This window comes from Stomoxys calcitrans, chromosome 4 (genome assembly GCF_963082655.1).
Source record: "Stomoxys calcitrans chromosome 4, idStoCalc2.1, whole genome shotgun sequence".
Taxonomy (NCBI): domain Eukaryota; kingdom Metazoa; phylum Arthropoda; class Insecta; order Diptera; family Muscidae; genus Stomoxys; species Stomoxys calcitrans.
This window is the reverse complement of record NC_081555.1, coordinates 12,704,965-12,817,564: the sequence shown is the minus strand read 5'-3', so window position 1 is coordinate 12,817,564 and position 112,600 is coordinate 12,704,965. Positions and strand designations below refer to the sequence as shown.

General features: G+C 37.0%; 5 protein-coding genes and 1 long non-coding RNA gene across 8 annotated transcripts; 2 read left to right on the top strand and 4 right to left on the bottom strand.

Moving 5' to 3' along the window:
• The first annotated feature begins 3,385 nt into the window (after positions 1–3,385).
• On the top strand, positions 3,386–4,337 carry LOC106087401 (cysteine-rich DPF motif domain-containing protein 1). The gene has a single exon (XM_013252425.2). It carries the CDS (start codon positions 3,485–3,487, stop codon positions 3,908–3,910), a length of 426 nt encoding a protein of 141 aa, XP_013107879.1. The 5' UTR covers positions 3,386–3,484; the 3' UTR covers positions 3,911–4,337.
• Positions 4,234–6,174, bottom strand: LOC106087400 (RNA-binding protein 34). The gene is made up of 3 exons (XM_013252424.2): positions 5,389–6,174; positions 4,969–5,325; positions 4,234–4,901 (listed from the first exon to the last, which is right to left on the bottom strand). The coding sequence occupies exons 1-3, from the start codon at positions 6,017–6,019 to the stop codon at positions 4,405–4,407; spliced, it is 1,485 nt and encodes a 494-aa protein (XP_013107878.2). The 5' UTR covers positions 6,020–6,174; the 3' UTR covers positions 4,234–4,404.
• A 1,341-nt stretch (positions 6,175–7,515) lies between these two features.
• Positions 7,516–28,962, top strand: LOC106087420 (endoplasmic reticulum resident protein 44). 3 transcript variants are annotated; one of them, XM_013252457.2, is made up of 8 exons: positions 7,516–7,687; positions 7,945–8,023; positions 17,909–18,000; positions 18,071–18,464; positions 18,592–18,612; positions 27,510–27,776; positions 27,848–28,046; positions 28,113–28,962. In XM_013252457.2, the coding sequence occupies exons 1-8, from the start codon at positions 7,640–7,642 to the stop codon at positions 28,252–28,254; spliced, it is 1,242 nt and encodes a 413-aa protein (XP_013107911.1). In that variant the 5' UTR covers positions 7,516–7,639; the 3' UTR covers positions 28,255–28,962. The 3 variants fall into 3 exon arrangements, with proteins under 3 accessions (XP_013107911.1, XP_013107910.1, XP_013107914.1); XM_013252456.2 differs by having other exon boundaries at positions 18,592–18,639; XM_013252460.2 differs by lacking the exon at positions 18,592–18,612.
• Positions 28,963–32,837: 3,875 nt separating this feature from the next.
• Positions 32,838–33,398, bottom strand: LOC131997333 (uncharacterized). Its single transcript, XR_009398200.1, has 2 exons — positions 33,093–33,398; positions 32,838–33,031 (listed from the first exon to the last, which is right to left on the bottom strand). It is a non-coding gene; the product is annotated as an uncharacterized LOC131997333 (long non-coding RNA).
• Positions 33,399–33,544: 146 nt separating this feature from the next.
• Positions 33,545–48,672, bottom strand: LOC106087417 (uncharacterized). The gene is made up of 3 exons (XM_013252454.2): positions 48,497–48,672; positions 48,107–48,414; positions 33,545–33,885 (listed from the first exon to the last, which is right to left on the bottom strand). Exons 1-3 carry the CDS (start codon positions 48,552–48,554, stop codon positions 33,790–33,792), a joined length of 462 nt encoding a protein of 153 aa, XP_013107908.1. The 5' UTR covers positions 48,555–48,672; the 3' UTR covers positions 33,545–33,789.
• Positions 48,673–49,902: 1,230 nt separating this feature from the next.
• Positions 49,903–81,639, bottom strand: LOC106087416 (plasma membrane calcium-transporting ATPase 3). The gene is made up of 14 exons (XM_059366890.1): positions 81,559–81,639; positions 59,653–60,013; positions 59,303–59,589; positions 59,028–59,242; positions 57,928–57,938; positions 55,438–55,781; positions 55,127–55,369; positions 54,824–55,065; positions 54,319–54,763; positions 54,169–54,256; positions 50,837–51,150; positions 50,578–50,776; positions 50,303–50,514; positions 49,903–50,240 (listed from the first exon to the last, which is right to left on the bottom strand). Exons 2-14 carry the CDS (start codon positions 60,002–60,004, stop codon positions 50,103–50,105), a joined length of 3,090 nt encoding a protein of 1,029 aa, XP_059222873.1. The 5' UTR covers positions 60,005–60,013; positions 81,559–81,639; the 3' UTR covers positions 49,903–50,102.
• Positions 81,640–112,600: the final 30,961 nt, after the last annotated feature.

Genomic DNA, 112,600 nt, shown 5'->3' with positions numbered 1-112,600 from the left:
TGTATGTTCTTGCAATTCAAAGATTTCTTTAATCAATTCGTTATCATGAGTGGCCAACTTTTGCACAAATGTTTTCTGGAGCTTGAACGCGTAAGAACACAGGGGTTCAATTCCAGAATTGTCGTAGATGAAGTTATTAGAATATTTTTTTGTGCGATTTTGATAATTTTTGTTTATGCATCTGCGAAGAATTTTGCGCTCAAAAATTTCCAGTTCTTTGGCTACTGTCGGGGAGACAGTAAACCAGATGGGAAAGCCGTAGATAAGCACTGGTCTGATGGCCACCTTGTATAGCAACAACTTTGTGGATTGGGGTAAGTGTTTGTTGTTTAAAATGTAAGAAAATGCTCCTAGAATTCTTTTTGACTTCTTCAGAGTTGTCCGTGCGTGGGAGTTGAATTTCATCAGCTTGTCAAACGTGATGCCAAGATATTTGATGCTGGATTCAATTGGGATGTTAACGCCGTTGAGTATAAGTTCCAGAGATTTGCTTTGAGGAACCACGTATTTTGGGCATTTCCCAGATGCGTTTCTTATGCAGATTGCCTTTGATTTCCCTGCATTAATTTGTATGCCCCAAGTGTTATAGTAATTATTTATGATATTAAGGTGCTGCGCTGCTTTCCTGAGAGCAATTTCTGGTGAGGTGTCATGTGCATATATTAAACAATCATCGGCATATAAAATTGCTTGGGAATTTTGTGCAACATGGGGAAAGTCATGCAGGAAGTAATTAAAAAGATGCGGTGCCAACACACTTCCTTGTGGCACCCCACTACAAACGGAACCAGAATCGGATAAGGTACCCTGAATGTCAACACAAAATTTCCGATCTGTTAAAAAGCTTTTTATAGTTTTTACAAGATAAGGATCCACCTCCAAATCAATCAACTTATATAATATTCCTTTATGGCAAACTGAATCAAATGCCTTTGCAATGTCAAGGGAAATCGCTACAGTACATACTTGATTCCGTAAATTAGTGGTAATGTCGTTATGGAATTTTAACAATGCATGCTGCGTGGAGTGCGCTTTTCTGAATCCAAACTGGTAACTTGTTATTGGTTCAATAAGGAATCCATTTTCTATCTTCTGTTTCAGGACTTGCTCAAATATCTTCCCGATGTTAGACAATAAGGATATTGGACGAAAATCGGATGGGCTAATGGATTCGGTGTTTTTTTTTATTGGAAGTATTTTTGCTACCTTCCACTCAGCCGGAAAGTACCCATTATTTATGCAGTGATTAAATATGCAAGTAAGTAAATTCACGGTGGAATCAGGGAACTTTTTTACAACAAAGTTGGAGATTCCATCTAAGCCACTGGATTTTTTATTATTCATTAGCTTTATAATGGATTTAACTTTTGCAGGGTCGACGAAATGGAGGCTATCTGCATTCTGAAAGGCATTAAATTCAGCATCAAGTGTGAAAATAGAACGAGGGATGACATTTATGGTGTTTGATATTCTTGAGTGGAAATCTTCAATCGGACGTGGAGGCAAGCTTTCGCGGAAAGTATTTGAGTAAAACTCGTGGAACTGGTGAGCTATATCAGAGCTATTGGTAATTATATCGTTATTTCGGACAATTTGCTGGCAAAATGGAGACTTAGTTTTCCCTGTGATTTGATAAATTTTTTTAAAAGCGGATGGACTAGGTTTAATATCTTGCAGCCTTTTATTGAAGTAATCTGCTTGCTCAATGTTGATGCTTTCTTTTATAATTGTTTTAAGCAATTGTAACTGGTTAGATAAAAGCTTGTACTCACTAGATGTTCTATTGCCTTTCCGGTGGAATATCTTTTTAAGTTCCTTTTGCCAGAGGTGCTTGATTTTATACAGTTTTTTTGTTCTTTCTGAGAGAAGAAACTTATTGTCCTGGATTTGTATCCGTTTTGTGTGATTATCGTGAATAGTATTAAATGATGAGTTAAAATCCTTTATTAACGCGTCTATTTGTGTGTTTTCCAGGTTCATAATAGACGAGGGCATGATGCGGCAAGACGCTGAATCCATGTCTTGCTTAAAATTGCTCCAATTTGTATCCTTATATGATGTAAAGATGCGAGGGGTTCTCATAAGAAGCTCTGTTTGATCCATACGCAGGGACAATTTAATTGGAAAATGGTCTGAGAAGGATGACAAGGATGCAACTTCAAAATTTGGAAGAGTATCATTTAACAGGTGCGGACTGATGAGGAAATGGTCCAAGAATGAAGAACCGTTTGGAAATGATGGAGAAGAATCACAAATTCGGGTGACATCAAGCATGTTGTCTTCAAGCCATTTTCTCATTGTTTTACCATTCATATTTTCCAGTGTATCACCCCAGACAGGACTTTTTGAGTTTAGATCACCTCCAAGGATAAATCCATCAAAATTCCTACAAAGTTGAATGAGTTTTAATAAATCAGACTCAAACTTATGAGTCTGATAGTTATAACGCAATGTATTGGACATGCAGTAGCTCAACTTTAAAAACCGTAATGCATCAGATGTTGAGGACCTAAACAGAATGAGCGCGATTAGGAGCGTCGCGTTGGAAAACTGCAAATCTGGAAGCAAATGTTTAACAGCAACTCGCAGCAGTTAAACAATTCTTAACTTGGAAGACCAAAAATACTGCTCTAAGCAGAGTATTCTGTTCAGCTTTTTGAGCAGAATGCTGTCAAACTCCATATAAAAAAACGTCTGCTTATAGTGAGGAAAATGGCCAAAAAAGTTATAGTGGCAACACATGAAATCATTACCGACATCATTTTTGTATGTTTTATTGGTTTCAATAGTTAGTGCAGATAAAAAAAAAAGTGTTTTGGTGTGGAAACAAAAACATTTGATTGTTTTCAAATTCCGCTTGCGGAACAATTACAAATTTCCAAAGTAGAATAGAATACCAACAGCTATACCATGTTTAGATCAAAGTAGTTTTGAGGAAACGACTGAAAAATTTTTAACTTTTGTGCGTTGATTTTATGGGTTTTGTTTGCAGAGTTGCATTTTTTAATGCACCTTTTTAATGAGGAAAGTGGCAAAAGTGGCAAGGTGGATTAAAAAATGATTTGTGGTTGTTGTACAAATATGACCACCTTTAATTTATTTCGCCATGTTTTTGTTGATTTCAATGGTTCATTTTTCTTTATATATTTATGAAAAAATATATAAAATAGAGAAAAAATAAATACAGAAAAATAAACATGTTTTGGTATAGAAACAAAAACATTTGATTCTTTTCAAATTTCGATTGCGAAACAATATCGACTCTAATTGAACCATGTGTACGGCAAAACAACAACCGACCTAGTGTTGCCATATTGCCTTGATTGTGGCAAACCGCATTTTTAATAGGTCTGAACAGCTGATTTTTTGTTTACTTTTTTTTAATTTTTCATGTTCTTCTGAAGCGACAAATTAAAAATACCATTTCCTAGAAAAAATTATTGTGTGCTTTGTTTAATATACTCAACAGTTATTGAAAAAAACCATGTCTTCAGATTCTAACAAAGCTGACGAAGCTCCGGTGAAGGGGCACACAATTTCTGAAAAAACTGCTGATAGCAAAATTGACGATGAAAGCATACCATTCCATTGCAAATCTTGTGGTTTACATGAAACCGTTCATTACTTTGGTCAACAACCCGCCTTTGTGTATGGAGTGGTGTACACGGAACCTACCTATATAATGAAAGATCCCTTCCAGCCTCCCGTAGGAAAATGGAAATCGAAACCGGAGTACTTTATTGCTTTGGGGGCTCATTGCATACGATGTAATGATGTGGTATGCAAGGATAATGGTTGCCATTTTTTCTTCAAGCATACATATTGTATACCTTGTGTTAAAATTGTGATTTCTACATTTCCAACTGATATACAATTAAAAATTAAAAAACAGTTATCAACCGGGCAATAAAAAATGTAGTATCAATCATATCGGAGAAGTCATGCGATTAGAGGAGAAAGTCAACCCGAACTATATGTCAGGAATTTGGGAAACAACTCAAAATATTTAGGTGCTTGGAAAAATGTTCTGCAGCTGTATACACTTTGAAAACCAGCCACCAACGTGAACATTTTGCAATGAGATTCTCACTGTATGCCGGATTTCGTACCGGCACCCATCTAGGATCATTTCCGGCAAAGGACTGCTCCTACCTCTGCGGCTAGAGAATTTTGCAGTTAGAGGATTTGCTAAAGGTGTTTAATGGTCAACTGATTACTACAACAACGGCCACATTATTTCAGTTCGTTTATTAACAAATGGAAGAAAAACGTTAAAAACAATTTATTTTTGTTAAGTTATTCTTAAAAGGTAAACAAAATTTTGTTATATGCTAAAATTCCTATAAATTTTATAGAAACGCGTGCATGTCCTGGTGGTATATCATTAATTAAACCACATCTTTTTTATTCCTTTTTGGGTCTGGGTGCTATTTTCTTGGCAATATCCAATGATTGAGTTGCTTTTTTCTTCTTCATTTTTAATTTCTTCTTCAATGCTTCCACTTTGACTCCTCTAAACTCGCTTTTCTTGATTTTCTTAGCGTCTTCGCCATCTTTTTGATTTGCCGTCGCCGGCTTCATTTTGGGATTGATCTTGGTTTTGGATTTTTTCGAATTATCTCCCTTTGTTGTTTTATTGGACTTATTTTTCTTATCTTTGGCCGCCAAAGCGTCCCGCTGTTCTTTGGCTCCCAATTTTTTAGCACTATAACGTTCCACATTGATTGGCCTATCATCTAAAATGGTTTGATTTAGTTCCAAAGCCAAACCCACAGCGTCTGTTGATTTGAAACGCACATAGGCTACTCCTTTACAGCCTTTTTCACCATCTCGTATGCACCGAACATATTCAACTTCACCGCAACTGCTAAAAGTATCTCTCAACTGTTCTTCGGTAGCAGCTTCATAGAAAAGTATAAAATGTCAGCCAAACGAAAAACTGATTCTCATGAGGTTAGTTATACTTACAGTACTTTAGATTTCCCACGAATATAGTGCGTTTGTTTTCATCATTCATATCTGTTGGGTTCCTCAAAGAAGACTTTGTTACTCTAAGATGTACACCCTTGAATTCTGTACCATTCAGTTCTAATGCTTTCTCAGCCGCTGTTTTGTTTGGCAAAACCACATAGGCATTAAGGGAGCCTGCAGCTTTACGCATTTTATGTTTGTGCAAAATTTTTCCGGCAGCAGATCTTAGGCGTATAGAATTCACTGGTCCATATTTCTGAAACAACCTTATGAGTTGAACACGTTTAGTGTTAACGGGAACATTGCCTACAAATACAGTGGCTTCATCTAAAGCAGGATCCCTTGTGGATTTTTCTATAAAAGAAGTTTTTCATTATATAAAATTTAAGACAATTGGTTTCGCATATTTTTTCGTACCAGCAAGTTTTTGTTCCTTTAACTGTTGACGTTTCTTGAGTTTCTTTTCCTTTTTGAGCAGCACATGTTCTTCAATGGGTTTCTTTACATCACTGGGCTTAGCTGAACTTTTTGTATTGCTATCTTCAGTTTTGTTGTTCTGTTCCTCATCTTGGGGCTGCCGTTTATTTTTTTTATTTTTCTTCTGCTTTTTAGCAGGCATTTGTTCCTCTTCGGTTTTATTTGCCGCCGATTGTAATTGTTCACCATCATCTAACTTGCGCTTCTTGGCCGGTTTGTCCTTCTTTGGTGCAGTTGTTACTTTCACTTGTTGTCCCTTTTCGGGATTACCTAAACGTTCTGCTTTCCTTTGGGCTTTTTTAAGTTTTTGGGCCAACTTTTTAGCTTTTTTCTTTTCAATCTTTTTCAAATCAGCCTCGCTGAGCTGCTCTTTTGCAGCCACGTTTGTTTTAGAATTTGGCTCCGTTGGAACTATCGACTTTTCCCTTTTTGCTTTCTTTTTCTTCTCATCACTCTTCTTGGCCTCTTTTTTAGGTTTTACATTAACCGCTGTTAATGTTTCAGCGTTCTGGGTAGCTGCTTCCTCCGAATTTTCAACTTTTAATACAGTTTTTTTCTTATTTTTATTCATAATTTTTACTTGTGCCTGGTACTCTCAATTGGTATAAATAAAAACATGAGGGGAACATGAACATGTGGATCCAGTCAAATTTAGTTACTAGCCCAGCTGATGGTAAGAACAGAGTTGTATCCAAATCCCACTAGAACGTCATATGTTTTATTTGAATTTTAAGGGCTCTTCACATTGGGTTTTATTTTTTTCAAGTCTTTAATGTTTTAATTTAAAAGTTCATATTATAAATTTCTTAATCTTATGGCTGATACACATGATAATATATGTACAAACTAGAATGCCAATTTGACAGTGTAAGAAATTTGACAGCCTAGTGTGAAATTGCGCCACCACACACAGGGTTGTATAGAGTTAAGCAGGTTAAGTCACCAACCCATGGTACAATTAACAACAAAAAGCTACCCCCAAAGAAACTACCTTGATTGACAAATGCCGTAAATGCAAATTTCAAAGTGGTTTTAGAAATAAACGTTGTTTTACAAGTTATCTTCTTTAAATGTGTCTTAAAGTTGTAATTTCATCATTATAACACTGTTTTATGGATTATATGCGGAATAAAACAACGTTTTAGGATTCAAGAAACAAATTATAGGCGTGTAAACAATCATTTGACATTAAGATATATTACAAAATCAAAACAAAAATAAAAAAATCTTACTCAGCTTTTGACATGACCTCACTTTATAAGTGCATCCTGTCACTAGCCCAACAACAACGAAATCAACTATACAACCCTGTGGTTTGTGTACACTCTCCAATTGGCTTTCTAATTTTTATTTGCATTAGGTGTGTTTGTGTATCCAAAAATTGTGGAAATTTGACCAAATTATTGCTGGAAGTCGTCCGCGTACTTTATTTGTCAGCAGAAGAGAGGGTTTGGGGTTTGGTAATTGAGAGCTTGCAAATTTCTACTGGTGGTTTTCTTCCCAGCAGTATTGAACTGCTGTTTTCATGGCGAAACAATTAAAGGTGGTCTCATTTGCACAACAAACACAAACCATATGGCGCAATCTGCCATCTTGTCATCAAGCTGATCGTACCACCTTTAATTGTTTCGCCATGCATTGGCGCCAAAAACACTTTCACGTATGGCAACACTCCCGATTTCAATCGTTAAATTGAAAATTCTTCAATTTTTGGGCGTTGCTTTTGTGGGATTTGTTTGCAGAGTTGCATTTTTCAACGCAACGCTCAACGCGCCTATTCTGCTTTGGCCTTTACACTCCTGCAAATTTTTACAGGAAAAATACGCTAACATACCTGTTATCATCATGAGCATCCACAAGATTGAAAACTTTATCATAATAAACGTTTAAATTATAAACTTAAAAAAAAGTTAGAAAAAGGAAACAAAATGTGAAAAACCTTTAAAGTCCAAAGCATTTGACGTTTTAGGGGGATTTTGATACATCTCTGTAATTGCCATCAGCTGGGCCAGTGACTTTACCTTGTATAAATGTGCCTAGTGAGAAATTAAATCAAAACTCTTTAAACGTCAAGTCAAAGTCAACGTCGTCGAAAACAGACGCAAAAAAAGGAAAAGATATTTATCATAATTTTCTAGAAATTAAGTTAATAATAGGCTCTCCATACCCCGCAACAACAAAATTCGGAGAAATGCGAGCGTGGAATCTAAAACAATGTTATTACATAGTGATAGTTATGGTAAGCATGGTGAATAAGTAATGGCAAAATGTAAGCAACAATAGCAGACGAAAAAAGTTCAAGTTGCGGTGAAAAATAGCTCTACCTTATACCCTTTAAAAAAGAAACACGTCAGCCACGGCGGCATAGATTTACCAGTAGCCGGTGCGATACATGAAAAAATGGCAAACAATCTGCCTATTGACTATAATGTTTTGATGAAAAACATTGCATATATTTTTCCTTTTGGTAATGTAACCCTTTCTATTTATTTGCAGGTATTTTATGTGTTCTACCAACCTGCAGATAGTAGCGGGGCGGTACCTTTGACCAGTGAAAATATTGATATGACATTAGGTGAGTAGTGCACAGCGCATTTAATAATACTTCTTACACTTGACAAGTGTGTTTGCACATCAATTTCCAGAAGCCCTTTCTTATCTTCCTGAGCCTTCCCCTTAATTAGTATTAATAGTAATGCCTTTGTTTATGTTTCTATCATAAATCACCCCCTTTGTTGAAGGAGAAATTTTGACTAGAAATGTTTCCTAAACATATCGAATAGAAATCTTAAGATTTGCATTTTAGCTTTTATTTCTTTTATGTTAAATGAATCAATGTCTGGGGCGGGTGGTGGTTATCAGTGTAGTGGTGCTTCAAAACTGTCTCTCTATCGTTTGACGATTATGATTGCCTCCTCTTGACGTGTCAACTAAGAGCACATTGCCTGCTTGTATTTATGTACATATGGTTATGTGTGTTATGCGTGTGTACGATTCGTAGTACAACCTCAACCTAGTAATAAATAAATAAACAAACAATGTTTATAGGCGATACAGATTTGTGTTGTATTAGACATTTTTCATTTTTCGTTTTTTAATCAATGAATAGCTTTGTTGTTGTTTTTGTTTGTTGACCTTTCGTTTAGATCTTGGTAGAGGTAACAGAAGTCATCAAACCCATTTCATTGTTTATCTGTTAAAATATTGGGGTTTTCATTATTAGGCAAATAAATATTTGAAGCCCTAAATAAGTAGTTTACCAATGATTTAATGAAGAAACCGACAACTTTATTTGACAAAGAAGGCTAGCTATGTAGCTTACTTAGACATCAAAAAAGCTTTAGGTTAAATGGGTAGACCGCCTTTAAGATGAGTTTACTAGGAGGTCAGTACGGCCCTTTTTGTTGCGAAGAAGTAAAAAGATGCGACTCCTTAGAACATACCTAAAGATGAGAGAAAGCTGGAAAAGAAAATGGCAGCAAGCAAACGCATATCGAGGGCAAGATCTCGAAAGCCTACGGGCATTCACGCCACGCTTTTTGAGGACATCGCAAACAAGTTCCTCCGGTCGGGCTTGAAACGTTCGATGACGAACTATCTGTGTGGTCGCCAGTCGTTTGAGGAATTTAGAGATAAGAAATCGAAGCCCCGTAGAGCGAAAAAGGGACCGCCTTCAAGATGAGTTTACCAGGAGGTCGGTACGGCCCTTTTTGTTTCCCTATTGAAAAGAAGAGTGGGCGAAGAAGTAAAAAATTTGATTTATTAGATCATACCTAAAGATGAGAGAAAGCGGAAGAAGAAAGGGTTGCTAGCAAACGCATATCGAGGGCAAGATCCCGAAAGCCTTTCACACGGTCAGTCATGCCACGCTTTTTGAGGACATCGCTAACACGTTCCGCCATTCGGGTTGAATGACAAAATATCTGTGTGGTCGCCAGTCATTTGTGGAATTTAGAGATAAGATGTCGAAGCCCCGTAGAGCGAAAAAGGGACCGCCTTCAAGATGAGTATACTTAAAATGGCTGTATCTCCTAAACTATGCGTCGTAGAGGGAAATGGGCCTTAATTCATGACTCCATCAAAGATCCATTAAAAATCGAAATTTCACTTGGAAAACTTAAAATGGCTGTATCTCGTAAACTATGCGTCGTAGAGGGAAATGGGCCTTTATTCATGACTCCATCAAAAAACCATTAAAAATCGAAATTCCACTTCGAAAATTTAAAATGGCTGTATCTCCTAAACTATGCGTCGTAGAGGGAAATGGGCCCTAATTCGTGACTCCATCAAAAATCCATTCAAAATCGAAATTTCACTTGGAAAACTTAAAATGGCTGTATCTCCTAAACTATGCGTCGTATAGGGAAATGGGCCTTAATTCATGACTCCATCAAAAATCCATTAAAAATCGAAATTTCACTTGGAAAACCTAAAATGGCTGTATCTCCTAAATTATGCGTCGTAGAGGGAAATGGGCCTTAATTCATGACTCTATCAAAAATCCTTGAAAAATCGAAATTTCACTTGGAAAACTTAAAATGGCTGTATCTCCTAAACTATGCGTCGTAGAGGGAAATGGGCCTTAATTTATGACTCCATCAAAAATCCATTAAAAATAAAAATCCTTTTTGTTTCCCTATTGAAAAGAAGAGTGGGCGAAGAAGTAAAAAAATGTGATTTATTAGATCATACCTAAAGATCAGAGAAAGCGGGATAAGAAAATGGCAGCGAGTAAAGGCATATCGAGGGTAAGATCTCGTAAGCCTTCCACACGGTCAGTCATGTCACGCTTTTTGGGGACATCGCTGACATCCTTCCTCCGGTCGGGCCTAAAACGTTGGATGACGAACTACCTGTGTGTTCGCCAGTCGTTTTAGAGATAAGAAGTCAAAGCCCCGTAGAGTGCAAAGGGGTGTTTCCCAAGAAGCCGTGATATCTCCTATACTATTGTACCTCTACCTCTCCTCTATTTCACATTCTCATATGAGGGCAGTTGTACGATATTGGCTTCTTGACCCATGTTAATGACATCTGCGTGAGGTTGAACTACTAACTCGCCATATATTTCGCTGCTAGGAATGAAGATATCCGGCACCAAATCTTCAGCGGAGATGCATAAGGAGTTGGATATGATAGTCGATTGTGTTAGAATTCTGGCCGCCAACTATCCCAAATTATTTGGTGTCATATATGACAGTCTTTATAGAATTTCCGCAAATGCCAATGCAATTTGTGATAAATTCAGAAATAGAAACAAAGTTGCTGGCAAAGCAACCTTGTTGATCACATCCAGCGAAAGTGTCCGGCCAGTGATATACTATGCAGAACCAGTGTGGACTCTCCAACTGAGTAAAAACGCAGTGGAACAACATTCAGATCTGTCAGAATGCTGACCCACCTACTGCGAAGTTCTGTCTCTGTTCGCATGTAGACCAGCTCCATCAGGAGACCAAGATCCATCATGTGCAAACGGACAACTAAATGATGTCTAATCCATTTTGTGGATAAACCTTCACCGCCCAGAGATATCAGGGTGGATCTACATGATCTAGAGCGTGACGTTTAGCGGAACAAGAAAAAACCTTTAAATCAGGGTGCGTTTCAAGCGGGTCTATATAGCATTCACGCAGACACGGTAGCAAAAGCGGTGAACAGCTATCGAGTGAACGCAATCCTTGGAAATCGACCGCACGGCAAACCCGATTAGTTTTGGCGCAATTGCGTTTGGGTTGATGTAGCCGCCTCAGCTGATACAGAGCTAGGATTGATGCCAGCGTCTTAAATGTCTTAAATGCAACCAGCGATCCCACGACAAACGCCAAATGACACAATGTCTTAGGTTCAGTGTATAACACACTGCTACAACAACAACAACAATAATGTCTTAGCAACCCAATGACAGCCGGTTGTACGCACCAGATTGACCCGAATTCCTTCGTCGGAAGTACTGCCGTCTCAGTGTACAACACACCGCTGCAACAACAATATTTTAGGACCACATCCCTGTGGACGCTTCTCAACTTGGTCGCATAAGTCATTGGTCTGGATACTTAACAGAATCCAGCAGACGAATGGATGAGACAATACACACTTCTACAATATCAACAACAACGGCTTAGCGCAGAGCGGTACCACTTGGTGCCTATCAGGAGACTAAGATCCTACCAGTGCCTTCTGGGCTATTATCGCAGGGATCTTTCAATTCATCAGAAAGGGCATCTACTGCCCAGTAGATTTAAGATACATCTACACGATATGTGGCGTAAGGTTTAGCGCTGTAACTGCTACGGAGTTGTTGTTGTAACCACAATTTCATGTGGAGGTGGCGATCCTCGTCAAGCTCCTTTACGTAAGCAAGCTCCAAAGGATCGATCGCCACAGGAACAGGTTGGCCATTGGTTATTTAAAGGCGCCAATAACTCACCTTTTCATAACGAGCATCATAGGCACTCAGTATTTGTGCAAGAGCCGATACCAACCGACCTCTAACTGAGACACTCCGTTCGATGCCTGCTACTGAGCTAGGATTAATGCCAATGTGCGGAATGTGCGTGCCAATTGTGGCCTGGGACCACACTACAGAAGTCGCCAATTTGAACTTCCCAGCCAAAACTACTCGTCTCAGACCCAGATACCTCTGGACGCGCCTTGCCTTAGTCAAAGAGCTGGATCTCGATATTCAGCAAAAGCAGACGAAAGATAGAACACAACACAACAACCACTTAGTAGAGAAGTTTACACGGCTGATTACCTAAGGTAAATACCTCACAAGTGTCGTCAGCACTAGGAGGGGACAACCAACTCTGAAATCGTGTCTGATGTTCCCGCCGGAATTTGGACCTAAGCGTTCGGCGTCAAAGGGGGAACATGCTAACCTCTGAGCTAGGAAGGCCCCATTCCTGCTATGTCGCCAATCGTCACTGAAGTGACATTCTCAGAAGCTACTGCAAAGGGGAAACTGTCCATGGAAAAAAAATGGTCCTGGGTCTTTATTTTTCTAAATGTTTTTCTTTATTGAAATTATTTAAAAAGTTTTTATTTCATTCAACCAAATTCATTGTTCCTCTTTTTATGACTCTGCTATAAAATTAATCAATTATTATTCAATTGTTTATTTATAAAAACGTTTAGTAAATAATTACGCTTATCGTTCAACCTATATTGAGTAAATTGCCATAAAATGTGACATTGGGTATAGAGGCTTTACACTACACCATAAACCAATTGGAAGAAGCTACGTGTCGTGAAATGATGATATCTTAAGTTCAACAGCTCATGCGATAGAATATCTGTTCTCATTAATTTTAATGACTTACTTCTTAAATGGCTATAAAATTTAAAATTAGATTTTTATTCATTTAAACAGTAACGCCAACATTTACATATGGACATAAAGTGTACTGAAGGATATTTTGACAACATTTTAATTCTTTAGAAATTATTGCCAAAACTTTATTTCTACAGAACATTTTGTCAAAATTTTATTTCTATGGAAAATTTTGTTAAAATTTTATTTCTATAAAAAATTTCGTCAAAATTTTATTTCTATAGAAATGTCTTAGTGAAACAACGACCGCCATGGTCGACCCCAGAACTGGTTGGTCTAAGGAAGGACTGCAGAAAACTCTTCAAGAGGTTGAAAGCCACAAGAGCACCACACGATTGGGATATCTATAAGGCTGAGCTAAGAAAATATAAGGGTGAGCTGAGGAAAACTCATAACAAATCCTAGGTAGATATCTGAAGTTCCGTGGAGGATACATCTGAGGCCTCTAGGCTAGGCTGAGACCTCTGCCCTCGAGACCTATTACGGTGGGATATATTCAGAAGTCAGAGAATGTATGGACAATGTCTAGTGAGGAAACACTAGAACTACTCGTTGATACACCTTTCCCGGGAAATTCTCCTACGGCAACGTGGCGCCAGAAGAGGTTGTCACTGGTATGCATTCGTCGGAGGTTATTGGGGAAATTGTGTCTGAGCCGAAAATCCTTTGGGCGATAAGAACTTTCGACTGCTTTAAGTCGCCAGCAGTGTTGCCACTCAAGAAATTTATTTCCTACCGAACTTCAAGAAAAATCCTATCAAATCCAACCTCAACCTACCAATTGTTCTGGAAGGCAGAAATGCGGTGTATGTTATTATACCGAAGGACGGCCATTCTATTTTTCAACGCTACAAAGTACTATATCATCGTTATCCATATAGGATCGAGAAATTTCTGTCCGGAAGATGGCCTATATGTCGATGTTTGAACCCTAAAAATTGAGGTCAACCTACCAATATAATAAAAACCTAAAAGTTTTGGTCCCAATCCCAAGGCAGCCGGTTGTACGTACCGGATTGACCCGATGAAGTCCTTCATCGGCAAGGGCTGCCGCCTCAGTGTACAACAATGTCCAATGTTCCAGGCAGTGTAGAATAACCCTGCCTGAGCCGCTTTTTGATAAAAAGTACTGTAGCACTATTCCTGATAGAACCTATTGGAACAACGTTATCCCTGGTAATAGAAGTTACATAGACTTCTGTATGAATGGTTCCAAACTAGACGACCAGGTGGGTATTGGGCTTCACTCTAAAGATCTATAACTGGTCATACCGAAAAGGCTACCCGACTGCAGTTTGTATCAAGTGGAGATCCTTGCAATTAAAGAAGTGGTGGAATGGCTAAGATATAATGTCATAATGACGATTGGCATAAATATCTTCTCAGACAGCCAGGTAGCCATTAAATCCCTGGAAAACGTATTTCCGAACACAAAAACCGCCCTCGACTGTTGCAGATCTCTCAACGAGATGGCTGAACAGTTCTAAGTTGATCTGCTCTGGGTGCCGGGCCACAGAGATATCCTCGGGAATTGTAAGGCAAACGAGCTTGCGAGGCTAGGAACTACCTTTCACATCCCAGGTAAACTGGAATCTGTGGGTATGCCTCTAGCGACATGTAAGCTACGATTGGTACAAATATCTTTCAGACAGCCAGGCAGCAATTAAATCCCTGGAAAACGTATTTCTGAAAACAAAAACCTCACTCGACTGTCGCAGACTTTTCAACGAGATGGCCGAATAGCTCAAAATGTACCAGTTCTGGGTGCCGGGCCACAGATATATCCCCGGGCATTGTAAGGCAAACGAGCTTGCGAGACTAGGAACTACCTTTCACATTCCGGGGAAACTGGAATCTGTGGGTATGCCTCTAGCGACATGTAAGCTAAGTTTTCAGCATCAGGCCATGATAGATGGTCACAAAGAGGGGGCTGTGACTATTCCGAAGCTATGTAGCATAATCTAGACTTGAAGATGTCTGCCGTTTTGCTGTCATTGGCTAGAACATACGCATCAATCATTGTATCCGTCATGACAGGTTACCGTCTAATCGGAAAACATGCTGACAGACTGAAGGTTGCTAGTAACGAGTTTTGCAGAAGCTGTGAGTATATCGAAGAGGAAGAGACTATAGAACACCTTCTGTATGTGTGTCCCGCACTGGCAGTCAGAAGAAGTTCCACGTTAGGCTCTCATTTCTTTGAGAACCTGCCTGATTTAGCGGACTTGTTAGGCTTTTTAAAGCGATCTGGATGGTTCGACGATAGGAACTAGAAGCCATCTTCCTTTTTCTGTTCCTGTGGTATCACAATGGGCGAAAAAGTCTAAGTGAGTGGCAGACAGCCACTTAAACCTAACCTAATCTAGACTTGAAGATGTCTGCCGTTTTGCTGTCATTGGCTAGAACAGACGCATCAATCATTGTGTCCGTTATGGCAGGTCACTGCCTAATCGGAAAACATGCTGACAGACTGAAGATTGCCAGTAACGACTTTTGCAGAAGCTGTGAGAATATCGAAGAGGAAGAGCCTATAGAACATCTTCTGTGTGTGTGTCCCGCACTGGCAGTCAGAAGAAGGATCACTTTAGGCTATCATTTCTTTGAGAACCTGCCTGATTTAGCGGACTTGTTGGGTTTTTAAAAGCGATCTGGATAGTTCGACTGTAGGAACTAGAAGCCATCTTCCTTTTTCTGTTGAGACTGATTACTGCCACTTAAACCTAACCTAATCTAGACTTGAAGATGTCTGCCGCTTTGCTGTCATTGGCTTGAACAGACGCATCAATCATTGTGTCCATTATGACAGGTTACTGTCTAATCGGAAAACATGCTGACAGACTGAAGGTTGCTAGTAACGACTTTTGCAGAAGCTGTAAGTACATCGAAGAGGAAGAGACTATAGAACACCTTCTGTGTGTGTGTCCCGCACAGGCAGTCAGAAGGAGTTCCACTTTAGGCTCTCATTTCTTTGAGAACCTGCCTGATTTAGCGGACTTGTTAGGCTTTTTAAAGCGATCTGGATGGTTCGACGGTAGGAACTAGAAGCCATCTTCCTTTTTCTGTTCCTGTGGTATCACAATGGGCGAAAACGTCTAAATGAGACTGATGACTGCCACTTAAACCTAACCTAATCAAGACTTGAAGATGTCTGCCGCTTTGCTATCATTGGCTAGAACAGACACATCAATCATTGTGTCCGTCATGACAGGTTACTGTCCAATCGGAAAACATGCTAAAAGACTGAAGGTTGCTAGTAACGACTTGCAGAAGCTGTGAGTACATCAAAGAGGAAGAGACTATAGAACACCTTCTGTGTGTGTGTCCCGCGCTGGCAGTCAGAAGAAGTTCCACGTTAGCCTCTCATTTCTTTGAGAACCTGTCTCATTTAGCGGATGTGAACATTCTCAAGTTGGTGGGCTTTTTAAAGCGATCTGGATGGTTCAACGGTAGGAACTAGAAGGCATCTTCCTTCTTCTGGTTCTGTGGTATAACAATGGACGAAAATGTCTAAGTGAGTATGATGGCAGACAGCCAATTAAACCTAAACTAACCTAATCTAGACTTGAAGATGTCTGCCGCTTTGCTGTCATTGGCTAGAACAGACGCATCAATCATTGTGTCCGTCATGACAGCTTACTGTCTAATCGGAAAACATGCTGACAAACTGAAGATTGCCAGTAACGACTTTTGCATAAGCTGTGAGTACATCGAAGAGGAAGAGACTATAGAACACCTTCTGTGTGTGTGTCCCGCACTGGCAGTCAGAAGAAGGATCACTTTAGGCTATCTAATCGGAAAACATGGTAAAAGATTGAAGGTTGCTATTAACGAGTTTTGCAGAAGCTGTGAGTACATCGAAGAGAAAGAGACTATAGAACACCTGTGTGTGTGTCCCGCACTGGCATCACAATGGGCGAAAACGTTTAAGTGAGACTGATGGCAGACTGCCACTTAAATCTAACCTAACATTTTTCTATAGAAAATTTTTTCAAAATTTTGTTTTTAGAGAACATTTTGTTAAAATTTTATTTCCATAGAAATTTTTGTCAAAGTTTTATTTCATTTACCCAACGCATGTAATGCAAGCCATTAACCAGGCCATCATTTCCATAGAATTATTTTTTTTAATTTTATTTCATTGAATAAATTGAGTTCTGTCTTATTTTGTTGATTATATTCCGGCTTTTTTGCTTATAGAACAGTTATTTTATTCATATTTCAAGAAACACTTGTTGTATAAAATACCCTGCATATGGGAATTTAAAACCATTGTTTTTAAATAATATTATATTGGGTTGCCCAAAAAGTAATTGCGGATTTTTCATATAGTCGGCGTTGACAAATTTTTTCACAGCTTGTGACTCTGTAATTGCATTCTTTCTTCTGTCAGTTATCAGCTGTTACTTTTAGCTTGCTTTAGAAAAAAAGTGTAAAAAAAGTATATTTGATTAAAGTTCATTCTAAGTTTTATTAAAAATGCATTTACTTTTTTTTAAAAAATCCGCAATTACTTTTTGGGCAACCCAATATAATATTTTTTTTATAAAAAATACTTTTAGCTAGAGTCGTAAGCAACCATGTCCCATGAATTGTTCAGATAAAACACTTGTTAAGCTTTGTGCCACTGAATTATCAACGAATATTCTTTCGTAAACTCGCACAATTGTTTTACTTGATAAAACAGAAGAACACAATGCTAGGAATCATTAACTGACTTTCTGATTTCCCTATTAAAAAACCTATATAAACCTATTTTTCATACAGATATTTATTCAATAAAAGCTGTCGAAAATCTCAGATTTTATGAGGCTTGAATAACATCAGCCGTTATATTTTATGGACTTTCACTGATTTTGTAAAGAGGTTTTTGTGAATACATTTGGCTTGGTTCATTTTATGGTGATTCAGCCATTAACCCAATGACTTTAAGAAACAGGTTTTCTATTCATTGAAATTGAAAGCATTACACACTTGGTTAAACATTTTATGAATGGGGTCAAAGCGTGAGGTCTATTAGATAAGTTTTTGTGTTTTTTTTAATGCAAATTTTTGTCTTTCTGTTACGGAATATTCATAATTCATTTTTTTTTAATATTCTTTTCAAAATTTTTTTCTATATTTCTTTCTTTGCAGCCTCCAATGAATTGGTGTTCTTAAACTTTTATGCCGAATGGTGTAGATTTAGTAATTTATTAGCGCCAATTTTTAATGAAGCTGCTGATAAGGTTTGTTGTTGTTGTTTTTTTTTTTTAATTTTTCCAATTTATATATTCTCCACTTTTCCTTTTCTTAAAGGTAAGAGAAGCCTTTCCTGATGCTGGCCGTGTGGTGCTGGGCAAAGTTGATTGTGATAAGGAGACCTCCATTGCTTCAAGATTCCACATAACCAAATATCCAACTCTGAAAATAGTGCGCAATGGTCAATTGAGCAAACGCGAATATCGAGGGCAACGCTCGGCCGAAGCTTTCTTAGAATTCGTTAAAAAGCAGCTAGAAGATCCCATCAAGGAATTTAGCTCTTTGAAAGATTTAGAAACTTTGGATTCTAAGAAACGCATAATCATAGGCTACTTTGATCGTCGGGATCAACCGGAATATGATACCTTCCGCAAAGTGGCTTCGAATCTCAAAGATGAATGTCAATTTCATGTGGGCTTTGGTGATGCCGCCCAAGCCATGCATCCTCCAGGTAAGTACAGCTGCCTGCCATAAATGGCATTGCATGCAATGTTTGTCCTATCGAAACTAACAAAATCTTAATCTCTTCGTGTTTATCTTTGTCTGCCTTACATTGAACATTTTTGCAAAAAAAAAAGGTGATGAAAATAAACATTTAGGTAATGCCTTATATAACTTAACTTTAGGTAATTATTGTTTTGTTTTTTGTGTTTTTCTGTTATTTTGATTTTCCTCCTTTTTTCCTTTTGACTATGCTTTTCTTCTTTAACAATTTCTTTGCCTAAGTTTTCTGTGCTGTTTTTCATTTACACAAAAATAGTTTATAAACACATAACTAATTTCTTGCATATGACTTTGGTTTGAAGATAAAGCAAGCATATAAAAATCCAACAACAACAAAAAATTTGGTATATATGGAAAATTATTACAAAACTTTGCATTTATGGAAAATTTTGCCATAATTTAATTTTGAAAGAAATTTTGTACAAAAAAAAATTTTGTAAACATTTTATGTCTACAGCAAATTTTATAAAAAGTCTTGTCAAAAGTTGTGATTTCTTTAGAAAATTTTGTAAAAACAATTTTTATTGAAAACTAGCTGTCATTTAAGTTTGGATGTTTGATGTACTCCCTTCTTAAAATGGCTTTATTTCAGCCCGATATTCTCATGATGTCCGATTTAGGGGTGTTTTCGAGGGTGAGGTGGTGCCCCAGACACTTGGCCCTAAAAAAATATCAGCATCGTGGTCTTCTCTCAAATACCATTTATTTAAACCCCATATTGCCATTGGTTTAAGGGGGGTTTATAGTATAAGGCATTCACCAAACACTTGGCCCTTAAAATTGGCAACCAAATTCGTTTTTATACCCTCCACCATAGGATAGGGTACTTTATTTCAACCCCATATTCTCATGATGTCCGATTTAGGGTATTTTCGGGGGTGAGGTGGTCCCCCAGACACTTGGCCCTAAAAAAATATCAGCATCGTGGTCTTCTCTCAAATACCATTTATTTAAACCCCATATTGCCATTGGTTTAAGGGGGGTTTATAGTATAAGGCGTTCCCCAAACACTTGGCCCCAAAATTGGCAACTAAATTCGTTTTTATACCCTCCACCATAGGATAAGGGTATACAAATTTCGTCATTCTGTTTGTAAGACCTCGAAATATGCGTCTAAAACACCATAAAGTATATATATTCTTGATCGTCAAGACATTTTAAGTCGATCTAGCCATGTCCGTCTGTCTGTCGAAAGCACGCTAACTTTCGAAGGCATAAAGCTAGCCGAAATTTTGCACAAATACTTTTTATTAGTATAGGTCGGTTGGAAGTGTAAATGGGCCAAATCGGTGCATGTTTTGATAAAGCTGCCATATAAGCCGATTTTGGGTCTTGACTTCTTGAGCCTCTAGAGGGCGCAATTCTCGTTCGATTTAACTGAAATTTTGCACATGGTGTTTTGGTATCATGTCCAACAACTGTACTAAGAAAAGTTCAAATCGGTCTATAACCTGGTATAGCTGCCATATAAACCGATTTTGGGTCTTGACTTCTAGAACCGCTAGAGGGCGCAATTCTCATCCGATTTGGCTAAAATCTTGCACGTACTGTTTTGTTATGACATCCAACAACTGTGCTAAGTAAGGTTCAAATCGGCCTATAAACTGCTATATAAACCGATCTTGAGCCATCCGTTTTGGCTGAAATTTTGCACTAGGTGTTTTGTTATGACTTCCACCAACTGTGCTAAGTAAGGTTCAAATCGGCCTATAAACTGGTATTGCTGCCATATAGACCGATCTTAAATCATGACTTCTTGAGCCACTAGAGGGCGCAATTCTCATCCGATTTGGCTAAAATTTTGCACGTACTGTTTTGTTATGACTTCCAACAACTGTGCTGAGTATGGTTCAAATCGGTCCATAACCTGATATAGCTGCCATATAAACCGATCTGGGGTCTTGACTTCTTGAGCCATTAGAGGTCGCAATTCTCATCCGATTTAGCTAAAATTTTGCACGTACTGTTATGACTTCCAACAACTGTACTAAGAAAGGTTCAAATCGGCCTATAACGTGGTATAGCTGCCATATAAACCGATCTGGGGTCTTGACTTCTTGAGCCACTAGAGGGCGCAATTCTTATTCGATTTTGCTGAAATTTTGCATGACGTGTTTTGTTATGATTTTCAAAAACTGTCCTAAGTATGGCTAAAATCGGTCCATATGAACCGATCTGGGGTCTTGACTTCTTGAGCCTCTAGAGGGCGCAATTACTATCCGATTTGGCGAAATTCGGCATGACGTGTTTTGTTATGACTTTCAACAACTGTCCTAAGTATGGTTAAAATCGGTCCATAACCCCATATAGCTGCTATATGAACCGATCTGGGGTCTTGACTTCTTGAGCCTCTAAAGGGCGCTATTACTATCCGATTTGGCTGAAATTTTGCATGACGTGTACAGCTATGACTTTTAACAACTCTCCTAAGTATGGTTCAAATCGGTTCATAACCCTTTATAGCAGCCATATGATCCGATGAGGGTTCTTGACTTCTTGAGCCTCTAGAGGGCGCAATTACTATCCGATTTGGCGGAAATTCGGCATGACGTGTTTTGTTATGACTTTCAACAACTGTCCTAAGTATGGTTAAAATCGGTCCACAACCCCATACATTGGGTTGCCCAAAAAGTAATTGCGGATTTTTTAAAAGAAAGTAAATGCATTTTTAATAAAACTTCGAATGAACTTTAATCAAATATACTTTTTTTACACTTTTTTTCTAAAGCAAGCTAAAAGTAACAGAAGAAAGAATGCAATTACAGAGTCACAAGCTGTGAAAAAATTTGTCAACGCCGACTATATGAAAAATCCGCAATTTCTTTTTGAGCAACCCAATAGTTGCCATATGAACCAATCTTGAGTCTTGACTTCTTGAGCCACTAAAGGGCGCAATTACTATCCGATTTGGCTGAAATTCGGCTTGACGTGTTTTGTTATGACTTTCAACAACTGTCCTAAGCATGGTTAAAATCGGTCCATAACCCCATATAGCTGCTATATGAACCGATCTGGGGTCTTGACTTCTTGAGCCACTAGAGGGCGCAATTACTATCCGATTTGGCTGAAATTCGGCATGACGTGTTTTGTTATGACTTTCAACAACTGTCCTAAGTATGGTTAAAATCGGTCCATAACCCCATATAGCTGCCATATGAACTGATCTGGGGTCTTGACTTCTTGAGCCTCTAGAGGGCGCAATTACTATCCGATTTGTTTTTCGTTATGAGTTCCAACAACAGTGCTAAGTATGGTTCAAATCGGTCCATAACCCGATATAGCTGCCATACAAACCCACCTTTAAGCTTGACTTCCTGAGCAATTATTATCCGATTTGGCAGAAATTTTGTACAACGGCTTCTCCCATGACCTTCAACATACGTGTCAAATGTGGTTTGAATCAGTCTATACCCTTTAACAGCTCCCATATAAACCGATATCCCTATTTTACTTCTTGAGACCCTAAAGGGCGCCATTCTTACCCGAATTGGCCGAAATTTTACACAATGACTTTTACTATGGTCTTCAACACTCAATTCAATTATATTAATATTAGCAATTATTTTCTTCTATCTTTTGTTTGCCCAAAAAGAGATACCGGGAAAAGAACTCGCCCAATGCGATCGATGGTATATAAGATTCGGCCCGGCCGAACTTAGTACGCTTTCACTTGTTTTCGCTTATTTTTCTCCAAAGTTTCGCCGACGTTTTTTTTTATATGGAGTTTGACAGCATTCCGCGTGAAAAGATGAAATGAATACCCTGCTTTAGTTCGACACCAATGGACTCACCCGGTAGCTCTTAGTTGAGCTTGTTATGATAACGATGAACACCACATAGATCGGAACTCAAAGCTCCAGCATTTATGGTTCTCACAGTGTCTCTTACCGGTCTCTCTATAGCAGACTTGTGCACATTATTTAAAGTAGAGATGTGTCCGTGAGTGATTTTTCACTAACGCTCCCGTACGCTCACGAGAAAAAAATGTTATTCACGCAACCTCACGCACGACTTTTTTATGTCGACTCACGCTCACGCACGCTCACAAGACACAAATTTTACTCAATCCCATGGCAGCCGGCTGTACGTACTGGAGTGATCCGATGGAGTCGGCAAGGGCGCCGCCTCAGTGTATAACACACTGCTACAACAACAACAACAAATTTTACTCACGCACGATTCACGAGAAAATCACGATTTACGAGACAACCACGACTTTGGGACACTCACGAGAAAATCACGACTTACGAGACAACCATGACTTTGGGGCACTCACGAGAAAATCCCAACTCATGAGCCATAGTTAAACAAATATTTTTCCATGAAGCGAAAAATATTTTTTTTCCATGCGTCTCAAATCATAGAACTTTTGAACGTGCGAATTTCAATGTCTAAAATGTATACATTACCTGCCTATCCACTTTTCCTTTTCATGCATCTGTAGACAGATACGTACCTTAATAAACCGTATGATTTGAGAATATACGACAAATTTAGTTTTTCGCTATTTTTTGTCTCAGGAGTCGTGAGTTGTGAGTGTCTCGTGATTTCACTCATTCAATTTCTTTAGGTGCAATAGCGGTCGTTCTCCAAGAACCCCATTCACCCGGTAACTATTCACCGCTCTACATCTACTACGGTATCTGCATGAATGTTGTCTAGATCCGCTTGTTATGCCCTTTGATCTAGAGGTTCTCTCTTGTAGCGCTGAACATCACTCTCTAAATCGTGTAGATCCACCTTAAGGTATCTGGCACATCCACAAGATGATATTTTGGATGGTCCCTGCGATAACAGCCCAGAATGTATTGGTTAGATAGCATGTAGGTTTGTCTTCGAACGGGTAGGATCTTTGTAATGCCTGTATATTCAAGAGTTTTGCACAAGCTGAAGTTGTGTATTTCCCGTCAGACACTCCCATGAGTGACTAGATATGTTGGTCATGCCGAGCATTTTAGTCTTCTTTGTGGCCATGATATCTCTAGTCTCCGTTGTTGTTGTAGCAGTTTATTGTGTACTATCTTTCGTCTGCTTGATTCTGTTGAGTGTCAAGACCCAGGAACTCCGCGACTAAGATGGGGTGCGTCCACAGGGATCTGGGTCTGAGTCGAGTGGGTCTGGCCGGGCAGTTAAACAGGTGACGTGTATCGTGCGGTCCCTGGTTACAGTCGGGACATACATCTTGCACGTCGGCATCAATCCTAGCTCTGTGGGAATTGAGGCGGCTGCATCTGCCGGAACGTAATTGAGCCAGAATCACTCTGGTTTGCCGGGGGAGGTCGATTTCTTCGGGTGCAATGGGTGGCGGTCGTACTCCAAGGACTACATTCACCCGGTAGCCAGTTAACGCGTCTGCTACCGTGTCTGCATGAATGTTGTTCAGACCCGCTTGATATGCCGCTTGATCTAGAGGTTCTCTCTTATAGCGCTGGACCTCACGCTCTAGATCATGTAGATCTACCTTAAGGCTTCTGGGCGGTGGGTATCTATCCACAAGATGATGATTTGGATGATTTCTGCGATAACAGCCCAAAAGGTATTGCTTAGACAGCATGTAGTTATGTCTTCGCACTGGTAGGATCTTTGTCTCCTGGTGGAGGTGGTCCACATGAGAACTAAGGAGGCAGCCCGTCGCAGTTCGGAGGGCGGCATTCTGACAGATCTGAATATTATTCCACTGCGTGTCACAAAGCTGACGTGACCACACTGGCGCTGCATAACTTACCACAGACCGGCCAATTGCTTTGTACGTGGTCAACAAGGTTTCTTTGTCTGCACCCCAAGTGCTGCCAGCGAGTGACTTGAGGACCTTGTTTCTACTTTTGACTTTATTGCAGATTGCTGTGGCATGTGGGGAGAAAGTGTAGGAGCTGTCAAATGTGACGCCAAGTATTTTGGGACACTTGATGGTCGGAATCAATTCTCCATCGACCATCACAGTCAGCTCAGAATTCACCTCACGCGTATTTGTAGTGAACAGTGTGGCTGAAGATTTGGTGGCGGATATCTTCAGATTTCTTGCAGCGAAATATGAGGCAAGCTCGTTGAGGTAGACGTTCAACCTATCGCAGATGTCATCAATGGGTGGGGGGCCTGATGCCAGGATCGTACAGTCGTCCGCATATGATACGATCTCTATGCCGTCTGGAGGAGGTGGGATGGAGGAAAGGTAGAGGTTAAACAGAGCCGGAGATATCACCCCGCCTTGGGGAACTCCCTGTTTCACTCTACGGTGTTTTGACTTCTTATCCCTAAATTCCACAAATGACTGGCGGCCACACAGATAATTCGCGACCCAACGTTGAAGGCCTGGCTGGAGGGACGTGTTGGCGATGTCCTCAAATAATTTGGCATGGCTGACCGTGTCGAATGCCTTCGATAGGTCCAATGCCACGAGGACCGTCCTATCACATGGCCTGGGTTGATTGAAGCCACGGCAAATGTGTGTGGTGATGGCATGCAAAGCTGTTGTTGTGCTGTGCAGTCTCCGAAATCCGTGTTGATGCTCGGCGAATGGAAATTCTCCTACGAGGCTCGGGAGGAGTAATGCCTCAAGCGTCTTAGCCACTGGTGAGAGAAGGGAGATCGGTCTGTACGACTCCCCCAAACTCGGGTCTTTACCAGGCTTCAGTAGCGGGATCACTCTGCCCATTTTCCAGACATCGGGAACTATAAGAGTGTTCAATGACAGGTTAAGGACAGTGGTAAGGTACTCAACTCCAGGTAAATCCAGATTCTTCAGCATCAATGTAGAGATTCCGTCGGGGCCCAACGCCTTGGAAGATTTGGCGCCACGGATGACATTCGTAACTTCGCCCACGGTAAATTGTGATGGCTGTTCATCGGCTCGGAGACCACGAATACGGCGAATGGCTCTCCTCCTTGCCCTGTCTCTCTCGGGATGCACGATAAATTGACGGTTGAACAACCTGGCGCATCTCTTCGGATCAGTCACGGTTAACTCGCCAAAAGTGACTGAGGTCCTGTCGTCCCGTCTACCGGGGTTCGAGAGAGACTTAACAGTGGCCCACAATTTGCCTGCACCGGTGCCTAAGTTACATTGCTCCAAGTGTTCCAGCCACAAATTCCGCTTATGTTCGTTGACTACCCTGTTTATTTCCAGATTCAGCTCGCTGATTCTGGGGTTAGCGGGGTCCATAGCACGAATCCCATCACGCTCGTCTGCGAGTACCACTGCTTGCGCCGGGAAATTGGGTCGCACTTGCGGTATTCGACCGGCTGGTATAAAGCGAGCGGCTGCTGCGTTGATGATGTCTCGGAATTTCCTCTCGGCCACAAGCACATCAGAGGGGGGTGGCAGTTCATTGAAGCGGCGATTGGTATACCCTCTGAAGCCAGTCCAATTGGCCTTCTTATAGTTGATGAACGTTCGGCGCTCAGAGGTTATGAAGTCGGGTGGTCGGTCGATGGTGAGGATTATGGGGAGGTGGTCTGACCCCAAAGAGATGACGGCTTGCCAGGATACGTCACTCAGGAGATCAGGGGATGCGATTGAGATGTCTGGCGAGCTGCTGCACCTCCTCGTAATCCTAGTGGGGGCATCCTCATTCACCGTGCAAAACGTGGAGCTATCTATCTGCTCTGCCAAAGCTATGCCACGCTGGTCGTTGCCTAGGGGAGAATGCCATGACGAGTGATGTGCATTGAAATCCCCCAGAACCAGACGACTATGGCCAGATAGCAACCCACTTATGTCGGGGCTGTAGGCCTGGCCATTAATCGGGACACAGCTGCCAACCGGCGGTATATACACGTTGTATATCGCTATCTCGGCAGTACCAGACTTGACTGCTACCCCCATACATTCCATGTATGGGTCACTAGCGTCAAGCGCAGGCGAGATAGGTCTATACTGCACGGAATGGTGTATAACGAAGGCCAATCCCCCACCTCCATTCCTTGAGCGATCCTTACGTAGCACATTGTAGCCGTGACAACTGTGCAAGCTGCAGGTGTTAGTCAGCTTTGTCTCCTGGATCGCTGCGACCGATATGCTCTTCCGACTCATAAAATCCACAATCTCATCAATCTTGCCTCGCAGTCCATTGCAGTTTAACTGCAGGAACGATACATTTCCCGACACTGGCCTGGCAATAGTAGGGCTAGGGTGCTGTCTTTGCATAAATTGCCGTACGGGAGAGGTCGGGGGGGTCACATAGTCCGACGACGAGGACGCCGAAGGCGACGACGGCGACGCTTGTGACCCACTGCTGGCTGTGTTCGCACAGCACCTAGCGACATAGCCAGTATGACTATACTCCCGTAGCGAAGTTAGGCCAGAGCAAGAACGGAAATGTACCCACTCCAAGCACCTGTTACACCTCACCGACACTGACCGATGATGAAGGCGGTTCTGGCAAACGGAACAGAACCAGGGTCCGGGGTTCTTTTCAATCCCGGCACGGACCAAAAGCATACGGAGAAGGCACTCCGGGATGTGCCTCTCCCATGACGAAAAAAGACGAACACGTACACTGAGGCGGCAGCCCTTGCCGATGAAGATTCCATCGGGTCAATCCGGTACGTACAACCGGCTGCCATGGGATTGAATCTAGTCTCCGTATTATCGATTTGCCCAGGTAGCTGACGTGGTAGCGTGCTCGGATTGGCATTTCAGGGTTTGTGGGTTCGATTACCACCAGGACCTTTATTTGTCGCTACTGTGGTAGCACAATAGATAAAAATTTGTCCAAGTGAGTCTGATTTCAGACCTAATCTATCATCGATGCATCGAATGCAAACTTTTACCAAAACTTTATTTCTATTGAAAAATTTTTCGTTGAAATTTTTTTCAAATTTTAAAAAAAATAATTGCTTGTTTTGTGTGCTTTTATTTTAAAAAACTTTAAAACTGAAGTCATTTTATAAAAATTACACATATTATATAATCTATAAACTCATTGTGTGCATTTATCTATCTAGAATTTGTTAAATAATATTATCAATTTGTTTATCATTGCTACATTTAAAGGCCATCCGATTATTGTATTCCGACCTGATGTGGCGCTGAGTCATGAAAATGACGAAACCTTTACGGGAAGTCTTAAGAATTTCGATGAATTGAAAATCTGGATTCAAGAGAAATGTGTGCCCTTGGTGCGTGAGATAACATTTGAAAATGCCGAGGAATTGACCGAAGAAGGTTTACCCTTCTTGATACTTTTCCATCATCCGGATGATACTAATTCCATAAAGGATTATAAGGCCATCATAGAGCAGCAATTGATGGATGAAAAACGTGGGTTTTAATTTTTTCATATTTTTTATCATTATTTTTTTTTTTACATTTGACTTTTTTTATGATTACAGAGAATGTTAATTTCTTAACGGCTGATGGCAAACGATTTGCTCATCCTTTACATCATTTGGGCAAATCAGAAGATGATTTACCCATTATAGCCATAGATTCATTTAGGCATATGTATTTGTTCCCCAAATTTAAGGATATGTATACGCCAGGCAAATTGAAGCAATTTTTGCAGGATTTATACAATGGCAAATTGCATCGGTAAGAAGATGTCATTATCGAACGATTTTTTAGATTAATTTAAAATTTGTTGTTGTTTGTTTTCAGTGAATATCACTATGGCCCAGATCCTGTTACAAACGAAATACAAATCGATGTGGCCTCAAATACCGCTCCCCCAGAATCAACGTTTAAGAAATTAGGACCTTCCAAAAATCGCTACACTTTGTTAACAAAAGATGAACTGTAAAGGAAATTTCTGTTAACTTTCAAAAACTCTTCCTTTCCTTCTGAGTCGACCACCACAAAATTATTCAATTTTAGATTTAAAGTTTAATTTATATGTGGTTGGGTGGCTAACGAAGTTATTCCAGTTTTCTTTCTTTAAATTCCTTTAGCTATATGGTAAAAAAAACCAACAATGTCCTACTTATGTATATTTATTTTCCCATGCTAGAAAAGTTTTCATTTCCTCCTCTTCTACTAAACCAAAATAATTTTCATTTTCTTTGTTTTGTCCTTTAGAAAGTTTAACCTGTTTGTTTTTTTCCCTTCTCTTTTATTGATTTAAGCAATAATTGTGATTTTTTGCCTTCTTAAGTGTGTGTGTGTGTTTATTTGTTTATATTGATACACTGAAAAAAGAAGCTACTTCTTGCTGAATCTTGGTAATACATTTTTTGACCTATGCTTAGTGGTAGAAAAAATTCGCCTAACAACTTCTAGGTTTTATTTAAACAAAATCTATGAAATCTAATTTAGGCTACGTATAACTAAACAAGCAGTCCTCTCAACTTTTTTATACATATAAATCTAAAGTTCTTCTTTTAGTAGGCTACTTATCTCTCCTACCTATTTCCCTCTCCTTTGTTACATTTTGTTTGTTCACAATTGTAATTACAAAAGAAAGCAACATTAAAGAATCGGTATTCAGTTTGCTTCCCTGGCATTTAATTAATTTGAAGTATATTTTTGAGTTTACGTTTTAGCAAGCAGTGAATATATATGAGTTGAAAGAAACGAAAATTTTTCAAAAATGAATGAAAAACTGTAAACACTTTATATAGTTTGTATTTAATGAAGATGTATTATAAATTATGTATAATAAAATAATAAACTAAATTTAGTAACATAAATGAAAAATTTTCCAAAAATCTTCAATCATTATGCTCGTCTCGAACGAGAAATTAATGAAACATATGAAATAAATGATCTTTGTCCTTACAGGCGAAAAAAAAACATGAAAAAAAACCTTATATAAAAAAAAAAAAATTGTTAAAAATTAATTTCTATAGAAAATTGTGTACAAATTTTGATTTGAAGAAAAAATTTTATTGTAATTTTGTTGTATTGTATCGGCTATAGGTCCATTAAAACACAAATATTTAAGGTTTTTTTTCTTTTATTTTTCTCCAATATTTCGGTAGACTCCGTCTACCATTTTCAAGGATTTAATGAGTTGTTACACGAACTATTGTCTGTTGGCAACAGACAACAAGAATTTTAAACCAGGTCAACAATACCCTAACAGAGAAAAAATTTTATTTCTAACAAAAAATTTTATTTTTATAGAAAATTTTGTCAAAATTTCGATTTCTATAGAAAATTTTGTCAAAATGTTATTTCTATAGAAAATTTTGTCAACATTTTATTTCTATAGAAAATTTTGTCAAAATTTTATTTTTATAGAAAATTTTGTCAAAATTTTATTTTTATAGAAAATTTTGTCAAAATTTTATTTTTATAGAAAATTTTGTCAAAATTTTATTTCTATGGAAAATTTTGTGAAAATTTTATTTTTATAGAAAATGTTGTCAAAATTTTATTTTTATAGAAAATTTTGTCAATATTTTATTTTTATAGAAAATTTTGTCAAAATTTTATTTTTATAGAAAATTTTGTCAAAATTTTGATTTCTATAGAAAATTTTGTCAAAATTTTATTTCTATAGAAAATTTTGTCAACATTTTATTTCTATAGACAATTTTGTCAAAATTTCGATTTCTAAGAAAATTTTAACAAAATTTTATTTGTACAGAAAATTTTGTTTCTTTAGAAAATTTTGTCAAAATTTTATTTCTATAGAAAATTTTGTCAAAATTTCGATTTCTATAGAAAATTTTGTCAAAATTTCGATTTCTATAGAAAATTTTGTCAAAATTTCGATTTCTATAGAAAATTTTGTCAAAATTTCGATTTCTATAGAAAATTTTGTCAAAATTTCGATTTCTATAGAAAATTTTGTCAAAATTTCGATTTCTATAGAAAATTTTGTCAAAATTTTATTTCTATAGAAAATTTTGTCAAAATTTTATTTCTATAGAAAATTTTGTCAAAATTTTATTTCTATAGAAAATTTTGTCAAAATTTTATTTCTATAGAAAATTTTGTCAAAATTTTATTTCTATAGAAAATTTTGTCAAAATTTTATTTCTATAGAAAATTTTGTCAAAATTTTATTTCTATAGAAAATTTTGTCAAAATTTTATTTCTATAGAAAATTTTGTCAAAATTTTATTTCTATAGAAAATTTTGTCAAAATTTTATTTCTATAGAAAATTTTGTCAAAATTTTATTTCTATAGAAAATTTTGTCAAAATTTTATTTCTATAGAAAATTTTGTCAAAATTTTATTTCTATAGAAAATTTTGTCAAAATTTTATTTCTATAGAAAATTTTGTCAAAATTTTATTTCTATAGAAAATTTTGTCAAAATTTTATTTCTATAGAAAATTTTGTCAAAATTTTATTTCTATAGAAAATTTTGTCAAAATTTTATTTCTATAGAAAATTTTGTCAAAATTTTATTTCTATAGAAAATTTTGTCAAAATTTTATTTCTATAGAAAATTTTGTCAAAATTTTATTTCTATAGAAAATTTTGTCAAAATTTTATTTCTATAGAAAATTTTGTCAAAATTTTATTTCTTTAGAAAATTTTGTCAAAATTTTATTTCTATAGAAAATTTTGTCAAAATTTTATTTCTATAGAAAATTGTGAAAATTTTTTTTAAAAATTTTTTTCCACAGAAAATGTTGTGAAAATTTTTTTCTAGACAAAATTTTGTAAAACTTATATATCCATAAAAAATTGAAGAAAAAAATTGTACATCTAAATAACTAGTAAGTGATAAGTTCGCCAGTGGTCGTCGGCTTCGCATAAATGACTGTAATTACGGATGCTGATGTGGCCAAATAGACCCACGTCTCTGTATTTATTTAGTTGGCCGTTGCTGACCGTTCCTCTTCTCAAACTTAGAAAAGATTTCCAAGAGTTTTAATACTGGGAGAGGCCCTTGCTTAAGAAGATAACTGGTGAAGGGCTCGATTATTCGTGTGTCTGCCCTCCAACCGAATCGAACCTAGGTTAGGTTGAACAGAGGGTGCAGATATTAAACTGCCCCATGCCACTATAGACATACACCTAAGCCAGTATTCGGCTTGTTGTGCGCTCTAAAAACTAAAAAGTAACCTCGAAAAAGAAAATCTATGTTAGGAAGAATTCCGTGCTACTTACAAAATCTTTAATTTTTTCCATGTCACGCCCCTAAGTTGGTTCATGTCTGGTATTGTGTCCGCACCTAAGTGCCAGTATCTTTTAGACACGAAAGCCGGGGAATGACAAAGGAAATGCTCCAACGTCTCATCATCTTCCCCGCATGTCATCCACATGCCATCACTTGCCGCACCGATTTTACAGAAGTGAGCTCTAGTCCTGTGTCCCGTTATGATACCAATAGCTATACTGATCTCCTTTTTACTACCTTTCAGTCAAATCCTCGTCTTCTCACGATCTAAATCCCCCAATAGGATTTTCGCCGTCCTATCGACCGTTTCGCTGTTCCACAGGGTTGCATGCCCATTCATCACCCACGCCCTTAACTCGCACTGCGTCAACTCGAAAGGCTTCGGGTTAACCAAGTTTTTTGACGGCCCTCCTCTGGCCTTTACCACCAAATCGTCTGCCCTTTCATTTCCCCTTACTCTCTTATGGCCCGGCACGCAAACGATGCGAATTTTGCCATTCGCAGAGAAGGCGTTAATCTCCTTCTTACACTGCAAGACTGTTTGTGACCTTACCGTCCTCGTTGTTATTGTCCTTATGGCAATTTTTCTGTCAGTAATGATGTTCACATTCGATGCCCTCCCGTTCCACTTCACGCATTCCGTGATTGCCCGAATCTCCGCCTGCAGTTCCGTATTATGGTCAGGCTGTCTAAAACAGATCTCAGTCCCTGGGTTCTCAATGTAAACCTCCAGGCCAACTCTGTCCTCCAGCTTTGATCCATCCGTGTAACATGATCTTCCAGATGGCTATACTAGGGTTACGTCAATCCATGACTGTGCCGATGGCAGCAGTGCACTCGACTTGTTACCTTGTTCATCCCAGGTATCCGATCGGAAACCTCTTCCCTTTCTTCCAGGTTTCTTATCGTCGCCTCGATTATACCGCGATGGTATGAGCTGCTCCCATCCTCAATCCATTCTCCCATCGCCTTAAGTCTCATAGCCGCAGTGGCTGCCTCACACTTAATCTGTATGTCATTGGGTCGGATATCTAGAATAGTCTCCAGTGCGCCAGTGGGCGTGGTCCTTATCGCTCCGCCTATGCTAAAACAACATGTTCTCTGAACCTGTTGCATGGTCCTAATGTTGCACTTTTTCTCCATAGCAGTCCACAAAACTGGAGGCCACCGTAGCGCAGAGGTTAGCATGTCCGCCTTTGACGCTGAAAGCCTGGGTTCGAGTTTTTTTTCTTCCGCATTAGAGATAACGACCATTTAGACCTTTCTCTGTCGTAGAAGGACTTTCCGAACTTTAAGAAAAACATATATACAGTAATTTTCTCGCTGTAGAGTGAGTATAGCCCTTTCTTTATTTCACTCCATTTACAATAACAATCTTGAATTTAGAACATTATGCAGTCCCATAAAAGCTGCTATAACTGTTAGCTTAATGCATTTATGGCGACATTTAGTACCTCGTTTTTGGTAACTCTTTAGATTTTTTTGGACAGCGATCAATTCACTGAAAGAAAACTCATAATCAGTAAAGTTTGCTTTAACCAAAGTCAGAGGTTGGCTCTTACCTTTCATGCAATTGATTATGGTTGACTGAGTTCACAGCACTTGTCTCCATGGCGTTTGAACAGCTGTATAGAATATCGAACAAAAGTTGTGGCTGGCCCCGACAGAATCTCAAACAAACTACTGACTGTTTTGTTTTAATTTTTGGAAATAAGTCAGACTTAGCTATCAATTAACAGGTGAATGTAAAACTGATAAAAATCATAAGTAAATGAGCATTTGAGCAATGAGCTGGGCTACTTAAAATTCATGGAGAGTAGAGAACAAAGACAATCAACATCTTCACTGAAACAATTAACAGCTGTAGAGTGAGCTATAAAACATTTTTATTTTTATTTTGTGTAATAAAAGTTAGAAAAAAATTATTTTAACTACAATAAACAGAATGTTGGACGGAATGTTAAAATTTCCAAAAAAAAAGACAGGAAGTAAAGTCAAATACATAATGTTCGTGTTTTCTTAACTTAATTCTAAACCAATAGCTGGTGACATTATTAAAAATATTCGAGTTGTTTTGTTTTTAAAGATTCTTCTGTTTCTCTTTCTAGGCATTTAAATATAAGAGCACTTTCTGGACGGATGTTTTAAAACTTTTGTAAAAACTTATGTACATTAACATACATGTGGTAGGTGTATATACTATTTAGCTGCTATGATATGCTGGCTTCTATTGTGGTGAATACTTGAAACGTCTTGTGGTTAAACAAATTGTTTTCTTAACCATACCATTATAAATGCGCTCATTGCTGCAGTTAGAATTGAGCTATAGCAGTTGAAGTTCTTGGAAGAGCCACTCTGGAAAGAAAAAAAATATTTAGTAAAGATTTTTTAAAAGGAATTTTTAATGAAACTATCTAGACAAGGCCATTAAAAACCATGATTTGCGAATGTGTTCCTCAAATGTTCGAACTCTATGCAGAGAAGATGCAGTATACTGGCGGATGTATAGGTAAAGCTCTAAGACGGCATTACCGCCTCACAGGAAGTCCGAAGGATTGCGAAAGAATAGAGTGGATTTGTGGTTAGATGTAGACTAACTACACTGGAGTGCATTAGAGGCTTACCACAATCCGCATAAAAGCCAAATTCTTTAATACCAGTCTTAGCTTTGCCCATGCCCCTAAAGAAGACAAGGACGTATAGACCAAGGATATACTTTATGAGCGGATATACTATGATGGTGCATTGCACATGATATTAAAAGTCAAAACTACATACTACGGTTTTGTGGTTGTGTGTGAAAGTTAATAACACAAACAACGAAAAATGGAGAGTTGTACTAATCACTGACTTTGACAAATAGTGCACTCAATATTTTGTTGTTGGACAACTGCCACTACCTGCAAATGAATATATCTTGGATAAACCCTTGAAATTTTGCACAGCGACTTCTAATTCATGTAGGTCTTTGAGATTGCAAATGGTTCATATTGGTTCAGATATGAATATATGTAGCTACCATATAAAGTGGTCCTTCTATTTGACTTCTTGGGCACCTGAAAGCCAGAATTGTTGTCCCATTTGGTTGAAATATTGCACAAAGTGTTCTGTTAAGCCTAAAAACAACCGTGCTAAGGTCAGTAAAAATAGGTTTCTTAACCTGCTAAAGCTCCAATAGAAACCAACCTCCTGATTTGACATCTTGAGCTCCTGGGGCATGCTAACTTTCGATGGAAGACAGCCAGGCACTTGAAGATTTGCACAAATAGTGTAGGGCGGTTGAAATTTTAAATGGACAAAATCGGTTTAGGTTTTGATACAGCGGCTTTATAAACCGATTTTGGATCTTGCCTTCTTGAGCCTCTAGAGGGCGCAATTCTTATGCGAGTTGACTGAAATAATGTATGAAGTGTTTTGTTATGACTTCCAACAATTGTGGTAAGATTGGTTTAAATTAGTTCATAACCTGATCTAGTTGCCATATAAAGCGATCTCGGATCTGGACTTCTTGAACCTCTAGAGTGCGCAATTATTATCCGATTTGCCTGAAATTTTGTATGAAGCTTTTTGACTTCCAACAACTGTGGTAAGTATGACACCTTGACAGTTTGACTTCCAACAACTGTGGTAAGTATGGTCTAAATATATCAATAACCCGATATAGCTCCCTTATAAACCGTTTCGTAGCTCGTTTTGGGGAATTTGTTGTAGGTCGTGCTATTGCCCAGGCTCTCTACTTCCAGTAATCTCTTATTTAAGGCCCATATTATCTTGATTGGCCAATAAGTTGTTTTGGGGGTATCTTGCCCGAATATGGAAGCATGAGATTTGCCATCAAAATATGATATGAGATTCGTAAAGACATTTCAGTTGAGCCCCTGAGACATTGGTCGGGCTATTCCCCAATTCAATAAGTCCTTTTGAACTTATTAAACGAACGAGGGGTGGGGAGACCACCCGCACTTGGTCCCGTTTGGGGCAGTCCTGAGACTTGGTTGGTATTATTCCACTGACTCTCTCCAGTGACCCTTTAATAAAGTCCCACATTAACTCGATTGGCCAATAAGTCCTTTTGGGGGTAACTTGGTATGGGGAGAACAACCACACTTGGCCCCAAATTTGGAAGCCTGAGATATGACAGCATATTTTGAAACGAGTTTCGTGTTCTATTTTCAAAGACATTTCATTTAAGCCCCATCTTGGACCGATCGTTCTACATTGTCCATTTGAAGCACTATGAGACTTTTCCTTTTTCGGGCTGTGCCTCAAAATTTCTAGTCTACTTCAAGTTATCTTTTATTAAAGCCATAAATCTGCATCGTATAACATTTACCTTTAGTGGTGATCTCCTCTAAATGGTCCCAAGTTTCGAAGCACAAGATTTGAAGGCAAATTTTGATATGAGATTCACATTCTACTACAAAAGACCTTTCATTTCAGCCTCATTTTGTCCCGATCGGTCTACATTCCCGTTTGGGAATTTTTTTTTTGGTGGGGCGGCCACCTGATTCGTGATGCTAAATTTTGATATAGGTTACGTTAGGTTGAAAGAGAGTGCGGATATTAATCTAAGTTAGAAAGTGGAGGCCACCGTAGCGCAGAGGTTAGCATGTACGCTCAGGACAGGTTAGAGGTTAGCATGTACGCTCAGGACAACATCAGAAAAATGTTCAGCGGTGGTTTTCCATTTCTAATGCTCGAGACATTTGTGAGGTACTTTGCCGTATAAAAACTCCTCCCCAAAGAGGTGTCGCTCTGAGGGACGCCGTTCGGGCTCGGCTATAAAAAGGAGGTCCCTTATCATTGAGTTTAAAATTTAGTCGGACAGCGCTCATTGATTTGTGAGAAGTTTGCCCCAGTTCCTTAATGAAATGTTCATAGCCAATTTTGCATTTGCAAGCTAGGAATTCCATGCTACTTACAAAATCCCTAATTGTTTTTCATACCACGCCCCTAAGTTGGTTCATGTCTGCTATTGCGAAATAAGTTTCGCATTTTACTTCCAAATTTTTAGTCCCATACTATCCTATTCGGCCAACTTTGAAGTTTGGGTGGTAAGGGGAAGACCCGCCCCATCTTGTATCAAAAAATTATAAAGCGTATTATTCCTTCCAGACAATTCTGCACAATCTGTGAAAATTTCAAGAAAATTGGTTCAGCCGTTTTCGAGTCTGTACGGAAAAAAACTAACACACTTGGACGTTTTTGTGTACAATACAACCATTTAGAGATATTTTGGGTTTGGGGCAGCCCAAGTCTCTTGGACACCCGTTTTATTGTAATATTTGTACTCTACTTTTTATAACCTTTCATTTAAGCCCCATATTGCCATGATCGTTCTTTATAATCTATATAATCGTTAAAAGACCCCAATATTCAACGCCGGTGGTTATAAATTTAAAACAAAACTTTTCCGTTTCCTATCCCACAAAAAGCAACCGAACTTTTGTCAATCCTTTGCCAAACCACTTACACAAATGTATAAAAAAAAACCTTTTACCCTTCTTGGATACCATCATTGTATGTAAATTGCTAAAGAAAAAAAGAGAAAAACATTCTCTCTGAACTTCTTTCACTCATATTTGTAAAAAAAAGCTTTTCTGGTACAGCCACTGCATTGAATAGCTTAAAAGAATTTGCAATAGTTAGTTTGTCTCGGATGATCGGTGCGTTAACATCTTACGTTCGTAAATACGCGTGTTATATAAGCGGACGGGAAAACGGGACTTTGTTATACATACATATGTACATACGTTAGCAATTATTGTGCAATGAAAACCATTTAAACTGTGTAGTGGTCATTAAAAAATGTTAATCTGTTTATTATATCGTATCCTACCAACAATTTATTTCATTTATTTGCCTTATTTCAAACATAAAACGCTCACTGAGCAATACATAAACAAAAAGTGTTACCAGCAGAGCTGTGCGCTTCTTGGAAAAGAAGCTTCTAATATTAAGATTTTTCAACTGAAGTCATCGGTGAATAACATGCATAAGTTCGCGTTAAAATACCAATCAATAATTCCGCAATCGTAACTACAATTCAAAATTACTAAAAGTGGCCATTGGAAAATGTCTGTTTGCTATGTCTACCCAACCGGCAACTTTGTGCATTTATTGTCTTGTTTTCAAAAACTCTTAAGTATTTCGCTATTAACAAAATATTACACCTGTAGCAAAGCTTATGAATTTTGTGCAAAAACCTAGACGTGAATAACTACATTGCAATGTTGAACAGTGTTGTTCTGCGCAATGTTAAGTGTATAAGTGGAAATGAATAAACACTAATAAGAAAATAAGAAACGGAAAAAATACCGTTAGCTGTTGTTTAGCAAACACATGACAACAAAGAGGCAAAACCGACTTTCTTGTTGATACCATTACACACATAAAGACAACTCTCTCACTACTCTCTCAGCAGCTTTGTTGTTGCTTTATTGTTTAAATGGAGGATTACGAGCAAATTTTTGTGTTATGCTTGGGAGAAAGGGAGTTTAAGCAAAAAGCTTTCCTTTACAAGACGCTGCATTTTTTCCGCAATGATTAGTTTAAATCGGGTGATCGGCGCGTTGACATCTTAAGTTCGTAATTTCGCGTGAAAATTATCAATCGGGACAACCGGGACTTGTTATACATATATACATACAAAAGCAATAATTTTACAAAGACAACCTAAAACAAAGCATGAAAAATCCGAAATTACAAAAAAACAATTTTTTTCACATTGGAAAATGCTAATTTGTTTAATATGTCTAATCCCACCAACAACTTGCTGCATTTATTACAACTAAGTGTTTCGATATTAAGAAAGCCAAAAAATTAAGAATATTTTAAAGACTGTGCAGCATTGCCTATGAATTTTGTGAAAAAAAGAACATGCACCTACAAAATGAAAAACAAACCCAAGTCTCGAACAGCCACCAATTATTGAATGAAATCCAATAAGAAAGAGGATGCGGAAAAAATACAGTTAGCAGTTGTTAAGCAAACACATGAACGCAAGAAGACAAAACCGATTTTCTTACTGATACCACCACATCTATAAAGACGTCTCTCTCCTCTCTTGGGAACATGTTCGGAAAGAGATATGTGCAAAAAGAAGAGATCAAAAATCATTTACCCTGTGTTGCATATTCATATGTGTAAAGAGAACATAGCCCTTTCGCAGCAGCAGCCTAAAGAATATATGTTGCTGGTTTGTTATAGTATTTGTGGATTGGCAGCAAATTTTTCTGGAATGCTTGGCAATAAGGGAGAAAGGGAGAAGAACAAAAAGCTTTTCTTGCACAAGTCGCAGCATTCAATAATTGCAAGGGATTTTGTTTCGTGTCATCATGGTTAGTTTTACTCGGGTGATCGGCGCGTTAACATCTTAAATTCGTAGATTTGCGTAAAAATTACAATCGGGACGCCGGGACTTGTTATACATACAAAAGCAATGATTTTGCAATGAAAACCTAAAACCAAACTTGATAAATCGCAAATTATTAAAATTGTTTTGTGTTTAAACTGTGTAGTGGCCTTTGGAAAAAATTAATCTGTATGCTATGTGTAACCCTACCAACAAAATGTTGCATTTATTGTCTTATTTTAAAATCCACTTAAGTGTTTCGCTGTTAAAAGAAAGGAAGCATACAATTAAGAAAAATACTATACGCGCGAAACATCGTTTATGAATTTTTTGGAAAAAATTCAACATGTAAAACCAAGCCAAGGCGTGAACAGCTATCAATGTTAAACCGTGTTATTCTATGCAATGTTGAGTGTGTGTATGAAATAAGAGGAAACGGAAAAATACAGTTAGCTGATGTTAAGCAAACACATGACCGCAAGAAAACAAGGCAGCCTTTTTTGTTGATACAACCACATCTATAAAGACCTCTCACTCTCTCTTTTGGGTACCTGCGCGGAAAGAGATACTCGTATGTGCAAAAACAAAAGATCAAAAATGTTTATCTCTGAATTTTCATATTTGTGAAGAGAGCATAGCCGTTACGCAGCAGCCTAAAAACTAAATGTTGTTGCTTTATTATTGTAATGGTGTGTATTGGCAGCAAATTTTTATTGGTATGCTTGATAGTTGGGGAGAGAGGGAGTAGAGCAAAAAGCTTTTCTTGTATTAGTCGCAGCATGCATTAATTGCAAGGAATTTGTTTCGAGCCACAATGGTTAGTTTTACTCGGGTGATCGGCGCGTTAACAACTAAAATTCGTATATTCGCGTGAAATTATTACTAAAGGAAACAAACGGGACTTTTTACAAAGGCAATAATTTTGCATTGAAAACCTAAAATCAAACTTAAAAAAATGGAAAATTATTAAAATTTTTTGCGTTTAAATTGTGTAGTGGCTATGTGTAATCCCACCAACAACTTGTTGCATTAATTGCCTTGTTACAACAGCAACAACAATACGCCCGTAGCATTGATTATGGATTTTTGTGAAAAAATGCAATATGTAAAACCAAGCCAAGATGTGAATTTTATGAAAAAAATGCAATATATAAAACCAAGCCAAGATGTGTATAGCTATCAATGTTAAACAGTGCTTTTTTTGTTCAATGTTCAGTGTTTTAATGAAATTGGAAGAATTTCAATAAGAGAAGGAAACGGGAAAATACAGTTATTTGCGGCTCGGCAAACACATAAACGCAAAAATGGAAAGGTAGACTTTTTTCTGATACCACCACATTTATAAAGACTTATTGCTCTGTCTCTCTCATTACCACTTGACAACCCGCGCGAAAGAGATACGTGCAAATATCTAACATGAGAGAAAATCTGAGCAAACATAAAATCGCTCACTGGAATATATGTATGTACATATGTTGTATGTGTACAAAAAGTTTGGCTGGCAGAGATGTGTGTTGCCGTTATTTTTCGTTGGTAGACCGAGTAGAAAAGTATTTAATAGGAAGAAAAAGGTTTCTATACCTAATACAAATTTTTCAACGTGAGTGATTGGTGCGTGAACATCGTATATTTGCAAATTCGGGTAAAAATTACAATCGGAACTTTAGAATCGAAATAATTTAACAAAATCAATCCAAAGTTATGAAAAAATATACAAATGTTGTTGTCTTGAGTGATCGGTGCGTGAACATTCACATTGCACATAATCAATAATTTAGCAATGAAAACTAAAATTCAAAAAAAAAATCTAAAGTTATTAAAAATTATAATAATTTTGTTGACTTGAGTGATCGGAGCGTGAACATTCGAAATTTCGCCGAAAAATTACAAACGGGACTTTGTGTACATATCAATTTCGCTATGAAATCTAAAATTGAAGCTTGGGAATTCCAAGGTTATTAAAAAAATATAAATTTTGTTTTGACTTGAGTGATCGGTGCGTGAACGTTTGTAAATTCGCAGGAAAATTACAATCGGAAATTCGTTATACATAATCAAAAATGTCGCAATGGTAACTAAAATTAAAAAAATCGCGTTAAAACTTTGTAGTGTCGTCCGCTGGAAAATCTTAATCTGTTTTGTTTGTTATGACTACCCTGCCAACAACTTGTTGCATTTAATGCTTGGCCACAAAAAAAGTTCAGTGTTTCGCTTTTAAAACAAAACAAAAATAACATGGCTTCTGAATTTGTGAAAATAAATACATAGTGAAAAACCAAACGAAACGTTAAAAGCTGCCTATGTTAGTGTGATTTCGAGCAAACTTAAGTGAAAAAGGAAAACGGATAAAGTTGGCTGTTGACAAACAAACACATCAAAAATCTGCGGCTCCAACAACAAATCTGGCTTTATAGAATCTAAAATCAGAAAGATTATCATCTGTGGACAAAGGTAAGAAAGTAATTGATTTCTTGCTTGTAATTATTGAAATTTTAAGCCTAGCACAAGGCGTATGTATGCCCCGAAAGAAAAAGTTTATGCAATTCACCAACATGAAGTAACTTGGTGTGTTCAGGGGATCTCTCCTAGATAGGGTGGAGGTACCGCTCTCATTGCAATGTTAGGACTTTGGTGTCACGCAGGACACATGACGGATTTAATTTGATTTGTGGGGATGAGGATGAGTTATAGATGGTTGAGCACCTTTTGCGGCACTGCCCCAAAATTGCGGGTGGAGGTGCAGGATTATGGCTAAAGAAACGCCTTTTTTATGTCTAAATTATCTTTAGACACATTGTCCTTTCACCTTTTTTCCAGTCCACCTGGCCACCGTATTTCCATGCATGTTGGCTCCTTCTTCATTCTATGGTCTGACATTGTATTGGCGCAAATTTTATCTGTGTTTTTTGCGCTTTTTGAGGACGACTAAGTTCCCTGAAGGATTGAGGTTGTTAGACGCGTACCATTATATAACCGAAGTTGAAGAACCATAACAGCAGCAAAAATTAGAATCAATTTTTAAAATATTTATTTTGAAATTTATATTTTTATAAGGCGAATTCAAAAATTAAATGATATATCAAGTTCCATCAGCTGTGCTGATGCAGCCACCTTATTAAATACGCCTTGGCCTTGCATTTTTTTTCTAGTCATTCGTAAATTTTCGTTTATCTACATAGCTGATATATTAGCCATTTTGGTAGACAACTTTCAATCAATCAAATCAATTTTTTTTTTTAGAATTTAAAGTATTTGGCCGATATTAAATTTAAATGAACCATTTGAAGTTTCATAGATATTTTGTAATGTGCTGCCACATACAAAAGATTCTTATCGATTCACACCCTTATTCACAAAACTTAAATCAGCTCTATAATAGGTTTATTTGACAGTTCTATAAAGGAAATCTGTCAAATAAGCCTACATTAACGCTACATAAAGTTTTGTGAATATGGGCATAACTTTCCTCTCCTAAAAAAATTATTTCTAAGAGCAACGTTTAGAAATCTGACGTTTTGTTTTTTTTTCTTTCGAAATAAACACCTTAAGAGAGGAGAAAAATGGAAATGAGGGAACATAAACACGATTGAATTAACAAAAAATAAGCCAACATCAAAGTTATTAAAAGTGTTTTTTTTTTAAATAGTTTAAAGTTTAAAAGCAAAAAAGTGTCCGCAATCGATTGAAAATAGCCAAATCACTTTCATTGTCCATTCACAGTACTCGCAAGTGTCCACAATCGATTACAAACAAGCCAAATAAATTTCATTGTTCATGCACAATACTCTCAAAATTCTCTTTGCTCTTAATTTTCTTTGTTTATTCTTAATATTTGCACGTAGCGCTTTTTAAAGAGTAGCTAAGTACATCTACTAAAATAAAACAACTGTGTGTGCTGCATGCAATTGCCATAAAAGTAGCCGCAGATCGATAACATGCGCCAATGCGTACTTTACTCTATACAGTACTATAACAAAAACAAGATACTATACAGTCTCTAATTTGCAATAGTGAAAAGTGAGCGCTAAATAAAACCCCATAATAAAAAAATGCTAAAACAATAGCCTTGGTAACTCTGCACGATACTTCAATTTAAATTTTCAGTGATCTGGCAATAGATTTTCTTTTTTTCACATCCTCCAAAAAACAACACTGTGTTAATAGTTTTGGCAGTATTTACAGTTAGTGCAGTGAATGAATAAACACGCATAAAATCGGTGAAATAAAAAAGTGAAAATAAATTTAAAAAAAAAAACACTTTAATGTTAAGAAATAAGCAAAGAAATATACGTAAAGCGTTCGCGACGGTTGTGGCAATAGTTGATTGTTTGTGTTGTTGTGCAGAAAAATACTTTTACGAAAGGGAAACTGATTTTGTCAAGCTCCCTTTGGGGAGTAATGTCGTTGTGGTGCATAGGCCTGATTGCTACAGCAACAACAACAATTTAGTTCATTTGCGTTTACTTGTTGATATGCACTATCATTGAACTCCGATCGTGTTTTAGCGCGCAAAGCTGAATTTCCATCAGCCCGAAAAAGAAATATTAACCTATAAACCCATCGACGCTGATTGCATCTTATTGACCCTCCATCATGGATTGCATTTGGTAAGTTCTTAGGCAGATTTTTTAAATTTTATAGAAGTGATTAACTCTTTCACACTTTTCCAAATTGTTTTTACGCCCGTGGGCATATGATTTTGTGTAGATACACAATAATATGACATATGGCATCGATTCCCGGCACGGGATAACTATAAACACCACATAGGCTTGAACTTTAAGCTCCAATCTGTGTGGTGGTGATATGTTATTGTTGTTGTTGCCACATTTTCATGTGGAAGTGGCAATCCTCGTTAAGCTCCTGTATGTGAGCAAGCTCGTTCCGGTCCATAGCAACGATCGCTGTGATTACGTGATGGCCATCGAGCGTCATAGGCACTCAGTATTTGTGCAAAAGCCGATATCGGCCGTCCTCTTACTGAGACCCTCTGCTCGATACCGCTGATTGTCCGCGACTGCCGTTTCAGCTACTCCGTATGGAGCATTCCACGTTCCGCAACCTGTGGACGCAGCCGGTAGCTCGCAGGTAAGTTTCTCATGACAGCAATGAACACCACACAAATTGGAGCTCAATGTTCCAGCCGGTGTAGTGCTCACAGCTATCCCGTGCCAGGGTAGTGATCACAAGAATCTCAGCTGAGAGCTACCGGGTGCGTCCACAGTTTGCGGATAGTGAGATGCTTCTTATAATGGAGTAGCTGCAACTGCAGTCGCGGACTATCAGCGGTATAGAGTGGAGAGTTGAGACGATAGGGCACCGGCTCTTGCTTAAATACTGAGTGCCTATGATGCTCGATATGACAAGCCGAATTTTTTGGCGCTTTTAAATAACCAATGGCCATCACGTACCCGCAGCGGTCGGTCCTATGGACCGGAACGGGCTTACTCATATTTAGGAGATTGAAGGTGATCGCTGCCTTCACATGCAATGTGCCTACAACAACTACAACATCGATTTATAGAAAAACCTTCAAACAGGCTATTGAGGGCCAAAACAAAAAGCCTCCATGGTTTTGTTTTATTTATAGTCTGGTTTGGGTGAAGAAAATGGTAAGGGTTTAAACCCGCTTCATGCCGCAACAGCATACACCTAAGTAAACAATCAGCTTGATGTGCGTTCTGAATAAAGTTATCTTAAAAAACCTATTTCAAGGACTCGGTGGTACTCACATAATCCATAATCGTTTTCCAATCTACTTTTATAACTCTTTTAAAAAGTCTGGTATCGTATTGACATAGAAGTATAGGTTCACGTTAGCCTCCAAAGTTGGGTAAAGGCATAAAAAATGCTATAAAGTCTCTCGTATTCCCTTCGTTGTAGTTGTGTTGTTGTCGAAGCCACTTTTTCATGTGGAGTTGGCTATCCTCGTCATGCTCCTGTAGGTGATCAAGCTCATTCCGATCCAAAGGGCCGATCGCCGCGAGAACAGAATGGCCATTGGTTATTTAAAGGCGCAAATAACTGGCGTTGTCATATCAAACATCATAGGCGCTCGGTATTGTGCAAGAGCCGGTGCCGCATGGCCTCTCGCTGAGACTCTCCGCTTGATACCGGAGAGTCTCAGCGACTGCCGTTGCAGTTACTCTGTACGGAGCATTCCACTATCCGCAACCTGTGGACGCGCCCGATAGCTCGCAGCTAAGCTTCTCGTGACAGTAATGAGCACCACGCAAATCGGAGCTCAATGTTCCAGTCTGTATGGCGCTTACAGCTATCCCGTGCCGGGTCGTTGTGGTTGTTGTAGCAGTGTGTTGTGTTCTATTTTCCGTTTGCTTGATTCTTTCGAGTATTAAGATCAAGAAACTCTGCGACGAAAGCGGGGTGCGTCCAGAGGGATTTGGGTCTGAGACATGTGTTTCTGGTTGAGTAGTTAAACAGGTGACGTGTGGTTCCAGAACACGATCGGGACACATCCAACACGTTGGCATTAATCCATGCTCTATAGGAATTGAGTCGGACCGTAACTGAGCCAGAACGACTCTGGTTTGCCGGAGGGGTCAATTTCTTCAGGTGTAATGGGAAGTGGTCGTTCTCCAAGGACCACATTCACCCGGAAGCTATTCCTTGCATCTGCTACCGTGTCAAGATTAATGTTGTCTAGGTCCGCTTGATACACCGCTTGATCTGGAGGTTCTCTCTATAGATCTTGAGGTTTCTGGGCGGTGGTTACCTATACACAAGATGATGATTTGGATCATCCTACCAGTAGGCATTGCTTAGACAGCATCTATGTTATATGGTCCACGTGAGAACTGAGGAGACAGCCCGTCGCAGTTCAAAGAGCGGCATTCTAACAGATCTGAATATTATTTCACTGCGTGTCACATAGCTAACGGGACCTGGTGCTGCATAACTTACCACAGACCGGTCCATTGCTTTGGGTGGTTTCTTTGTCAGCACCCGGCAAGAGACTTGAGGACGTTATTTCTCTTCTTGCCTTTATCGCAAATTGATGTGGCAGTTATGGAGAATTTGTAAGAGCAGTCAAATGTGTAAAGTATTTTGGGACACTTAATGGTCGGAATCGTTTCTACATCGAATATCACATTCAGCTCATTATTCACCACACGCTCATCTGTAGTTAACAATGTGGCTGAATATTTGGTGGCAGATATCTTCAAATCTCTTGCAGAGAAATAAGAGGCAAGTTCGTTGAGGTATCGCAAATATCATTAATTGATTGGCGTCCTGAATCTATGATACGTTATTTATGCTGTGTGGAGGGATTGGAAAGAAGTGTAGATAGACGTTAAACAGTGCCTGAAATATTACCCCTCCTTGGAGAACTCCCTGCTTCAATGTACGGTGTTTCGATTTCCTGTCCCTTAATACCACAATTGACTGGCGACCACACAAATAATTCGCGACCCAGAGTTTCAGGCTGTGTTTGCGATGTGCTCAAATAGATTGGCATGGCTGACCGTGTCGAGTGCCTTCGATAGGTCCAATGCCACGAGGACCGTCCTATCACATTTCCTGATAGAAGTCATGGCAATTGTGTGCGGTGATGGCATGCAATATTGTGCTATCCAGTCTTCGAAATCCATGCTGATGCACGGCGAATAGAAATCTTTTTTTTTATTTATTTGGCCAATTTCGTAATTTTAAACCACACGGAATTCTCCAACGATGCTTGGGTGGAGTAGTCCTTCAAGCGTCTTGGCTACTGGTGAGAGAAGGGAGATCACTCTGTACGATTCCCTCTTATTCGAGTCCGTTGCAGGCTTCAGTAGCCGGATCACTCTGCCCATCTTCAGACATCGGGTACTATAAGAGTGTTCAAAGACTGGTTGGGGACAGTTGTAAGGTACTCGACTCCAGGTAGATCCAGATTCCGGTCCTATATTCAATTCACACTCAATGGCCACCCCATACATAATCTGTGTTTCAATCGATTGGGTATCTAGAAATGTCTGCAAATCCCTTGTATACCTTGTATTTATCGCCCCGTTCATGCCAAGGGAATACAATCTTTGAACATTTTGTCATGTTATTATGTTAGTGTTGATCTAATGACTCTACGGATTGACTATCTGCAGAATTAGGCCCCAATCCGAGCTTACGATCGGCCTTATAGTGTCCAAAATCTGTGAACCTTCTCAGTACGCACCAGGATGTTGTTTTTTTTAGCCACATTTGCATGTGGAGGTGGCGATCTTGTTCAAATTCCTATAGGTGAGCAAGCTCGTTCCGGTACATAAGACCGATCGCTGCGGCAAAATGATAGCCAGGCGCCAATAATTCGCTTTGTCATATCGAGTATTATAGGCACTCAGTGTGCTCTGAATAAAGTATTTAAGCAATAGCCGGTGCGGCCCGGCCTCTCACTTAGGCTCTCAAATCGATACCGGTGATTGTTCACGACAACAATAACTTTTACTCCGTATGGAGCATTCCACTATCAGCAAGTTGTGGACGCTAAGCTTATCTTGATAACTACGAAAACCACACATATCGGAGTTCAAAGATTCAGGACGCTACATGTCCAATTCAGTTTCCTATCCAATATAGCACCCGGGTATTTGATATTGTAGAATATGGAAATCTTACTGCTCACCGGCCAATCTTCGTCTTCTTCATAAACAAACAGCTCTCAGTCTTCTTTGGATTGATACTCAAACCTTAGGTCTAGTCCAGTGTTATGCTGCTTACAAGAACCTTTCGTCTTTCTTTAGCATCTGATTCGGATTCCTGTCTCTTGTACTATAACTTTGTCCGCTTAGCTGTTTACGTTTAAATCCCTCTTTCGTTAGGATTCGTAGTAGGTTATTTACGTTCTGTAACAATAGAAGTGGCGATAAAATGCCCTTCTGTGGCGTGTCCTGAGCCATACTTTTCTTCGCCCTTATGTACTGGGACTCACAATTTATCCAAACATACTTTATCCTTTCTCTTAGGACACGGCCCACCCGGTACTGGTATAAAAATTGGATCAGTATTTCAGTCCCGACATTGCTAAAGGCCCCCTTGATGTCAATACACATACGTAGAGACAGGCCTCTGCGCTCTATGTGAGCTGTAACACTATCAGCAGGCATTTAGTTTCCATGCTTCGCATGACTAATTGTTTTCGAAATAAATTTCTTTGCTTCCAATGCCTCTTTCAGCATAAAACACTTAAAAATAAAAATTATATGTATTAATATTACTAAAACTTACAATGACAAAATAATTACACCTATCACCACGGCAGCATTCATGACATGACCAATCCTCATACCAAATGTGAGTGCAATAGGGCATGTGACGCTTACGTTGGGCCTGACAACGTTGTTTGGTCATACAACGTTTCGAGACATAGTATTGCTTCAAAGCACCTTGAGAGAAATAGGGCTGACTGCCCCAACGAATTTCGGTGCCACAAACATCTTCACCAGGTTCACAGGTCTTAATGGTGTTTAGGCATTTTTCCACATTACCCGTTTGATTGGAGCACACATAGCATTCCAAGCCAGTAACGAAATTCACTAAATGAAATCAAGACAGGGTTAGATTGAGGTGGGGCTCAGTGCAAACATCAAAGGCAATTTCTTTTGCCGAAGCCAATACCTTGTGAGCAATAATATATGGCTATTAAGGCAACAATGGCCAATTTCCAAGTTTCCATTTCAAAAATGTAGAGAATATTATTGTTATTTAGGGAAAATTAAATAAAATAAACACAAAACAATCACCAGCATGAAAAAAAACAAAGTGGTATGTTTACTAATTTCGTTTTGACAGCACCACTCCCATGCATAGTGTTGCCATATTGATCACATTTTTTTGGGGTGCAACCTAAATTGGGTTATAAAGACCGATTTGCTTGGCAAACGAGAAATAAAAAAGATTAAAGCTATGCATGGTTGGATTAACAAGGTTGGCACACTTGCCCAACATAACGAAATGAACTATACAACCCTGTGATGATGGTGGCGCAAATTTCCAATAGGCTGTCAAATTTCTGGACACTTCCTAATTGACATTTTAGTTTTTATTTGCATTATCATGTGTAGCATGAGATTAAAGCTATGCATGGTTGAATTAACAAGGTTGGCACACTTGCCCAACAACAACGAAGTCAACTATACAACCCTGTGGTGATGGTGGCGCAAATTCCCAATAGGCTGTCAAATTTCTGGACACTTCCTAATTGACATTTTAGTAGTTATTTACATTGTCACGTGTAACAGCCACAACTTCAAAAAATTTATGATTAAAAACGTGTAAATTATAAATTAAAACAATTAAAATGTGAAAAAGGAACAAAATGTAAAAAAATTTTAAAATCCAAACCAAACATTTTACTTTCTAGAGGGATTTGAAAAAAAATCTGGAGTTGGACAATTTCATCAGCTAGGCAAGTGAATCAACCTTCCTAATTCATCCATAATGCTCTGTCTAAACTGACTCGTTTTCCTTATTGTGTTTTCAAAAACGACCGAACCGTTGCTCGTTTTACTTTTTGACATTTATCTGTTAATTATTTCAAAATAATTATTTGTTGGAAGATTTCTGGAGATGATGACAAGTTTTATGGAAGTTATGTTTGGTATTTTTTTGTATTTTAGAAAATTTTGTAATTTTTGTATTAACATTTTGGCAGATAGGTTTCCACTAAGGAACAGGGACAAGGCGGATTTAAAAAATGTGGTCTCTTGCGAACAGCTGTAAACAGCCGAACAGGTTTGACGGTATTAAGATGTCAGATTTTTGTTTGCACCACCACACGCACGTATATGCACATGCACACAAATTTCTTTGTGTGTGTTGGCAAAACGTCGATCAGCTTGATGGCAAGATGGCGGATTGCACCATATGATTTGTGTTTGTTGTACAAATGAGACCACCTTTAATTGTTTCGCCATGCTCACCTGCAAATTCTTACTTAAAAAGTACGCAAACAAACCTATAGTTAGACATATTTCGCTACATTTACGTCTAAACGTAGGTAAATTATTGTAGTTCAGAGTAAATTCAATAAATATAAAATGAATTTTATTTGAACAATTTTCTTTGATGATGATAACGGTGAATGAATGATTTTTTTTCGCAAGTTGTTTTTTTTTTCTCTATGACATTCTCTAGTTTATAAATACTGTTTCAGTGTTTGGTTATGTTCTAAAATTGTGTGGGCAAGGTTTCGTTATCTCAGAGATTGCAATTATTGAACGGATCATTTTCTAGGCGGCACGCTGCTGACAACCTGTCCCCAAACTAAGGTGCCCACGCCAAAGAAAACACACCACAGCCATTGATCCAATGACAAGGCTCGTGTTGAAAAGGCCAATGAACCATACTGGACTATAACAATCTGAAAAATAGGGAAATTAAAAAATTTAAACAATTTTCATTTAAATTTTCTGGCTAAAATACCTGAGAAACAAAGGTGAATATCCAAATGGTATAGAAAATGGGATTGGTGAAGAGACCCTGGAACACATTACGTTGACCATGGATTTTCCTAGCGTTTATTTCATTGAACAGTGTCATCATGACAAAGGCATTGAAAATAATGGTGAAATGTTGTCCAGGTCCTGAGCCCAAAGGCTGTTCCTGGCCCGATTCGATATCCAACCATTCGGCACCTTAGGGGGTGGAAACAACAAGCTTCAGCTACTTTAGCTCTAAAGGTTTTTAGCCGAACTTACCCAAAAACAAAAGAACAAAAGTAACAACTAACATATATATAGATTGACCCAAAATATTTTTCATCATGGTCTTTGAAATCAAAGGCTTTGTGCGGCCATAAGGTTTGCGCAGCAATAAATCTGGTGTTGGCAATTCGGTGGCCAAGGCCAAAGAGGCCAGAGTGTCCATAATCAAGTTAACCCATAACATTTGTACAGCCTGAAATGGATTTTGAGTTGCTTTAAATCCAATATATAAAATTTTTGTGATGTTTTTTACCTTCAATGGCGAATCCTGCACTGCACATGCTCCCACAAAGGCCACAATCACAGCCACCACATTGACAGTAAGTTGAAATTGCAAAAATTTCGCTATGGAATCGTAAACATTTCTACCCCACATCACAGCCTTTACAATACTGCTGAAATTGTCATCGGTCAATATAATATCCGAAGCTTCCTTGGCCACATCTGTGCCGGCTATGCCCATGGCAAAGCCAACATCAGCTTTCTTTAGAGCAGGACCATCATTTGTACCATCACCGGTAACGGCTACAACTTCACGATTGTCACTAACTGTACTGTCGATAATACCTGGAAAGAAACAAAGAAACAAAAGTATATGGGCTAATGAAATATCTTCTCCAAATCCAAACTAGCAGGAATGGAAGACTCCACTCTCTGGCCCTGCCATATCTCTTTCCCAATATCTTTAAGGCTGCGGAACAGGACGTCGCTTATCTTGGGTCGGAGGCAAGGGGAATAAGACTAAAACTCCTAGAGGAAAGGGGACTAAAACTCCTAGAGGAAAGGGGACTAAACATACTCTTCCCGTAGGAAAAGGGACTAAAACTACCATTTCCCAGAGGAAAGGGGACTAAATGGGTACCAAAAAATAAGTTTTCACTAGGAAAGGGTACTTAAACTACACATTCCTCGGGGTACTAAAACTACCCTTTTCTCTGGGAAAAAGTACTTAAACTACCCTTTCCTCTCTGAAAAAGTACTAAAAAGGGTACTAAAACCACCCTTTCCTCTGGGAAAGGGTACCAAAACTATCCTTTCCTTTGGGAAATGGCATTTTCTCCCTTTCCTCCGAGAAGTATACTAAAATTATCCTTTCCTTTGGAAAAGGGTACTGAAACCACCCTTTCTGCTGGGAAAGGGTACCAAAACTGTCCTTTCCTTCCGGAATTAAAACGGCTATTTCCTCCGGGAAGGGTTTTCAAACTATCCTTTCCTCTGGGAAAGGGTACTTAAACTACCCTTCCTCTGGGAAAGGGCACTAAAATTATTCTTTCCTCTGGGAGTGGGTATTAAAACCACCCTTTCTTCAGGGAAAGGGAATAAAAACTACCCTTTCCTCTGGGAAAGGGTACTAAATCTACCCTTTCATCTGGGAAAGGATAGCAAAACTATCGTTTCCTCCGGGAAAGTGTCTAAAACTACCATTTTCTCCGAAAAAACTATCCTTTCCTCTGGGAAAGGGTACTAAAACTACCTTCTGGGAACGGTAACAAAACTACACTTTCCTTTGGGAAAGGATATTAAAACTATCCTTTCCACTGGAAATGGGTACTAAAACTAAACTTTTCTCTGGGAAACGGTACTGAAACTACCATTTCCTCCGGGACAGAGTACTGAAAATACACGTTCCTCTGGGAAAGGGCACTAAAACTACCTTTTTCTCTGGAAAGGATATCAAAAGTACCCTTTCCTTTGGGAAATCATATTAAAACTACCCTTTCCTCGGAAAATGGGTACTAAAACTAAACTTTCCTCTGGGAAAGGGTACTGAAACTACCATTTCCTCCGGGAAAGGGTACAAAAATTACCCTTTACTCCGTGACAGGGTACTAAAACTACCATTTCCTCCGGAAATGGGTATTCAAACCATCATTTCCTCTGGGAAATGGTACTAAAACTACCCTTCCTCTGAGAAAGGGTATTAAAACCACCCTTTCTTCTGAGAAAGGGTACTAAAACTACCCTTTCTTCTGGGAAAGGGTCCTAAAACTATCCTTTCCTCTGAGAAAGGCTTTAATACTCTTTCCTCTGGAAAATGTACTAAAACTACCCTTTCCACTGGAAAAACGTTCTAAATAAACTATTTCCTCAGGAAAAGGGTACTTAAACAACCCTTTCTTCTGGGAAAGGGTACCTAAACTAGCCTTTCCCCTCGGAAAGGGTACTAAAACTACCATTTCCTCTGGAAAAGGGTATTAAAACTACCCTTTCTTCTGGGATAGAGTACTAAAACTACCCTTTCCTCTGGGAAAGGGTACCAAAACTAACCTTTCCTCTGAGAAAGGGTACTTAAATAACTCTTTTCTCTGGGAAAGTGTACTAAAACTAACCTTTTCTCTAGGAAAGGGCACTTAAACTGCTTTTCCCTTAGGAAAGGCTACTTAAACTACTTTTCCCTTAGGAAAGGGTATTAAAACTACCCCTTCCTCTGGGAAAGGGTACTAGAACTGCCCTCTGGGTATGTATTAGAACTATCCTTTCCTCTGGGAAAGTGTATTAAATCTACCATTTCCACTGGGAAAGTGTACTAAATCTACCATTTCCTCTTGAAAAGGGTACTAAAACTACCCTTTCCTCCGGAAAAGATTACTAAAACTAACCTTTCCTCTGGGAAAGGGTACCAAAACTAACCTTTCCTCTGAGAGAGGGTACTTAAACCACCCTTTCCTCTGGGAAAGGGTACTGAAGCTATCTTTCTTTTGGGAAAGGCTACTAAAACTACCCTTTCCTCTGGGTAAGGGTACGAAAACTATCTTTTCCTCCAGGAAAGGGTATTAAAACTACCGTTTCCTCCGGAAAGGGTATTAGAACCACCCTTTCTTCTGGGAAAGGGAACTAAAACTACCCGTTCCTCTGAGAAAGGCTTTAATACCCTTTTCTCGGGAAAAGGGTACTAAATCTACCATTTCCTTAGGAAAGGGGTACTTAAACAGCCCTTTTTTCTGTGAAAGGGGCACTTAAACTATTCTTTCCACTCGGAAAGGGTACTAAAACTACTCCTTCCTTTGTGATAGGGTAAAAAAACTCTCTTTCTTCTGTGAAAGGGTATTTAAACTACTCTTTCCTCTGTGAGATGGTATTAAAACTACACTCCTCTGTGAAAGGGTATTAAAACTACTCTTTTCTCTGGGAAAGGGTATTAAAACTACTCTTTCCTCTGGGAAGGGGTATTCAAATACTCTTTCCTCTGAGAATGGGTATTAAACTACCATTTCCTCTGGGAAAGGATATTTAAAACCCTTTCCTTTGGGAAAGGGTACCAAAACTATCTTTTCCTCTGGAAAAGGGTACTAAAACTACCCTTTCCTCTACTAAAGGCTACTAAAACTACCCTTTCCTCTGGGAAAGGGTTTTAAAACTAGCCTTTCCTCTGGATAAAGGTACTAAAACTAGCCTTCCGTCTGGGAAAAGGTACTAAACGTTTTTTCCAGGTTAGTTTGAGTACCCTTTCCTTTGAAGTTTTATCAGTAATCACTTTACACAAAATCCAGGACTTATACAGAAGGAGAGACTTGAATTGCTTCTCTCTCCTCAAATTACCACCATAAACCCCCAAAATTAGTCACTTAAGATCACCATACTAACCTTTAACCAATATATATTTGTCTGTGGGTGAGGAACGGGCCAATACACGCAATTTGGGCCACACCTTGTCAATCAAATGTTGTTGAACCTGAAAAATTTCATCCTTATCAAATTACTCTCCTGTTTGAGAAAGTTAGTGGCAAAACTCACATTGCCATTGTTGTCCCGAATGCGACTGTTAAAATCTTTACCCTCCAAAATCAAAAAGTCATCATTGGCCTTCAAAATTCCACATTTGGTGGCAATGGAACGGGCTGTATTGATATTATCACCAGTGACCATGCGCACAGTAATGCCAGCACGTTGGCATTTGCGTATGGCAGCGGGTACCTCGGGACGCACAGGATCTTCAATGCCCACTACGCACAAGCAGGTAAGATTCGTCATCATATTCTCCTCATCATCCCAATTGGGTTCACCGTCTATGAGCACCTCATTTTCTGCGGCATTGGAGGTGACAAAATCACGATAAGCCACACATATGGTACGCAAGCCATCACAAGCCATGGGTTCAATGACTTCGCGTATCATACGTTCCTGCATGTCAGCGGTGAACTCCTCCAAGACACCATTGTCGCCAAAGATATAGGAGCATCTACGAAAAAGAGGGTGAGAGAAATGAAGAGTCTACTTTGAGGGCAAGAGGTTTTCTTACTTTTTCAGCATGATTTCCGAGGCACCTTTGCTGAACAGCCTATAGCCCCCATTTGGTCTTGGTATAACAGTGCCCATGCTTTTGCGTACCGAGTTGAAAGTGTAGACACGGGTAAATTTATCCTCCGTAATCTCATCACGTATCTTCTGATAGCTGACTCCCAAGGCATGAACAAAACCCAATAAGGCACATTCGGTTTTATTGCCCACTTGGGTGGGTAATTCATCGGGTTTGGCGGCAGGCTTAATAGGAGGACAAATAATTGAATACAAATTTTGTTGCTATACAAGAACATAGACCTACCAAAATATTCGAGGTATATGCAGAATTCACAGAAATACCCTGTGTTATCAATTCAGCTACTTTTGCTGGCAGATCATTGAATTTTGGCAAAACTTTGCATAGTTTTTCACAAATATAGGATTGTACCACAGTCATGCGATTGGTGGTTAAAGTACCAGTCTTATCTGAACAAATGGCAGTGGCATTACCCATGGTCTCACAGGCATCTAAATGGCGCACCAAATTATTATCTTTCATCATTTTCTGCAAGCAAAAGGAGTTGGAGTTGTCAAAAAAGCCTTGAAAGACCATTTTTTCCGATGTTCACATACCTTAACCGAATAAGCCAAAGACAAGGTTACAGCTAAGGGCAGACCTTCGGGCACCGCCACCACCAAAACAGTCACACCAATAATCAAATGATTAACAAAATGATTGGCATACGAATTCTTCCAGGGTTTGCCTTCGACCACAAATGTCTGTACACAGAATTGTATGATTAATATAATCACAGTTATGGCAGCAATTGAAGATCCAGCATAACCAATTTGTATGGCCAACTTGGTGAGTTTGGCTTGCAGAACGGATTTTTCCTTTCCACCTTCGGCGGCCGATTCATTTGGAGGAGGTTGTACATGATTGCTCTCCGATTTAATGCCATTCTTGTGTCCATTTTCTGTAGGAAAATAAGAAATAGGGTAGATTTAAATGAAGGGACAAAAAGAAAATTTGGAAAACATCTTCTTAAGATCATAAGGGAACTGTCTGATCATCTCTCTGCTTTTGGAAAAGGTTCTCAGAAATCGGATATGGCACATTCTAGCTGTGAGTCAAAGACCTTAATGAGAAATTGGGTATAGCAGGGTACGCGGGCATAATTTTATCAACACTCTTGTGGGGTGACCATTATAAATATTCTACTGAGGGTTCTCGCCGAGATGGGGTTTGAATCAGTCAGGGGAAGGATCCAAATATCCTCTGTAAGGAAGCCGATAAAATATTGGGAAGTTAATCGTCGGAATCCGAGCAAAGGTTTGGAGGACCAAGGTAATCTGGGTGAGTAGAGTCGAAGTGCTAAGTGACAAAGATAAATTAAAATGTTTGGGAATCAGGGAAAACAGCCTCAGTCTGCGTACTTTAGTAGTCATCTCCGATTTTTTTTATCTGTTAAACGGTCATCGTGAAAGTCCCGCAAAATAGGCTCGTGATCACTGCACCGTAAAAACTCGGTCTTTCCTCCGTTAACAGTGGATTTTACCCAACAATCCGTGAGTTATCCCGTCAACACTATTTAATCGTGGTCACTGAACCGTACAATCTGGGACTTCATCCGCCAAAAGTGTACTTTTATGATCACTTCACCACTACATAATCTCTCTCTCGTCAACAAAGAATTTTCGTGGTCATCTTCTGATTTTCCTCTGTCAACAGTGTACAAACCTACCCCAGTAGTAATTTTCAGTCAGTGACTGGACCAGACCTATGGCTTTTGATCTTATACCTAAAAACAGTCTTCTAAGGATCCTCATCGAAGAGAGTTTTGAAGGGAAAGCATCCCACTATCTCACAGATACCAATGGGCCATTACAGGGAGTCTTACTATCAACCAGGGAAAGTCTACTAAGGATCCGCGCTGGTCAGGGTTCTTAATCAGCCTGTTCTGCAGACAATGTCGCAACACTTATTATGGAAAGGGGTCTGCTACTTCACTACTAAGACTGAAGTTCCGCAAAATAGGCGTCGTGATCACTGCACCGTGCAAACTCGGTCTTTCCTCTGTTAACAGTAGACTTCACCGAACCACTCGAGAGTTATTCCGTCAACACTATTTAATCGTGGTCACTGAACCGTATAATCTGTGACTTCGTCCGCCAACAGTGTACTTTCATGATCACTTCACCACCACATAATCTCTCTCTCGTCAACAAAGAATTTTCGTGGTCATCTTCTGATTTCCTCTGTCAACAGTTTACAAACCTACCCCGGTAGTAATTTTCAGTGAGTGACTGGACCAGACCTATGGCTTTTGATCTTATACCTAAAAACAGTCTTCTAAGGATCCTCATCGAAGAGAGTTTTGAAGGGAAGGGATCCCACTATCTGACAGAAAACAATGGGCCATTACAGGGAGTCTTACTATCAACCAGGGAAAGTGTACTAAGGATCCGCGCTGGGCAGGGTTCTTAATCAGCCTGTTCCGCAGACAATGTCTTATGGAAAGGGGTCTGCCACTTCACTACTAAGACGAATATAGGTAATTTCGATTATTAATAATGACAGTCAAACTGACGAAAATTGTCTAGGTTTAAAACCATTTAAATCTGACGTTGTTTCTTTTGGTAGAAACCTGGGTGAACTTGCCTGCTTGGTAGGAAAGGATGAAAGAGGCAACCTGCAAGTAATCTATTGGTAATCATAAAGGGGTTTAATCCCGGTGTCCTTTACTGGCTGTACATTGCAGTTGTCCTATCCATAATGCGGTGTAGTGTTGTGGTCTGGTGGACGGTATTTAAAAAATCCTCCCAATAGTTCACAACTAAAAGGAAGATAGGTTATTTCGAACACTCATAATTCCTAAACTCAACGTTTTCCATATCCGATAGTATAAAATAAATGAAAAAGATCTAAGACAGGAGACTTTTGAAGCATTCTTAGAGATATACTTCAGCAGGCTTTGCGTATGAGAGTCTAGTGGACTTAAGAACACGTTATAGGTGAGTTAATAATTTAAATCAGACGTTGTTCCCTTCAGCAGACAAATGCCAATGGCTGAAGCTGTCTTATTGGTGGGAAAGGACGAAAAGTCAACTTTTGTCTTACACCTGTAATTGGGCTATTTGTATTCGTTATGGGGTTTAAGCCGTATGTTAATTACTTTCTGTATATCGGTATGGTGTTGTGAACTGGTGGACAACATTTACAAAATCTTCCAACTGTTCAAAACGCAGTCGAATTCAAAGGATTGCTAGTCTGGGATTGCAATATCTCTGGTAAAATACGTAGATGGATAATAGGGCACCAAGCAGATGAGCCATAAGCATAAGATAGGGACTCAATCCAAAGATGGTTTACTGGGTCTGCGAAAATGTGCCGTTCAAGTAAAAACGGGAGATCGGTTTTTATGGGAGCTATGTCAGGTTATTGATCGATTTGGACTAACCACAATTGGAAGACGAAACAAAATACACCGTGCAAAATTTCAGCCAAATCGGACAAAAATTGCCGCTCTCAGTCAAGACTTCCTATAAGAAGATTGATTTATATGGGAGCTATATCCAAATCTGAAACGATATGGCCAATTTGCAATCCCCAACGACCTACATCAATTAGAAGTCTCTGTGAAAAATTTCAAACGGATATCTTTGTTGGTTCGACCACTTTCATGATTTCGACATACAAAGGTACGGAGGGACGTCTTAAGACGACTTTAAATGTCAAGACGCTCCAGAACATATATACTTTACGGAGTCCTAGAGCAATATTTCGAGGTGTTACAAACGGAATGATTAGGTTAGTATGTCTCCCATCCTATGATGGTGGGTATAAAAACGTCTTTTTTGGTATGGAAACAAAACCATTAGCTTACTGTCAAATTTCGCTCGTGAAGGAATTAAAAATTACTGCGATTATTCCGAAAGACGAACAGAATACCTACTCTTAGCGGGAAAACGTTACTTAATGCTAATTTTTGGGAAAAAACGTAATGTTATGCTTATTTGAGGGAAAAACGTAACGTAATGCTCATTTGTAGAAAAAACGTAACGTAATGCTAATTTGTTTCAAAGAATTTTGCAAAACCTCTACCAGATGGCGCTTACCAATTGATCGATTCACTTATAAACGACTTTATACATAGTTGAGTTTCCCCTCCCACTAAGAGTCTATTGTCCAATATGGCTTATTTAAGCTTTACCATACATACTCACCATTCTTAATCTTCTTCTTCTCCGTATCATGTTCATCACTGGTGGCTCCCAAGAGAGTAAAGATGATACCAGCTTGTGAATTAACACCCACAGCGGTAATAACAATTTTACCACTGCCTTCCATAACATGGGTACCCGATAACACCATGGGATCAGAATCTACGCCTTTTTTCACATGGTCCGATTCGCCAGTCAAAGAGGACTCATCAATCTAGAGAAAAAAAAATTAAAACCAAATTCCTATTCAGTTTATGAGTTCCACAAAACTCACCTTTAAATCATTACTTTGTATAACTATACCATCGGCTGGCAAAAGATCGCCATATTTGATTTGGGCTATATCACCCACCACCAAATCTCCCACAGATATTTGATGAACCTCACCCTTGCGTATAACTGAAAATTTGTGTTCACCTTCTATGCGATTTTGCAGTCCACGAAATTGTCTTTCTTTAGAGTAATCATTGAAGGCGGTAACCAAGACCACCACAGCAACGGAAATTAAAATAGCTAAACCCTCAATCCAACCATGATGGCTTTCTTCTTCTTCCAAGACAGCTATAAATGTATAAGAAAAAGTTTTACAAATTTTTCTTTTATTTTCCAAGAAAGAAAACTTACGCGCATCCTCATCCTCAGGTGCATAAAAGGATAAGGCTAAGGAAACTATGGCAGCTACTTCTAAAATAATCAATGTAACATCCTGCAAAGCTTCCCAGACTAGAGTTAAGAAGGATTTGGGCGGCTTGGGAGGTATGACATTCGAGCCAAATGTTTCTCTCCTATGATCGAGATCACTCTTGGATCCACCTAGACCCTCATTGGGTGATGTGTAGAGTTTCTTACATAGATCATTTATGCCACCCATTTCATCGATTTTTGCAACGCCTTCGCGACCTCGATTCTCCATGAGATCGCGCAGCTGTCGCAGGGAAATCCCATATTGAGCCGGTCTTCCATTTATGCTGGCCATTTGTTAAATCTTAAAAAAAAAGAAAATACAAGAATTTTAGTAATAGGGATATAGGAAATAAACAAGGGAATATGGTTGGGTTACTAAATTTTAATTAAAATCGAGCGTAGAGTCTCAGTGAGAGGCCGGGCGGCACCGGCTCTTGCACAAATACTGAGTGCCTATGATGCTCGACATGATAAGGCGGGTGATTGGCGCCTTAAAATAACCAATGGTCAAACTGTTTCCGCGGGATCGGTTCTTTGGTCCGGAACGAGATTGCTAACCTACAGGTATTTGATGAGGATCGAAAATGTGGCTACAACAACAACAAATATTTTTGAACAAAATTTAGTTTTTTAGAATATTTGAACAATGATTTTGTTTTAAAATTAAAAAAAAGACTTTTCCAAATAAGGATTATAAGATTTTTACAGAAATTTTAATTTTTCTAGAAATGTTTATAGAAAATGATTGTATTTGGATTTCATTGACATGGACGTTTGGCCTGTAAGAACCACAGCGTTTGCTGGACCCTCAAAAAAAGAAAGAAACGCGTCCCAAGATGTCTGCAGCAATGATAAAGGGGTCCTTATTGAGCTTAAGAGTATTAACGGCAACATTACAGGCTTTTTAAGGCGACAAATCTGCAGCTTACGGGCATGGGAAATTTCTCTACACAGAAAATATATCATGAAATTTTTTTCAATTAAGAATTTAATTGAAAATAAAAACATTTTCAATTAAAAAATTAATTGAATCAATCATTTCTGATTTTTTACCATTTTCAATTAAACAATTAATTGATTCAATAATTTTTTAATTGAATCTAAACTTTTTTATACCCTCCGCCATAGGATGAGGGTATAAAAATTTCGTCATGCTGTTTGTAACTCCTCGAAATATTCGTATAAGACCCCATAAAGGGCATAAATATTCATAATAGTCATGACATTTTAAGTCGATCTAGCCATGTCCGTCCGTCCGTACGTCTGTCGAAAGCACGCTAACTTTCGAAAGAGTAAAGCTTGCCTCTTGAAATTTAGCACAAATACTTCTTATTAGTGTAGGGCCATATCCGTCCATGTTTTGATATAGCTGCCGATCTTGGATCTTGACTTCTAAATCCACTAAAAGGCGCAATTCTTATCCGATTTGGATGAAATTTTGCATGATGTATTTTGTTATGACTTCCAACAACTATGCTTAGAATAGATCAAATCGGTCCATAACCTGATATAGCTGCCATGTAAACAAATCTGGAATCCTGACTTCTTGAGCCACAAGAGGACACAATTATTATCCGATTTGGCTGAAATTTAGCATGAGGTGTTTTGTTATGGCTTCCAACAACTATGATAAGAATAGTTCAAATCGGTCCATAACCTGATATAGCTGCCATTTAAACCGATCTGGGGTCTTGACTTCTTCAGCCTCTAGAGGGCGCAATTCCTATCCGATTTGGCTGACATTTTGCCTGTCGTGTTTCGTTATGATTTCCAACAACTATGCTAAGAATAGTTCAAATCGGTCCATAACCTGATATAGCTGCCATTTAAACCGATCTGGGGTCTTGACTTCTTCAGCCTCTAGAGGGCGCAATTCCTATCCGATTTGGCTGACATTTTGCCTGGAGTGTTTCGTTATGATTTCTAACTACTGTGCTAAGTATGGTCTTAATCGGTCCATAACCTGGTATAGCTTCCATATAAACCGATCTGGAATCTTGACTTCTTGAGCCACTAGAGGGCGTAATTCTTATCCGATTTGGCTGAAATTTTGCATGAGGTGTTTTGTTATAGTTTCCAACTCTTTGATAAGTATGGTCTAAATCGGTCCTTAACCTGATATAGATGGCATATAAACCGATCTTGCATCTTGACTTTTTGAGCCACTAGAGGGCGCAATTCGTATCCTATTTGGCTGAAATTTTGTATGATGTCTTCTCCCAGGACCTTCAATATACTTGTCAAATATGGTCTGAATCGGTCCATAGCCTGATACAGCTCCCATATAAACCGATCTACCTATTTTACTTCTTGAGCCCCTAAAGGACGCAATTCTTATTCGAATTGGCTAAAATAAAAAAAAAAACTTCTACTATGATCTCAAACATTCAATTCGTTTATGGTTCGAATCGGACCATAACTTGATATAGCATGGCAATTATTTTTTTTTTCCAGGGAAAGAACTCGACAAATGCGATCCATGGTGGAGGGTATGTAAGATTCGGCCTGGTCGAACTTAGCACGCTTTTACTTGTTTCAGTTACTATCGTGATTGAATTTTTTAATTGAATTTTTATACCCACCACCATAAGATGGGGGTAGCTAATCCAGTCATTCCGTTTGTAATATCTTGAAATATTGATCTGCGACCCCATTAATTATATATGCTCTGGATCGTTTCGACATTTTTTGTCTATCTGGCCATGTCCATCCGTCCATCTGTCGAAATCAGGATAGCGGTCGAACGCGTAAAGCTAGCCGCTTGAAATTTGCATAGATACTTCTTATTGATGTAGGTTGTTGGGGATTGCTAATGGGCCATATCGGTTCAGATTTGGATATAGCCCCCATAAAAACCGATCTCCGGATATGACTTCTTTAGCCCCTAGAAGTTTGAATTTTCATACGATTTTGCTGAAATTTGAAACAAAGACTTGAGTTATGACATGCCAACATCCATGCCATATATGATCTGAATCGGTCTATAAACAGATGTAGCCCCCATATAAACCGATTCCCGTACTCGACTTCTCGAACCCTAAGAAGCCTCAATTTGCATCAGATTTTGCTGAAATTTGAAACGAAGACTTGAGTTATGACTTCTAACATCCATGCCAAGTATGATCCGAATCGGTCTATAAACAGATATAGCCCCTATATAAACCGATCCCTGGATTTGACTTCTTGAGCCCTTTAAAGCCTCAATTTTCATCCGATTTTGCTGAAATTTGGAACAAGGACTTGAGTTATGACTTCTAACATCCATGCCAAGTATGATCCGAATCGGTCTTGAAACAGATATAGCCCCCATATAAACCGATCCCTGGATTTGACTTCTTGAGCCCTTAAAAGCCTAAATTTTCGTCCGATTTTGCTGAAATTTGGAACAAGGACTTGAGTTATGACTTCTAACATCCATGCCAAGTATGATCCGAATCGGTCTAGAAACAGATATAGCCCCCATATAAACCGATCCCTGAATTTGACTTCTTGAGCCATTTAAAGCCTCAATTTTCATCCGATTTTGCTGAAATTCGGAACAAGGACTTGAGTTATGATTTCCAACATCCATGCCAAGTATGATCCAAAACGTTCCCCAACCCCAACAACTTTAGGGACCTGCCAAAGAACGCTCGGACAACCTAGGGCCTTGACATTTTGCACACGATCTCGCTAGGATCTTAGCTCCTACCATTCCAAATTTCATACTCACACGGCATATTTTTGACGTGTTTTTTTCGATTCATTCCCACTGTATGTTTTTCATTCATATACTTTACCATCATGAAAATGTTAAGTTTATTGAATAAATTGGCAGTGACAGTTCGATTATTAGTGTAAGAGTGCGTTCATAACATAAATTCAAAGTTGTCGAGTGCCTATTGGAAACCCCTTTATACGATTTTGTCCACAATTTTACTATAGAAAATTTTGTGAAAATAAGAAAATAAAACGTTCTCAAATTTTGACAAAATTTTATTTTCCAAACTTATTTAGATAAAATTTTTATTTCTCTGATAAATTTTGTCAAACTTTTATTTCTATAAAAGAAATTTTGTTAAATTTTTTTCTTTCTTTTATTTATTAAACAAAAGTTTGCCATTAAAATTTTGCCCAATATTACTATCTATAACACTGATAGATATAGAAGTCTGTTCCTTTACTTGCAATGTTCTTGGGCAAAAATTTGTTTGTTGTGCTTGCATGATTATAATGTTGAAAATAAACTTTTGACATGGTCAAAATCAAATATTCATAAATCCATCAAATAGAGAAAACAAACAAGCATTTAAAGTAATTATCCAAGATTCCATCAACATCATTGTTAATTCTTATAGGACATACAGTTTTGAGTTTTTTTTTCGAATTTTTGTTTGTGCTGCGACAAAAAAAAAAAAAAAATATTTTAAAACAAGTAAAAGGCGTTAAGTTCTGCCGGGCCGAACTTTGGATGCCCACCTCCATGGATTCTGCTAAAATATGGAAGCTTTATCTGGTTATGGACCGATTTGGTTGTTGAGAGTCATAAAAGAGTAAAATTTCAGCCAAATTGGACAAAAATGGCGGCTTCCAGGGGCTCCAGAAGTCAAATCGGGAGATCGGTTTATATGGGAGCTATATCAGGTTATATACCGATTTGAACAGTACTTGGCACGGGTGTTGGAAGTCATAACAGAACATTATATGCAAAATTTCAGCCAAATCGGATGAAAATTGAGGCTTCTAGGGACTCCTTCTTGAGGAGCCCCGGAGATCGGTTTATCTCCTTCCGGAGATCGGTTTATATGGGAAATATATCAGGTTCCTGACCGATTTGGACCGTATTTGGGACATTTGTTGGAAGTCATAACACTTCGTGTAAAATTTCAGCCAAATCGGATGAAAATTGAGGCTTCCAGGGGCTCAAGAAATCAAATCGGGAAATCGGTTTATATGGGAGCTATATCAGGTTATAAACCGATTTAGACCGTACTTGGCACAGTTGTTGAAAGTCATAACAGAAGACTTCGTGGAAAATTTTAGCCAAATCGGATGAAAATTGAGGCTTCCAGGGGCTCAAGAAATCAAATCGGGAGATCGGTTTATATGGGAGCTGTATCAGGTTCTTGACCGATTTGGACCGCACTTGGCACAGTTTTTGGAAGTCATAACACAACGCTATGTGCAAAATTTCAGCCACATCGGACAAAAACTGTGGCTTCCAGGGGCTCAAGAAGTCAAATCGGGAGATCGGTTTATATGGGAGCAATATCCAAATATGAACCGAAATGGCCCAATGTCCTACATCAATATTAAAAATCTTTGCTAAATTTCAAGCGACTAGCTCTACGCGTTCGCCAGACGGACGGACATAGCTGGATCGACTCAGGATATCGAGACGATCAAATCGGGAGACCGGTTTATATGGCAGCTATATATGAAAATATTTACCGATTTGTCCCAACCGACCTTATTTTATAGGAAAATATTTCAAGCGCCGAGTTTTATTTCTTGGAAAGTTAGCAAGCTTGCAATAGAGGGATGGACATGACTAAATGCAAATGGAAATTTGCCCATGGACATGCCATTAAGGAACAGAGGGCAAATTTCTTATATTGGGTTGCCCAAAAAGTAATTGCGGATTTTTCATATAGTCGGTGTTGACAAATTTTTTCACAGCTTGTGACTCTGTAATTGCATTCTTTCTTCTGTCAGTTATCAGCTGTTACTTTTAGCTTACTTTAGAAAAAAAGTGTAAAAAAGTATATTTGATTAAAGTTCATTCTAAGTTTTATTAAAAATGCATTTACTTTCTTTTAAAAAATCCGTAATTATTTTTTGGGCAACCCAATATATACTTAATGTGGTCCTAGATCAATAATTCCTATAATTATAATATAATATAATAATTCCGCCTATGACGCTGAACGCCTGGGTTCGAATCCGGGCGAGACCTTATGGAAAAATTTTCAGCGCTGGTTTTCCCCTTCTAATGCTGGCAACATTTGTGGTTGCTATGCCATTTAAAACTTCTCTCCAAAGAGGTGTCGCACTGCGACACGCGTTCGGACTCGGCTATACAAAGGAGGCCCCTTATCTTATTTACTTATTTTAATTGACTATGGAAAAAATTTGTTCCACTAGCCGAACGTAGAATAGCGTTCCAAGCGCCTCGATCTTCTGCGCTCATTCTAAAATCTCTGACACAAAGTTTCGAGGTGTCTCCCACCACTTGATCTTTCCATTGGGCTTTTGGTCTTACCGGTTTGCGTGTACCAACGTGTTTGCCTTCAAAAGACCTCTTTGCTGGAGCTTCTTCATCCATTCTGACAACATGACCTAGCCAACGCAGCCGTTGTATTGGGTTGCCCAAAAAGTAATTGTCGGTAATATAGTAGTAATATAGTCGGCGTTGACAAATTTTTTCAACGGCTTGTGACTCTGTAATTGCATTCTTTCTTCTGTCAGTTATCAGCTGTTACTTTTAGCTTGCTTTAGAAAAAAAGTGCGCGAAATTTTGTTTACATTTGTTTTGTTTAGCGTCAATTTTAATATGGGTACCACATGTATTGAAAAAAATTCATTTAACAAACCGAATCAACGCTTGTGATATGCACCTTAAACGCAATGAATTCGATCCGTTTTTAAAACGAATCATAACTGGAGATGAAAAATGGATTGTTTACAACAACGTTAGTCGAAAACGATCATGGTCCAAGCATGGTGAACCAGCTCAAACCATTTCAAAGACTGATATCCACCAAAAGAAGGTTATGCTGTCTGTTTGGTGGGATTGGAAGGGTGTGGTATATTTTGAGCTGCTTCCAAGGAACCAAACGATTAATTCGGATGTTTACTGTCAAGAATTGGACAAATTGAATACAGCCATCAAGGAGAAGCGACCAGAATTGGTCAATCGTAAAGGTGTCATATTCCACCAGGACAACGCTAGATCACACACATCTTTGGTCACTCGCCAAAAACTGAGTGAGCTTGGCTGGGAACTTTTGATGCATCCACCATATAGCCCTGACCTTGCACCATCAGACTACCATTTATTTCGATAATTGCAGAACTCCTTAAATGGTAAAACTTTCGGCAATGATGAGGCTATAAAATCGCACTTGGTTCAGTTTTTTGCAGATAAAGGCCAGAAGTTTTATGAGCGTGGAATACTAAATTTGCCAGGAAGATGGCAAAATGTTATCGAACAAAATGGCAAATTTATATTTGATTAAAATTCATTCCAAGTTTTATTAAAAATGCATTTAATTTTTTTTTTTAAAAATCCGCAATTACTTTTTGGGCAACCCAATATTTTGATGTGTGCAACTATGCTATCGTCGCCATACAGCTCGTGGTTCATACGTCGCCTATAGGCTCCATTAACGCAAACTGGTCCATATATTTTTCGAAGAATCTTTCTCTCAAATACTCCAAGCACTCGCATCACTGAGCTTAAACTTGAATCGGATATGTGATCATTGATATGTGAGAAATATGCCCCTGTTCCTTAGTGGAATGTTCATGGGCAATATTTTCATTTTTACAAACGGAATGACTAGTATACCCCTATCCTATGGTGGTGAGTATAATTATAAAGAATTTTCAAGTGTATGATCTTAATTTTTCTGCTTATTCCTAATCCGGTCAATATATTGGGTTGCCCAAAAAGTAATTGCGGATTTTTTAAAAGAAAGTAAATGCATTTTTAATAAAACTTGAAATGAACTTTAATTAAATATACTTTTTTTACACTTTTTTTCTAAAGCAAGCTAAAAGTAACAGCTGATAACTGACAGAAGAAAGAATGCAATTACAGAGTCACAAGCTGTGAAAAAATTTGTCAACGCCGACTATATGAAAAATCCGCAATTACTTTTTGGGCAACCCAATACATACACGATTTGCACATTGCTCAATGAGAGTGCATTTCTATAAGAATGTTAGGAGCGATGTTTTCGATTGCTAGAAACTCAGTCTACCTCATACGAATATTAACGAATGCTTTATCACAAACAGCTGCATTTGTTTACACCATAAATAGCAGCTTCTCTCTCTCTCACCTCATGTGAAATGTATGGATTACCCATTGGAAACACTTGCATTATCTGTCGAACACTTGCATTATCTGTTGTTAAATAAACCTTAAGGCCCTTGTTCTATTGGGTTGCCCAAAAAGTAATTGCGGATTTTTTAAAAGAAAGTAAATGCATTTTTAATAAAACTTAGAATGAACTTTAATCAAATATACTTTTTTTACACTTTTTTTCTAAAGCAAGCTAAAAGTAACAGCTGATAACTGACAGAAGAAAGAATGTAATTACAGAGTCACAAGCTGTGAAAAAATTTGTCAACGCGGACTATATGAAAAATCCGCAATTACTTTTTGGGCAACCCAATATTTTTTTTGCATCTTTTTTCAAAATTTTTTTTCAGTGTCTGTATTCCTCAATGCAATTGAAATATTTATTCATATGTTTCGCCAAAAAAACACGTGCCTTTTTTGTTCTCTGCATTAATCCCATAGTAAATAGATGCCACATTATTTCCACCTTAACCCACGCCGCAAAGCATTCGAAATTAGAAATGTTTTAAAGTTTTGTTTATAATAAAATTTTACACAAAAATATAAACAGATTTTTAATTTTGTTTTTGCTTGAAAACTACTCTGCACTCTGTGTTTCCAGATAATTAAAGTGAATAACAAAAAAAAAAGAAAAAAAGCAACAACAATACAATGGAATAGAAACCAACCAAATCTTAATAGTATTTAAAAATAGTTTCATCAATACATTTGCCATTGATTTTGTGCACACTAACTAAAAACGAAGAGATAAAATCTACAAATCTGCTATACACCAAAGATTTCACGGTTTAATCACAACATACGGAAAAATTCAAGAATAATACATTGAATAAATAGCAATTGAATGAAAGAAAATATTTTCTTTTCTTTTTGTGATTTCAATGGGGTAGGAAGCTAAATTTTCAATTGCAAAAAAAAAAGTTTTTTTTTTTTTTCTTATTAGGAAATATTTTAAAAATTATATTAAAATTTTAGCTGCTACAAATGCTTATAGCTTTATGTATCCGCAGCATATCTACATTTGAAGTCTTAATAAATGTCATAATTTCATAATTTAGTTGTGTGCTTCCTTAATTGCTATCGATGACTATTCAATAGGATATTGCACAAGTTTCGATTTCCAGTATAAATGGTTTGGAAAAGTTAGAGCAAAAATCTTTTTATACCCTCCACCATAGGATGGGGGTAAACTAATTTCGTCTTTCTGTTTGTAACTCCTCGAAATATTCGTCTCAGACCCCATAAAGTATATATTGGGTTGCCCAAAAAGTAATTGCGGATTTTTCATATAGTCGGCGTTGACACATTTTTTCACAGCTTGTGACTCTGTAATTGCATTCTTTCTTCTGTCAGTTATCAGCTGTTACTTTTAGCTTGCTTTAGAAAAAAAGTGTAAAAAAAGTATATTTGATTAAAGTTCATTCAAAGTTTTAATAAAAATGCATTTACTTTCTTTTAAAAAATCCGCAATTACTTTTTGGGCAACCCAATATATTCTTGATCGTCATGTCATTTTATGTCGATCTAGCCATGTCCGTCCGTCTGTCCGTGCGTCCTGCTGTCTATGGACGCTAACTTTCGAAGGAGTACAGCTAGCAGCTTGAAATGTTGCACAAATACTTCCTATAGGTGTAGGTCGGTTGGGATTGTAAATGGACCATATCGGTCCATATCTTGATGTAGATGCCATATAAACCGATCTTGGATCTTGACTTCATAAGCCACTACAGGGCGCAATTTTTTATGCGATTTGGCTGAAATTTAGCATGAGGTGTTTTGTTGTGATTTTCAACTATTGTGCCAAGTATGGCTGAAATCGGTTCATAACCTGATATTGCTGTCATGTAAACCGATCTGGGGTCTTGACTTCTTGAGCCTTAGAGGTCGCAAATTCTATACGATTTGGGTGAAATTTTGCATGTCGTATTTTGTTATGACTGTCAACAACTGAGCAAAGTATGGTTCAAATCCGTCCATAACCTGATATATAGCTGTCATATAAATCGATCTGGGATCTTGACTGCTTGAGCTTCCATAGAGCGCAATTATTGGGTTGCCCAAAAAGTAATTGCGGATTTTTTAAAAGAAAGTAAATGCATTTTTAATAAAACTTAGAATCAACTTTAATCAAATATACTTTTTTTACATATTTTTGCTAAAGCAAGCTAAAAGTAACAGCTGATAACTGACAGAAGAAAGAATGCAATTACAGAGTCACAAGCTGTGAAAAAATTTGTCAACGCCGACTATATGAAAAATCCGCAATTACTTTTTGGGCAACCCAATATTATCTGATTTGGGTGAAATTTTGTACAACGGCTTCTCCCATGATGTTAAACATACGTGTCAAATATGGTCTGAATCGGTCTATAGCCTAATACAGCTCCCCTATAAAACGATCTCCCTATTTTACTTTAGGAGCCCTCAGAGGGCGCAATTCTTATTGCATTTGGCAGAAATTTTACACAATGACTTCTACTATGGTATCCAACATTCATTCCATTATGGTCCGAATCGGAGCATAATTTGATATAGCATAGCAATTCTTTTCTTTTATCCTTTCCTTAGTTTGCCTTAAAAGAGACACCGGGAAAAGAACTCGATAAATGCGATCCATGGTGGAGGGTATATAAGAATCGGTTCGGCCGAACTTATCACGCTTTTACTTGTTTTTTTTTAAGCATTTGGCTTCTGGTGTGCTAAGACGTGAGTAGAGTGAAAATTACAATGACAATCTCCGATCATTGAGCTCGTCTCGAAAGAGAAACAAACAAAAATTGTAAAATTTAAAGAACTTCGCCCTAACAGGCAAAAAACTGAAATAAACAAAATTCGGCAGAGCCCGAATGGGATTCGAACCTGGGCACACGGAGCAACAGCGAGAGCCGTTGTCTAAAAATCATCAATACAAATTCCAACAGATGCTCGTGTACTACCATGGAAGCAGGGTCATTGTTGCATACAAAAAAATCTGTCATTACACGAATACATGCATTGGGAAAAAGTACAGCTAATAGAGAGGGTTGTCGAGCGTGGTTAATGGGGTATTTGTATCAAAGAGGCGTTTTCGCAATAAATACGATACGAATGCAACATATCAACGTACTGCCCTTGAAGCCATCACACTTAAGTTGGTTAAAAAATCTTCTAAACAAAGACGAAACGCGTCCCATAGTGGTTGGTGTGTGTTGCGATCTCTGGTTTTCCTTTTCCATTTGCAAAGAAAACCGCCGATCATTGAGCTCGTCTCGAAAGAGAAACAAACAAAAATTATTTATTTTTACTTGTTTTATATTTTTTTTAATTTTTTTAATTTTTAATATATTTTATTATTATTTTTTCTTTTTATTCTAGCTGAACAGTGAAAAACAATGCTGGGTAAGTGATATATTTATGCCGCTTGACCATTAGTATTCTACTTCTAAATGTCTTTATATGAATTATATATGATCTTTGTTGGTCTATGAGACCGCTGTGTCATTTTTGTTTTAATGTAAAATGTTCTCCATTCTTAAAATCCTTTATTTAAGCCCGATATTCCCAGGGGGATTTTGGGATTGGGCCGCCCCTATAAACATTTTGCCTCTAATGTGGATATTAAATTTGTTCTGTACTCCTAAAAACCTTCCATTAGCCGAACTCTTTGCACCGAAAGTGGTTATCAGATTCGTACTCCACTCTCATATACCTTTTATTTGAGCCCCAAATTACCAAGGTCACTAAATACGACCTAAAGTTGTGTGTTTAGGGGGTGGGGATGCCCCTTAAACACTTGGTCCTATATGTTTGGATATCAATTTCGTTTTCTACACTCAAATTCCTTTTATTTGAGCCCATATTTTCATGATTGATCTATATATCCATTTGACGGGTTTTGAGAGTGGGGCGGTCCCCTTAGTGACCCCACCACAAATTTGAATACAACATTTTTTTTGTTTTTAGCGGCAAAAGTGTCCTGTTGGTTGGTGTTTTTGGGAGTGGGGGACGAAGTTCGCACTCTTCTTCATTCATTTGATACCCATATTGTCCCAACCAGTAAACTTCTCCGTTCGGGTGGATTTTGGGATGGGGCGTCCCCCCAGGTTATTTGACCCCAAAATGATAAACCAATTTGGTGTTTTTGGGGTACCATAAGCTGGAATACAAAATTTGGCTTAAATCAGTGCACCAATCTCCGAGGTCTGGCGTTTTTGAAAATCAGGATAAGGGGGAGGGTCCGCCCTTGTTAATTGATAATTTTTTAGTGGGGGACGAAGTTCGCACTCTTCTTCATTCATTTGATACCCATATTGTCCCAACCAGTAAACTTCTCCGTTCGGGTGGATTTTGGGATGGGGCGTCCCCCTCAGGTTATTTGACCCCAAAATGTTAAACCAATTTGGTGTTTTTGGGGTACCATAAGCTGGAATACAAAATTTGGCCTAAATCAGTGCACCAATCTCAGAGATCTGGCGTTTTTGAAAATCAGGATAAGGGGGAGGGTCCGCCCTGGTTAATTGATAATTTTTTATTCGAAGAATACACAGTAGTGGAGTAAGAGAGATAGAGAAAGGGTAAGCTACACTATCACAGGTGGTATAATGTTATGGTGTGTAACATGGAGGTGAATTTTGGGCATAAGCTTTCAAAACATGTGTGTTGTGGGTAAATGGCTAAAGCTAAGGTGGCTATTTTAGGTTAAATAATCCAAATTTAACACCGAATCGAACAAAAAAAAGTCAATAAACAAGGCCTGATTTGTCCCATTTGCAAAAATAGTCAGATTTTATTTCCTTTGGTTTATTCTATTTCTGTATCGTCTACTAGCACACTTCCCCTTTTATCTCGTTTGAGGGGTGGGAAATCATTGCCACTGCAATGTCGTCAAAGTATTCACCAATATTTGTCATGCGACAATAAATTTCACCTGTTTAACTAAAATCTTGTTGAATGGCAGTGAGTAGTTCTGCTGTGTGTGTATATAAGCAGATTTCCCGCTCGCATATAACCGATGTATTTGTTTATAAGATAATTATCTTATCTGAAGACATGGTAGTAGAAAGCTAATAATGAAGGCTACCAAGACAATTTGGATCTCTTTTGCAGATAGGATATGGGTGACATTTAAGAAGCACAGGGGCATGCTTAAGAAAAACCATAAACATACATTCATGTTTTAAAAACTCATGAGTTTAAATTTAAATACGACAGGTTAGTAACAGAGCTATATCAAAAAAAAAACCCAATCAAACTATTGGATCAGTTGGAATTTAAACATGTAATTATTATGCATTTAATATACATGACACAAATAACTTGTATACACTGGCTGGTATATATAATATGTTAGACATATTACTGTTAGACATATTACACTTATACACAACTGTTATACGCATAACTGCCATGAACGCATAACTGCCATGAACAGAACTTTTATGAACATAACTGTTATGAACATAACTGTTATGAACATAACTGTTATGAACATAACCGTTATGAACAAAACTGTTATGAACATAACTGTTATGAACATAACTGTTATGAACATAACTGTTATGAACATAACTGTTATGAACATAACTGTTATGAACATAACTGTTATGAACATAACTGTTATGAACATAACTGTTATGAACATAACTGTTATGAACATAACTGTTATGAACATAACTGTTATGAACATAACTGGTATACATGTAACTGGTATACATGTAACTGTTATACATGTAATTGTTATGAACATAACTGTTATAAACATAACTGGTATACATGTAACTGTTATACATGTAACTGTTATACACATTCTTGTTATGCACATAACTTTTATACACATAACTGTTATATACATAACTGTTACAACTGATATACCCATCTGTTATACATGTAACCTTTATACACGTAACTGTTATACAAGTAAATAATATTAACATAAATGTTACAAAAAAACTGTTATCACTAGCTGTTATACACCTTGCTTGTATACAAAATGCAACGAACATATCATTGTCGAAAAGGGAAGAAACTTCTCACATATCAATCAGTGCTGCCCGATTCAAGTTTTAAGCTCAATAAAGGGGGACCTTTAATTTATAGCTGTGTGCAAACGTCGTGACGCAGGGTGGAGTTTTTATATGAGTTAATACCTTATCCCTGCGTTAACATCGTAAAAAAATATGCAGCAGTGGTTATCCCCTTACTAATGTTGGCTACATTTGTGAGTTATCCTGCCTTGTTAAAACTTCTCTACAAGGTGGTGTCGCTATGCGGTTCGCCGTTTGGACTCGGCATAAACAACGAGGCCCCTTATCATTGAGCTTAAACTTTTGTCGGACTGCACTCAGTGATATGAGAGAAGTATCTCCTAGGAACTAGTGGAATGTTCTTGGAAAATGTAGTTGTTAATACCTTCCAAATGCTGTCAGCTTTGAAAGGGGATAACCAATGACTGAAACTATTTTTCTGATGCTCCCGCCAGGATTCGGATTCAGACATTTAGCGTCGTAGGTGGCCTTGCTAACGTCTGCATCGCGGTGGCTTCAAAACTGTGATACACATATCAGTCATACACATGTTATACACATAACTGTTATACATATAACTGATATACATATAACTGTTATACACATAACTGTAATAAACATAACTGTTATACATATAACTGTTTTACACATAACTGTTACACACATAACCGTTATACACATAACCGTTATACACAACTGGTATACACATTACTGTCGCTAACTTCTGCATCGCGGTGGCCTCAAAACTTTAAAACACTTAGCAGTTATACACATAACTGTTATACACAACAGTTTTGCACTTAACTGTTATACACACAACAGGTATATACATAATTGTTATACACATAACTGTTATACACATAGAAACAAAGACTCTTTAATAAAATTATCTTCTACCTTTTTTCTTAAAGCTGTAATTTGTAATCCTTTTTCAAGTTGTTTTTTAATACATTTAAAATAACTATGGGTATACATAAGTGATACACACTTATGTTGTTATAGACGTAACTTTTGTACATATAACCGTTCTACATATAAATGGTATACACGTAACTGTTACATGCACATAACATATGACATATCATTAAGAAACAGGGCATAAACTCACATATCAATGAGAACTGTGCGATTCAAGTTTAAAGCTCAATAAAAAGGGACCTCCTTTTAGTAGACAAAGTGTCCAAACGGCGTGCCGCAGGTTGAAGTTTTTATATGCTTTAATGTTTCACAAACGTTGCCAGCATTGCAATGGGAGATGACCACTGATAAAAATGTTTTTCTGATGTTCTCGTCAGGATTCGAATCCAGGCGCTCAGCGTCATAGGCGACATTGTTCACCCCCGCTCCACGGCGCCTTCGTGACTTTGATACACATAATTGTTATACACTTAACTGCTTTACACATAACTGTTATACACATAACTGTTATACACATAACTGTTATACACATAACTGTTTTACACATAACTGTTATACACATAACTGTTATACACATAACTGTTACACACATAACTTTTGTAGATATAACTGTTATACACATAATTATTGTAGATATAATTGTTATACGCATAGCACACATAACAGCTTTAAACATAACTGTTATATATAACTTTTATACACGTATTTTTCAACATTAATTGTTAAAAGCTTCATGTTAAGGGTTTCTTGCATTTAAAATTGAAGAGGAGATTAATTGTAAATCACTGTTATGCACATAATTGTTATTGACATTAGTGTTATACATTTAACTTCTATGCCCACAACTGTTATACACATAACTGTTATAAACATAACTGTTATAAACATAACTGTTATAAACATAACTGTTTTACACATAACTGTTATACACATAACTGGTATAAAAATATCCGGTATACACAAAACTGTTGTACACATAACTGTTATACACGTAACTGTTATACACATAACTGTTATACACATAAATGTTATTCACATAACTGTTATAACTATAACTGATATGCACATAACTGTTATACGCGTATTTTTTAACTTTTATTCTTAAAAGGCTGTAATTTATAATCGATTTTCTAGTCATGTATTTTATATATTTAAAATTTAGTAGAAGATTGATTTTATATCATGCTAAAGGAAAACATGACTCCACTACATAAAACATTGGTACCAGAACTTATGTCTTGATAAAAGTGCAGTAGCCCCTTCACCTGATTTAACAAGGCAACATTTCTTTTATTCATTATTTTATTCCCATGCATTTCTCGATAAGGCCTCAACATATGATTTTTATTTCAGTTTTTTCAGTGTCATTGCAAATTGATTTTTTTTTATCTGCCAATAACCTTATGTAATGGCAATATTTTGGTTTTTTGTTTATAACAATGCCTGAAGTCAAAAATTATAGTTAGCACAACCCAAAAATAACAACAAAATATCGTTGGTTATTTTCAAAAAATCTCTTCTCGATGGTGGTTTTATTTTCTGAGACTTGCGCTTATTAGAGACTATCCATATCTCTTTCAGATGTTAAAGATGTGAAGATGCGAATGAAGAGGAAAACGTATTTTAGTTGTTGTTGTTGTTGCTATTGGTGTATATATTCTGATAAATTTATGTAAACATTAAGAAATTCAAACACCAGATGTAATGTAAACAATTGATTGGAACGTTTCGAAAATAAAAATAAATCACCAGAAGCTACTTGTTCCAGAGGCCGAGATGTAGCTATGTATGTATATATACGCACATTAATGCATATACTCCTACATTCACACACAAATGCAGAAAATAGCCAAGCAAAAACTTTTTTCTTTTTTTTAAGGGGAGAATAGGGATTATATACTCATTTGTATATTTAAGCAAACAATTAATTTTTTTTGGCTCCTTTTTTAATTCATAAAAAAATATTTTCCATAATTCACTTTTTATCTAGCACAATTTTTTTTTTGTTTTTTGTGTATATTTTTTTTTTTTCAATTCACCATATGAAGCTCTAACGGTTATTATGAGGATGCCGTACGAAATTGTTTGAGAAGAGAACAGCGATAAAGGGAAATTCTTTTTGATTTCCCTGTCAACGCTATACCGCCGTGTGCGTTTTTAAATCAATACTGAATGTTCAATTCAAAAATTTTGATTTCATTGATCACCCACCTGAAAGCAAACAGTCTGTTTGTTGATGATCCTCAATGTTTATATGGTTGCCAGCTATTTGGGAAATTTTGCATGTCGCCAGATAGTAGGAATAAAGAAGAAAAATTCCATTTTATTTGAGAGTTACATTTGGGAATAACATTTTATTTAATGTTCAACTCTTTACGGTTAATTGGGTATGCTTAAAGAGAGTACCTCACCATACAGTCACAATTTCGCACGTCACATCGCTGTTCTAATTCGTTAGTTGCAACAACATAGGATGGTGCCTATTGTTGGTGAACTCATACACCTCCAAGTGAACAAAATGTTTGTGTATCGCATCATAAATCACATTGTGGTAGGGCTGCCAAACACCATGGTGGTTTCATTCATTTTTGTCATATGAGTCAAAAAACAAAATATTTTCACAAAAAAATATGGTCGTTTGAATTGGTAAGAACTTGTGTCAGCTGCCCTGCATAAACTGATACTGGATTTGATTCTTTGTGCTCCTAGAAGCCTCAATGAAAACTTGTCCCTGGATTTAAGTTCTTTGTCAATACCAATACCCCAAACCAATTCTGATAAGGATGTCGATGAGTACAGATCGAACTATACTTAGATAACACTGTCATATATTCCGATCTCCCCATTAAAGGTCTAAGGCCCAGAGAAGCCGTATTTATTACCTGATCATGCAGAAATTTGGTACTGTGATTTGTCTTAGGACATCCGACATCCATGTCGAATATGGTTAAGATCATATAATATCTGGATATAGCTCCTATATAGACCGATCTCCCGATTTTAGGTCTTAGATCCATAGAAGCCACATTTATTATACGATGGCACTGTGGGCTCTATTAGGCGCTTCGTTGGCCGCATGGTGTATGCTTTTGATTGGACTATATTTGAATATAGCTGCCAAGTATACCGATCTTTCGATTTAAGGTCTTTGAGCAATATTGCAAATTGCGAATTTATTGGCCAATTTTGCTAAAACTTAGTGGAGTGAGTTGTAAAAGACCCCTGCACATTCTTCTCGAATATGGTGCTGGTTGGATCATGTTTGTATGTAGCTGTCATATACACCGATCTCTCGATTTACGGTCTTGCACCCATAAATGGTTTATTTATTACCCGATTTTGCAAAATTTTGGACCTCGATGTTTGTGGTGAGTTTGCTCTAGATCGGACCACATTTCCATATAGCTGCTACGGACTCATAAATGGCTAATTCTTAACGGATTTTTTTGTAATGTAGTAAGTAAATATTCTTGATGGGAGGGTATCTAAAGTTCGGCCCACCCGAATTTACTGCATTTTTAATTGTTTGATATCTGAATTTTTTTTTCAATAAAATTATATCTCGGAAACGGGTGCTCCAATGCAGCGAAATCTTGTTTGGATCCTTATGGTAATCCCAAAACACGAAACTGGAATATACTCAGTCGAATAACCTGGGGTAGTGCCCCTCCACAAAACTCCCAAAATTGAAACTAAGCATGATTAGGACAGCTTGGTGCCAAAGGAAATGTATTTAAGAGTAGATTACAAATACGAAATACCAATTTAGCCGCAATCCCATGGCAGCCGATGATACGTACCGGATTGATCCGTTCGAGGCCTTCATCGGCAAGGGCTGCCGCCTCAGTGCACAACCCACTGCTATAACAACAACAACACAACCAATTTGGTCGTAAATATCCAGGGGGTCACCCTACCCAAGCCAAAAATTTCCTCAACAGGACATTTTTACCGATTGAGGCAATATGGGTATCAAACGAAAGGTATCGAAGATTAAAGTACGATTTTGGTACAAAGTTAAAAACGGAAATGTTAGGGGCAAAATCAAATGCAAATTTGCAATCCGATTCAAGATTAAGGTTTAGTGATAAGGGGCCTCCTTTTTTTACCGAGTCTGAACGGCGTTCCACAGGATCAATAAGTCAAAACTGGGTGTCTCTTTATATGGGGGCCGATTCGGATCATATCCGCCACTGAAATTGGAAATCAGAACGGAAGTCCTTTCGTCAAGTTTGAGCCAAATCGGATGAGAACTGAGGCTTTTGGGGGCTTAAGATGTCAAAATTGGGTATCGTTTTATATGGGGGGTATAACAGTTTATTGACCGATTCGGATCATACTCGGCAATGATGTTGAAAGTCATAGCAGATGTCCCTGTGCCAAGTTTCAGCCAAATTAGATGAAAATTGAGGTTTCTGGGGATTGAAGTAGTCATATCCGGGAATCGGTTCATATGGGGTTATACCAGTTTATTGACCGATTCAGATAATACTTGGCAAGGATGTTGAGTGTCATAGCAGAAGTCCTTGTGCCAAATTAAAGCCAAACTAAATGAAAATTGAGCTATATTAAATTTTTATAGGGTCTCAGCTCAATATTTCAAAGTGTTACAAGTAGTATGACTAGATTATTTTAACCTATCCTCTGGTTGTAACAATTAACAAATCAATTATTGTCGGTCTGAGAAGTATCCGTAGTCCATATGCCTTGACCTGAGCACAAACTTCAAACCACCCTGGAACACCTGGTAGTATATAAATTAGAGATGTGCGCGTGAGTAATTTTTCACTCACGCACGCTTAAGCACGATTTTTTATTTCGGTTCACATTCACGCAAGTTCACGAGAGGAACATTTTATTCAGGCAAGCTCACGCACGACTCACAAAAAAAATCACGACTCCCGAAACACTCACGACTCACGAGACAATCACGATACACTCATGATTCACGACAAAATCGCGTCTCACGAGGCACTCACGAGTACTTCTCAAATCAAACAGCATTTGAACGTACGAATATATTTATGTTTAAAATGTATCAGCTCTGCATAATCAGTTGTATGATATTTTCATTTTTATGCACCTGTAGACAGATTTGTACGTTAAAATACCGTTGATAGCTTGCAAAAAATGTTGTTCTTCGTTATGTGAGTGTCTCGTGAGCGTCTCGTGAGTGTCTTGTGAGTCCGTGAGTATCTCGTGATTGTCTCGTGTGTCGTGATTTTCTAGTGAGTCGTGATTAGTGTCGTCATCATGATTTCACTCACTCACGGTCACGCACGAAGAATATTAATTGAATTACGGTCACGATTGGATTTGGATCTCATTCACGAATCACGTGACTCACGCGTGACACAAAAACTCTCGACCAGGGCTGCGGAGTCTAGCCCTCGACTTCGACCCCGGGAAGGAGTCTAAGTCGGAGTAGGAGTATTAAGCCGGAATCGGATAGCGGTTCGGAGTCGGGGTTAACGTGCTCACTTCCGAACCAAACTCCGACTCCGGCTTAATAGTCCGACTGCGACTTCGACTCCGGCTTCGACTCCGCAGCCCTGCTCACGACTCCCGTGCACATTTTTAATATAAATTCTTCATCGACATGATAGTATTTAGCCTTGTCAGACTGACCATCCGTCTGTCGAAACCACTCTAGATTTCGAACGAGCCAAATATTTCTTATTGATGTTGGCCGGTTGGTATTGTAAATGGGTCATAACGGGCCATATAAACCTATAAACCGATTATATTTCTTAACCCTTTAGAGGACGCCATTATTATCCGATTGGGTTGAAATTTTGCTGGAAGATTTTTTGTTTGAATTTTAAAGGCTATAAAAATGTTGGTTTAAATCGTTTCTTAACTTGAGATAGCTCCCTTATAAACTGATCTGCCAAATTTGCTTCTTAAGCCTCAAAAGGTCACAAGTCTCCTACAAACATATACAAAATTAAAAGACATTTCTATTCGTTATAGTTGCCTATTATGGCTTAGTCATTAATTTCATATATTGTTCTTCTTTTTTCTGCCTATAAAAAGAAACTGTACAAAAAACTTGACAAATGCGTTCCATGGTGAAGGTTGTGTAATATTTAGCATAGCCGAACATAAGACGCTTATACTTTTTATGAGCTTAAAAAGTCTATTCGTTAGAATATTGAAATCTGTTTCAAATAACGGCTCTATGAGGCATTCCTTGTCAATCTCAACAATAACAATCCTACATAATGGATGGATAATGAACCCAACACGATTCAATCAATTAGTATTGGATAGTGATTAAATGGCAACCCTGGTTGAATATTGAACTTTCTTCCAACTAACGGTTCTTGCAAAGCAACTGTTGTCGATAACATCGTTCATTTATGTCCCCTTCACACAATTCAATCATTCTTCTGTCGATGATTACAATCATTTATGTCGCCTCCACACATTTCAATTAGTTTTTATTATACGATTGTGAATGAAAAGTTATCAGAGTTGATATAACACATAGTAAAGTGTGATTAAGTTATTAAATTAAATTAGTTAACACTTTCTCTGCACTAAAATGTCTAATTATAGTCGTTGCCAATGTTGGCTAGTTAAGATGATGAAAGACAAAAAAAAAAAAATCCATTATGCTAGTAGGAGATAATCCATTTTGAGATTGTTTGTTTCAGCACTTTAGAGGTTCTTGATTAAAGCTTTCCTAGTTTTTTTTTCACATAATTTATACATTTTCTTAAAATGATTCACTATTTTATTTTTTCATAAATTTTCATTTTTATTTACTTAAGTTATATAACTCTTTTATTAGTCATGTTTTCTTTTCATTTTAATTTGTTCCTTAATTTTTTTGGTTATTAATTTAACACTCACTTATTGTTTCTTCAATACATATGCCGTGCAAAGAAACGTACCAATCGTTAACCGCAATCGTTTAAATTTAACAAACAACTGAAATCCTTTCAGTCTTGTCCACTCATATTTGTATGAAATTTTCGGTGGCGCTTTGTTGTTGTTCTCCAGCTTAACTGATATTCTCAACACTGCATTGATTTTGCCAACAACAGCAGCCTTAGTCTCTCTCAGTATCAGTAACATCATCACCATCACCATCATCGCGTCTTAATCTTTATTATCAGCGTTTTTTTTTTAAGTTAAATTTGCCCGGGTGCCTGGCGAAAAAAAAGAACATAATAAGACGAACGATCTTATCACTAAACATATTTGATTTGATTACGTTACCTCTGCAACGTTTTGTTCTAGTGTTTGAGATATCAATCTGCTATTTTTTCCTATCTTCCTGCCCTACGCACCTCAAGCCTCCTTTGCGATATCATGGTGGGGTTAATACCTTATCTAAGTAAAAATTTTCGCTTTAACCTCCATCACAAAACTAAAAAAAGAATAGGCAAAAAGACGCATGGCTTGATGGACGGACGGACAGACAGACGACGCTTTTCGGTAGATTTGGATATTATTTTTGCCATGTGTTGATTTTTGCTACTTACTTAACGAGATAGGAAGAATTCTCAAGTTCGCATTGTATATTTTTCAAATACTTAGACTCGGGCAAATATTCACAAGAGTCGTTACAAATCTCATGTCATGTCATTTTAACTGCAAAGTAAATTTTTTATAGAAAAATACTAGACTATTAAATATTTAACTGGGGCGAATGTTCCTTAATTCAACTTTTAAAGATTAAATACGATTTTTTTCGAAATTTTTGTACAAATATTTTTTTTTTTAGAAAACTAGCCAAACCGGCCCCTCTCCTCTGGGCCTTCTTTTACAATACATGGAACAAAATTATCCTTTCATTATTTATCGACAATTTAAGAGCTTTTAGGAAAAAACCATGCTGCGAAAGTGGCATATGTATGATGCTTGACCTAGAGTATAACAACATAAATGCCTTTATGTGAATCCCATATGGTCTTTATAGGTCTTTGAATTCACGCGGTGGATTTAGGGCCATTTAAGTTTAAATGTTAGATGTACTCCATTCTTAAATCCCTTCATTAGAACCGGATATTCTCATACGGTTTTTGTGAGCGGGAATAACCCTAGGGTGGTGATTGGTGGGTTTGGGGGTGGTATGTACCCTAGAAACATAGTCTCGATGTGGGTATCAATTGCTCTACTCCCAAATTCCTTTCATTTGAGCCCCATATTGTCATGGTTGGTAAATATGTATGTCCGATTAAGGGGTGGGGTACTCCCCCACACATTTGGCCTTGAAAAAGTATCAATATAGTGCTCTACTCTCAAATACCATTTATTTATACCCCATATTGCCATTGGTTTAAGCGGAGTTTATGGGATGCAGCGTTCCCAATACGCTTATCCCTTAAATTGAATATCAAAAACGTTTTCTAAACTCGTTAATCTGACCCCCATATTGCTTTAGTCGGTAAACTTGTCCTCTTTGAGGGGTGTTTTGGGGAAGATGCTTTCCCCAAATACTTGGTTCCACATTTGGATATCATATTCATATTCTACTCCCAAATACCTTTTATTTGAGCCCCATATTGCCATGGCCAGTAAAAAAGTACTGTTTGGGAATGTTCTGCGGAAGGGGTGGGCCCCAGAACCTTGGTTCCGAAAGTGGGTATCAATTTTGGGCCTAACTACGCAATACATTTCATTTGAGCCCCATATTGCCATAGTCGGTAAATATGTATGTCCGATTTAGGGATGTTTTTGGGAGTGGGGTGATCCGTAGCCCTGACAAAATATCAACATTACGCTCTTCTTAAGGCGAGTTTATGGGATGAGGCGTTCCATAAATACTTGTCCCCAAAATTTTTTATCGAATTCGTTTTCTAATCACAAATACCTCACATTTAAGCACCTAATTGCAATAGTCAGCAAATATGTCCGGTTAGGGGGTTGGGGCCTAAAAACTATCAACATCGTGCAAATTGTCATGGTGAGCAAATAGGTCCTTTTTAGGGGTTGGACGTCCCCCAGGCAGTTAGCCCCGAAAGTTGATATCAGGTTCGAGCTTTACTCCCAAAAAATTTTTATTTGAGCCCTGTATTTGCATGGTCGGAAAACATGTCCAGTTAGGAGGGTGTTTTGGGGTAAGGGGGTGGTCACAGAGTGACTTGGCTCTTAAAATATATTTAGATTCGTATTCTACTCTAAAATACCTTTTATTTGAGCCCCATATTAATAATGGGGGTGTGGAGGCCCCATAGACACTTTTTGCCTTATTTTGATATCAGATTCGTGTTTAACTCTCAACGACCTTTCATTTGAGTCCCATTTTGCTGTGGTCGGAAAATTTTTCCTTTTTGGGCGGTATTTTGGGGGGAGGGACGATCCCAAAACACTTGGTCCCAGATATGGATGTCATATTCGTTTTCTACGCTCAAATACCTTTTATTTGAGCTATTTAGGGGTGTAGGGGACTAGGACCAAATATATGGTCCTAAATTTGAATATCGGATGCGTTTTGTACTCTTAAATACACCCAGAGAAAAATTGATACCAAACGTGCTCATTTCAGTACCATACGGTATTGATGTAAAGCAACACCGCATGGTACAAAAACAATACCGGATGGTATGGATGAAACATAAAATGATTAGTACCGTTTGTACCTAAATACCGAACTGGTATTGGTTTCAATACCAACCTATTATTGGTTTTGACACCAGACAGTTATTGGTTTTAGTACCAAAACGCTTCAACATGTTTTTACGTACTCAAGCTGTATTAAAACATTTTATTTATTTGTTTAGCAAATATTTTATAATGGCGTCAATATTTTAAGTGCACAGCTCAACAACACTTCTGGCGCGATGGCAAGAATAGCTTCAATTCTTAATGGCCTCCCTTGTCTGGTATTGAATTGATACCAAATGGTATTAAAAATCTTTGCCAATGACGCGAACAAAATAAAACCAGGCGGTATTGGCAAAGTACCGTAATTTTTCTATCAGTGTACCTTCCATTTGAGTCCTATATTGTTGTGACTGGTCTATATATATATTCGGTTGGTTTTGAGGGTGGGGCGGCCCCCCTAGGTATCCTAATTGGATATCCAATTTTGGTTTTTATGTTACTATAAGAGGGCAAACAAAATTTAATCGCTTAAATCGCACCACTCATCTACGAGATTTGGTGTTTTTGAAAATTATGGTAAGGGGAAGGGTCCATCCCCCCTCCCCCCCTAAAGATATCAACAAATGAAGTACCCTATTTTCATCACTGGCCCATAAAGCGGCAGCTGAAAATCGGTTCAGCCGTTTTTGAGTCTACACGGAACACACAAACAAACAAAACGGACAAACCAGATGGAGCTTTGCGCCCTCCCAGGGAGCGTGGATACCCCTAACGAGCTGTTTGACGGTATCAATACATTCTGCGTAAAGATGTCCCCTCTATACTCGCAGCTCATCATTTGTATGGGTGGACCCTCTACAGAGTTGCACGAATGTTCGAAAATCCGATCGTTAACCAGGTCCTCCACTTGTGACTGATGATTTGGAGGAGTCCTACCGGATGCACAACCGATATTTATGACTGCATAAGTCAGCTCATCTCTGTTGTGGTTCCTTGCCATTCTGGCATAATATGGCGGCTCCTTACCATTCTCAGCGACCATCTTTCCCTTCTGTGATGGCTGTGGCCTCCTTTTGAAACCTAGTCACAGTCCTCAATGAAGACTCAGGGGCCCTGTGCACTTACTTCGTTCTGGTTCCGATTTTATCTCCATCTGCGCTGCCAAAGTTGATGACTACATAAGTCAGCTCATCTCTGTTGTGCTTCCTTGCTGCTCTGGCGTAAGATGGCGGTTTTTTACCATTCTCAGCAACTTTTTTGCCCTTTGTGATGGCTGTGGCCTCCTATTGGAACACAGTCCTCCATGAAGACTCAGGGGCCCTGTGCCTGTTCCTGTTCCGACTTTGTCTTCCTCCGCAGGACACTGTCTGGAATTTGCATTTCGGGAGGGCTGGCTTGGTTTTCCCAGAGTATTTGAAAGCGGGGAGCTCTTTTTCTTCTTCAGCATTTTAGCAGTGTTATGCTCTTCGGGAGATCTGATTCTCTTTCCAGCTTCTGTAGAAGTGCTTGGGATGTCAGTTCTATCCCTTCCGGCATCCTGTACTTTCGCCTGACTGCGCTGCCGTTGCATACTCCTCTGTCTCCTTCGTCGTGCCCAGGATTGCTTTCTCGGTCTGCTTGTGAGCTTAGCAAAGCCATCGCTCACTTCTGCCGTCATCCCGATGCCCTCATTTCACGATTCGGCTGCGATGACTGTTTCATTGACACTGTCGCTGTCTGAATCCGAGTCGGAAACACCACCTTTACTTAAAGGCTGGGGACGAACTGTCCATCCTTCTGGTTTATCCGTCTCTTCCTCATTAATTAGTTTGACGACTAGTTGTGCGCTTGAAGCATTACTCTCGACTACAGGTGCCAAGGCACCCACACCTATAGGAGGGGAGGATAACACGCTACGGTCTGACGCCACCACCGCAGCTGTTGGGTCTTTGGAGTCCATTTCTAGCCTACTCCAAACAAGCTTTACATTTTTTTCGTAATAGGTAGTACCTACTCTGAGATACGGATATTTTTCTTTTTTTCAGGAGCGAAATTAAAACACATCCGCTACACTCAACTGCTACAATTCAATTGCGTGTCGGTAAGAAAATGGAAAATTTTGTCAAAAATTTATTTTTATAAAACATTTTGTCAAAATTTAATTCCTATAAGAAATTTTGTCAAAATTTTATTTCTATAGAAAATTTGATCAAAATTTAATTTCTATAGAAAATTTTTTCGAAATTTTATTTCTATAGAAAATTTTGTCAAAATTTGATTTTTATAGAAAATTTTGTCAAAATTTGATTTTTATAGAAAATTTTGTCAAAATTTGATTTTTATAGAAAATTTTGTCAAAATTTGATTTTTATAGAAAATTTTGTCAAAATTTGATTTTTATAGAAAATTTTGTCAAAATTTGATTTTTATAGAAAATTTTGCCTAAATTTGATTTTTATAGAAAATTTTGTCAAAATTTGATTTTTATAGAAAATTTTGTCAAAATTTTATTTCTATAGAAAATTTTGTCAAAATTTGATTTTATAGAAAATTTTGTCAAAATTTGATTTTTATAGAAAATTTTGTCAAAATGTGATTTTTATAGAAAATTTTGTCAAAATTTTATTTCTATAGAAAATTTTGTCAAAATTTTATTTCTATAGAAAATTTTGTCAAAATTTGATTTCTATAGAAAATTTTGTCAAAATTTGATTTTTATAGAAAATTTTGTCAAAATTTTATTTCTATAGAAAATTTTGTCAAAATTTTATTTCTATAGAAAATTTTGTCAAAATTTTATTTCTATAGAAAATTTTGTCAAAATTTTATTTCTATAGAAAATTTTGTCAAAATTTTATTTCTATAGAAAATTTGGTCAAAATTTGATTTTTATAGAAAATTTTGTCAAAATTTGATTTTTATAGAAAATTTTGTCAAAATTTGATTTTTATAGAAAATTTTGTCAAAAGAAAACTTCTCACTTATCACCGATTGCTGTCCGATTCAAGTATTAGGCTCAATGATAAGGGGGCCTCCTTTTTATAGCCGAATTCGAACGGCTTGCCGCAGTGCAAAACCTCTTTGGGGAGAAGTTTTTACATGGCAAAGTACCTCACCACCGCCAAAAATTTTTTCTGATATTCTCGCCAGGATTTGAACCCAGGCTTTCAGCGTCATAGGCGGAAATGCTAACCTCTACGCTACGGGCATTAGCCCATTATAATACCCCTAAAAAACAATCATTTTTGTAAAAATTCGACCATTTAAGCTGAAAGCGTTAAATAACTGCTTTATTGTCTTAAATGAAGCATTACTGGCATATAACAATTCTTAATACAATAACGATAATGCAATGGAGAGAAAGTGTTATTGTGCTTCGATATCGTTCTGTTGTTGTTGTTGCTTGCTTTTATTAATTGACGTAATAATGAGTTGTTCTCAAATAAAAAAGTACAGCCAAGCAAAATAAAAGTAAAAAAATTGCAAGTAAGAGGTAAAATAAGTTTTTTTGATTGCCGTAAAATATTATTTAAAAAACTTTTATGAAAATGTTAATGTACGAGGCACATGAATGAGCAACACTCAACCAATTTCAATTATTTTTAACAAAAAAATTGTAAAGGTTTTCAGCTGCGCGAGTTATTAAGGATTTTGCAAGAAAATTAGCAAATTCAGGCGGATAGACAGACGGATGTCATGACAGAAAAGCGAAGTTAATGCATCCCCATCCTACTTCATTTATCAAGGCGTTATTCTAAGATATATTCGGTGGGGTGTGTTATAAATATTCAATACTTATAACACATATAGGGTACACTCATAGAAAAAAGTTTGCTGAAAATAGCAAACACTGTCTGCTGAATATTAGTAGTTAATTTTGCTGGTATTGTGGCAGTAGTTCTGCTATAGCAGCAGTAGTACTGCAATTTCAGAGTAGCAGGCTTACTGCTGAACAGTATGTTGTTTGCTGAAAATGACTGCTGCTTAATTATGAAGGGGATGTTAGAAGAAAAAATAGAACACATCTATAAATGTGTGTCTCAGTGGATGTTTATAATCAGCACTGAATGTACACTCATAGAAATTTTGTTAGTAAAAACAGCAAAAATTGTTGCTGAAACAGCAGAAAGTCTGCTGAAAATGGGAAAGCAGTAATTTGTGGCTAAAACAGCAAACATTTTCTGCTGTTTTCAAATTTAAACTAAAAAATGTCGCAAATATTTCAAAAATTTTTATATCCCACTTTGTTTTTTGAATTTTACAAGCATTAAACTTAAATTTTTTTAAAAATTTGTACAATTTGCTAATTTTTGATCGAATTTGAATAACAGCAGACAAAATAACTACCACTATTATAAATAAAAGCATAAAGCTTTTAAACAAAAAATGTACGCCTAAACTTGGCAATTTTTTTTTAATTTATAGCAAATGCTTTAACTGTTGTTCAGAAGTTCAAAAATTTTGAATGGATTTATTCAAAAGTTTACATTTTTTAATTTATTATCAGCAGACATTGTTTGCTGTTATAAGCAGACGATTTTTTTTTGAGTGTATACTTTTCATAACCTTTTTTCTTTAAATTTAGATACGAAAGGCCATGCCAGTCACGTAGACATTAGTTGAGCAATAACAAAAATGCGAGCTAGCTCAGCCACATTTCGAAATTTATACCAATGGATGGATCAGGTAGCTTCTTTACAGTAATATTTCACAAAATTTCTAAAACAATTCCTAAAAAATACCTAAAGTAATCAAAACAATTAACAGGCAACCATAAAAAGTAGCATACACATTTTTTTATCAGCAGACTTGTCCATTCAAAACAGCAGATTTTGTTAGTTGAAATAGCAGCAAGAAATGTTTGCTAATACAGCAGCCCCATATTTGTTGAAACAGCAGTAATGTCTGTTTTCCCATTTTCAGCAGACAAAAACTGCTGTTTTAGCAAACATGTTTGCTGTTTTGAGTAGAAATTTTAGTTGAGTGTAGCTGACTTGAAGTATTACAGATTCAAATCGCCTGGTCTTTCATTTGGTAGTGAAGGCCAGAGGACTGCCGTCAATAAACTTGGCTAACCCGAAGCCTTTCGCGTCGACGCAGTTCGAGTTAAGGGCGTGGGCGACGAACGAAATAAAATAGTTTGTGCGTCTCTTTTTATACCCTCCACCATAGGATGGGGGTATACTAGTTTCTCATTCCGTTTGTTACACCTCGAAAAATTTATGTATTTATTCTCGATAGTCATGAAGTCGATCTAGCCATGTCGGTTCGTCTGTTGGTCTGTCCGTCCGTCCGTCTGTTGGTCTGTCCGTCCGTCCGTCTGCCTGTCGAAAACACGCTAACTTTCGACGGTGTAAAGCAAGGAGCTTGAAATTTTGCACAAAGACTTCTTATAAGTGTAGGTTGGTTGAGTTTGTAAATAGGACATATCGGTCCATGTTTTGATATAGCTGCCGATTTCGGATCTTGACTTCTTGAGCCGCTAGAGGCCACAATTATTATGCGATTTGGCTGATTTGGCTTTGCACAAAGTCTTTTGCATTAACTACTTTCAACCACTGTGCTAAGTATGATTCAAATCGGTCCATAACCTGATAATGCTGCCATATAAACCGATTTCGGATCTTGACCTCTTGAGCCACTGGAGGGCGCATTTTTCATCCGATTTGGCTGAAATTTCGCACGAAGTGTTTTATTTTAATTTTCAACAACTGAGTTAAGTGTCAAACCGTTCCGTAACCTGATATAGTTGTTATATAAACCGATCTAGGGTCTTGACTTCTTGAGCCTCTAGAGGGCGCAATTCCTATCCGATTTGGCTGAAATATAGCATGAGGTGTTTTGATATGATTTTCAACAACTGGTCCAAATCGTTCCGTAACCTGATATAGTTGTCATATAAACCGATCTAGGGTCTTGACTTCTTGAGCCTCTAGAGGGCGCAATTCCTATCCGATTAGGCTGAAATATTGCATGAGGTGCTTTGTTATGATTTTCAGCAACTGTGGTAAGTATGGTCCAAATCGGTCCATAACCTAATATAGCTGCCATATAACCGATTTCGGATCTTGACTTCTTGAGCCGCTAGAGGGCGCAATTATTATCCTATTTGGCTGAACATTTCCATGAAGTGTTTTGTTTGAACTTTCAACAACTGTGCTAAGTAAGATCAAAATCGGTTCATAACCTGATATAGATCCCATATAAACCGATCTTGGATCTTGACTTCTTGAGCCGCTAGAGGGCGCAATTATAACCCGATTTAGTCAACATTTTGCGCGAAATGTTTTGTTATGACTTGCAACAACTGTACCAAGTATGGTTTAAATCGGTTCATAACTTGATATAGCTCCCATATAAACCGATTTCGAATCTTGATTTCTTGAGCCGCTAGAGGGCGCAATTATAAGCCGATTTTGTTGAAAATTTTGGACGAAGTGTTTTGTTATGACTTCCAAAAACTGTGCCAAGTATGGTCTAAATCGGTTCATAACTCGATATAGCTCCCGTATGAACTGATCTTCGGATTATAATTCTTGAGCCTATAGAGGGCGCCATTGTTGTCCGAATTTGCTGAAATTTTGCACAATGACTTCCACTTTGACTTTCCAATAACCAAACCAATTATGGCCCCAATCAGTTTATAACTTGGTGTAACTCCAGTAGCATAACAATTCTTATCCATTATCATTTGTTTCCCTATAAAGAGACATCGGGCAAAGAACTTGAAAAATGCGATCCATTGTGGAGGATATATAAGAATCGGCCCGGCCGAATTTAGCACGCTTTTACTTGTTTTTGTGATTGGTTTTAAGAAGATCCTTTTGCGTATAAACTTTGAAAAGTTTTTTTGCTTTAACCGTGACCTAGATCTCTAAGCCCCGGTAAAAGAAGGATACTGCATTATCTGTCCGTATTAGATATGGTGGTAGTTGGTTCTTTATAACTATCAGATATTTGTTACACCTCGAAATATTAATCTGCGAACCAAAAAGTGTATACATTGATAAAATTCTCCGCCAATCTGTCTGTCTGTCTGTCTATTCGTCCATCTGTCTGTCTATTTGTCAATCTGTCCGTCTGTCTGCCCGCCCGTTCGTCTGTCTGTCCGTCCGTCTGTCTATTCATCCATTTATCCATTCGTCCATCTGCCCGTCTGCCTCTGTCCTTGATCAAGTGGTCCTTCGATTAACTTCATGGGACTCTAGAAGCCACAATTATTACCCGATTTGCCTACCATTTTGCACGTTATGTTTTTTTCATGTCTCCCAACATCTGTGATAATTATGCTTCAAATCGGTCTAACACCTCATATAGCTACCATATAAATCGATCTCCCAATGTGAGATATTGAGCCGCTAGAAGCCACAATTGTTCTTGGATTGGGTTGAAATTACGCACGCAGTGTTTGTATTTTATTTTTACATGTTACTTGTAAATAGTTATTTGGAACAAAATATACTATGTGAGACCCTTTTTTCAATAAAATTACATTTTTATTGGTACTTCAGTTTTCAATGTAACAGCTCCTAGAGCCGTTATTAGAGAACCCCAATACGCTTTTATCAATAAAGAATTCTGTGGGGGACTGCATTATCTGCCCACATATACCTGGTGGGAGTCTTTGCTCTTTGTTACAACAGGAAATTAAAACACTGAAACGTTATTATCTACAAATTGATAAAGCAGCGTTCAATTAAAAGGTTGCCACCTTTTTAAATGGAAAACGGCATTTGATTTTCATTAGAGAAATGCAATTTTAAATATTTGAATAAAAATGTCCAAATTTCTATGAAATTTTCAATAAATACAAAATTTCTATGAAATTTTCTCTAAACACTAAATTTTTATGATCTTTGCTCTTTGTTACAACAGGAAATTAAAACATTGAAACGTTATTATCTACAAATTGATAAAGCAGCGTTCAATTAAAAGGTTGCCACCTTCTTAAATGGAAAACGGCATTTGATTTTCATTAGAAATGCAATTTTAAATATTTGAATAAAATTTCCAAATTTCTATGAAATTTTCTATAAATACAAAATTTCTATGAAATTTTCTCTAAACACTAAATTTTTATGATAGTATCTCTAAAGAAAAAATTTCTATGAAATTTTCTCTAAAGACAAAATTTCTATGAAATTTTCTCTAAAGACAAAATTTCTATGAAATTATCTCTAAAGACAAAATTTCTATGAAATTTTCTCTAAAGACAAAATTTCTATGAAATTTTCTCTAAAGACAAAATTTCTATGAAATTTTCTCTAAAGACAAAATTTCTATGAAATTTTCTCTAAAGACAAAATTTCTATGAAATTTTCTCTAAAAACAAAATTTCTATGAAATTTTCTCTAAAGACAAAATTTCTATGAAATTTTCTCTAAAGACAAAATTTCTATGAAATTTTCTCTAAAGACAAAATTTCTATGAAATTTTCTCTAAAGACAAAATTTCTATGAAATTTTCTCTAAAGATAAAACTTCTATGAAATTTTCTCTAAAGACAAAATTCCTATGAAATTTTCTCTAAAGATTAAATTTCCAAGAAATTTTCTCTAAAGACAAAATTTCTATGAAATTTTCTCTAAAGACAAAATTTCAATAAAAAGTTTCTTCCACAGAAAATTTTCAAAGAAAAATTTTTCTCTATGCAAAAATTTTTATGAAATTTTCTTTAAGGCAAAACACAAAAATATATCCCATATATGTCACTTGGTCAAATTGACTGTCAGTCAGACAGTCTGGATAAATGACACATATTGCTTGCAATTTCCTTTGTTTCTTTTCCTTAGCCAACATTCTCATATTTTAGCCTCAAGCTGGCTGTGGGACTTTCTTTTTTCAATCTTTGGGCCAACATTCTTTTGCACTTAAGTGATGAACAACGTGGCTATGCATTTGTTTATCTTATGTTCAAGGATATTGATGTGGTGGCTGCTGTTTATTGGTGTTGTTGTTGTTGTTGTTGCTGCTTTTTGTGTCCTTCCACAGTTCCTCACCTAAGGCTTGTGAGCTGGTGTATGGCATTGAGTTGTTTAAATGTTACATCCGATGACTATCCAGAGGGGGGATTTGTCTACTGCTACTTCCAAGCAAACAGCCAGCCAGTCAGCCATCCTGTCATTCATCTAACTTGCCTTTCCTGCTTGGCTGATGCTTGCCATTATCATTTGCCTTTGGGTTGTGCTTAATAAAAGTCTTTCTATGCTGCTATAGAGGCAAAGAAGACTTTTTCCTTAAATCTCCGCCTAACATTGAGTTAGCTGGCAGTCTCGCCTTCTCTCTGGCTTTCTTTCTCATACTTATCTTTATTTTTTTTTTGTCTATAGCCTAAATACCGCCATCCCAAAAAAACAAAAGGAAGTCCTAACAAAGCCTTAACGCTTGGCTAATTGAAATTGATTTATGAGTGTTTAACTAAATTTATTAAAAATTGTTTTACATCTCTCTCATTCATGTCTCTCTTCCTCTCTCTTGTGCGACTTTAACTGAAATGGCAAAAGTTTGCCTTGCCTAGAGCTTCATAACATCACATTGTAGCGGAAATTATGCATACCATCCATTGATGACAGTGGAGAAAGGATTAAAACATGCCCCTAGGGTTAGGTAGAGGGTAAGGCAAAAAGTTTCTCATGCTATGAAATTTTTGGTAAGGCAGAAAGTGGAATCTGGTGAATCACAGTAGTGGGGAAGTATGAAATTTTAAAATAATCTTAGGATAAGTAAAAGTGCCTCAAGTTAGGCTGGGCCGATTTTTATATACCCTCCAACATGGAAAGCATTGGACACGTTCTTTGAATGGCAGCTATATCAGCTTATGAATCGATTTAGACCATAATTGGCACAGTTTTTGGATATCAAAACCTAAAACCATGTGCAAAATAAGAAGAGCGCCCTCTAGAGGCTCAAGAAGTCATGTTGCGAGGTCGGTCTATATGACAGCTATATCAGGTTATGGACTGATTTAGACCATACTTAGCACAGTTGTCGGATATCGATACAATTTCACAGCCTCATGCGAAATTTCAGTCAAATTGGATAAGAATTGCGCCATCTAGAGGCTCAAGAAGCCAATATCCAAGATCGGTTTAAAGGCTGCTATATCAGATTATGGACCGATTTACACTATTCTTGGCATAGTTATTGAGAGTAAAAACAGAACACCTCATGCGAAATTTCAGCCTAATCGAATAAGAAGAGCGCCCTCTAGAGGCTCAAGAAGTCATGATGAGAGGTCGGTTTATATGGCAGCTATATCAGGTTATGGACGGATTTAGACCATTCTTGGCACAGTTATTGGAAGTTGAAACAAGAACACCTCATGCGAAATTACAGCCAAATTAGATAAGAATTGCGCCCTCTAGAGGCTGAAGACGTCAAGATCCGAGATCAGTTTATAAGGCAGCTATATGAGATTATGAACCGATTAAGATCATTCTTGACACAGTTAGTGGAAGTCAGAAAAGAATACCTCATGCGAAGGTATGAAATTTGTAAAGTGAAATTGTAAAGTGCGAGGCAGCCACTGCGACTATGAGACTTAAGGCGATGGGAGAATGGATTGAGGATGGGAACAGCGCATACCATCGCAGCATAATCGAGGCGATAGGAAACATGGAAGGAAGGGCGACGATAAAAAACCTGCTGAAGTTTCTGATCGGATACCTGAGATGAAACTTGAGGTAGGGTGCGAGGCACTGGTACCAGCAGCAAAGTCTTGGATTGACGGAACCCTAGTATTTCTATCTGGAAGATAATGTTACACGGATGGATCAAAGCTAGAGGACAGAGTGGACCCCCGGTCTACATTGAGAACCCAGGGACTGAGATCTGTTTTAGACTGTCTGACCATAATACGGTCCTGCAGGCGGAGATTCAGGCGATCACGGAATACGTGAAGTGGTGTGTGGCTAACGCGAGGACGTCGAGTGTGAACACTTTTATCGACAGTAAAATTGCCATAAGGGAAATAACAACCAGGACGGTAAGGTCACGAAAAGTCTTGCAGTGTAAGAAGGAGATTAACGCCTTCCCTGAAGATGTCAAAAGTCGCATCGTTTGGGTGCCGGGCCATAACGGTGTAAGGGGGAATGAAAGGGCAGATTGTGCCCATGAATATTTCTTTAGGAACAGGTTTCAATTCTGATTCAAGTTAAAGCTCAATGATAAGGGACCTCCTTTTATAGCCGAGTGCGAAAGGCGTGCCACAGTTCGACACCTCTTTTGAGGAGAAGTTTTTACAAGGCATAGTACCCCTCACAAATGTCGCCAGCATTAGGAAGGGATAACCACCGCTGAAAATTGTATAACGGTCTCGTCATGATTCGAACCCAGGCGTTCAGCGTTATAGGCGGACATGCTAACCTCTGCGCTACGGTGGCCTTCAACAGACGGTAGGACGGTCAAATCGTGTGGGATCCAGATCGTGAGAGGACGAGGCTATTACTGAAAGGAATTAAGAAGAAGGTCAGTATAGCATTTGGTATCATAACGGGGCACATAGGATTACGAGCTCACTTATGCAAAATCGGTGCGGCAGGGTGATAGCATGTGTAGGGCATGTGGGGAAGATGATGAGACGTTGGAGCATTTCCTATGTCACTGTCTGGCTTTCGCGGCTAAAAGACACCGTTATTTAGGTAGGGGCACAATACCAGAATCGGATCAACTTAGGGGTGTGGCATGGACAACAATTAGGGACTTTGTAAATAGCACCAAATTCCTAACTTAGATTTTCTTTTACGAGGTTCCTTTTTTTAGAATTTAGAGCGCACAACAAGCCGGTTAGTGGCTTAGGTGTATGTCCTTAGTGGCATGGGCGGATTAATATCCCCTCCCTCTTTTCAACCTAACCTAAGAGAATTGTATAAAAAGTTTTTATGTTCTTCTCTTGCTCTTATTCTTTATAGAAACATTTTTTTTGTTGTTGGTGTTTTCTTTAAAGATTGGAAAATACAATTTTAAAAGAAAATTTACTCAAAAAATTTTTTTTTTCAAAATTAAAAAAATTTTTTTTTTACAAATATTTTTTAAAAATTTTGATAGCGTTTCTCAAAAATTTTATTAAATTTTTTTTTTAAGATTATTTTTCAAAAATTTTTTTAAGTTTTTTTGTTTTTTAATTTTTTTTTCAAATTTTTTTTTTTTTAATATTTTTTAAATTTTCCTAACTTAGATTTTCTTTTTCGAGGTTACTCTTTTAGTATTTAAAGCGCACAACAAGCCGGTTACTGGCTCAGGTGTATGTCCCTAGTGGCATGGGGTGGATTAATATCCGCACCCTCTTTTCAACCTAACCTTACCTAAGAGAATTGTATAAAAAATTTGTATGTTCTTCTCTTCTCTTGCTCTTATTCTTTATAGAAAATTCTGTTTTGTTCTTGGAGTTTTCTTTAAAGATTGGAAAATAAAATTTTTATTGAAAATTTAATCAAATAATTTTTTTTTTCAAAATTTAAAAAAAAAAAATTTTACAAATATTTTTTTTTAAAAATTTTGATAGCGCTTCTCAAAAATTTTATTAAATTTTTTTTTTAAATATTTTTTCAAAATTTTATTTCAAGATTATTTTTCAAAAATTTGTTTAAGTTTTTTTTTAATTTTTTTTTTAATTTTTTTTTTTTTTTGTTAAATTTTTCTAACTTAGATTTTCTTTTTCGAGTTTACTTTTTTAGTATTTAGAGCGCACAACAAGCCGGTTACTGGATCGGGTTTATGTCCCTAGTGGCATGGGCTGGATTAATATCCGCACCCTCTTTTCAACCTAACCTAACCTAAGAGAATTGTATAAAAAATTTGTATGTCCTTCTCTTCTCTTGCTCTTATTCTTTATAGAAAATTCTGTTTTGTTGTTGAAGTTTTCTTTAAAGATTGGAAAATAAAATTTTTATTGAAAATTTAACCAAATAATTTTTTTTTTCAAAATTTAAAAAAAAAAAATTTTACAAATATTTTTTTTAAAAATTTTGATAGCGTTTCTCAAAAATTTTATTAATTTTTTTTTCAAAATATTTTTTCAAATTTTTTTTTTCAATATTATTTTTCAAAAATGTTTTCAATATTTTTTTTTCAAATTTTTTTTTTTTTAATTTTTTTTTCTTCAAAATTTTTTTTTTTGAATTTTTTTTTTAATTTTTCCTAACTTAGATTTTCTTTTTCGAGGTTACTTTTTTAGTATTTAGAGCGCACAACAAGCCGGTTATTGGCTCAGGTTTATGTCCATAGTGTCATGGGGCGGATTGATATCCGCATACCCTCTTTTCAACCTAACCTAAGAGAATTGTATAAAAAATTGGTATGTCCTTCTCTTCTCTTGCTCTTATTCTTTATAGAAAAATCTGTTTTGTTGTTGCAGTTTTCTTTAAAGATTGGAAAATACTATTTGTAAAGAAAATTTTCTCAAAAAAAAAAAATTTTTTTTTTCAAAATTTAAAATTTTTTTTTTAAAATTTTGTTTGCGTTTCTCAAAAATTTTATTAAATTTTTTTTCAAATTTTTTTTTTCAAGATTATTTTTCAAACATTTTTAATTTTTGTTCAAAATTTTTTATTTCAAAAATTTTTTTTTTTTTTTTTAAATTTTTTTAATTTTGCTAACTTAGATTTTCTTTTTCGAGGTTACTTTTTTAGTATTTAAAGCGCACAACAAGCCGGTTACTGGCTCAGGTTTATGTCCATAGTGTCATGGAGCGAATTAATATCCGCATACCCTCTTTTCAACATAACCTATGAGAATTGTATAAAAAATTGGTATGTTCTTCTCATCTCTTGCTCTTATTTTTTATAGAAAATTCTGTTTTGTTGTTGGAGTTTTCTTTAAAGATTGAAAATACTATTTTTATAGAAAATTTACTCAAAATAATTTTTTTTTCAACATTTTTCAATTTTTTTACAAATATTTCTCAAAAATTTTATTATTTTTTTTTTCAAAATACTTTTTAAAATTTTTTTTATGATTATTTTTCAAAATTTTTTTTTTAAATTTTTTTTTTAATTTTTAAAATACTTTTTAAAATTTTTTTTTATGATTATTTTTCAAAATTTTTTTTTAATTTTTTTTTTATTTAAACTTTTTTTTTGAAATTTTTTTTTAATTTTTTTTTTTTGATTTATTTTTAATTTTTTTTTTTTCAAAAATTTTTTTTATACTAAATGTTTTTGTCAATAATTTATATGACAAAAACATTTAGTATAAAAAAAATGAAAAAAATATTTGAAAAAAAATTAAAAAGAAATTGAGAAAAAAATTTTTTTGAAAAATAATTTTAAAAAAATTTTGAAAATAATTAATAAAATTTTTGAGAAAATTGATAGAAAAAATGCAATCAAAATTTTGAGAAATATTTGTAAACAAAAAATACAAAATTTTGAAAAAAAAAATTTTTTTGAGTAAATTTTCTATAAAATTAGTATTTTCCAATCTTTAAAGAAAACTCCAACAACAAAACAAACTACATATAGACAAATTTTTCAAAACTATATAGAACATTTTATCATAAATTTAATTCCATAAAAAACTTGTAAAAAATTGTTTACCTCTTTTTCTATATCTTAGTCTCTATAGAAAATTTTGTCAAAATTTAATTTCCATAGAGAATTTTTTTTTTAAAAAAATATTAATTTTATAGAAAATTTTCTACTCTATCAGACATACCCCTTCATTTAAGGAACTCAAAAATGTATGCATGAATTATAATTCCCAGTTTAAATGTATCCATAACTTTCAAATATTGACTTTTCCCATGGAATTTTAATTGGCCACAAAATGGCAAAGATATGCCAACAGTTCTTAATCGTCAAGAAATTACGTCATTCCATCATTCCATTTCTAACAAATTAAGAAGTTTTCCGTCATTGGAGGCACGTTTTGATATTTCAAAAATTCCATCCACGTGTTGTTTCACTCAAATAGCCTCAGGCACTTTAATATGCCAGAAAAAATTTTTAGATTAAAAAAAAAACTTAAACAGAAATTTTAGCACTAGTAGTGTAGTGAAATTCTGTTTAGGTTTGGATGCCTTGTGCATTCTCATTCAAAAGATTTCCAAACGCAAGTCAACTTGGCAAAACTTTAAGTGGTAAGTGCAAAACTACAATCCGGCAATGCCTTTGTAATCCCTCGTTTTTCATGGTGAATGGATTTTTTGCACTTGGCCAAGGGTCAGAACTACAGATGGGAAAAATGAGAGGAAATGAAAAACAAATCCTACAACACAACACCCCAGCATAATTTCCGTTGACAACATTGTCAACGTTTCAAGAAAACTTGACAAAACAATTTCAAGTGTTTTTGTTATAATTTTTTTTTTCTTGCTACCCTCCCTCTTCTCTATTTCCCATTGCCTTTCAGAGAGTTGATTGTTTCAAAACTGTTTTTGTTTGCAGACATTTACTGCTGTACTTCTTCTCTCTCTCTCCCCTCATTATGGCTTTGCTTTGCCAATGGCCTCAGTAACAAAAGATTGTGGTAAATGATTTTCAAGTTATTTCATTAACCTGAAGACTGATAGGGAAAATGGGAGGCCTAAATAAGAACCCAAAGAAGGGAAATGGTTTTGGAAAAAAGGCGGTGTATGAGTTTGACAAGAAAATTAGGCGCCAAGTCGCCAGGAAGAACTAACCAAACTCAACTCCTAGAATCAACATGTACATCGATTGGGACATTATTGTGGCTCATAACTTAAGGTAGTTGGGAGTAGAGAACTAAACTGAAATTCCAAATCTGTACCAAGTCTACAGGGGCTTGCCTGACATTCTAAGGAGTCTCTATGAAACCATAGAGCCGATCAGACCAATCAGCAAGACTAAGAACCATAAATCTAAGGTTTTTGGAAGTAGAGGAGGAAGATGTCTTCAACGGCCATCAAATGGATATGAAGATTGCTCAGCACCAATGTAGGGTTTGCCTGCAACATTTTGTAGTTGTTTCTTCAGCCCTATGAAGATGTAGGTGTATGTTAGGCCTAATTATTTTGCCGGCGCTAAAGAACTCCACGGGCACATAACTTCCTTTGCTTTGCATGAGCAACGAGTTGCCGATGCAAAATTCAAAGATCAGTAAATATAGCTTTTTGGGGTTTTAGAAGCTGTAAATCCCGTTTAGAAGGCCACCGTAGCGCAGAGGTTATCATGTCCAGCTATGACGCTGAACGTCTGGGTTCAAATCCTGGCGTGAACTTCAGAAAAATCGTGGAAAGTCTCCGTGAGTTTGAATCCTGGCGAGACCATCTGAAGAAATTTTCATCGGTGGTTTTCCCCTCCTAATGCTGGCGACATTTGTGAGGTACTTTGCCATGTAAAAAATTCTCTACAAAGAGGTGCCGTTCTGCAGCACACCGTTTGCACTCGGCCATAAAAAGAAGGTCCCTTATCACTGAGCTAAAAATTGAATCGGACAGCACTCACTGATTTGTGGAAGTTTGCCCCAATTCCTTAATGGAATGTTCATGGGCAAATTTGCTAATCCCGTTTAGGGTATAACGGTACTTAGCTTATTTTTACAAAACTTATCTTTAAAAGTTTGGCATTAATAAAAAAATGTGTCTAATTTTAAGTAAAGATTATACTAACATTTAAGAAAAATTTCTAAATATCAAGTAAAAAAAATCTTTCACCTAAGGAATTATTTCCTTAAAAAATTGGCATCTTAAATTTTTTAACAAATGCTATAAAATTAGTATAAACAAGTAAAAACTCATTCTAAATATATGATATTACAGCTAATCGATCTAGCCATAGAGCTGGTAAACTATCGATAACAGGAACATTTAATATTTTCGATATAATAAATATCGATAGTATCGATACTTTCGTAAATTTTACATCACCTATATTTCAAACGAAAATGAGAAGGAAAAAATCAGGAAATTGATTTATATAGAAGCAAATTTGATAGTCATTTGGATGTCATGTAAAAAATTTCAGCCCAATCGGATGAAAATTGCGCCCTCTATAGGCGCAGTGTATCTCAAAGGTTGCATTCAGTGGCGGATGGCTTGTTTTTGTATCGATAGGAAAAACATCAATCGATATGCTGAGAAAACACAAACGAGTAAAAAGGCGTTAAGTTCGGCCGGGCCAACCTTTGGATATCCACCACCTCGGGTATATATGTAAATCACCTTTCGTCATAATTCGATGAAAAATGCATATTTTTTTGCCCCCATAGCATCTATATCGAAATATGGCCCGATTTGGACCAAGTTTGGCACGGACATTGTGTGGTCTAACAAGTACTAGTCATTGTTCAATTTTGTAGAACAAAATATTGGTCTTTTTGGTAGCTATATCCAAATATAGACCGATCTGAACCATATATGACAAGAATGTCGAAAAGCCTAACATAAGTCACTGTGTCAAACTTCAGCGCAATCAGACAATAAATGCGCCTTTTATAGGATCAAGACCTTAAATCGAGCGATCGGTCTATATGGCAGCTATATCTAATCTGAACCGATCTGGACCAAATTAAAGAAGGATGTCGAAGGGCCTAACACAATTCACTGTCCCAAATTTTGGCGAAATCGGACAATAAATGCGTTTTTTATGGGCCACAGACCTTAAATCGAGAAATCGGTCTATATAGCAGCTATATCCAAATCTGAACCGATCTGAGCCAAATTGAAGTGGGATATCCAAGAGCCTAACGCAACTCACTGTCCCAAATTTCGGCGAAATCGGACAATAAATGCGCCTGTTATGGGCCTGAGACCTTAAACCGAGAGATCGGTCTATATCGGTCTAATCTAGGCCGATCTAAGCCAAATGGCAGAAAGATGGTAAAGGTCCTAAAACAAATCACTGCTCCAAATTTAAGCAAAATCGGACAATAAATGCCCCCTTTATGGGCCCAAGACCTTAAATCCAGAGATCGGTCTATATGTCAGCTATATCCAAATCTGGACCGAAAAAATTCTTTAAAAATAATTTTTTACAAATTTTGACTTTGAAGCAAACTTTTTCCAATATTCCCATAGAAATAAAATTTGGAAAATTTTCATTCGACATCAAATTTGACAAAAAATTGTCAAATTTGACAAAAATCGTGTCGTAAATGCGCCTTTAAGAACCTAAATCGGCAGATCGATCTATATGACTAATATGGTCCGATCTAGACTATATTCAGTTCGGATATTGGGTGGTCTAGCCCGATTCCCTGTTCTATTTTTCAGCGAAATTGGGAAATAAATGAGGCTTTAATGGGCTTAAGACCCAAAATCGGTAGTTCGGTCTATATGGCAGCTATATCTACATTTGGTCTGATGTGGACCATACTCGGTTCGGATATAGTAGCTATATCCAAATATAGTTCGACTCGAAAATACAAATTTGTGCTAAATTTCCTCTCACTATCTCAATTTTTCAAGGCTGTAAATTTATAACAACAGGCATACGGCCAGACACACGGACATCGTTTGTCATCTTAGACTTTTAGGGTTGGAAATTGATATTTTGATGCATTATAAAATGATTGACTAAATAAATATGTGTATTCCCTATCCTATAGTGGTGGGTACAACAAGGTATTCTATGTTATTTTAAATGCCTTTCATTTATTTATTTTTCCTCTCTCATGTTTGATGCACAAAAAACTTGAAGCATTGAATTTGAGTTCAATTTTTGTTTGAGTTGAACTCTAAAAGCCCTCAATGTTCAATTAAAACCCTCTAACAAATATGCACTTATAACTGTTTTGCTTCAACAAAGCCCATAAGTATGCAATACTTGTTAAACAAAACTTTTACTAGGGCAAATAAAAAAAAAAATTTGGTATAAACCCCACTTAACCTGTAACAAAAAAAAAAGACACATACACACACACACTTAAATATATGTACTGAAAAGTTTTTGGGCAACATATTTGCAAATCCTGAGTTGCGAATTTTATTGTTGTCATAAAAGCTGAAAGCATAGCAGACCTTCATATGAACCTTTAGGCTTGGCAAGGGCTGTGCACCAACTTGTAGCATACTTTTAGGGAGGGTTCATTTTTATACCTTTTGTTTTTTTTTTTTAAATTTTCCACAGAAATACTCTGTTTTTTTTTGTAAAATACAGCAAAGTGTATGGGATGATATGCAAAAAATGGTTGTTCAATTTCGATTTTATCCTCTCCCCTCTTGGTACCCAGAATTTTATGGGCAAATCAATATTCATACTTGTGAAATTGTAAATGGCCATAAGAAATAATTTTATGTTTTACACAGCAGGGGGAAAGCGAGGGAAATACAAACGAGGACTTTCAAGCATTACAAATTCCTGATAAAATATTCACAAAGTAAAGTAAAAACTTTTGGCATTTAATAAGGCCAGACCTTCAGTCCCCACCCCTCTCTGTTCTCTACCATAACATTAAAGTTTATTATTTTAGTCTCGTCATATTTCCAAAAAAAAAAAAAATGCTCTCATAGGCTCATGAGTTGAAACAGCTCAGCGCACCTGTATGTTTTTCAAGGGCTAAAATTTTTCAAACAGAATTAAAAACTTTTAGGCTTGGGATATATTTTTTCAGCTCTAGGTAAATGCTGCGGCATATGTTTGTTTATCATGTCCAAGAAATGGGCATTTCATAAACATTTTTCGTTTGAAGTTACACAGAAGTCAGCAAATCTTTGAAGATTTATGGTTTTATGATGGGTGTTTGAATGGTGGTTAAAAACAAACCCCAAAGGAGCCAGGCATGACATGAAATATTGGTGGTACATTTGGAGCGAACGAGTGAGGGCAGGAGTTTGAGGTTGAGTTGTTCTTGTGTTTTGTTAAAAGAAAAATATGTGGTTTTGTATCTCCTAAGGGGAAAAATAGCAAAAAATATGATTTACAATGAATTGGGAAATGCATATGATGTTAAAAAGGTTTTTTAAATATTTAGGCAGAATTCTAAGCAACTGATATTTTGGTTTAAAAAAATCAATGAAATTGACTTTGATAGTCTGGTAGTTGGTATTCATAAGGTCTTGGAACTATATTTTTCAGATTTGATTGCCTTTCATTAATTCCAAGAATTTTTTTTGCTTATATTCTTGAAAATACAACAATATTTTGCATAAAACAACTGAAATTGCTCACACATTTCTCATATACCTCATATATATATATATCTGTAAACCAACCATTACAAGGCCATTAATTCTGTTTTAAGTTTTGTAATTGGAAAAACAAATACCCTGCTGATTGGTATTCGTATTTACCTTAACATAATTTAAATATAATTTTCTGCGGGGCAATTGAACACAGCAGAATATACAAACAGAACACCTAAAATAACAAAATACTCAAGCCAAGGTATAAGCGAAAGCGAAAGCAATTGAAATCAAAACCAAACTAAAGACCCTAATGGAGGGAAATCAAAACTGAAAACAAAAAAGTTGAAACTCAGACAGGTTCTGGAAGGAAAAAACAAAACTCAAAAAGAGGAGAAGCGAAAGAGATGGCTAAACATTGCATCCCTTAGCCAAAGTGTTTGTTTTAGTATGAAAACAAAGAAAAACTGAAATACATAAAAGTTATACAAAGTAATACAAAAACAAAGCGCCTCAAGGTATGCCACGTTTTTGGGTTTATCTGGGACTTCATAAATAGGCACAACTTTTTTTTAAAGAAAAAAAAAATTCAAATGTTATATCTTTAATAATATTATGGAAAAATTTCAGGGCCATAATCTGAGGCATGGGAAATTGCAAAAGGCGATCAAAGTACTATCTGAGTAGAGCAAAACCCCAGAAAAGTTTTGAGTTTTCAGGTCAAACGTTTTTAGGACTTTTATAATATGGTCTTATAGGAAGATGAAGCTACCTCATATTTTATGGTATATCTGAGATATATAAGAGATGGGTGTTTACCCACCCATATTTAAATTAGGTATCAAATACCTAGGGGGCACTCTCTACCCCAAAATCCCCCAACCGGCATGTAGACCTATGGGTAGAAAATGGAATTTAAATGAGAGTTATTTGGGAGTATAGTACAAATTTGACACAAAAATCTGGACCAATTGCGAGAAGGGCCTCCCCATCCCCAAAACCGTCATGTGAATGCCAATTTGCCTATGAACATTCCATTAAGAAACAGGGCCAAACTTTTCACACATCAATGAGTGCTGTCCGCTTCAAATTAAAGCTTAATAATGAGGGACCTCCTTTTTGTAGTCGAGACGGAACGGCGTGCCGCAGTGCGACATCTCTTTGGGTGGGAGAAAGCACCCAAATGTCGTCTTTTTTATGTTCTCGCCAGGATTCGAACCCAGACATTTACCGTCATAGACAAAAATGCTAATCTCTGCGCTAGGGTGGCCTTTTTTAACGTGTTTATAGACCGGTTGGTACAATATGGAACTTAAATGAAAAGCATTTGCCAGTGGTGTTCAAAATTAGGGGCCAAGTGTCAGTTGGTCCTTTTCGAACTCAAAACCGCGCGAATAGGACTTAAAGATCAAGTTTTGAATGTGCGATTCGTACTCTAATCCAAATACTTTTCATTGTAAATACAAATTTACCCATGAACATGCCATTAAGGAACAGAGGCAAACTTTTCACTTATCAATTAGTGCTGTCCGTTGCAAGTTTAGGCTAAATGATAATAAATACTTTTTAATCGAATTCCATATTGTCTCAATTGGTCTATATGGCCACTGAGAATGCTTTTTTAGGGGTGGGTCGCACCCCCCTGAATACTTGCACCCATTCATTCTATTCTGTAAGTCACAAAAACCCGTGTTACTCCATTGGCTATCCAAGATTGATTGGGCAACAAGTTTTTGGCTTTGTGCGTGTTTCTGGTGCTTGATGTCTTTTTGAGTAGAGATTTTGGCTGTTGACGTTTAATTATATCCACCACCATAGGATGGATGGGATATACTAATGCAGTCATTCCATTTGTAGCACTTCGAAATATTGATCTGTGACCCCACAAAGTATATAGACTCTTGATCGTGTCATGTCCGTCCCTCAATCCGTCCGTCTATCGATATCAAGTTAGCGGTTGAAATTTGGCACTCATTGATGTAGATTGTTGGGGATTACAAATGGGTCATATGAGTTCAGATTTTGATATAGCCCCCCATATAAACCGATCCCCTGTTTTGACTTCTTGAGCCCTTAGAAGCCTCAATTTTCATCCGATGTAGCTGAAATTCAGCACAAGGACTTCTGTTATGACTTCCAATATCCGTGCCAATAATGATTCGAATCAGTGTATAAACTGATACAAAACCCCACATTAACCGATCCTCGGATTTGACTATTTGAGCAGCTAGAAACTTAAATTTTCGCCTGATTTGGCCATAGTTCGCCACACAGATTTCCTCTATGAATTCCAACATCTTTGCCAAGTAAGGTCCGAATCGGTGTATAAACTGATGATTATACCCACACTACTGGTGGCGACACTTTTTAGTAATTAAACCATGTACAACTTTTGAACAAAAAAATTGTTGCCCAGCGGCACGTCGTTAAGACTTATCTGGGAAACAAAGGTCCCTTATCGATGAGCTAAAACTTGTACCGGACAAAACTAGTTGCTGAGGTGGCCACCGTGAAGTGGGTTGGAGGTGAGGCGACACCCAATTACTTGGAACTCATTTTGTATGCCATACTCGTAATCTATTCTCGATTACCTTTCCTTTGGAGTCCCAAATTGTCATGATAGCCCAATACGCCTATTTGAATGGGTTTTGGGGTTGGGGTGGTCTCCTGGATACTTCGACCCAATTTTTAAAATCAAATTCCTAATCTACTCTCCAATACCTTTCATTTGATACCCATACTGTCCCGATCGGCCCACTTTTGATTTTGGGGTAACGGGGGAGAGTCCGCCCCCTTCCGATATCGACTAATTATATAGCCTATTGCTCCTTCCAGACCATATTCTTAAACTACTCCCGAATAGCTTTCAATTGTGTCCCATATTGTCATGATCGCCCAACATGGCGATTTGAAGAGGTTTTGGTTGGGAGCGGACCTCTGGGGTAACGGGGGAGGGTCCGTCCCCCTTCCGATATCAACTAATTATACAGCCTATTGCTCCTTCCAGACCATATACGTAATCTACTCCCCAATAGCTTTCATTTGTGTTCCATTTTGTCATGATCGTCCATATTGACTATTTGAAGAATTTTTGGGTTGGGGCGGCCCTCTGTGGTAAATGGGGAGGGTCCCCCCCTTCCGATACCAACTAATTATATAGCATATTGTTCTTTCCAGACCATAGCTTTCATTTGTGTCCCATATTGTCATGATCGTCCAATATGACTATTTGAAAAATTTTTGGGTTGGGGCGGCCCTCTGGGGTAAAAAGGGAGGGTCCGCCCCCCTTCCGATATCAACCACTTACGTAATCTACTCCCGAATAGCTTTCATATGTGTCCCATATCGTCATGATCGTTCAATATGACTATTTAAAGAGGTTTTGGGTTGGGGCGGCCCTCTTCTACTCTCCAATACCTTTCATTTGATATCGGTATTATCCGGATAGTTCCACTTTTAATTTTGGGTGGTCTTTTTGTGGTAAGGGGGAGAGTCTCCCCCCTTTCGATATCAAAAACTATATATAGCTTATTTTTCCTTCTGGACCAACCTACACAATCTGTGAATAATTCAAAAAAATTGGTTTAGACGTTTTTATACCCACCACCATAGAATGGGGGTATACTAATCTAGTCATTCCGTTTGTAACACATCGAAATATTCATCTAAGACCTCATAAAGTATATATATTCTTGATGGTCTCGATGTTCTGGGTCGATATAGCCATGTTCGTCCGTCTGTCGAAATCACGATTGCGGTCGAACGCGTAAAGCTAGCCGCTTGAAAATTTGCACACATACTTAATATTGATGTAGGTCCTTAAGGATTGCAAATGGGCAATATCGGTTCAGATTTAGATATAGCTCCCATATAAACCGATCTCCCGATTTGACTTCTTGAGCCCTTACAAGCTGCAATTTTTGTCCGATTTGGCTGAAATTTTGCAGATAGTGTTCTGTTATGACTTCCAACAACTATACCTATCACGGTCCAAATCGGTCCATAACCTGATTTAGCTCCCATATAAAGCGATCTTTCGATTTGACTTCCTGAGTCTTTACAAGCCTCAATTTTCATCCGATTTGGCTGAAATTTTGCATGTGGTGTTCTGTTACGACTTTTAACAACTGTGTTAAGTAGGGTCCAAATCGGTCTATAACCTGATATAGCTCCCATATAAACCGATCTCCCGATTTGACTTCTTGAGCCCCTGGAAGCCGCAATTTTTATCCGATTTTGAAATTTTGCACTTGGTATTCTTTGACTACTTCCAATAACTATGCCGAGTGCGGTCCAAATCGGTCTATAACCTGATATAGCTCCCATATAAACTGATCTCCCGATTTGACTTTCTGAGTCTTTACAAGCCTCAATTTTCATCCGATTTGGCTGAAATTTTGCATGTAGTGTTCTGTTATGACTTTTTACAACTGTGTTAAGTAGGGTCCAAATCGGTCTATAACCTGATATAGCTCCCATATAAACCGATCTCCCGATTTGACTTCTTGAGCCCCTGGAAGCCGCAATTTTTATCCGATTTGGCTGAAATTTTGCACTTGGTATTCTTTGACTACTTCCAACAACTATGCCGAGTGCGGTCCAAATCGGTCTATAACCTGATATAGCTCCCATACAAACCGATCTCCCAATTTGACTTCTTGAGCCCCTCTAAGCCGCCATTTTTGTCCGATTTGGCTGAAATTTTGCCCATGGTGTTCTGTTAAGACTCTCAACAACTGTGCCTAGTACTGTCCACATCGGTCAATAGCCTGATAAAGCTCCCATAATTGAGCAGACCACCACGGAGGTGGGTTTCTAAGATTCGGCGCGGCCGAACTTAGCACTCTTTTACTTGTTTGGCCTTAAGACGAAGCCTCTTCGTAGTTACAGATTTAGATGTAGGTCCCTAGAAGACTTGCTGTAAATTGTATTCTTTTTTTTAAGAGGCGATCCAGATGTTGAACAGAGCTGTTTTACTTTCTTCTATTCACGTTGCTATTCGAGTAGCCAAAAACTCTTATTTGGTATCCATGACTTTTGTTGTGATTTTTAATACCACCGCAAGCAGTTGTATTAGAGATAAAATGTAGAGATAGACATAGAAACTTTAGAGTTGGCTTAGCAGTCATTTTATTAAAGCTTTGTGGTTTACTTCTCCATGTATTTGGCCGCCCTTGGCTGTTTCACTGAATATGAAGATCAAAAGCCTGCTCTAGTAATTTTCACATAATAATTCACACAATTATTCCATTTGTTGTTAAAGCTGTGAACCGCAAAAACTATATGCTTAAGGGGGTTTTGCAAATTAAGGGGTTTAAATATGAAAATCAGAAGAAGAACGTTATTAGCGTTTTCTTGAGAAGGATAAGAAGACTGCTAAGACTGTTAAAAGTTGCAAAGTCTGTGATTTAAATTTGCTATAGAAACAAAATTGCCATATTTCTAACCAAATTCCAGCTAGAATTTTGTAAGATGGTTATAGTTTAGGGAACTTTGCTAACTGTTTATCGTTATGGTGTTAATGTTATGTTGGCGGGTAAATTTGCCAAATTTTCAAGTAAATTCTTAGTATGGTATGTGGAATACCTTATTCTTGAGATTGCAAATTATTATTAAATACATAAAGTCTACAATTAAAGCTGCCTTAAGCGATTTCAAACTTAAGGCAAGGATAAAAATCCTTAATTTTACTCTCTATTTAACTTTGATATATGTTTTTAATTTTCAACACTTAATACATGAGAAGATCTTTTCAAGGCTTATGTTTTGTTGTATTCTGCCTTACACTAAGACCTTGAAATCCTTACAACACCTACTGCCACAGTAACAAAGTTTTTGTTAAATGCTTCTGTTATTTGAATATTTTTGCCTGAAAGTTATATGTCGATTTAATAAATAAAGTTATTTTATTTAGCATAGTTTTCGTGTTTTGTCAGCTAATAAAATTCAATTAAAGCCAATATACGTGTGTATATAAAAGTTTTGTAAAACACCACACACACACACACACATATATATAAACTCCAGGGCTTATGTGACACTTATACCAGTGGTAGCCACCACACCCTTGTAAGCATGAGCAAACAAGAACATGTTGCATATGAAAATTAACAAAGTTTTCTGGGGGACAATGTTTTGCATGTTTACAAGTTTGCCTGTGTGTGTGTGTGGGTAAAACTGTAACAACATAATACAAAACTCTCATTTACCTGAAACTATTTTGAGAGAAATTATAACAGGATATGTGGATAATCAGAACTAAAGGTAATAGCAAAAAGTTACTCTTTGACTTAACTCACACATGCACGTGTATACAAATATTCGAAGGGTTTTGGAAGGCAACACAAAACATGTTAGGTAAAAGTCATATTTTGTTATATTTTTATTGAAGTCCTTTTTTTTGGGGTCCGTTCTAATCTTTCTGTGGATGGATATTTATTGTGTCGCTTACAGTTTGGAAATTAAATTAAAAGGTTATTTATTATTTATGTGCTCCATCTCAAAAGTTGTCAAATTTTGTTTTGCCTGGAATAAACCCCTTATCGTGCTATCATAAAAACAAAAGTTTATTTCAATGACAATCGAATAGTTGGTACTTACACAAAATAAAGCAACCTTTTTGACCTTTTAAGGATTTTCTGGTCGTTGAGAAAATAAATGCCAATATTTTTAAACTTGCAAAAACAAACAAGGACCAATACATGAGTGGCAGAGAATAACATATGGGACATTGAAATAAAATAAAATAAAATAAAAAAAAAAAATAAAATAAAATAAAATAAAATAAAAATAAAATAAAATAAAATAAAATAAAATAAAATAAAATAAAATAAAATAAAATAAAATAAAATAAAATAAAATAAAATAAAATAAAATAAAATAAAATAAAATAAAATAAAATAAAATAAAAAATAAAATAAAATAAAATAAAATAAAATAAAATAAAATAAAATAAAATAAAATAAAATAAATTAAAATAAAATAAAATAAAATAAAATAAAATAAAATAAAATTAAATAAAATAAAATAAAATAAAATAAAAAAAATAAAATAAAATGAAGTAAAATAAAATAAAATAAAATGAAATGAAATGAAAATAAAATAAAATAAAATAAAATAAAATAAAATAAAATAAAATAAAATAAAATAAAATAAAATAAAATAAAATAAAATAAAATAAAATAAAATAAAATAAAATAAAATAAAATAAAATAAAATAAAATTAAATTAAATAAAATTAAATAAAATTAAATAAAATAAAATTAAATTAAATAAAATAAAATAAAATAAAATAAAATAAAATAAAATAAAATAAAATAAAATAAAATAAAATAAAATAAAATAAAATAAAATAAAATAAAATAAAATAAAATAAAATAAAATAAAATAAAACAAAATAACACAAAATAAAAAAAAAAAATAAAAAAAATAAAATAAAATAAAATAAAATAAAATAAAATAAAATAATATAAAGTAAAATAAAATAAAACAAAATAAAATAAAATAAAAATAAAATAAAATAAAATAAAATAAAATAAAATAAAATAAAATAAAATAAAATAAAATAAAATAAAATAAAATAAAATAAAATAAAATAAAATAAAATAAAATAAAATAAAATAAAATAAAATAAAATAAAATAAAATAAAATAAAATAAAATAAAATAAAATAAAATTAAATTAAATAAAAAACTAAAATAAAATAAAATAAAATAAAATAAAATAAAACAAGTAGAAAGGCGTTAAGTTCGGCCGGGCCGAACTTTGGATACCCACCACCACGGGTATATATGTGAACCACCTTTCATCAAAATCCTGTGAAAATTGCATACCTTATGTTCCATAGCAGTTATATCGAAATATGTTCCGATTTGGACCAAATACTAATAAGTACAAGTCATTGTTCAATGGTGTATGACCAAATATTGGTCTTTTAAGTAGCTATGTCTAAAAATAAACCAATCTGAACCATATACGACACGGATGTCGAAAAGCCTAACATAAGTCACTGTGTCAAATTTCAGTGACATCGGATTATAAAATGTGGCTTTTATGGCTATAAACCCTAAATCTGAGGATCTGTCTATATGGCAGCTATATATAAATATGGACCGATTTGGGCCAAATTGTCAAAGAATGTCGAAGGGCCTAACACAACTCACTGTCCCAAATTTCAGCAAAGTCAGATAATAAGTGCGACTTTTATGGGCCTAAGACCCTAAATCGGAGGATCGGTCTATATGGCAGCTATAACCAAATCTGGACCGATTCGGGCCAAATTAACGAAGGACGTCGAAGGGCCTAATACAACTCGCTGTCCTAAATTTCAGCAAAATCGAATAAT

Coding starts and splice junctions, on each gene's coding strand:
- LOC106087401 (XM_013252425.2), top strand. CDS start 3,485: ATGTCTTCAGATTCTAACAAAGCTGACGAAGCTCCGGTGAAGGGGCAC.
- LOC106087400 (XM_013252424.2), bottom strand. CDS start 6,019: ATGAATAAAAATAAGAAAAAAACTGTATTAAAAGTTGAAAATTCGGAG. Junction 5,326..5,388: donor AAAGGAACAAAAACTTGCTG/GTACGAAAAAAT, acceptor CTTCTTTTATAG/AAAAATCCACAAGGGATCCT. Junction 4,902..4,968: donor CGTGGGAAATCTAAAGTACT/GTAAGTATAACT, acceptor TTTTCTATGAAG/CTGCTACCGAAGAACAGTTG.
- LOC106087420 (XM_013252456.2), top strand. CDS start 7,640: ATGCGAGCGTGGAATCTAAAACAATGTTATTACATAGTGATAGTTATG. Junction 8,024..17,908: donor AAATATTGATATGACATTAG/GTGAGTAGTGCA, acceptor CTTTCTTTGCAG/CCTCCAATGAATTGGTGTTC. Junction 28,047..28,112: donor TACAATGGCAAATTGCATCG/GTAAGAAGATGT, acceptor GTTTGTTTTCAG/TGAATATCACTATGGCCCAG.
- LOC106087417 (XM_013252454.2), bottom strand. CDS start 48,554: ATGGAAACTTGGAAATTGGCCATTGTTGCCTTAATAGCCATATATTAT. Junction 48,415..48,496: donor CATATATTATTGCTCACAAG/GTATTGGCTTCG, acceptor GATTTCATTTAG/TGAATTTCGTTACTGGCTTG. Junction 33,886..48,106: donor GGTGTAATTATTTTGTCATT/GTAAGTTTTAGT, acceptor TTTTCTTTCCAG/AGTGGCTCTTCCAAGAACTT.
- LOC106087416 (XM_059366890.1), bottom strand. CDS start 60,004: ATGGCCAGCATAAATGGAAGACCGGCTCAATATGGGATTTCCCTGCGA. Junction 55,370..55,437: donor CTTTGGCTTATTCGGTTAAG/GTATGTGAACAT, acceptor TTTTGCTTGCAG/AAAATGATGAAAGATAATAA. Junction 50,241..50,302: donor TATTCACCTTTGTTTCTCAG/GTATTTTAGCCA, acceptor CCTATTTTTCAG/ATTGTTATAGTCCAGTATGG.